General features: G+C 46.8%; 2 protein-coding genes across 2 annotated transcripts; both read left to right on the plus strand.

Annotated features, from left to right (window-relative positions):
• Positions 1–11,016: 11,016 nt before the first annotated feature.
• On the plus strand, positions 11,017–21,075 carry FRRS1L (ferric chelate reductase 1 like). Its single transcript, XM_056857834.1, has 5 exons — positions 11,017–11,293; positions 13,728–13,812; positions 16,067–16,205; positions 18,420–18,666; positions 20,903–21,075. Exons 1-5 carry the CDS (start codon positions 11,017–11,019, stop codon positions 21,073–21,075), a joined length of 921 nt encoding a protein of 306 aa, XP_056713812.1.
• Positions 21,076–31,264: 10,189 nt separating this feature from the next.
• On the plus strand, positions 31,265–112,838 carry TMEM245 (transmembrane protein 245). Its single transcript, XM_056857835.1, has 17 exons — positions 31,265–31,639; positions 33,871–33,988; positions 36,113–36,214; positions 37,904–38,014; positions 38,385–38,591; positions 47,496–47,665; positions 55,326–55,430; positions 58,021–58,103; positions 62,927–63,017; positions 64,872–64,970; positions 65,749–65,880; positions 74,704–74,826; positions 87,811–87,956; positions 94,994–95,094; positions 97,614–97,788; positions 101,816–102,010; positions 112,774–112,838. Exons 1-17 carry the CDS (start codon positions 31,265–31,267, stop codon positions 112,817–112,819), a joined length of 2,379 nt encoding a protein of 792 aa, XP_056713813.1. The 3' UTR covers positions 112,820–112,838.
• Positions 112,839–144,179: the final 31,341 nt, after the last annotated feature.

Consider the following 144,179-nt stretch of genomic DNA (forward strand, 5'->3'; position numbering starts at 1 on the left):
GTGGGGTGGTAGTGTTTTTAGATGACATTCTCATTTATTCGGAAACTATGGAAGAACATGTCCGTCTGGTGCGCGAGGTTCTCCAGCGGCTTAGGGACCATAAATTGTATGCTAAAGTGTCCAAGTGTGAATTTCACCAACCTTCCGTAACGTTCTTGGGATATGTCATCTCTCACCACGGTTTGGAGATGGACCCCGACAAGGTTCGGGCGGTTAAGGATTGGGAACCCCCCTCCACACGCCGACAGTTACAGCAATTTCTGGGGTTTGCCAATTTCTACCGCAACTTTATCCCCAACTTCGCCCAGGTGGCCCTCCCCCTCACTTCCCTCTTGCGCACCAAGGGAAAAGGGGCAAACGCCGCTCTGCCTTCCGCCCGTTTGCAGTGGTCTCCTCCTTGTCAGCAGGCTTTTGATAATTTAAAACTGCTCTTTTCGTCCGAACCGGTCCTGGCCCACCCGGACTGCAACAAACCTTTTGTAGTCCAGGTGGACGCTTCGGATGTAGCTATGGGAGGGGCGTTGCTGCAACGGGAAGGCGGCGGCGCCTTACGGCCGTGCGCCTACTTCTCTAAGAAGTTTTCCCAGTCCGAGATTAACTGGGCCATTTGGGAGAAGGAGGCGGCAGCAGTCAAGCATCCCCTCACCATTTGGAGGCACTTCCTGGAGGGGGCAGAGAGTCCATTTGAGGTGTGGACCGATCACAAGAATTTGGAGGCTCTCAAAGGAGCCCGAAAGCTCAACGCGAAACAAATTCGTTGGGCTCAGTTTTTCGCCAAATTCCGGTTCACACTCAAACATGTTCCCGGTAAAGAGAATGCCCTGGCCGATGCTCTATCCCGACTGCCCCAGTACCGCAATGATTTCGACCGTCCCGTGGACTCCCTGTTTACCCCCGAACAACGAGGGGAAGTCCAGGGACTGGCCGTCACCACCAGATCGCAAGCTCGCTCACCCGGCGATCCCTTGCTCAAGGGAATCCCGGAGGCGTTTCAGCAGCGCCTCCGGGACGCCTCCTTACTGGAGGCGGAGCAGCAGGCTCTTCCTTCCGGCATGGAGCAGCAGGGTTCCTGGTGGACACTAGGGGGAAAACTTTATGTCCCGGCGCCTCTCCGCAAGGAAGTGTTGGAATTAGTCCACGGCGCCAAACTTGCGGGTAACTTTGGCTTCGTAAAAACCCTACACCTTGTAAGACGGCAATTTTGGTGGCCTAGCATGAGAGCCGACGTGGAACTGTACGTGCGCAGCTGCCCCACCTGCACCACGGCCAAGAAAAGAATGGGAAAGCCTCCCGGGCTTTTGAAACCCTTGGAAGTCCCCTCCCGACCCTGGGAGGTGATAGCCATGGACTTTATCACCGATCTGCCTCCCAGCCGGGGCAAAACGGTACTCTGGGTAATCACGGACCTGTTCTCCAAACAGGTCCACTTTGTGCCCTGTGCCGGGCTCCCCTCGGCCCAGGGACTGGCCAGGTTGTTTATCACCCATGTCCTCAGGCTTCACTCGGTCCCCAGGAAGGTTCTCTCTGACAGGGGGGTTCAGTTTGTTGCCAAATTCTGGCGAGCCTTCCTAAAATTGATGGGGGTGGAAGAGCAAGGACTCTCTTCAGCCTACCACCCGCAGACCGATGGGCAAACCGAATGAGTGAATGCAGTGGTTGAATGTTACCTCAGGTGTTATGTCAATTATCACCAAGACAATTGGGTTGACCTGCTACCTTTTGCTGACTATGCATATAACAATGCTCCCCATTCCTCAACGGGATTTAGCCCTTTCCGGGTGGTGTACGGGACAGACTTCGGCCCCTTCGGCTCCACTCCCGTCACCCCTGAACTCGAGGCGATACCCGAAGTTCAGGAGTGGGTGCAAGTAGTCCGATCCTCTTGGCCCTGGTTACAAAAGAACCTTGAACAGGCCAAGCGTAAATACAAGGAGCAAGCAGACAAGCATCGCTCCCCGGGGTGGGAACTCAAGGTGGGAGAACAGGTTTATCTCTCCACCAAAAACCTGCGCTCTCTCCGACCTTGCAAAAAACTCAATGATCGTTACGTGGGTCCCTTCCCCATATCCCGGGTGATCAACGAGGTCACGGTGGAATTGGACCTTCCGAAGACTTTGCGGGGCGTCCACCCCGTCTTCCATATTAGTCTACTCAAACCCTACGTAGCCGCTCCTCAATTCCATCCCCCACCCAAACCTGAGCTGCCGACAGTTGTGGGAGGGGATACGCACATGGAAGTGTCCAAGGTCTTGGACAGCAAATGGAAAAAGGGGAAACTGTTCTACTTTGTCCGATGGAAACATCTGGGTCCCACGCACGATGAATGGGTTGCAGCCCCCCACATGGCGGCCCCTCGCCTCGTTCAGGAATTTCATTGCGCTTATCCTGATAAGCCTCGGCCTCCCGACCTCGCGGGAGGGGGGCCTTAAGGGGGGCAGAATGTGAGGGCCATCCCTTTGAACTCGTAAAGAACAGTTCACACCTCCCCGTGCTTTCCTGGGTCTCACGTCCCATCTATCTTGCCCAGGTGCCAGCTCTCCCTCCCCTGCTGCGCTTCCTGCCTCCACTCCCTCAGGCCGAGTCCGGCCTTGAAGTGCTGATAGCCCTCACTGTCTCCTTGGGACTGTTTGATGTTTTGTATTGCACCAATCTGTCTTGCAGTTTCTCACAACAGGAGTGTGAACCTTTTGCCCTGTAGTAGATATATACTGTAACCCCGATAAGCTAGTTCACTTGTAACTTTGAATCCGTGTCTGCTCATTTCTTCTGAAGCCTTCAATAAATCCTTTGTTTCTGCATCAAGTCTGAGCAAGTGATTAGGCGAAGTAGCACAGGGGATTGGGACTCTCACAGGGATCTGGTTTACCCATCCACAAAAAACCTGCGCTCCCTCCGCCCCAGCAAAAAACTGAGTGAAAAATATGTGGGACCTTTTCCAGTCTGACGGATTATTAATGAAGTCACGATGGAACTAAGCCATCTCAAGTCCCTGAGGGGAATCCACCCCGTGTATCATGTCAGTCTTCTGAAGAAGTATGTACCCAACCCTGAGTGGCATTCTGAACCCCAGCCAGAGGTTCCGGTATTGGTGTGTGTGTGGGGGAAGAACACTTCAAAGTGTCCAAGATTCTAGATTCCCGTATACGCAGGGGGGTCCTCTACTATCTGGTTCATTGGAAACACATAGGTACTGGTCATGATGAGTGGGTTGCCGAACATCATGTAGCAGCCCCCCGCCTGGTGAGATTGGCAGCAGACAGCAAGCAAGAGACATGGATTATTGACTCTGGTGCTTCAGCTATTTTTGTCAATGATAAGAAACTTTTAATGAACTCACAGCAATCATCTTTGGGACTTGTAAGTTTAGCAGATGGACGTTCTGCTACTGTCACATGCCAAGGGAGTGTGAAGTTTGAATGTCTGAACCATTGTTTTGATAATGTTCTCTGTGTACCCTCTCTAGAGTCTAACTTACTTAGTATAAGTGTGCTAGATGCAGCAGGGTTCAGTATAATGTTAAGCTGCAATATTCTTAAAGAGAACAAGATGTTGGCAGTTGGAAAACTGACAAACAGTGTATATGTGCTTGGAAACAGATCAGTGAAAGCACAAGCTGTTACAAATAAGAGTCCCCATCACAAATGAATTCATTTATTGCATCGTCGGTTAGCTCATGTTGGTTGGGGCACCTTAAATAAAACTCTTGCCCTGTTAGGCAAAGAGAAGGTGGAATGGTGTAAGTCATATCTAGACTGTGATGTGTGTAAACAGAGCAAATCAAAAGCACATCCAGTGACAAAGAAAAGTGATAGAATGACTGATACTCCTTTAAAATTCATACACACCGATCTAGTGGGCCTGTTCCCAAATAGCATTTCTAAGAGAAGGTTTTTACTTTTGTTGGTAGATGATGCTACAAGGTTTACATGGGTGTACCCACTGGTAAAGAAGTCAGAGGTGTGTGAAACAATAAAAATGTGGGCAAAGAATGTGCAAAGACAGCTAGGGCATAGTATTTGTGAAATCCAAAGCAATTTTGGTGGCGAGTACATGTCTAGTGAATTGACTAAGTGGTTCAAAGCCCAAGGTATAGAACATAGAGTTGCTAAAGTAGCCATGTCACAGGAGAATGGAGTGGCTGAAAGAAAGGCTGGTATATTACAAACTATGATTAAGTCAATGTTAGCTGATGCAGAAATGTCTATGGTGTTTTGGGCAGAAGCAGCCAAAAATGCATGCTATATATTGAACAGAGTTTGGACCACTGCAATAGATAATATCCCCTATAAAGCTTTGTATGGGAAAAATCCAAGTTTGGATCACATCAGAATTTTTGGTACCAAGGCATGGTTAAATATCCCACTGAAGCAACGTAGAAAAGGTGGCAGGGCCAAGAAGTTAACATTCCTGGGATATCAGACAGGAATGAAAGCTTACAGATTTGCTGATAATTACAATGTGCTGAGTTTCAGTCGTTCAGCTAGTTTCTGTGAGGATGCAAATTGGGCCAAAATACATGCTAATGAATTACCATCTACTGTGTTATTGCCTATGCATAGTGAAACAGATAATATGCCAGAGATAAAGCAGGAGGTACAGGCACAAGTACATTCAGATTCTGAGAGTGTGCAGAGTGCAGACCTGAGTTCAGATCAGAGGGAAGTGCCTAGAGTATCCTCTAGATCAACTAAAGGTATCCCCCCCTCAGAGGTATGGCGTGGCAAATCATGTGTTTGTAAAGGTGCCAAATAATTACAATGAGGTGTAAACATTGGATACTGAAGGAAAAAAATGCTTGGCTAAAAGCTATGGAGGCGGAATATAACTCATTGGTGACTAACAAGGTGTTTTCATTATCTGAGTTGCCAACTGATAGAAAAGCTCTAGGATGTTGTTGGTTGTATAAGCTCAAGAACCTGCCAGATGGAAATGTCAAGTGCAAGGCAAGACTTGTAGCTAGGGGTTTTGCGCAGATTGAAGGGCAGGATTATTATGAATCATATGCACCCGCTATTCGCATGGAGACGATTCGAATAGCATTGACCAAGGCAGGAGCAGAAGGAATGTTTGTGAATCATTTTGATTTTGACACAGCTTATTTAAATGCATCCATAGAGGAAGAGCTGTATCTAGAGCAGATTCCTGGGTTTAAATGTCAAAATACACAAACAGTGCTGAGACTGAACAAGGCATTATATGGTTTGAAACAATCAGGACGTGCCTGGAATATATGTTTAAAAGATGCTTTGACAAGGAAAGGTTTTAAACAGAGTGTGTCAGATCCTTGTCTGTACAGTATAGAAATATGTAATCAAACCTGTTATTTACTTGTTTTTGTTGATGATGTGTGTTTAATCTATCATACCAAGGAACAGTTAAAATGGTTTGAGGAAACTATACAGGAGACTATTGTCGAAGGCTTTCACGGTCAGAGTTCATTGGTTCTCGTAGGTTATCCGGGCTGTGTAACCGTGGTCTTGGTATTTTCTTTCCTGACGTTTCGCCAGCAGCTGTGTTACTCCTCTTAAGATGCCGGCCACAGCTGCTGGCGAAACGTCAGGAAAGAAAATACCAAAACCACGGTTACACAGCCCAGATCACCTATGAGAACCAATATACAGGAGACATTTAAAATGAAGCATCTGGGACCAATTCAAAACTATTTGGGAGTGCATGTAACCAGAAATGCAGATGGTTGGTTTGAATTGAGCCAAGAAACAAAAATCAAGGAATTACTGAACAAGTATGGCATGAGTGAAGCTCATGAAGTAACAACCCCAATGAAAACCAGCTATAACAGAGAGTCAGATGGTGAATTGTTCCAACAAAATCAACTATATCAATCATTAGTAGGGTCACTACTGTATATATGTTGTTGGACAAGGCCTGATATATGTATAGCTATACACTGGTTGTGTAGAAAACTAGCTTGTCCTTACCAAAAGGACTGGGTGGCGGCAAAAAGAGTTCTCCGGTATTTAAAGGGGACAATGTCACATAAACTGATGCTGAAGGCAGATGATGAAACAGCATTGAAAGGTTACAGTGATGCTAGTTGGGGAGAATATATTGATGGGAAATCGACATCAGGGTATGTGTTATATGTATTGGGAGCATTGGTACAATGGAAGTCTATCAAACAGACTCATGTGTCCACAAGTTCGTGTGAAGCAGAGTATTCAGCTTTGAGTGACTGCATAATTCAAACTGAATGGTGTGTGCAATTGCTAAACGACTTAAACGTGAACTGTAAATTACCAATACAGATAATGTGTGATAATACTGCAGCACAGCAGTTAGCACAGGATCAAGGTGTGCGTACCAGAAGTAAACACATCAACATAAGGTATCAGAATGTACGTAATGCTGTGAGCAAAGGGTTTGTGACATTGCAGCATTGTAACACTGATGCAAATGTGGCAGATATTTTTACCAAATGTTTATCTGCAGAGAAATTTCAATTTCTGAGAAAAGAACTGTGTATGTCAAACTTTGACTAGGGAGGCGTGACAACATGTAAAATGTGTGGCTAGTCAGCAGTTTGGACATAGATTAGACTGAGGTAGTTGACAGCTAGTGTCATGTGGCTGAGCCAGCCTGAACCGGCTTGAGTGGCCTGAAAAGGGAATTTCCAGGATGACTCACAGTGACACAACAAATGTATGTGATTGGTCAACTGTATGGCTGTAAATATATATAAGTCCATGAACTACATGCAGATATGTGGTGGAGGAAGTATTGATGTACGGCGGAGCATTTTGTTGGAGAGAACCGCATTCTGGACTGTGTAAATACTGTAAATAAATTGTACATAGCAGTACTGGTGTGGACTGAATTACTGCCAGGTATACTCCTGCATTCCAGCTCAGCTGCGCGTGTCGCCCTCCTCCTCCCGACAACAAACACCTTGTGAGGTAGGTGAGGCTGAGAGAGCTCCAAGAGAGCTGTGACTAGCCCAAGGTCTTCTAGCTGGCTTCATGTTGAAGAGTGGAGAAACAAATCCAGTTCACCAGATTAGCCTCCACCACTCCAAACCACCGCCCTTAACCACTACACCACTCTGGGTAGAGGGGAACTACAGAATCCAAATGACAGATAGATGTTACATAACAATATGGAAGTTTCCTCTTCCATCTGCACCCTTACGAGATACAGCTACCATACAAATAGGAACCCTCACAGATTAATAAAATAAATTGGAATCCCATCCCATCATCTCAGGAACAGGTGGAGTGTTCATGACCATTACTTTAACAGCACTACAGTAAAAAGCCGGAATGAATCAGAAGCCAATTTAACAACAATCTTTGGCCAGTGGTGTTTACCCTTTGGATTTCTTGTCATCCATAGATTTGTCTATGAGGTGCACAATGGCTTTCTTGGCTTTCTGCTTCACACTTTTTACCTATCTGGAAAAAAACAAATGCAGAGGCGGAATTACTTTAAGAAAGTCTCATACTGCCCAAAGCATGAGCACATTCACTTAAAAAAGCTCCCTAAACTTTTAAATCAAACACATAACAACCCAACTGGACTGGAGCAGATATCCATGTAGTCCCGCATGCTGCCTAAACCTGTCAAATGTACCTGGGAAACCTAGAAGCCAGGCATTAAGGCACCTGCTTCTACCTGCCAGTGTGTCAGGACCAGCCTGGCCTGAGAGCAGAGTACTGTGGTTTAGCCAGGTGCTAACCCAAGGTCGCAACTGTTATGCTGTCTTGCTAATGTTTTGAGAGTTTTGTGTGTAATCTAACTTCTGTGAGAACTGAAGTGTTGCCCTAGCAACCAGAGGTGGCCTGACTTTGTAGCTTTTCTTCTCTCTCTCTCTCTCTCTCTCTCTCTCTCTCTCTCTCTCTCTATATATATATATATATATATACACAGACACACACACACAGACACACGCACACAATCCTCTGTATACAATACTGTGTGTATATATATATATATATATACACACACACACACACACACATACACACACACACACACACACAATCCTCTTTAGAGTGCACCCCCATTAGAGTCCTTCTAGTTTTCTAGCTTCTGCATCTGTTGTATATTTCCAAATAAACCAGCTTTCTTAGGATTTCCTGCCTATGGAGTCTGTTTATGGATTTGTCAATGAGCACAGAGCTTACACAGTGCTTTTCCCCAAAAAATGACATTTAATTGCTCAAGAGCAAGAGTCAGGGATTTTGTGGATGCTGCCCCAGGGTGATGGAACAGCCTTCTGGGAGAAGCATGTCACAGCACAACCCCCCCCCCCCATCATCAATGTGTGTGTGTTGTGCCGTCAAGTCGCTTCCGACTCATGGCGACCCTATGAATGAAAGTCCTCCAAAATGTCCTGTCTTTGACAGCCTTGCTCAGATCTTGCAAATTGAAGGCTGTGGCTTCCTTTATTGAGTCCATCCATCTCTTGTTGGGTCTTCCTCTTTTCCTGCTGCCCTCAACTTTTCCTAGCATGACTGTCTTTTCCAGTGTCTCTTGTCATCTCATGACGTGACCAAAATACGATAGCCTCAGTTTAGTCATTTTAGCTTTTAGGGTCAGTTCAGGCTTGATTTGATCTATAACCCACTGGTTTTTTTTTTTTTTTTGGCAGTCCACGGAATCCATAACACTCTCCTTCAACACCACATTTCAAAGGAATCTATTTTCTTCCTATCAGCTTTCTTCATTGTCCAGCTTTCACACCCATACATAGTAATAGGGAATACGATGGTATGAATTAATCTAGTCTTGGTGGCCAGTGACACATCCTTACACAGCTGAGAAATCAAGCTTAGGTTTAAGTTGCCTGACGACAATCTCCTGTCCCAGGTGGGGTTTCTCCATCTTACCCTTAGGACCCGGCCCCCAACCCCTGGCTGAATCTGTTAGCGGAAAAACTAAAAGTACCGGGACTCCCAATCTTTACTCCCTCTGACAACCTGGTTCCATCTCATTTAGTGGCAATCTTGAAGAGACTGAAGGAGTTAGATTGGGCCAGTACGGTTGGGAGGGCCAGACGTACTTGCTCCGGTCTGGTCTTGGGGCTCCCCCCACCAGAGAAGCTTCCAGAGTTCCACTTTACGGTTTCAATCTTCTCACATTGTCAGGCTCTCCTTTTAGCTCGTTTAAGTGCCTTCCCATCCATGGTCATGTTGGGCAGATATACCGGGATACCTTTTCCGGACCGTCTCTGCCCATGTAACATGGGCAAAATTGAAAAGTTGGACCATTTGATGCTCCGCTGTCCTCGCTGGTCTCAAGATAGAGATGCTCTTATTGCTCCAATCCTCACCAGCTTGAACCTCCTTCTACATGCCTGGGTGTGGCCTTTTTTGCTTGGCGACTCAACTAATGGTGCAGCCACATCAAATGTTGCCTGCTTTTTGCCAGAGTGGCTGCTCTTAAGAAGAACTCTCAACGCCTATCTCTGGCAACTTTTAGTCAGTTCGCTCTACCCCCAGTTTATTTTAGTTAGGAATTTTACTTATTGAGCTGACGCCTAATTTTTAGCATTGTTAACTTAAGATTGTATTATACTATGTATTATGCTTCCTATCCTCCCTTTTTTCCTCCCTTGGTCCAAGATTGCGGTCATAGACCTAATAAAAAATTATTAAACATCCTTACACTTGAAAATATTTTCTAGCTCCTTCATGGCTGCCCTTCCCAGTCTCAATCTCCTTCTGATTTCTTGGCTGCAGTCTCCCTTTTGGTTGATGGTGGAGCCAAGGAATAGAAACAATTTTGTTTCCTCATTGAACAATTTCAATTTCCTCATTGTCAACCGTAAAGTTGTGTAATTCTCCTGTAGTCATTACTTTTGTTTTCTTGATGTTCAGCTGTAGTCCTGCTTTGGCACTCTCTCTTTTAACTTTCAGCAGTAGTCGTTTCAAATCTTCCCTATTTTCTGCCAATAATGTAGTGTCATCAGCATATCTCAAATTATTAATGTTCCTCCCTCCAATTTTCACTCCACTTTCGTCTAAATCTAATCCAGCTTTCCTAATTATATGTTCTGCACGTAGACTGAAGATACATCCTTGTCAAATACAACCTTTGCCCATTGGAAACCCTTCCGTTTCTCCATATTCTGTTCTAACTGTGGCCTCTTGTCCAGAGTACAGGTTGCGCATCAAAACGATCCGACGTAGTGGCATCTACCTCTATCGTCAATAGTAGGGGCGTAACCCCTCTCTCCCCTCTTTTAAGAAGGTGTTTTGAGAGCCGAAGGAGGTTAGCGATCGATGGCTTTTTATATTTTCTCGCGGCAAACATTGTGAAGACCCTTGGAAGTCGCAAGCGGCCAAAGAAACATTTTCAGTGACGAAGCCAATCATGGCAGGCTTGTCTGAAGCTGACCTGCAGCACTACCGAGTGGAGTTGGTGGACCCTGGCACGGTGTGTCATCCCCAGCGGGTTTTGGTGGCCCCCACGGCAAGATGGCGAGGGTCCGTAAGGAAGCGAGATGCTGGAGCCCCCAGGCTCTGGCTCTGCGCTGCTTGCGGTTGTTGCGGAATCCCTGGCGGTGAACGGAGAGCCGTTTCAGAGCAGCGCCCGGAGGGAGGGTCCCCCACGGGCTTCTCCCGCCCACGGCTGGGTTGATCGTGGGCCGCCGGGTGCCGCTGGACCAGGGCCCACAAGAAAGGGGGAAAAACCCCTCCCTGCAGTGACTAAAAACCAAAAAAACCTCCTGAACACCACAATTTTTTGCTCTTCTCCTTAGGAGGAGGAGGAGGCAGACGAGGGGGCCGCTGAGAAAAAAACCACACCCGTCTGGATATATTACTTTTTAAAATTATTAAATAATTTAGTATTAATGGTTCTTTTCCACGTCTGAATAGCGCCCCCCCCCGCCCAAAACCTCGGGGCCCAGAGGCTGAGAGGGGGGGGAAGGAGAGGCCCTGCCCCGTCCCCCCTCCCCGGCGCCCTCGGCCCGCCCCGCCGGGCTTCCGGCCCCTCGGCTGGGCAGAAGGGCGTTTTTGTGGGGGGGGGGCGGGTGGAGGCGGGGCGTCCGCGGCCATGGCGGCGCGTGCGGGAGGGCTGCTGCCGCCGCGGCTGCTGCTGCCTCTGCTGGTGGGGCTGGGGCTGGGGGTCGGGCTGGTGTGGGGCGCCTCCTCGGCCTCGGCTTCTCCGTGGGCGGGGTCGGGCGGGTCGGGCGGGGGGCGCGGGGCGCGGGGCGGGGGGGCGCCCCCGGCGGAGGACCCCCGCCCGCCGCCCCGCCCCCACCAGCACCCCCACTCCTCTTACGGCACCTTCGCCAGCGAGCTCCGCGACCTGCGCTTCCTCTCCGACGAGGGTGAGCGCGCGCGGGGGGGGGCGCGGGGGGGGCCTCCTCCTCTCCCCTCCCCCCGTGGCCTCTGCTGGCGGCTCCGTGGAGGCTCGGGAGGGGGGGGGAGAGGAGAGAGCGAGGAGGGGCCGCGGGGGGGAGGGGGAGGGGGAGGGGGAGGGGGGGCGCCTTTCCTCCCCTCCCCGCGGGGTCCGGCCTCTGTGGCCGGGAGACCGGCGTCCACTGCAGGGGCTCTCCAGGCCCCGCCTGGAGGTTGGCGACCGTGCGGGTCAGGCCCCTTCCTCGTGGCGGAGGGGAGGTGGGGACCCAGAGCCCCCCCCGCCCCCCACAACAGGGGCGGGGGCGGGGGGGGTTTGGCGCGCGCATGCGCCCTCCGCGCTCCGGCCGCTCGGGGTTGACGATGGAACCTCTGCGGCTGCTGCAGGGAGGTTTGAGCCTCCTCAGAAAAGCCCCCCCCCGCCCCCCCCCGCAGTGTGCGCACCGTGGTTTGCAGGGCCTGGGAAAGCGTGTGTGGCTTCCATTTTCAGTGCTAGGTGCAGCTTTTAAATGGGCTTACCAATGTCTGTTTTTCTGTAGTACAAGTCAAAACGGGAACGGTTTCATTGTGCATCATAAGGCTAGCAATAAAATTGTGAGAATTGGCCACGATGTGCGATGCATGCTTCATTTGCTCACGCGCATGGGGCGTTGCATCATGAACGTCACTAATTTCTTTTAGCAGGTTTCAGTGAGGAACCCTATAGCCCTTTGAGGCAGAAAATCTACTCTATAGGTTTTCTTAACATGATCTGTGTGTGCCTTCCTCGTGTACAAGGTCGGTACAATGGGGGTGGGATATTTATTATTTATTATTTCAGCTTACTACCCCGCTCTCCATAGCGTGTGCGTGCATGTGCGCTGTCCAATCACAGCTGACTTAGGGTTTTCAAGGCGAGCGATGTTCAGAGGAGGTTTCCCATCACCTGCCTCGGTGGGAGCTGAGAGAGTTCTGAGAGAACTGTGCGTGGCCCCAGGTCACCCGGCAGGCTTAGTGTGGAGGGTGGGGAACTGAACCCGGTTCATCCACATTAGAGTCTGCCTCTCTTAATGACTTCACCACGCTGGCTCATATGGAAGGAGGCAGCCCATCAAATAGGACCGGCTTGCACCTAGAGGGTTTGGCCAGCTGCTTCAAAGAATATGCAATTCCTGATCTTCACAGCTCCTAGCCTTTATTATTTTTTTAACTGTACATCCCGCCTTTAACCTTAATTGAGACCCAAAGCAGCTTACATACTTCTCTTCTCCTCCATTTTATCACAACAACCCTGTGAGGTAAGTTAGGCTGAGCAAGCATGACTGGGCCCAAGGTCACCCAGCAAGCTTCCGTGGCAGAGTGGGGATTTGAACCTGGGTCTCCCAGGTCCTAGTCCAACACACTGGCCAGTTTCTGCCCCTTCTTTCTCCCAGTTCTCCTTCCTCTGTCCCCCAAGACTCCCGCTCTGGCCTTCTCCTGTTCCCTCTTCCCCTCATCCTCTCCCTCCCAAGCCTTTCTGCTTCTCTTCCACCCGCCATTGTCTTCAGCTTTACCTCCTCCTCCTCCTGCCCTGTGCTCCTGCTTCTTCTGTGCCTCTTCCCTTAGCCCCCTTCTTTCTGTTCTGGCTGCCTGGATCCTGAGGAGCCGCGGGTCATTGACAGCCAGCCTTTTCTCAGTCCTGCCCTTCTGAGACATGAGTGCAGTTCAGTGATGGCTGACATCGGGAAAATGTGTAAGGGGGACACGGCTACATCCATTTGTTGTGCCTAAGGCATTATTTATTAGTTAACTTTTCCATTATACTAGCACCCTTCACTGAATTAACTAATGCTTTCATTAACCTTCGGACATGTAGTGTGTGTGTGTGTGTGTGTGTGTGTGTGTTAAGTGCCATCAAGTCACTTCCAACTCATGGCGACCCTATGAACGAAAGTCCTCCATGTAGTACAGATTTGTAAATGCTCCATGTAGTACAGATTCGTAGTACAGATTTGTAAATAACCACTCATCTGCTTTCTTATAGTGAATAAGATTCCTTCCAATAACTGGGCAGGAAAAGTTTTGTAGATTTTTTTTCAAGCTGTCAATGTGTTTATAAATGAATTATACTGGTATTTATATGTAGACAGGCATTTTTGTAGGTTAATCTTTTTTTTTTTTTTTTGGGCTAGGTCAGTTTTATTTCCAGAGAAGTTTGGAGTTTGGTCACGGTTATTGTTAGTCTCAACCTCTGAACATTATCTTCTATCTAGATGACCCTAAGGGAAAATAAGAAAAGTTCCTTGTTAGCGTTAATATGCATGACCCCTTACAGATTCAGTCCCGAAAAGAAGTGACCTTTGAAATAATAAAAATCATTAAAATGACTTCTGTAATCTCTGGAAACATTATGTCACATTGCTTAATTATTTATTCTGATTTTTCAAGGTTATCCATTCCCTACAGCTCCTCCAGTGGATCCATTTGCAAAAATTAGAGTGGATGACTGTGGAAAAACAAAAGGATGCTTTAGGTTGGTATGAAATTATAGCACAAGTCTGTTTGTAATGCCAATGGACTCATACTAACAGGGAATCTCCATTAATTGTTTTAGTAAATATTTTCCATTAGTATATATTTATGCTTGTAGCACCCATTTCTGAGGGAGTGGAACCATGACGGCTGGGACAGCGCAGCTGAGAAGCCTCTTCAGAGGCTTCCCAGCTGTCCCGGAGGGGGGGAAAGCCTTTTTCCGATATAAAAATTGTGGGAAAGGCTTTTTCCCCCATAGGGGAAAGCGGACCTGCGCCACCAAAAAAGGTGGTGCAGGACCGTTGGCGTCCCGGGAGGCATTTGCACGCTGCAAGAACACCAAACCTTTCGTGTATGACACTTAAAATTTGTATTGTTTGATGCAGGAATCATGGAGAAGGCATTCTAGAAATCCTACCTTATTCCACCACCCCCCCAAAAAAACACCCTACAAGATTATCTAAACTATCAGAGGTTAAGCAGGCTATTTCCTCCCCACCTCTGTAACAAGAGTGTCTGCTGCTTCCAACCTTCCATGGCTCCTGGAATATATTGACAGCCCGTTCCTGAGTTGGGAGGGCAAAAGTCCACAGCAGGCACACAAGGGCTGCTTGCGCCGGCTCCCGTACCACTTGCGCCACCAAAACTCTGTTTAGGATTGCACCGTTAGATATATTGGTGTATTTTAGTTTTTTCTTGTTAGGAAAAGAGGTGAAAATTAAGATGAAAGCTGAATATTGAACTTTGAAGTAGTAAAGAGGGTTTTATTATCCTGACATAGAAACTATATACACTTTGTTTTTATTGTGCAAAAACAGAAGGCATTTGTAGTTTTAAAGAAAAAGTACAGGGAGTGGTAATATATTTGTATAATCATCATTATTCACAATAAGTCTGCTCCTAATTGGGAATTAGTCCCATTAAACTCTATGGAGTAAAAATGCATGGGATTAGGTGGTAGCTTCTCCGTGACGGAGTGAGGGGTTTTAATTCAAGCTAATAAGATGGTCAGAAATTCATGGCACACAAGAGGCTTTGTGAGATGAACATTTAAAACAGCAGATTTTATTTCCAACAGCAACGCAGGACGAGGTTGAGAATAGGCAAACTGAGTTTCAGAAAAGATATTTGGCTGGTCCCAAACAGAGAATTGGCAAAGTAGTAGGGAGAGGGAGAGAGAGAGGGAGAGAGAGAGTCTACATACATAAGAGATATGTTGCTGAGTCAGATGATACTGGTTTCACACTGAGAGGGCTTTATTTTGGTTGACAGTTTCTATTTGGTTTTCACTCAGATTTAATTAAACACAATGTTTCTTCAGGTTTTAGGAGTTAGAAACTGTAAAAACAACAACGCTTCAGCAGTTTATTCCTTAAACTGGACTGGGATCACTCTTGACTCCAGAGATATTTCTCCTACAGCCTTTAAGGACCACTCACTTCACCAGAGTGAATTCCCTCTCTAGTTGAGAGATCACTCTTTCCTTCAGAGCTGTTTCCCACTTGAATTTCTAGGACTCACTCCCCATGCCTAGAGATATTGTCCTCCTCAAAACCCAGTTGCTGACCCTGTCTTGATCAGACAACTCACGCAGTGTTCCTTCGATTTAAACTCCTGAGGAGAAAACCCTCTCCAGGCAGCTCCCGGCTCTTTCCCGCTGGTTCAAGCCCTGCCGGTGCTTCACGGACTCTCCGCTCACCCCTCTCCCTTCTAAACGGTCCCAGTTCCAGCCGCCACTCCGGGAATTCCACAGCATTCTGATCCTGAGGCTCCATCATAGGGCCAGAACAGCTTCCTTGAATTTAGCGGTTTCTTCACAGTGTCATAGGGGGAAAAAATCAGCTATTCTGACGCCATGTATAGTATACTCTGTCTCAGTAAATAATACATCTTGATAAGACGATCATAACTTGAATATAATTCTCTAACATGAATCAAAATAAGCTTCTGAAATCTTCCATGTGTTAGTTTTATTGCTTGTGTGTAAGTACGTATTTTCAAACAAATCTATGTGTTTCATCTTATACTGAAGGTGGACGAAACTGAGCTGAGTGAAAAAGTAAAGGCTGTGTTGTATAGTGGTCTTACCACCATGGCAATTAGGACTATTGATTTCAGTGGGATTTATTTAACTTGGCCCATATTATTAGCAAACTTTTCAGTTGGATTAGAAACACAGATAAGTTCAAAAAGAAAGCTCTTTCTGTATCTCTGAATTGCAGGCAGTGGGTTTTTTCTGCCTTTGTCACATGCAGGTATGGGAAACCAGGGTGTAATGCAGAGACTTGTGACTACTTCCTCAGCTATCGCAGAATAGGCGCTGATATTGAGTTTGAGCTGAGTGCTGAAACAGATGGCTGGGTGGCCGTGGGATTTTCCTCAGATAAGAAAATGGTAAGATGGTGCTAACTGTTCAGGTAAGCTTTGATTTGTTCAACGGAAGAAATGGCTGTGCTTTTGTGGGCCCAGATGCAACAGATTTCCTGCTTGTAGAAGTGCCTGTCCCTGCCTTTCACTTCCCAGGACCCCGTTACTCCCCAAAAGCTAGTGCTAGCCATCAAGGGATCCTTGTGGAGGACAAATGCCGAATGACATGCAGGGCTACAATAAGGAGAGGTTATTGGGAGAGACCAACTGCTGCTCTCTTGTGCAAATGGACTGCCTACAGCATCCAGCGCATGTTTTCCCTGAAACTCTGTCATTCAAAGTATCTCCCTTCCTTGACTCTCTGACAATGTAATACAAAATCTCCTCTGTATTCTTACAAACATTTGCTGTCACTTTGTCAGGGATGGTATTGATTGTGTGTTCAGACTTCAGACCTCTTTTCGGGGACACATTATTTACTTATTTCTTTATTCGCTTCATTTATACCCCAGCTTTCTCCGTAATGGGGATCCAGAGCAGCTTTCATTGCTCTTCTTTCCTCCGTAATGCATATAGGGCTTATCATACTGTGTTATCCTTACCGTAGTTCCATGAGGTAGGTGAGGTTGAGCGTGTGTGACTGGCCAAAGGACACCGAGCAGGCTGCCAAGGCAGAGTGGGGATCTGGACATGGTCTGTGGCCCTGTGACCCAGCAGAGGGCATGGCTCGTCAGCCTCTGTGATGGCCAAACGGTATGAATGTGTACCGTGCTGAGGCCTCAGCTCAGAATGCTGAAGCTGGATACGAAGCACAACCTCTGGGTCAGGATTTTCCATTTGTCTTGATGATCTGGGTAAAGCTGGAGAAGAAGCTGAAATGGTAACTTGCCAGAGATAAAAAGGTAGATTTGAGGTAAGTAGCATGAAGCAGTAATGTGTGCCCCTCCAAGTTCTCTTTCATCCTCCTCTTAAGTGGCAGCGTGGGGACTCTTCTGTTCAGCAGGCAAAGCACTCCGGCCCTTCTAGACAATGTTTTCCCTGGGGGGGGGTATACAGGTGTGGCCCATTACTTTTTAAAATGGAGGATCTGGCAACCTAATATTCCACAGCTAGGAGGGCATCCATCCCTGAGAAAATGCAAGCTCCCACCCATCCATTCCCAGCAAGGGGGGCATCCCGGCAGTAAGTGCTAGGTAGATGGTCTAGGCACCAGCTTTGTTTTCTGAAAGATCATATATTTTGAAACGTAGAGGAATGGCCAATTTCTTTAGGGCCAAAGTAGATGGGATTGGGGGGTGGGGAGCCAGATTCATTTCATCATTACCGCCCCACTGTACATTTGCCCCAGGCAGTTTTCTCCCAGCCTGGTTTGCTTCCAGTATCAAGGCTGAGCTGGGAGAAAAGTGTTTGAGGCAACTGGCCACAGGGAGGTCAGAGAGGGGTGGGATAGAGGAACCCTTCCCATTCGGGTCCCCATGAGATGGTACAAAGTAGACTCCTCCCCCCTGATTTGTACATAACAGGGCAGACATGTGAATAACTCTTGTAGCTGCCCTGTCATGTCTGGTTTGGCCCTCAGAGAAATCACCAGGAGGAAAACACGCATAGACAAAAGTCTGAAGTGCCTGTTTCCAGCCTTTACATTTTATTATCTCAAGGACCCACATTCTGGCAGGATTACAGCAGCATGCAGGACATGGGCGGGGATGGGGGAGAGGCCAATGCCGCATGGTGAAGCCATAGGCAGTGGCAGGCTGCTCCAACCAGCCTTTGCACCACGTCTGACTATTTGTTTAGATGGATACAATTCATAGTTCAAGGTGAAAATCCATGCCAACATAAAGGGGGAAAATATATAGAATATACATGGGGATGGTTTTTTCTAAGAGGTAAGAGTCAGTGGGGTGTAATGGTTAAGAGTGTTGGACTAGGATCTGGAAGAATCAGGTCCGAATCCCTACTCTGCCATGCAATCTCACTGGGTGACCTCAGGACAGCCATGGACTCTCAGCCTAACCTACCTCACAGGGTTGTGAGGAGAACAGAATTATGTAAGCCACCCTGGGTCCCCTTTGGGGACAAAGGTGGGGGTATAAATGAAGTAAATAAATACAATAAATAAAGTAAAAGGTGTGATCTTGGATTAGGCTAATACTTACGTGTGGATGTGAACAAACCCTTGTTTTCTCAGGTAGAGAAAACGTCGTGGCTGAATCCTGACTTGGTGTTATCATCATTTAGGGTGGAGATGATGTCATGGCCTGTGTTCATGATGACAACGGAAGAGTCCGAATACATCACTTCTATAATGTAGGCCAATGGGCAAAAGAGATTGAAAGGAATCCTGCCAGAGATGAAGAAGGTATTTTTGAAAACAACCGTGTAACATGTAGATTCAAGCGTCCTGTGAAGGTTCCCAGGGATGAAACTATTGTAGATCTTCATCTGAGTTGGTACTATTTATTTGCTTGGGGCTCAGCAATTCAAGGTAAGTTGATCTTTTTTTGTTTCCATAATTACACTGCTGTCTTGCTGGTGGGAAGTGCCGTCAAGTCGCTGCCAACTTGTGGTGACCCCGTAGGGTTTTCAAAGCAAGAGACGTTCAGAGGTGATTTGCCGTTGCCTGTCTCTGCATAGTGACCCTGGTATCCCTTGGAGGTCTCCCATCCAGATACCAACAAGGGCTGACCCTGCTTAGCTTCTAGAATCTGACAAGATCAGGCTAGCTCGGGCCATCCAGGTCAGGGCTAACACTACCGTATTACTGTAGACCAAACTGCTGTGAAACTGGGAGATCTGTACTCCAGTCTCCCCTTTTGTTTCAGGTTCAGTATGATCCTCGAGTCCTGACCTGGGTAGCTCCGGGCTAGCCTGATCTTGTCAGACCTCAGCCCTTGTAAATATTGGATAGGCAACCTCCAAGGAATACCAGGGTCGTGATGTGGAGGGAGGCAAGGGCAAACTACCTCCGAATGTCTCTTGCCTTGAAAACCCTGCAGGGTCACCAGAAGTCAGCCGTGACTTGATGGCACTCACAAAAGGTCCTTGAAAATGCCCAGCTGAGAGGGGGCTGTTCAGATCTTTCCCGCCACACTATTTCCCCACCTCAGTTTCCATCCTCCATACTGCTGTTTGTCCCAGAGGGGGAAATATACTGAACGCCTATATGCAGCTCAGGGTGAGGCATATGACAGAGGCCAGAAAAACCCTCTCTCTTCGCCACAACCTGAATCTGGGTGCCTCTCCCTCTAGCTCAGGGGTGGGGAACCTTTTTCCTGCCAAGGACCATTTGCACATTTATAACATCATTCGGGGGCCATACCAGGTGTACAGCTCTTGGCGGGGGGGGGGGGAAGAAACAATTGGGTTGCCAGGTCTCTAGCCACCACCTGGAGGTTGGCAACCCTAGGAGAGGCTATGCCGAGGAGGGAGGGAGGCTTCCCCCCACACACACACACACGCCTTCCCAGCTTCCCCCCCTCCATAAAGACACACACACTTACCGGGCTGCGCAAGCGGCCCGCTGATCAGGGGAAGTCTTCCCGGCTTCCACCACACACACACACGCGCGCACACGCACTCATCGGGGGAAGTCTTCCCGGCTTCCCCTACACACGCGCGGCCCTGTGGTGACAATGGCGGCTTCTGCGGTAGAGTCTGCGGGCCACACCAAATGATGTTGCGGGCCTTAAACGGCCTGTGGGTCGGAGGTTCCCCATCCCTGCTCTAGCTGGTATTTGCAGTTAAAATATTACATTTACTTTGGTCCTCTGAAGCACTGGTTTTCTAATTGCACCTTAGAAGAGAAGAAAAGTTGGTTTTTTATATGCCGACTTTCTCTACCACTTAAGGGAAACTCAAACCGGCTTACAATTACCTTTCCTTCTCTTCCCCACAACAGACACCCTGTGAGGTAGGTGGGGCTGAGAGAGTATGACTTGCCCAAGGTCACCCAGCTGGCTTCGTGTGTAGGAGTGGGGAAACCAACCCAGTTCACCCGATTAGCCTCCACCGGTCATGTAGAGGAGTGGGGAATCAAACCCAGTTCTCCAGATCAGAATCCACCCCTCTTAACCACTACACCATGCTGGCTCTACCTAAAACTACCTTAAACACAGTTTCAGTCTACCCCTTCAGTGGGCAGTCAAAGGGGAAAGTCTGAAACAGTGTAAGGTGCACCCTTAGTCCATTGAAGGCAGGCAGCTTGCATGTGTAATTGCACCTTAGAATCCCACAGAGTCCTCTGTGATGGGCTGGAGCCCCACAGTCAACAGGCAGGTGTTCCTTTGGCAGCCTCAGTCAGATAACCTTTCCACAACGATCTAAAAAGTTTGAAATTTACTGCTTACAATAAATCCAGACAGATTTCAGAAGGTCCCCAATTTCTGCTTGCAGTTTTCAAATTGGAGCAGAAAAGTAACTGACAATGTTGCCATTTCCCTGTGAATTGAAATAATGACCATGTTTTAAAAATCCCATTTTGACTAGGCATCGAACCCTATTGTATGTTCCTGTCCTGGGATGCTAGTGAGGTGTTCAGAGGGTGCCGCAGAGAAGGAGCAGATAGACCTGAGCATGATAGGAGGACAGGGATGGGTTTTGTTTTGTAGGCCTTTTCAGAAAAAGTAAATTTATAGTTTCAGGTTGTCCATTTTGAATGTTGGTAATACGTTAACAAAAGCTTTAACAAAAGCTAATATCTTCCTATTCTTTACCCATTTAAGGTTCTATTACTCGGCATGACATAGACTCTCCCCCTGTCTCCGAGCGCGTGGTCAGTATTTACAAGTATGAAGATATTTTTATGCCGTCAGCTGCCTACCAGACCTTCTCTTCCCCATTCTGCTTGCTGCTTATTGTTGCACTGACATTTTATTTATTGATGGGAACCCCATGATGACTGCTGCAGAGCACGTGGCAAGCAAGGAAGAGGTGTCGGTGAGTGCTACTTAGGGTGGGAGCCTTTTCTACTGGAATGTACGTTACTGGACACTTAGCTGTTTGTTCAGCGTGAGCTTCTTGGGTTATACAAATTAGGAACCTTGCTGCTGCTTGAGCCGTACAAACGTGCCAAAAAGTGGAAATCATGTGAACACTGTTTAGTAGTGAATACTGTTTAGTAGTGGTTGGCCACTTCATATTTCAGAGGGTAAACTCTGATGGCAACACTGATCTCATTTTACATTTTTTAATGTATTGACTATTTTGCCTAAGAATATACTGCTTCATTTTTATATACTTAGGGATTATGTTATTTCTAGCTCCAAGGAACAGAAAGTAAGGTGGTTTCTAGCACTGATTCAATGGAGAAAAAGCAGGGAGCAGTTGTAATGGACTCAACACATTTGTTAGATATATTGTTTGTTTCCTGACAGATTTTCATTTTAAAAAAAATGGGTGTAATGGAATCATTTTTGAGTAACTTATATTGTTTCACTTCTAAGTTTAAATTGCCTTCAGTCAAGAGAGAAAAATGGGGAGATGCAGTATTTCAAGGGATAATAGCAAATCATGTGAAAGTCTGGCCATGACATGATGGCTTTCTCTTATGACATCATGATCGATCTAATGACGTCTCTCAGACATTGTCTTGCAGAAATCCAATGCATCACATTAAATTTGCTCATTGAAATTGAATGTGATGCATTGGGGTTTTTATCTTCTCATGAAATTTATCCATGGGAATGAAGGCCCTCACATTTTTTCTGAGCATATTTAGCCATGATTAAATTTCTACCAAATGTTTTTGATCTAGTCTGGCATTTGTACATTCTAATTCTTGTACAAAATAATTGTTTGACAGAGCAGTGGTGACATCCATGTTTTCAAAGTTGATTCCAAACCCTGCTCGTATCATTCAGACCGCATACATAAAGAATGCAAGATGTCATGAAGTCTTATAGCTTAATCCCTGATCTTCTGTCAAACACAACGAGGGCTCGCTTTTCTATGCTTTTTCAAGCTTGCTTTTCTATATAAAAGAATAGACTTTGGGCAAAATATTTTACTTTTGCAGTCAAGCATTATAAATGTGATCCAATAGGATATGTATACTTTAGTTCAGGGGTGGGGAACCTTTTTTCCGCCAAGGGCCATTTGGATATTTATAACATTATAAATATAAATAAATTACAAAATTATCAACTTAAAAATTAGCCGACCAAGCCCCAAGCAGGCAGCTGCCCCAGATGACACCCCCCTTGCGCGTGGGCAAGCAGGCATCCAACCAGTGGCACACTTGCCCACCTGGTGGCACAGGATGGTTTGTTGCACCAGCTGGGTGTAGCTGTCCAGCCACACGCCGGAGTTGCTCCTACTTTGCATGGTCATTGCCGGATTCTACAGCCAGCTCCTGCTACCTCTGCCTGCAGGGATGAAATGAGGACACACTAGCTAAGAACTCTCCCCCCTCCCCCCCCCGTGCATTCTGGCCCTGCCTCCTTTAACCCCTCCATTGTCGCCACTTCTGCCCCCAGCCCTCTTATAGTACAGAGGGAATACGTTTCTCCATGGCCCCGGGTGGGAAAGGGATAACACAGTTTCTTGGGCAGTCCTAGCAGTTCCATAGCTAAGGACTCTTCTGCAAGGGGGAAAAAAGGTTCCTTTTCTTGGCAAAACAAATTCACATCCGCCTTGAATAGAGGCTATTCCTGTCTGTGGGAAGGGGCGGATCACCAGTCTTAGATCCTTCTGAGCTAGAGATCTGCCAGACCAAATGGTTTCGTGGGCCTTAAACGGCCCCCGGGCCTGACGTTCCCCACCCCTGCTTTAGTTGGATTCTACGTCTCCCATAGCCCTCACTGGAGAATTGTAGGTTCTAATTGAAACATTTATTAATTACAAGCTATGAATATTTAGAGAACCTACCACAGAGGACCACTAAGAAGACTAAGCCTGAGAATGTATGCCCCACAGGGAGAGAAGCTGTGTGGGCCTGGGGCTCCAGTAAGGCATGGAATTGGGCAACTTTAAGCAGAAAAGTGGGTAAGCTCCAACCCATGTTGATTAGAAAAACTCTAAACCAGTGCATTAAATAACACTTCTTTGATAATTTAGATCAGTGATTTAATTTGCTGGAAAGCAATTTACCGTTTGGGAGGGGCCAGTTTGGAGTTCAGAACCAGTAGGCAGGAAAAGGATTAAGTGCCATCTCCCCCATTTCTGTAAATTGCTAGGGTTGCTGACCAACCTGGAGAAAAATGTCTTGTAGCTTTAATAAATATTTGGAAATAAGTAGGGACTCGCAAGAAACTTGCTGGAGCAGCCATCCCATTCCCCCATCTTTGTTTCCTCCCCTCTCCCCTACTTCTCTGTCTCTCATCCTTTCTTCCTCCTCCCACCCCTTATGTCTCTTCCTCCAATGCCTGTCACTTTCTTTCTGCCTCCCCAACCTGGGGTTGCCAACCTCCAGGTGGTGGCTGGAGATCTCCCACTATTACAACTTCTCTCCAGGTGACAGAAATCACTTCCCAGGGAGAAAGTGGCCTCTTTGGCCCATGGACTCTATGCATTGAAGTCCGTCGCTCTCTAAACCCCGCCCTCCTCAGGCTCCACCCCCAATATTTCCAGGTAATTCCCAACCCGGAGCTGGCAGCCCTACCTCAACCCCATCACTCTTTCTGCCCCACCCCATCACACTCTTTCTGTTCCTACTGTTGGGGGGGGGGGGAAGGAGAATAACCTAATCAAATAGTTACCCAAATTATATAAAACATTCAGACATTGCTGATTGCGTAATATAATTTAAAAAATGCTCACCGACTTATCTAACGGCTATTTAATGTCTCTACAATTAACATGGTTATCTAGATATAAAGTAGAATTAGATATCACTGCTGTAACTTTATTTTTGTTTTTTGTTAACATTAAACCTCAACATAATTATAAAATAGTTTCTATTCTTTCGTGAAACTGCTCATAATCTGTGTCATTGCTTATGTTCATCATGTTGGTCATTTTTGCCATACTCCATACTCGCTTCTTTAGGGGTGATACCCCAGCACTCACCAAGTGCAGGAAGGATATTCCCACCTCCTTAAGGACAGCAGAGTCCTTAAAGAAGCTGATTCTGTGAATGTGGAGGAATTTCTGAATAGCACACGTATCAAATGTTCAAGAAAAACGGTTTTAATATTTATAAAGTCATTCAAAACAAACATTTTTCTTAAGAGGCTTCTGTAACCTTTACCTCATTATAACAAAAACAGTGCAGCAGCTTCAGAGAGTGAGCTAGAGAGAGAGGCACAGTGTCAGCGGGCTACAATAGCTGTCAGCAGAAGGGAGGGGCTGATTCTGGAGGAGGAGCCTCTGGCACTCAAATTAGGTTCCAGAGACTTTCCAACACCTACAACCCACCACAATTTCTTTCTCTCTGCCTGCCTGCCCAACACTTCTCTCTCTCCCCCCCCCCCACCTCATCACTATTTATTTTTCTGGAGAACCAGGTTTGATTCCCCACTTTCCACATGAAGCCTGCTGGGTGACCTTGGGCTAGTCACAGTTGTCTGAACTCTTTCAGCTTCACCTATCTCACAAGGTGTCTGTTGTGGGGAGAGGAAGGGAAGGCGATTGTAAGCCAGCTTGATTCTCCTTAAAAGGTAGAGAAAATCAGGATATTAAAAACCAACTCTTCTTTTTCTCTCCTTCTTCCGTCCCCATCACTCTGTCTTTCTCTCTTTTCCCCCCTCGTAGCTTCCTTCTCCCCCCACCCTCGCCACTGACAGGCATGCTGAGTCTTCAGCCCCCCCAACTGCTGCTGCTGCCATCACTGGGGCTGCTGCAGCTCCCAGCCACCCTCCTCATTGGTGTCAGGCCTGGTTTGGGGGGGGGGGAATGTAACCCCCCCAATGTATTTTAATTATTAGATTTTTCTGCAAACTGGGGGGGGGCAAGTTTGGAGGAAAATCTTTTCTACCATTGTGGACATGGTCTTCAGATTTAGAGGTGTGGGGCTATTAGATATATAGATGGGCGAGTGAAGCTTTTCATGGCATGGAGGTAAATAACATCACCTGACAACACCCCATTTATGAAAGGGACAAGACATTCTTCTCCAGGCCAGTTGGCAACACCAGAAACAACCCCCAAAGCTGCTTTTCCAATTAAAAAAAAGAGCTGTTGAGGTTTTTTTTATTGCATGCATGTGCTTGTAACATGCAGCTTGATCCTAAGCGATCAACTAGAATTGCTCTAATTTTAAAAAGCAATCCTGTCTCTCAGAAAGCAGCCACTAGTGTTACCCCGTGTGACTGCTATTGCTGGGCCTGATTTAAACAAGATTGCAGGATGGCAAAGAGCTCCCCATGAGGATTGGCAGCGTCTCATTTGAACTGTTCTGTGACTTGTACAAAGCAGTTGCCGTGCCAGCTCAATTTCAAGGTGTGCTAATTAAGTGTACAGTTTACATGTGATGCTGAGCCCATGCGCTGTTGCATGGGCAAACTATTTCCCGCAACAGTATCATGTTTAAATCAGGCCCCAAATGTGACTTTCAAAGCATTTGCCTTGAATGTGACTGTGAAATGTTTTCTAGTGATTTACGATTGTTGTCATATCAGTTGTCATATCAGCTTTTTATATAACTTTATCATCACTGTTATTTATTATTAAATGTTTAGCACTACCAGGGTGCAGGGGTGCTGTGCAGGGCGGAGAAATGAATTTACAAACCAGATTATAAAAAAGTTAGTCTTTGTTTAAAGGAATGATATCTAAAGGAAATTACTGTGCAAGAGAAAAATTAATGCCTTTTTAAAGAAAGAAACTGCTTTTGAAGATTGTATATATTGAAGCAGAAAAGCAAACTAGGCTGCTTCTAGAAATTGAAATTAATGTTTTTTTAATGAGCTGATAAAGATAGTAAGTATTTGGAAATGTCACATAAGAAACAGAGGCAGAATTTCTGCAGCCTGGATATCAAGTGAGAATAAAGCCATGAACAAAAATAACCCAAATTGTTGGCAAAATAATTTATTTCTCCATGTAGACAAAGACAGTGACAAAGGAAACAAGAAAAACAGGCAAGGGTTCTTTCTACTTGCCAGTTGTGGAGACAAAACCAAGAAATAGGTTTATACTTGTTCCTTCAATTTTTGAAGGAAGTCTTTCCCAAATGGCTGAGGGAAAGGCTTTCCAAGTTCACAAGCCACATTTACTTCCATCCCTAGCAGGATGCCTGCACCTCAGAGAGGCTCACAGCATACCTATTCTTCCTCCACCTGCTGTTTCAAGGCAGAAACCACCTGTCAACCACAAGGCCCATCCGGGAAGGGTCTTGCCCACTTCCGTGAAACATGGGACAGGTGCCACATTGGGGAGTGGAGCTCAGACGAGCCACAAGTGGCTCCTAGAGCCACTGGATATCACCTTATCCTATGTATATATATTTTGCAGCCAAGTCACATCTGACATGTGGTGACCCTATAGGGTTTTCAAGGCAAGAGACATTCGGAGGTGGTTTGCCATTGCCTGCCTCTGTTTCACACCCCTTGTATTCCTTGGAGGTATCCCATGCAAATACTTGCCAGGGTCGAGGCTGAGAGTGTGTGACTGGCCCAAGGTCACCCAGCAAGTTTTCATGGCAGAGTTGAGATTCGAACCTGGGTTTCCCAGATTATAGACCGATACCTCAACCATTATACCCCACTGCCTCTCTATCTTATCCTATAGAACCTGCTCAAACAGTGTCTGAGGCCCTATGCCATGGGTTTTTGAAAGGAGATGTGGTAACAGTACTGTGCAGTAGTGTCCTTGACTAGATTCAGGTTCAAGTCTCCACTCGCTTATGAAGCTCACTAGGTGACCTTGTGCCAGTTACTCCCTCTCTGCCTAATCTACGTCACAGGGTCGAAGTGGAGGAGGGAAGAAACAGAATGTATTAAAGGCACTTATGCAGCTCTGGGTAAGAAGGTAAACAGCCTGGGGGCGCAGATTGTGTTTTTGTCAGTTCTGCCTGTCGAAGGTCGTGGCTTAGGAAGGGAAAGAAAAATACTACAAATTAATGACTGGATGCATAGATGGTGTCATCAAGAAAGGTTTGGATTTTTAGACCATGGCTTACACTTTTGAGAAGAAGCTCTTCTATCGGGAGATGGTTTACACCTCATGAGGTTAGGAAAAAATGTGTTTGGTGAGAGCCTCGCAAACCTGATGAGGGCTTTAAACTAAATCCTATGGGGGAGTGAGACAAAAACTTAATCCCTAGTATGCTGACAATAACGAGACAAGAACAATAAAGATTTGCAGGGAGTGGCATGTTCGTGAGGAAACAAACTCATGGGTAAGTACAGAAACGAAAACCTCGGGGCACATAAACCATGGATTCCGATGTCTGTACACTAATGCACAGAGTATGGGAAACCAAGCAGGTAGAACTCGAATCCCTAACACAGGAAGGGGATTTTGACCCAAGAGGCATTACTGAAACTTGGTAGGATGTCATTCATGAATGGAATACTAAGGGTACAACTTGTTCGAAAGGGATAAACAGATGAGTGGGGGAGTAGTAGTATTATATGTCAAAGATGTGTACACTTGTGAAGAAATACATGAATCTGAGAATGGAAGTCCAGTCAAGTGTCTATGGGGGGGGGGAAAGGAATAAGAACAGTGATATTATGGTGGGGGTCTGCTATCGACCACCAAACCAGGCCGAGGACTTGGATGAGACACTCTTAGATTAGATTACAAAGTTCTCAAAGAAATGGGACATGGTGGTCATGGGAGATTTTAATTACCTGGATATCTGTTGGAAGTCCAACTCTGCTAAAAATGCAAGATCCAATAAATTCCTGACTTGTCTTGCTGACAACTTCATATTCTAGAAAGTGGAGAGGGAAACAAGGGGATTTGCTATCGTAGACTTGATTCTCACCAACAGGGAAGAACTGGTCGATGAGTTTAAAGTAGTAGGCACCCTGGGTAGTAGTGACCGTGTCATTTCGGAATTTACAATCTTGGGGAAAGAAAAAACTGTAGGGGGAGAAATGGAGGTTAGTCCAGTTCCTTATGTGGGGCAATATCCCAGCACTCACTTGTTGTGGGATATACCACCTTTGTAAGTCAGCGAAGTAAAAACAGCCAAAAGGTAAGTGGAGGAATATAAACTGCTCACGTATGTATTATAAAAGAAAACTATTTAATAAAAAGATTATAAGGTTCAGTAAATAAACAACATTCTCTCCTTAAGAGGCTTGTACTATTCTTATATTCATCTGAAACATTGTTACTACTTATTCCTTGTGTGTGAGGCAGAGAGCGAACACAGAGTTATACAGAGAGACTTCTGGCAGGATCTGAGACTGACTTCCTACAGAGTGAATTATGCTGAGTCCTCTGTTAGTCTCTTGCCTTGAAAACCCCATAAAGGGGTCGCCATAAGTCGGCTGCGACTTGAAGGCACTTTACACACACACACACACACACTTCCATCTGACAGCTGGAACCAACGGGCCTCCTGAAGGGAGGGGCCGGCTCCACAGGAGATCCACCCCCCCCCCGCCAATCACACTCGGCCCAGCGCTAAAGCCAACAAAACCTGTACGTAGTCAGACATATAGGCTGGACTTGAGGAGAGCGACTTTTGACCAACTTATGCTGGGTAGAATCCCATGGTCAGAAATACTAAAGGAGAAGGGAGTTCAGGAAGGGTGGGAGTTTCTTAAAAGTGAAATACTGAAGGCGCAACCGCAACCCATTCCCGTCATTTAACGGGAGATGCTGGGGACTACACCTGGGAACTTCAGTAGGGTCGCGAACCCCTGGTTGGGAAATCCCTGGAGATTTGGGAGCGGAACCAGGAGAGTGTAGGGACTTCAGCCGGGTATATTGCTGTAGAGCCCCCACACTCCAAAGCCGCCGTTTTCCTCTAGGGCAGTGGTTCTCAACCTTTTTTGAGACGCGACCCCCTTTTACAATTGCCAAGTAACCTGTGACCCTCGTCACATTTGCATAAATTTGCATAAATGACATTTTCAATAGGATAAAGAAAACACATTTGTTTTTTTGGCAGTCCAGGGTATCCATATATATAATTACTTTAAATTTTAAAGTTTAAAACAAACAAGCAAACGGTATTACCACCTGTTGCGCAGCGGCTGTGACTGTGTGGCACAGCAACCTTTCCTGGCACTGAGGAAAGAGTGCCTCTGAGCATGCACTGCGTTCCTTGTCCTCCCCTCTCTCCCCAAAAACTCTTCCAAGCAGGCCGGGGCTCTCGCGAGGAAACCCCCTCTCTTGTGACTGGGACACTGCTTGTGCACAGAACTGCAGTTATCCCTCAAAGCGGAGCTCCGTTTAATCACCTCACGAGAGCGAAGGGCCAGGAAAGAGCTGAGGGCTGCTTATCCCGCTCAAACTTTTCATGCCTTTTTCTCCCCTCCACCAGTCACTGCTCCTTCTGCGCCTCACCGAACCTGTGTGCTCGAGGGGGAAATCCCGAACTACGCATGCACCTCGACTCTCTCCCCCTTGACCTTACCAGAGTGGAACTGATGACTCGGGGCAGAAAAGTGAAGCCACACTACAGACATGCGCACTTGGATTCCAGGCTGAAGCTCCCGCCCCACCCGAGTGCGGCTAAAAGTAAAAACAACATGGCTGTAGCGGCCTCAAGGGGGACCGCCCTCTTCTCCTCCAAGACCTGAACTGGCCGAGCCAGGGGAGATTCCTCGGCCTCCCACACATCCTGCCGCATCATCCACCCGGCACAGGTGCGACCGTGCCCAGGCCTCTCAGCTGGGCAGCGGGGCTACACCTGGTGTGCGGTGGCACGCCGCCGCGTCTCTGCAGCCCGGCTCCTTCTGGCTGTCGGTCGGCCAGTTCCTCACCTCTCTGCTTGGGGTCTTCCCTGCCCTCGTGGACAGATCAGGGTTACAGGGCGTCTGGGTTAGTTCTGGACAGCCCGGGATGGGGGCTGTCCCAGGACAGTGGCGGCAACCCCCCAGAAAACACTTCGCGACCCCCTTGGGTGTCCCGACCCCCAGGTTGAGAACCACTGCTCTAGGGGAACTCATCTTTGTAGACTGGAGACCATAATTCTGGGAGCCATCCAGGCCCCACCTGCAGGTTGGCAACCCTATGAACCGACACACCTAAGCAGGTGCTCCGTCTTCCTCTGCGTGCTCCCAGTACAGCCATCCAGCACGGTGTAGCGATTCGAGGGTTGGCCTAGCAAGCAGGTTCACACCCCCCCCCGGGCCACGGCCACTCACTGGGCCACCTCGGGCCCGGCCCAGTCACCGTCTCCCAAAGAGCCGAGCCCCCCCCCTCGCGGAGTGGTGGTGAGGACAGGACGGAGGAGCCGGGCGTCAGCCGCTTCGGGGAGGGTCCCTGGCTCAGCGCCGGAGCATCGGCTGGGCGGGCGGAAGGTCCCCAGTTCCATACCGGGCATCTCCTGAAAGCAGCAGGCGTTGGGTGGCGTGAAATCCGCGGGCCCGGGGTCCGGCGCATCCTCAGCGGGAGGGCTGCCAGCTCCGGGCCGGGGAAGAGCGGGAGCGGGGGTGGGGGTGGGGGGAGGGGCTTCAGCAAGGTCCCAGGGCCATCGGGCCCAGCCAGCCTCCCCCCCACACGGCCACCTTCTCCAGGGGGGCGGGGCCTCGGGGCCGGCAGCTGCATTCTTTGGTCCCCGTTGGGGAAAACAGCGAGGGTCGAAATACCCTGATGGAAAAAAGGGGCGGGGCGGGAGGAAAGGGCGCGGTGGGGCTCAGGGGCCCCAGCAGAGGCCACTCGGGGGGAGGGGGGGGAGGGGCTCAGCCGAGAGCGACGGTTGAGCGCTGGGCCCGTTTGGCATCCTGACGTAACCCAGCAACGTCAGAGGCAGGATTTGGCGCGCGCCCCGCCCGCCCGCCCCAGGCAGGCAGGCAGGCAGGCAGGCAGGCAGGCGAGCGCAGCGGCGGGGACTACATTTCCCAGCGGCCCCTGCGCGCGGCCTCCTCCCGCCGCGCGGCTGAGGGAAGGCCGGCAGGCAGGCAGGCGAGCGCAGCGGCGGGGACTACATTTCCCAGCGGCCCCTGCGCGCGGCCTCCTCCCGCCGCGCGGCTGAGGGAAGGCCGGCAGGCAGGCAGGCAGGCAGGCGAGCCGAGGCGGGCATGGCCGAGAGCGGCGACTCCCCGGAGGCGGCGGCCCGGTCCCGGTCCCCCCCTCCGCCTCCTCCTCCTCCGCCGCCTCCGCGCCTGGAGAAGCCCCTGCGGCAGGCCTTCTGCACGGCGGGGGCGCTGGTGCTGGCGGGGCTGGGGCTGGGGGCGGCCGTGCTGGTGTACCTCATCCTGGAGGCCTTCCTGCGGCCGCTGCTGTGGGCCGCGCTGCTCGGCACCGTCCTGCACCCCGCCAAGACCGCCCTCGCCGCCCGCGCCCGCGCCCGCCTCGCCCGCCTCCGACGCGCCCGCGCCCCGCTCCTGCCCGCCGCCCTCCTCCTCCTGCCCCTCGCCGCCGCAGACGCCGCCGCCCGCGCCCTCGCCCGCCTCGCCCGACGCCGCCGCCGCCCGCTCCTCCTCCTCGCCGCCGCCGGGCCCGCCGCCCTCGCCCTCCGCGCCGCCGCCGCCTCCCTGCCCGCCCGCGCCGCCCTCGCCCGCGCCGCCCGGCTCCTCGCCGCCGCCCTCGACTGCTTCGCCGGACCCTGGGTGAGCGGGGGAAGGGGCAACGGGGGGTGCGCGCTGCACCCGCGGCTGCGAGGGAACTGCGAGGGACCTCCGGGGTCATCCAGTCCGACCCCCCAGCGACCCCTGCTCCAGGCTCAGAAGATGCGCCCCTCTCGTGGTCTGCCCAAGGTCGCAGAATCGGCATTGCTGACAGATGGCCATCTAGCCTCTGCTTCAAAACCTCCCGGGAAGGAAGGAGAGCCCACCACCACCTCCCGAGGAAATTTTTTGCTCTTTTCAGAAATAAACCAGTGGTTTAGAACAACCCAACTGCTACCCAACTTGCTGCAGATGAACAGAGAGCTTTATTTCATAGAGAGAAGCGGTAGATGAAGAGTAGGATTTTGCCCAGTAGGGCTTCAAACTCTGAAAGTTGTATTTTGTATGCCTCCTGATAATAGTAATAACCCCCCCACACACACACACACACGCACACAAATTCCCCAAATTGAGCAGGTAGTAAACCAACATGCGTGACACAGGGATGCAACGAATCTTTCTGTGGTGTGGTGTAGTGGTTTGAGTGTCGGGTAGGTATGTAGAGAGACCCAGATTGGAATCCCCACTCTACCAAGGAAGCTTGCTGGGTGACCTCACCTAACGTTCCTTACAGCGTTGCGAGGTCAAACAGGAGAGGAGAACGATGCAGGGTGGTTTGGGTCTCCCTTGGGCAGAAAGGTGGCAGATAAATAACACAATATGCCAGGAGCATCCCACGTAGGGGAGCAATTCAAAAATGCTTAATCTGCACTCGGAACTAGAACAGAGCGGCATTCTGCCATCTCAGCCTGCGTAGAACGCATCTCACTGCTGTGACTCTTAAACGCAGGATGACCCAACTGACCAGTTCACTTATCCCCTGTCTTATTATCAAGTTGTGTGTTTGGACTGCATGCCTGTTGGTTGTGGGCATCCCAGCCTCCTTACTTCTCATTGGATAGTATTGTATTATCAACAACAAAAGCTACAGTTTGCTTACTGCGATAACATACGTCTGAGATTCGTGATTAAAGATGCTTTTGAAAATGTAATGTCATGAAGCACGTGATGCAGGCATTGAAGCCTCTTCTTCAAAGAGAAAAATCACTTTTTGACATTTGACAGTAATCTTCCCTCTAAGGGCATTTGTAGGACCCCATTGGCATTCCTGCTGGCAGTTCCCCCAGGGAAGGGTGTGCTTCATCAAATCTCTGTAGCTCATGCTTGAATAGTCTATAGCAAGCTTTTGGTGTTGCTGTTTCCAGGGATTTGTTGTACTTTTTGCCTTTTCCCTTGTTAATCAAGACACACATTCAGAATTGTGACCTGAACTGTTGTGGGACTTCCTGGAGACCCCACTGCATTTACTGCACTCCATTATGCATTCTTGCAAGCAACAGTCACTGGCAGATTGCTGTTTGGAGTTTTTATTTCTCTAGTGACATATCCCCCTGCCCTGGATGGCCCAGGCTAGCCCATTCTAGTCAGATCTCGGAAGCTAAGCCTTGGATGGGAGACCACCCAGGAAGTCCAGCACTGCTGCACAGAGGCAGACAATGGCAAGCCACCCCCGCTCGTCTTTTGCCTTGAAAACCCATGAATCTGGCTGTGACTTGACAGCACTTTACAACACACACCAGTGATACCTTCAGAAGATAGCCACGTAGAGGTTGCTAAACTCTGGGGAAGAAATAGGAATAGAACCTTCTTTGCATGGAACTACACATGTATTCTTAATATTGTTACGCATTTTTTGTTACTCCCATTATACAGGTAATATACATAGAGGGAAGGATGCTAAGACAAAAATGGCATGTTTAGCATTAAGGCTGTCATTGTGAGTACAAGCTTTTATCCACAGCCATGCCATGACGTGCAGAATTTTTTTTTTAAAAAAAAACTCTTCCATTTGAATGATACCATCTGCCAAATTTTCACCACTTGATCAACAGTGATGTATGGTAGAGGTACTTGATCTGAATCCAGCCCGTGGGTTGCCAGTTGATCAAATTGGCCACTGTTGACTTGGTTCTCCCAGGAATGAGTATCGATGTGTGTTTTGTCTCTTTCCTCCCAAGATATGGACCCTGATTGCAGGCTACCTGCTGACTGTATTATTCAAGTGGAATCCAAGCACCGAACGTTACTTGAGAACAATCTCTGTTCCCGTCTGGATTTTATTGCTCTTCCATTTGGGTGAGTTGATGCTTAATGGTATCTACATGTATAGAATATTTCTGTAGACTGTTGAAAGAAATACCAGATTGGTTAAGGGTTTGTCAGAAAATAAGTGTTTGTGCTTATTAGGTGTGTGGGGGTAGTAATTAAAGTATTGGCTCTAACTGGAAATTACCCAGCTGGAACTGTGTGACCTAGGAGGCCCTAATTTCAATGGTATGATGAAGCTGGTATTATAAAAGAATATTGGTGCATTTTGTGCTCTTCTGTTTGATTAAAAAAATGAAAGAGAAAGCTTCTTTCACTGAGTTTTGCAAGATATGTGGCGATTTGGGAGCAGTAGTGGTTTCATGGTTCCATTGTGAGAATGCTTTCCAGGGAGCGAGTCCCACTGAACAGACTTGCTTAGGATTGCTCTCTTAAACAGGGCTTTTGTTATTCTTCCTGGAAATAATGCTTAAATTAATAAGGCTGTTTTAATAAAGTTGTTCTTAGTATATATTGAGTTGCCTGAAAAAAGCGATAAGGAAAAACTCTCTTGGAATTGGGCTTGGCTAAGAAGTTGGAAAATGGCTTCCCACCCAAGCCCTATTTGGACTGCATAATGCCAAGGGGCAAGCTTCCAACCTTCCTGGGATTAAAGTCAAGAAAGTCACCCCTGCAAGGTAGACCACTTGCAGAGTGAGTTTCACAAATCAATTAACCTGGTAGTTGTAGTCACTTAGGCCTAGGTACTAGAATTAGATTGAAGCCACCTGAAGACAAAACACCACAACATATACTTAAAGTGATTTATTAAAATGGTGCAAGAATATTTTCAAAAAGAACAGGGAGCAGTGAGGATTAAAATAACAAAGGCTAAATCAAAAGGAGTAACTACACAGTAATGACATTACTTCAGTTTACCAGATGTTACCCTTCCAGCTGAAGTCCTCCAGCATTCAGAGTCCACTCTTTCCAAGAGTCATCATGGACAAACAGCATGTCTGACCCATAAAGCAGGCACGAAATCACAAGATCCACAGTTGGATCAAGGAGCCATAAATGAAGCACCAAGAACAAAATTAGACTGAAAATGTTAAAACTTCATGGCCAGGGGTCTGAGTTGGCCTGAGCTCATTTGACCGATCAGATCCATAGCTGGTGAGACCCATTAACTACATAAACCCTGTCACTGGCCAGGTGACCCAGGGGGGTCAGAGTGAGATAAAGTGGTGGAGCTTTGTCTGCAGGCTCAGCGCTCCCATTTCTTACAGGTGACAAAGGCTCATAATTCCATCTGTTCTAATTGATTGGGATGTGCCTCCACTCTTCTTGGCCTTAGGGACTAGAAGGGAGTCAGGATAGAAACTGTCTCCTCCCAGCACCTGGACTCTTATCTGAGTTGCAAAAGGTCACAGCTTGTTCATAGAGTCATAGAGTTGGAAGGGACCACCAGGGTCATCTAGTCCAACTTGCTGAATCTCAAGTAACAGCACAGTTATTTCCCAACTTAAACTTTTCTCTTGTAGGCCTGAAGCCTGAACCAATGTGTAAGAGAACAAGAAACTGCAATAAGGAACTCAGTTTCTTCACAGTTACTCCTCCCCTGCTCAAGTCCAGAGTTTTTTATTTTATTTTTATTATTTGATTTGGGTTGAGCAACAGGGAAGGGAAGAGAATAGGTGGGGTGTAGTCAGCCTGGTTAGCAAGACCAGCTGTGTATTAAAAGTACTCAGCCACTAGTATGTATGTAGTTGTAATATGATGAATTACACGTTTAGGGGTTTAATGCTATATGTGTGTTGTTGTGGTAGGACAAAGAGAAAGCGTTTCTTTCCCATGCCAGACTTTCAAGTCCTTGTAGTCCTCCGATTTCTGAAAAAGCTTACATTCATTTAAACACGCATTAAAAGAGCATTCAGTGAAAATAGACAGGTGATACAGTTTTTGTACTGTGAAACGTCACACTATTCAGCTCCATATAGAGGACCCTTGCAGAACAAGAGGGAATTCAGGAGTTCATCATGCAGTGACTTATCTCCAATAATGCAGACATGGTGATAATTCTGTTTGTAGTTTCTGTTGCTTCCCTATACATTTTCTTTTACTGCATATGGAGTATATTAATGGGAAAACACTATTCCCCTCCCCCCCCCCCAGCTTCTGCAGCAGGCTCTTGGAGAATTCCAGTATTTCTGGTTATAGTGGTCTTGATGACGATAGGAATGGTTCATGAACAGCCATGTGGGAAAGGTTCTTCAGGTAAGAAATGGGCTTCTCTTGTAATTCCATTTATGGTGCTTTGTTGAGAATCGTGCATAATTGCTTTCTGTGTTTTGGTGGGATTTGTTCAGGTATGCAGGCGCTCATGGCTTCCATCTGAAGTGGTGTCAGAGTTGTAAGGCACAGTGGGGATAAGTAAAGGAACGATGTGTGATGAGCAGCAGTTCTGGGTTACTGGGGTAGTTGCAGTTGCACATACGCCATATGTTTTACAGTGCAAACCTATGCAGAGTGTTGACTCCCTGTATCTTTTTCATGCGCTTCAACCTGGGAACTGTCTGGTTGGAGGCACCAAGAACTGAGACTGTGTGTGTGTGTGTGTGGTGGGGGGGGTTGTCACTGAGTCTGGTGGCACCATAGTCCCTGGTAATTCTGTGGAAATGGTTAGTCTGAAATGGTTAGTCTGATTGGAGGAGATGGCAGCGCAGTTCAGGAACTCCAGTCCTTTTTGTTTTCTGTCTCTTAAGGAGAGTCACTTTAGTTGTTATCTCTCTCCACATCTGCCTCTTGAACCCCATATTCTGGTTTGAATCACAATTTTCTATAAATGTTTTCAGGTAAGGAGATACAGTGACATATAAATAGGCAAGTGTCTGTGAATAAATTGCATGCTGCATGTTCCCCAACAGGATCTTTTAAGATTGTGGGTCATGCCTTTCTCTTGCAGTTGGGGCACAAGGCTCAAATGTTTAAGCTGGGGAGAGGAGAAGAAAGGACAGAGCTGCTGTGTTCCCTCCTTCTCCTCCCCTCTGTGTCCCGTGGCCTCATTCATTGCCAGTGGCTGTGGTGACTCCCAGCCACTGGCAGTATAGGAGGTGATTAGGAGCACCAACGCCTGTTAATGCCCAGATCCGCCACTCCCCATCAGCGGCTGGGTCTAACGAGTCCAGTTTGCTTCAGGGCAACATCATCAGGAAAATGATGGGTGTAGCTACATGCCCATTACCTTCTGGACCTCCGGCAGGCTGATATGAGCCGAGCCCCTGCCTGTGGAACTGGGTCTCAAAAGCAACCTTTGGGTAAGTGCAGAAATGGGTCCCACTTAAAAAAAAAGAAGTGTGAAAACTACTGGGGCTAGGGTTGCCATCTGCCAGGTGGGACCTGGAGATCTTCCAGAATTGCAACTGATCTCCAGATTACCGAGTTCAGTTCCCCTGGAGAAAATGACTGTTTCAGAGGGTCAAATCCATGGTATTATCTCCTGCTGAGGTTCTTCCCCTCCCCAGGCTCCACCCACAAATGTCCAGGAATTCCCACCCCAGAATTGGCAACCTTAGCTGGAGTACATCCTGTGGATCTCTTTCATTAGTGCTGCTGCTTCCCTCTGGTACAAGATCTTGGATCAGTGGAAGTTCCTTGTACCAGAGTAGAGTGACCCTGCTAGTGGAGAGGATCCAGTTGCTGTTACGATCCGGTGGTGCTTATAGATGAAATAGTATCACAATAGCTGCTGTTTGTCTTTATTTATAAGAAATGCTTGATGCCAGATTTTTAAAGCAAATCTTAATGAAATGTCTGTGTTTCATACGTATCTGTATGGTTCTGTAGCAGTTGAACTGGAGTATAATATCATTGGGGGAAAAAGCTACACAAATCAGCTATTAAAATATGACTAAAACTTCTCCCTGGCTTTTTATTTACCATAGAGTGACACTTTTTTTTTTTAAGGGGCAGAACTTCCTGGCCGGATGCTTTCCATTGCTGCAACTACGATTGCCATGGCGATATCAGTTACAGGATGTGACTCAAGTACTGAAGAGAATCCCTCGCAGCCCTCAGGTGACTGAGCACGCTGTAAGAAGACAAGACATTTTCCAGTCTGGTTTGCATGCTTTTGTTTGCTCTTGGAATTTACCTTTGTGGATTGTTGGTGAATTCTGGGCCATTCTTGGATCTTGAAAGTTCTGTTGATATAGTTAACAGAAGGAATGAGGATGAGATGCTTGATATGTAACAGTTTGCATGAGTGGTACATGAAAATAGACGGAAGAGTGGTGAGGGCCGGCGTGGCCTCTCACTGTTTAGACACCTCTTAGACAAAGTTCTGATGGTTGATGTTCTTCTCAGCACCAAATTTCATCAGTGCTTGTTAGTCCATCAGGGAATATTTCTTGCAGAACATATAAGAGAGAATATGTTCTCTTCCTAGGAACCACAGACAGTGGCGATCCTGCTTCGTCGGCTTCATCCCCTTCTCCATCCACCGTCAATGGCAGACAGAGACCTGAGATTGGATCTCTCCTTAGAAAGAAGAAGACCAGTGACATCTATTTCGTGCTGCTTATGTGGGCTATTGTGATAGTCCAGATCTGGTCAAATCTCTGGATAATTCAGTTGCTGCCAATTCCTGTTGCAGGTTATTCATTATTGTCTTATCTTTCTCGTTTTCTTACGCAGAGTGGGAGACTGCAGCACCTTATGTGTTTTACTGAAATATTTTATTCTAAATGTTTTCAGTTGTTCAAATTCTTTTTATTTTTATGTGCGGCGTCTTGAGGACCCAGCTTGCGTGGAAAGGCGGCATAAAAATAAAATAAATAAATGAAAGAGATAACGAAGCTGCAGTAGAGAACAAACATCCCCCCCCCCAGTAATGTTAAGAAGAATGAAGTGACTCTTCAAAGCTTAGACTTTGATTGTATGGGAGAGAGCCAGAACTTCCTACAGTGTGTTTTGCGTATTACCTGGGAATTGAAATTTACTGCTTGAAAATCCATTTGATTGTCTTCCACTCTGCATCCTTCTGATGAAGGTACAGTTTAAAACAGGACTAACAGTGCATTCCTGAAGGGGGCCGAATGCTCTTAGGAGCCGGGTTGACCCCTGAACCACGGCGGCTTCCTGGCACGTACCCACGCCAGCTTCCCAGGAGGCGTTCAAGGGGACAGAGCTGCTGTTTGGCAGCTTTCAAACTCCTTTTGCCCTGGGAACTCCTCCCGGGATGGTGGCGATTCTGCGCCACCTTTTTATGTGGCGCAAGCCTGCTTTCCCCTATGAGGGGGGAAGCCTTTTTTTCCTGGTTTTATTTTTTGGGGAAAAGGCTTTTCCCCCCTCTGCGGCAGCCGGGAAGCCTCTTTTTTATTATTATTATTATTATTATTATTTTCTACAATTTAACAAAAACATATCTCAACAATATATTCAGTTGTAACTACTTGTAACAAAAAAAACCTCATTGCTATTACTGAGAATATGTTATCTATAGTATTCAATGCTATCTGCTATATATGACTTCCCCGCATCTTCTTCAGTCACTAATTCTACTGGTTAACACTTTTGCATTTCAATTTAATTTCTAATCCTTATTTTCTCTCACATAGACTTGCTTTAAGATATCTATACTACTTCTATAAGCAATTTCAAGTCCTACCTAGTTATAATATCATCATTGTCTCTATATAACATTCTATTATTCTATAATAAAGGGATTATGTCAATGCATAAACAAATTTTCCCATTAAAAATTCATCAAAGTAAATCCACCGTGTCTCCCTTACACCCCAAAAATAAGCATCATCTTAGCCATTATCTTGTTTTGGGAGGGGATCTGCCAGTCCTTCTTTATTTCCCAATCCCCACCCCCCGTTTTTCAGTATAGTAGCTGCATTTCTGGCCTCTGAAAATGTAAAAGAAGATCCCAGTGATTGTATCCATTGGCTTCTTGTTAAAATTTCCAGCAGCTTCTTGGTAAAATCCTTCGTCATGTCTCCATCGCTGGCTGCCAGGAAGTGTTTTCTTGGGATAATAATGTTCCTCCTGTCAGCAGTAACTCAGACAAGTAGATTGTAGAGGTATTGAATTCTCTCATGTTGCTCTCTCTCATTGCCAGCTGGTCACTTGCAGCTACCTCTTTAAAAATAAATTGTTCTAATTCATTGTCATTTTTCCAGATTTTATCACCATTTCCACATAGCATTCAATCGTCATCTCCTTAGTAGAATCTTTTTTTTCCATTGACATAATTGTTGTCATATCTTGGGTCTTCATATCGTGGATCTCCTCAATAATTGTGTCCAGTTTTCCATTAATTGATTTAAATAGGATATTCATCACCTCAGCTAGTTGAAATACTTGATGTGAGAGCGCTTGTTGTTTTTCAAAGACTAAATCTTGTTGCACTGCAAACATGTCCATTTGTTTGAGTAACATCTCTTCCATCCTCTTGTTTGACATATCTGCTTGTATTCTTATATAGAAGCAGGCTTTGTAATTTTCAAGATATCCTCAATTACGCTTCAAAGCAGCACAGATAAAGAAGAGAAAGTAGACAGGAAACTGCAGTATCATAGACCCTGCGTCGTCTCCTCTCGGTGGTTAAGTGGTAGAAATGATTTGATGGTTACACCGGGGAGATTCACTTCAAGTCTTCCAATCTGCCCTGTCTTTTCGATGGTAACAAAGCCCTTCTTATTATCTTCCGGTCTTAAGAGGCGACGTGGCTGGACTGATTGAATCAAAGAGAGCCGGAAGTGGGGGGGGGGGAAGGTTTTTGTCTCCCTCCCTCCCCTCAAAGCATTTAATTGGTAGTTGTAAAGTCATTCAAAAGTCCCTTTTATTGTGTCTACTCACTGATCAAGTTGATAAGGTCTTAGTCGGTTCATTTAATGGCATTTGTTTATTTAAAAAGTCTCGTTACGCTGGGCAGGGAGTCGCTGGTTTTCGTAGGTGTTTTTATCGTCATTCAGGTCTTCTCAATCAAGATAAAGGCAAAAAGTGTCTTTTTACTCACTCTGACTTCCAAAGGTGAGGCTTCTTGTTCTTTTCATAGATTCTTTGATGTTAATGTATAGAGGAGGTCAAAGCCTAAATCCAAAGAGTCGTCCGTGGCAATGGTAGCCCCTATGTGCCGGCGGGGACAGCTTCCAAATCTCCAAGAGGCTTAATAAAAGCTCTCTCAGAGAATATGGGAGTCCAAACCGCTCTTGAAGGCTGCAGGGGAATTTCCTGCTTCCCGATCCACTATTTAGGACCGAGTTGGGGTGCTTTTTGCACTCCAAATCTAAACGACTCTTGGTGTCTCCTGGGAGCCCCCAGGAAACAATGGCGCTCGGACCAAACGCTCTACAGGAAGTCCAGCCGGGAAGCCTCTGAGGGGGCTTCTCAGCTTCGCTGTCACAGCCGCCACGGTTCCCCCCCCTTTCAGGAATGAACTGTATGTCTGGTGCCTGTTTTGCTTGTCCTTTTGATGGACTTGTGTTAGATTTTCTGTGGGGGTGCATTTAGCATGTTAATTATTACTTGTGTGCTTCTTGAGAGACTCTTTTTAAATATGTATTTTCTACATTGAGTTTAATTCCGTCCCAATAATCACTTTTCTTGTTTTACAATACTGTCTGAAGGATTTTCTTCATTGGCTGGAGTGCCCTTCCATTACAGCCATATACAGTCTGTTCTTTAGTAGTATTCTGAATCAGACCATTGGTCCATCAGGCTCAGTTTTTTCTAATCAGACTGGCAGTGGCTCTTCAGAGTCTCAGGCAAGGGTCTTTCGCATAAACTACTAACTGGAGATGCTGGGGATTTAACCCTGGGACCTTTTGCGTACCAAGCAGATGCTCTACCACTGAGCCATGACCCTTCTTGTGGAGGAAGGTCCCAGTTCAGTTATATTTTAGTACTTAGACATGGCTCAGCACCTTAAAATGTTTTGACCCCTGAAGCTAAACAAACTACTTACCAAACCACATATGTCTGAAGCATCTGGCGTTCCTATGCTTTATTCCCTTTATTCTCTGTACAGATGTTTGTAATGGTTTCTTACAAAGTTTCAGTAGTCCCGTGTTAATGCTAACTTTCTAACTAATTTTGCTCATTTGCTTTATTAAAAAAAAGGCTTTGATTGATTCTGTGTGGTGAACCTTGCATAGTGAATGGCAGGCTTTTGAAAGGTTCTCGTTGCTCAGGAGGCAGGAGAATGCTGGGGGTTCTATGGCAGTTGGGAAGGGTCTGTTGGAGAAGAGGGAAGGGGGCTGTGAGCACTGAACAAACTCTAAAAAGACGCCTTGCCCACCCCCACGCCCCCGCAAGCGGAGTGTGCAGCCCAGATCTGCCACCCTGGAGGCTGGGAAACTGATGCTGTATGCAGCGCATGGGAGAAGCTGAGTTAGAAGGAAGCAGTGGTGTGTTGTGGGCATTTGTGGGGAGAAAGAGTAGCAGACAGAAGAGCTTAGAAGTGCCAGAAGAACCGACTTGAGGAGAAGGCACCAATTAACTCCATTCTCTCTCTGTCTGGGTGGGTGGATTTAGATTTTGAGAAGCAGCTGCTGTTTGAGTGTATTATTTATTTATTTCATTTATACCCCACCTTTCTCCCTGATGGGGACTCAAGGTGGCATGCATAATTCTCCTTTCCTCCATTTCGTTCTCACAACCTTGTGAGGTAGGTCAGACTGAGTGTGTGTGAGTGGCCCAAGGTCACTCAACAAGCTTCCATAGCAGAGTGGGGATTCAAACTTGTTTCTCCCAGATTACTACTACACCATGCTGGCCATATAGTGTATAAAGGTAGAGAAGTAAATATTTTTTATTACTTAGTTAAAACATGTCTGTGCCACCTTCCCATCTAACTTAGGGCAGCAAATGTTTCAAATGTTGGAACAGCATTTGAAATACAAATATATATTTAATATTTTTAAAAATTGAATAAAATGTATGCACACACAAACGGGAGGGCTAATAACGGGAGGGAATGCTAAGCAAAACAAAAAAAGTGTTCTTGTTGTAACCTTTAAGTTGTTGGATTAGTCAGGATTTTTCCTTCTCTTATTAACTGTTTAATATCCCTGAATAAACCAAATTGAGTCTTGCTATTAAAATATATTAGTCTCCTGCAGCCCACACTTATAGGCTTGAACACCTGCCGGCAGTTGCAGGGAAGCTTTGTGAAAAATATTACAAATTATTGGTAGCAGTCGGATCTAATAGAACGTGCACATTTCTTCACAGTATTTTGGTTTGCTTTTTTTTTTTTTTTTTTTTTTTGTTGCTTTAACATTACTTGGTGTTCAGTTATTAACACTGACAGTCCAGGAGAACCTGATATGCGTGGGGAGGGAGTAACCGCTGTTCCAGAGGCAAGAACTGATTTGAGTAACTTTTGTTAATAGTCTTGTATCTATGACTTGATGCGTGAAGGAACCAGGAATCACAGGAAAGAACAAAAGACAAGATTTATTGAGTTGCACATTTGTCATTGAAAAATTACACCTAGAAAGCTTCAGAATTATTTCTGAACTTCCCACTCGTAGAAAGTGTTCCTAGATATTTATCGAAGTTAGTCCTTGTGGGAAAGAGTATACGCAGGCCTTCAAAACCTGGATATTTGCTCGTCATAAACTGCCAAGGAGCTGCTGGTCATCTTGGTCTCGGCCAGTCTGTGGTTGGAGGGCTGTTTTGGTGCCTCACAGTTATATGTTGCGGGGGGGGGGGGGGCAGTGGACAGGCAGTGGAAGAGAGTCTCTCTCCAACTCGTATCCGATGAAGGGAGCTTTGACTTGAAAGCTTCTACTCCCAAAAAGTCTTGTTGGTCTCTAAGGTACTACTGGACTAGAATCCAGCTGTCTCTGACTGGAGTGGTATCCACTTCAAGCCACATTTTGGAGGCAATTATGGTTGATGCTAATCAGAACTTTTCCAGGTTCAGAACAAATTACAATTGGGCAAAACAACAAAGGGAGGAGGGAACTGGCATTTGTGAGAAGAGGCGGGAGGCCGCGGTCCCAAGGCATGTCCTCCATCCTCCAGCCACGTTTTGCAAGAATGGTAATAGGGGGTTGGATTTGAACTAATGTGCAAACTTATCACATAGGAGCCAGAAAAGTGGAAACGGATAACACTCTTGCGCATTTAAGGTTATCCACTGCTGTCGTTTCTAATGCTCAATATACAAGTGGAACTTTTCAACCCCTTATTGTACTTCATTTTCTGTTAATGTTGTCTTTGATTTTTGTTGCGTACTTATATTACAAAACTGTTTAGAAATCATCTCTTTAAGGAGCTTCAGTTAGTTATTGTCTCTGTTACCGAAAGAGGTAGGCCCTCTGTGCTGTCTAAAACCTCAGAACTGCTAATTAAAATGCAAGAAAATGTCCTTCCACATTTCTTATTTATAGCTCCATCTCTCTGGAGACACAATCTTATACCCTGTTTTCTCCCTGCATTTATGCTTGTCCTTTTGTTATCCTGAACATCACTTTGTGGCCCTAATATGTTTCTTTCACTTGAAAAGACGCTGGAAGTAGTCGTCTTAACATGCTCTGTGGGTGACCTGAGACTTGATAACAGTTTTTTACCTTTAAAAAATCAGTTTTACAGGATAGCCCTCTTGGTGTTTAATTAGCAACAGACTGGAGAATCATACCAAGAATCCTGTTGTATGCCAGATAGGTATAAATGCAACCCTAAGAACATTTTCCTGGGAGTAGACCCCATTGAATAAAATGGGAATTACTTCTGGGTAGACCTGTTTGGGGTTGCTTTCATAGATACAGATGTGGCCTTTTGAAACTGGCCTTTAATTCCACTCTTCCACAGTTTGTGGATATAAATGGACAGTGGTAGAATTATGGTTCTAATTTTAGCTGCTAACTAAATGCCTGGCAAATTTGCTACAGGAAATTTTTGTCTCTCTGACAAAACGGTCATGGATTTAACATGAATTTTTGTTTTTTTTTAACTGCCTTCTGTGAGTATGTGTTGTAACTTACTAGCACAGTGACTTCCAGATTTTGGCAGCTGCAGAAATATATGAGGACTTTTGGTCCAATACAGCATGGAGTTTTACTACACATCCTCATTTAAGTTAACTATAGGTCTTGATTTATTTTCAGAAGTCTTGTGTAAAACTTCTCACTGGGTTGAGTATTTTTATATACTTTTGTTTTTAGGGCATTTTTTCCAGATTGTTTATCACACATGACCTATCTTTAGTAAAAATCGGAAGGCAATCTGATTTTCAGATCATTGCTTTAAAACATTGCCCTTTTGCAAAAGCTGTTCACAGTAATTTGTACATCTTGCAAGGGGGATAGTTGTTTTTTCTAGGTCTGCAACCATGGCAACTGTTTGCCACATTTATTCATCTGCATGAGCACATTTGATTACATTAAACATTTGAACAGAAGTATGGCTTGAAAGAGGTACACAGTGTTCATGCAGTAAGTTTGTTATAATTTAATATACAACTAAAGAAATCTAAGCTCTTGACTTTTGGTATTTACCTATACCAGTTTTCTGTATAAATATACAAAAGTTACTAGCCCACAAAGATATGAATATGTTACCTCCGTACACGTAACTGTGTTAAAAATATCTTGAAAGAGATACAAGGTGAGTTGTGTTCCAGATTATAAAAACTTATTTGGTTGTCGTAGTTACTTACCACTGGTGACTAAGCAAATCCCTCCAAGGGGAGGGGCCATGGCTCAGTGGTAGAACATCTGCTTAGCATGCAGAAGATCCCAGGTTCAATCCCTGGCATCTCCAGTTAAAAAGATCAGGTGGTAGGTGCTGTGAAAGACCTTGGCCTGAGGCCTTGGAGAGCTGGTGCCAGTCTGAGTAGACAATAATGATTGTGATGAACCAATGGTCTGATTCAGCATAAAACAGCTGTTTGCAAGCTTGATCCTCTACCATCAAGATGCTTGGGTTAATTTTAAGTAGAAGGGCATGATATAAATGTTCTTGGTAAGTAATAAAATACAGCACATCTATCAAAGGGATTGAGGCCTGGCTGTTTTACGATGACTGCCTCAGAGATGAAAACTCCTAGTCATCCAGATCTATGGATGGCAACCAGTGGGAGACTGGGAGGGGGGGAATGGGGAACAGTGACAGCATGACACCATTTCCAGTCCAAACCCGGAAGTGATGTGTCACGGCTATGGTTTTACCATGGAGTTTCTGCTTAATCCTAGAAGGGTATGAAGTCATGTCTGGGTTTGGCCCAGGAATGCCATCATGCTGTGGCGGTGACTTTAAATTATTTTTACCCCTGCCAGCCTACTGAGTGGCAGTGGGATTTAGCAGCTGGTGGAGAAGTGAGCCTTACAAAATCCCAAATGTACCTTTTATTTGCATCGCTGTTTTTAAGCATCTATATCTTTTTAAAAACTTTGGGTATTCTTGAGCTTTACTTTGGCCCAGGCAAGCTTGCAAGCTGTGTACTCAGATTACAATCTTCATCATGCAGTTGGAAACGTTCACTGTTTAAACTGGCAGCCAGAGTTCTCAGGGTTTTATGACACCTTTGGGCCACGAAAGGGTCTATAAAGCTTTGCATGCACCCTCCGTTGAATGTGCTGTAGCTTCTGATATTTGTATGAAGTCTTTATTTTAACAGCAATTGCCAAATCTAATATTTGGAAAATTTAAATTCTCTCTGCAATGTTATACTATGGCTTTTGGTCAAAGTAAATGGAGTCTGATGTATCCTAACTAACTTATCCTTATTGCTTCTAACCATGAACAAAGTCACAATAAAATGTTTGGCTGCATATTTACAGAAAGAGTCCTATCAATACAATTGCTATTTTACTTGATTTCTCACTAATCTTATACAGTTGAAGCTAGATAAATCATTTTAGGGAGAATCCACCTGCCCAGTATGTTTCTTGCTTGACTTCTTGTTGAGCTGTTTTCTCTCATTCTAGACAAGTTAGTATGTTCATATCAATATCTGCCTCTTTATATTTACTTTGTGCCCTCATTTCCTGCCATAATCTAAACTTCATATTGAATATCTTTTGGGTGATACCTTGTAAGCAAATGCTATTTTGGCTTAATGAAACTGAGGCTGCTGAATTCCAGTAATAAATGCTGCTTTTTTACACATTTAAAAAACAGTTCCCCCCCAGTGTTAGATACGCTGAGTATACCCATTGGATATAATCTAACAAGCAAAAGTTAAATACTTTTGAATTCCCACTGATTTTAGAGGGGGAGAGTTTAAGCATGTACTTAGCTCTTCCACTGAAATAAGTGGGACTAATGAATTGTGCGCCTTATATAGATATGGGATTTTTGTATAACAGTTGAATATATAATAGGTCATGATGATCTTGTGTGAGTACATCTATATAATCAGAATTGTGCATGATGGAAAGCCTTTGCTTCAGGGTAGCAAAACAGTTTTTTCAACCTGTGATGAGATTCGATGTGTTTGAAGAAGGTGGTGGGAGAAACATCACCATTTTCGCCTGCTTCACTGCTGTGAAGAACATTTTCCATTATTTTTACTTCCTCTTCCCTTGCTTGATTTCAGTTTGGATTGTCAAATACCTGGTGGTCCACTTTGGAGTGGTGAAATTCCTGGTGAGTCACTGCAGCAGCTGGTGGTATGCCCTCGAAGACTTTGTGAGGGAGCGCCAAGAGGCACTCGCACCTCGGCCGATCAAGGGCCTTGGGAGAGTCATTCTCAAACTCGACAGTAAGGTATATGAAGTTGTTTTGTTTTAACTGCTCCAAAGAAATGCTCTTTGTCTCTCTTTCTCTTTATATGTCTGTTTATCAAATCTGTAGCTCAGTATTCTGTGCACTGTAAATGAACAGCCTGAAGTGAATGAATGCATATATTAAAATCCTGATTATAATCACACTATGTGGGTTCCATGGTATAAGCAGTTACTCTACACATTCAGCTTTTAGTGTCTTTGATGACTAACAGATACTGACTGTAAATCTATCAATCAGGGACTAGCCGTGGCTGATCCCTGAATAGACCCAAACATTAACATTATGTAACAGTTCAGAAAAAGGGTTCCTCTTAAAATGGCTGTTGTGTTTTACTCCAGTTGAAAAACCAATAATATTAAAGCACGAACTGAGAAGAGTGTCATCAGTTTTCAGTTTGCTCAGGCTGCTACACTCTGTACTTACAAAGGAATTTTTTTTTCTTCATTTTTTTGCCCTAAGATGGGCTCCCAGTGGTCTTCCATCCAGTGAACTAGCCAGGTCCACAGTTGCTTAGTTTTACCCATTCTGCAGCATCGGATGCTTGCTGGGTCCCACTGTGCCCTTTGCGAGGACTGGGGAGCAATGGGCAGGATGGGACCCTTCTGTTTGCATGATGCTGTGTGCTGCAGCAAACTACAGGCATCCTACCTGGTCGAAGGAAGGCAGGTTTGTCTCAAGTATTGTTCCATCTCAAACAAAGTATTTTGCTTCTCTCCCTCACCCCAGTTAGTTCCTGGATAGCACAACATGGGTTCATGCAAAGGAGCCAGCCATTTCCTAGGGTGCAAAGCAAGTCAGTGTTATCCCTATATCTCAGATGTGAGGTAAGAGATAGTTTGCTGGATATGCGAGATTCGAATCAAGGTCTTCCCCATGTGTCACACAGCCACTATAGAAGGCCAGCTTTCTAGATCACCAGGGTCCCACACTTTTGGACAACTGTGTGTGTGTGCTCCCAAGTGCCAAACTTGATTTTGAACCAAGGCTACCTTGCTAAGAAGGAAATGAGATCAGTTGTCCAAAAATAACCTCTGATTGGCTCACACATTCACAAAACAGAACTTGAAGAGGATGAAAGTCAACAACTTTGACTCGCCTTCCACTTCATCCCAGAATGGGAGATCCCGTATAAAGACAGTAGCCTCTGTGTCTCAGATGGAAGGAGTTGCACTTCCACAGGGAAACACAGTGAACTTCAGAAGGAAGTTAACTGTGGTGAATGTTTGCAACCCCCTGGGATATTTGCAGGGTTTCTCTTGACCTAGTGCAATGGCTTTTTAGGAAAGTTGGTGTTCTCTCAGCTTCGGCGTATGCCTACGTTACAAGACAGTTGGAAGCATTATTGAGGTCAGGTATGTGAACAGTTTTGGAAACTCCCAAGGATGTACTGGAAGTGCAGCTTGTTATTAGGAAGTGCTTTTGGTGGCCCATTAGAGAATGAATAGAGACCCAGGAAATTGCTGCTTCATATTTAGCCTCAGTGAAACTCAGTAATGGCAAAAAGATGCTGTTCATCTCTAAGGTGCTACTGGACTCGAATCGAGTTGTTCTACTGCAGGCTAAAATGGCGCACACTAGTATGTATGGCATTGTCTGTGTACCATTTAGAGGACCGTGTTCCCATTTATGGATGCTGAGCAGTGCTGAACCACAGCAATAAATGCCTAGCCTGACATCAATCAGTGGCTCAGAATTCTTAAGCAGGGATTGTAAAGTACCTCTGAGCATGTGTAGGGTGATTTCTCCTCATCGCTGAACAGTGGCTGTCTCCCTTCCACACACTTAAGAAACAGAGTTTACAGATTGATGGTGCAATACACACAGATGAAAACCCCAGCACCCCTTTCCGTAGAGAAAACGTTCAATTTGCTTTTAAGTTCAGAGAGAGAGAAAAATTTAGAAACAAAAAAATGGGTGATCCAGAGAGAGCTTGGCAAGGCTCATTTTTGTTGTGCTTGTTGTGGGCTTCGGCTTCCACAGGCCTTTAGCAGCAAGAAAGGAAAAAGTCAGGGTGCTTTCAATCCGGTCCAGTTCCCCCAGCTGCCAGTGATGCCCCAAGCAGTTGCTGTTGTGGCCTGGCTAGAGCAGAGGCCATGGAGGAAGGGGGGGAGGAGAGCGCTTGAATGTGCCCAGAATCCCTTCCCATTCTGTAATGGGTGGCGATTAAAGTTGTTGCTACCTTTAGCCTTTGTCCTGAAGGCCAACATCTGTGTAGAAGTTTGTTCAATGGCAAGATCCCTGTGTCTGCGGTGTGGGGTTCCAGTGACCAAGCTGTGATTGGTTCCTTGATCCCAGGCATGCTTTAACCCCCTGTCTATTGCCTAAGGTCATGATAAAAAGGAGCCCCATGATGCCGAGTGGTAAGCTGCAGCACTGCAGTCAAAAGCTCTGCTCATGACCTGAGTTCGATCCCTACAGAAGACAGGTTTCAGGTAGCTGGCTCAAGACTGACTCAGCCTTCCATCCTTCTGAGGTCAGTAAAATGAGTGCCCAGCTTGCTGAGGGTAAAGTGTAGACCACTGAGTAAGGCAGTGGCAAACCATACTGTAAACGTCATGAAGTGATGTCGCCCCATGGATCAGTAGTGACCCTGGTGCTTGAACAGGGGAGCTACATTTACCTTTTTAAAGTCATGAAAACATGGTAATTCTTTCATTGTTTGTTCAGATCATGCTAAGCTAGTTTGGTATTCAGTATTTAATCTAGGGTATAAATAGGGGCTATGTGAGAGCCAGCATAGTGTAGGGGTTAAGGTGTCGGACTAGAATCTTAAGACGCTGGTGGGCTTGTCACAATTCCTTGGAAAGTGAATGCGTGGCTGTTTTAACATATTAAAAACACATAGTAGAAATCATACAGCTAATTTGGTGTAGTATGTTACCCTAACAAGAGGAGTAAATAAACAGTGAAACTGAACAGTGAGTTGGTCTTTCACATTCAAGTACTCTAGTACTGGGGAGCCATAGAAGAGTACTTACCATTGCAGTGCCTGAAATACTCATTGCAAATCCACGCAGTTTGTCCCATCTGTCTGAAATTTGCCGCAGAGGATCTACCCCACAAGTGACGTCATCTTTTCAGATGTTAGAAAAATGTCATTTAAATGGCTGACTTAAGCAGTTTTAAATATTTCCTTTGAGCTTTCAGGGGCATGGAATTTAACATTGGTATTTTGCACTAGTGTACTTTAAATATCTCCTTTTTCCTGTTTAAATCTTGTCAAGTCTGCTAGTCTGGGAGATGAGGGGAGCAGTTGGGGATGCTACACAATAGCTCTTTAGGCACTTACTTTGGGTGGGATTTTTGGCTGCTTTCGAGCTCACCAGAACTTCTTCATCAGATGTTACAAAACAAAGACATTTCTTGAGAGGAGGAAACAGACCAAAGGTTGTCTAACCTCCTTCTAAACATGCATATAAAATAAATTATACTTTATTTTTTGCCCCCATCATACATGGGACTTACTTGAACAGGGATGCTTTCACAAGTTCACTGCTGGATAGTTGCAGCATGATTTTGAACATGAGCGCAGTAATTCATTTTGATTTTCGTGGGATGTTGAATGCACAAAGTAAGTTATCAGGGAAAGAGAAGGAAAAAGGATATTGCCCCATTTGTCTGCGCCCGTGTCAGATTACTCATTGCAATAGACCAATTGTGCTGTTAATGTCTGCTTGCGGAGTTTACTAAATTGGTGAGGAAGCATTTTGCATTGGATGGGTGCATCTGGCAGATACTCAGCAGGTGCATGCAGAGCAAGCGTTTGAGAAAGATGCGCCTGCCTTTCTAGATATTCAGTACAGCTGCTGTGGGTGGGAAGCACCGTGCCTTTTCATGGGTGGCATGTGGCAGAAATGTGTTTATGATTATGCACACAGCAAATGTTTGAGAAAGCTGCACCAGTTGAACTTCTAGCTGAGCATGGGCCTCTTTGGAAGTCTAGCGCAAAGTGTGGGTGCACGTGACCTAATTTCTAACCTAGCTTGTGTGGTCACTAGTGGTTCCTGCCCACTTTTCCTTTTAGGCTCACCTCCCTTTATATCGGTGCTTTCCTGTTCAAGACGCTGATTGCAGTCAGCTTCAGCATTACATTCAGTGACTCAAGAAATTCTTTCTCTGTGACCTGTAAGTGAACAGCATGCTGTGTTTGTTCTGAAGAGTGGAGGGAGTCTCCACATAGCTTATGCACAGGCATCTGCTCCTGCTCTAAACTGACTGCATGTTGCATATTTCACAAGCCTTAAAGGAGACGGTTGTCCCAAAAGCTGTTTTGTAATCCTTCTCTTTGTAGACTATCCAGTTTCTTCAGTCTGGCATGACCTCTGCCTCTCCTTTTCCTACCCTTCCCAAGTCCTTGTGGTGGCCTAGCCATTTCCTTGTGTGGGTCACCTTCTTTTGGGCTTTGTTGTTACCCTAAGTAGGCAGTCTCCACTTTAGTTGGGGGAATTAGCTGGAGACAGAGAGTGAGACGGGGTAACTGTGGTTGATAACCTATATATACCAGGATAGTCCTAAGTGAAAACTCTCAAATGAGCAGGCAGCTGTATACTTAAAATTGGTTTTATTAAAGAATAAAAATAGTAAAACAAGAAATATATTTTAAGCAATGAACAAGGTATGCACATGAAGCATACAAGAGCTGACTAAGAGAAAAGGGAGGACGTTGGATAGGGTTTCAGGGAAGTTATCAGTCTTGAAGGGTTGTCTAGGGAAAGCAGTGCTGAGGAGGAAAACAACCAGCGTTTCCAGGAGCAAAGGAAAGAGCCGACACGCAAGTGGGGTGTGTGCTTGTATCCAGAACACAGACACACTATGAATGGCCAAAGGACCAATATTTATACCCCACAATGGGTCCTGAGGCAGTATGAGATAAGTTGGCAGGAAAGCCAGAGACAAAGAATTGATGGCTTTTCCGGGGTTCAAACAAAAAGGTAGAAAAGGCTTGATGAGTCATCAGACCCAAGAGAATGCCTGGGTTGTTCCCCTGAATACTGATTGATTGCTGGGATGGGTGCAGATAGGGTAAGAAATAGTCTGCTCGGAGTGCCGATTGAATCAGGGTGACACAGTGGGGATTAGCTTCAGTGGCCAACCGCCTTCCTGCCCAGGCTTGATGCTCAGGGTGGATCCCAGAACCCTCTGAGAGACATCCATTTTGTGAGAAGCAGTCTTTATGCCAGTCTTTGGCCCCCGTGCCTTCATGGCACCCCTTAGCGGGAGAAGGGATCCAACTGCTTACAGTATGTGTAAGAAGGTCAGATAATCTGAACTGGCGAAAAACAGGCTGTTTCTGCTAAGTAGACACGATCGCTCTAGAGCCAGCATAGTTTAGTGGTCAGACTAGGATCTGGGAGACCCAGGTTCAAATCCCCGCATGACCATAGAATCCCACTGGGTGACCGTGGGCTAGTCACTCATTCTCAGCCTACCTTGCCCCCCCAGGGGTGTTGTGAGGATAAAATGGAGGAGAATGGAATTATGCAAGCAGCCACCTTGGATCCCCATTGGGGAGGAAGGTGGGGTATAAATAAATTAAATAAATAAAATAAACTTTGCTCCAACTTTGGGGGTTTTCAAGTGCCATTCCCCATTGGTGCTACTGTGGAAGGCTGTGAGCTGTGTGCCTAAAAAAACAAAATTACAAAATTAATTTTTCCAAACTGGTGACCTTTGCACAATTTTTGCTAGTCGTGGGGAGACAAAAGGAGTTAGGCAAAATTTTTAGGCTGCTGGGAATTCTACCTAGTTGTAAGGGATGCAATTCTCAGGTTGCTGAGTTCCGCACTTGCCCTTTCGTTCTTTGTTTGTGAAGGATTGCTGAGGTCTACCTGGGCTGGCCACTCTGGTCTTAGTTAGTGTAGGGGTTCCCTGGTGGAAGGGTGTGGTGTTCAAAGACGGGACAAGGCAGCCTCATGCAAACTCATGGACAAGGTTTGAGCAAAGTAATATGTACTAGGGGCATTTATAATGTCATACTTTTTATTGTTAATTGATAATTGATACTGAACTGTGTTCTGTACTTTAAATCACAAACAAACCCTTCCGAAACCACTATAACTGCCTCGCCTATAGCACACTTATGGGGCAGTCTAGTGTAATTGCTTTGCAGTAAGTAATCTAGGCGCTGACCTGGCTGGCCTAATCTTGATGGATCTTGGAAGCCAAGCAGGGTTGGGCCCTGTTGAGCACTTGGAGGAAAGACCACCGAGGAAGTCTAAGGTTCCAACCAGAGGCAGGCAGTGGCAAACCACCTCTGATTGAGTCTTGCCTGAAGACTGTACAGCAGGGATGGGGAACCTCAGGCCCAGGGGCCTTATGCGGCCCCTGAGGACATTTTTTGTGGCCATCGGGAGCTCTGGGGCCCTGCTGCGGAGGCGGGACTCAGGGTGGCCTTCCCCGAGGGTGTTCCTGGGTCCCTCCCCCTCCCCTCTCCTCTTGCCGACCAACAGCTGACAGTCGGCCAGAGGAGTTCCAAAGGGCGCCGCAGCGCCCCTGTAAGCTGCGCCCCCAGGAACACCCTCTGGGAAGGCCACCCTGAGTCCCGCCTCCGCAGCAGGGCCCCAGAGCTCCCGAGGGCCACAAAAAATGTCCTCAGGGGCCGCATAAGGCCCCCGGGCCTGAGGTTCCCCATCCCTTGATTTTTTCTTGTTTTCCTCCTCTAAAAACTAGGTGCGTCTTATGGAAAGGTGTATCCTATGGAGCGAAAAATACGGTAATTTGTGTAACCCACTGGGCTATATATGCGGTAGGTATAGGAGACCCCTTTTATTAGCACGTTGAACATGAATCTTTCTCCTGCCATTTTACTATGGGCTACAAGGGTTGACGCTACATGCAAAATTCATGAGGAGGACCTTCCGTGTTTTTAAAGCCACTAATTAGCTGGCCTAGGTTGCCACTTTTAAAGACTGAAGAATGGTCCCAGTATGAGATGGCTAAAATACCTCCTCTATCTCTTGCAAGATTAATACCCCCCTCAGCAGTTGGGAAAAGGTATTCTAGATTCTAGAACTTTTCTCTTCCCCTCACACAGTGTTAACTGCAGGTTTGGTGTGGTGTGTTAAACAGTGGAAGATGAATGGAGAGGAAGGGTTAAATATCCTGCCCTCCAGTACTCCTTCCCCGTTCAACTAAGTAGCTTTTTAAAAACCACGGGAGGCCCTAATAGCAGATCATTTGTGCCGTGTCTGGTTTGACATGGATTCCTTTAGGCATCTAAAGAGTGCTGTTGTATACATGTGTGTGTGTGAGAGAGAGAGGGGAGGTTTTCTGCCGGCCAAAGGGAGTTTCAGTGCTCGCTGGGCATTCAGTGCCAGATGATGAAGCATTAAAAGCCGCGGTCTGCGTCTAAAGCGGCTTGGTAGTTTTATGATTTAATTTTAAGCTTTCGACTGCTTTGCTAGACGTTCACTTGGAGTCATGGCACTGAGTAGCCCCAGCATCACTCACACTTTGATACTCCTAACTTTTCACAGGATGCATTTGGCTCCTGGGGTGCGTTCAGCACCCTGTCTTGCAGTTGGTCTCCACGCCAGCGGAGATCTCACAGAGACAGGTGGCTGCCAGAAGGATTTCTGTACAGGGAAAGGTGGTTTTGATGTCTTGGTGTTTCACATTCCTTTTTTTTTTCTTGGCACAGATGATGGTGTGGCTGGAGAAAATGCTAGATAAAATCATTAGCATTCTTATTATATTTGTGCTTGTGATCGGAACCCTCCTGCTTGCCCTTCTTCTCACTGCCAAGGTACCGTGTCTAATTATTCCTGTCTGCAGAGATTATGACTGCTCAGTTGTTGGGTTTTTTCCCACTTGCTGTTGGGAGTAGTCATGCTGATGCCGGGGGGGGGGGGGCTTAGGGTCAGTGTGGTGGTGGAAATTGCCCTTAAGTTGCAACCAATTTACGGCACCCTGTGGGGTTTTCAAGGCAAGAGACGAACAGAGGTGGTTTGCCATTGCCTGCCTCTATGGCGCAACCCTGGATTTCCTCAATGGTCTCCCCTTCAAGTACTAACCACAGCTGACCCTGCTTAGCTTCCAAGATCTGATGAGATTGGGCTAGCCTGGGCTATCCAGGTCAGGGCTTGGTCAGTGCAAATGCCCGTTAATAGGGTATTTTGACATTCCATAGAAGTATACCTTGGAAGAACGTGTCATCAAGCTGAAACAGACTCATGGCGACTCCAAGGATCATAGGGTTTTCAAGATGAGACAAACAGAGGTGGTTTGTCATTGCCGACCTCTGTTTAGTGCCTCGTATATCCAGAGCTGTGCTGTTCACTTCTGAACTCAAGTGCTGCTCCAAATGATTGAGCAAGGAAATACCAGTTAGCCATCTATATAAATAAAAATGTAAATGTTCATTTGTTCAAAATCTTAAATCTCCGAAAGTTCTTCACCGATTGCTTTGAAATTTTGACACAACGTGTTTTTATATACCTACATGATATAGATGTCACACCTGTGACAGGTAAAAACATGCTTTTCTTGAAAAACAGCGCCATCTGTTGGACGTAAAAGCAACACACACTATCTTCTTAGATGCACCAGGAGGAAATGGTAAAACGTTCCTAATTAGACTGATTCTGGCAGCAATGCGATCCCAAAATGACATAGCCTTGTCCGGAATAGCTGCGACATTGCTACCAGGTGGAAGAACTACTCATTCCGCTTTGAAATTGCAATTGAACATGCAATTCATTGAAACTCCTACGTGCAACATTTCCAAAGCATCCGGCATGGGAAAAGTATTGCAGAAATGCAAACTTATTGTTTGGGATGAATGCACAATGGCGCACAAGAAATCGCTCCAGGCTCTTGATCGATAATTGCAAGATTTGCGTGGAAACATCAGACCATTTGGGAACGCATTAATATTGCTTGCAGGAGATTTCAGGCAAACATTACCTGTAATTCCTCGATCGACACCAGCGGACAAAATAAATGCCTGAAATACTCTACTTTGCGGCGACATGTAAAGACGTTAAAATTAACTTCAAATATGCGTGTCCAGCTGCAAAACGCTCGATCAGCTGAGATATTCTCACATCAATTGCTGGAAATTGGGAACGGAACGGTACCGGTTGATCTGACCTCAGGATGAATTTCATTGCCTCATAACTTCAGCAATTTAGTGACGTCAAAACAAGAATTGATTGAAAAAGTATTTCCCAATATTCAAACCAATTAGAAGAATCACGATTGGCTGAGTGAACGAGCTATTCTTGCGGCCAAGAACAAAGACATCTACGAATTTAACAATATTATTCAGTCTCACATTCAAAGCGAGGCAGTCACATACAAGTCCGTCGACACTGTTGTGGAAGCAGATGAAGCGGTTAATTATCCAACAGAATTTTTGAATTCACTCGATCTGCCAGGGATGCCACAGCCCGTACTGCAATTGAAAATCGGCGTGCCAATTATCATGTTGCGAGATATCAACCAGCCAAAGCTTTGCAGCGGCACGCGGCTTGCAGTAAAAAAATTCATGAGCTACGTCGTAGAAGCAACAATCTTGACAGGGCCTTTCAGAGGTGAAGATGTCCTCATTCCTCGCATTCCTATGATTCCAATGGATATGCCATTTCAATTTAAGAGATTGCAATTCCCAATTCGATTGGTGTTTGCAATCACCATCAACAAAGCTCAGGGGCAATCTTTCGAATTGTGCGGTTTAGATCTAGACGCGGAGTGCTTCTCACATGGACAATTATATGTTGCGTGTTCTAGAGTCGGCAAACCACACAATCTATATCTGCACAGACAATGCAACAACAAAAAATATTGTATACCCACAAGCATTGTGAAATTACACATATTAGAAACGTGCGCTTTCTCTTTTCTTTCTTTTCCATTTCACCAGACTGGGCCACAGCAACGCGTGGCCGGGTACCGCTAGTGTATTAATAAGATTGTTGTCTCATCAATGCATAAGTACAGTCTGCTCTTTTGAAATAGTTCAGATTATGTACAGTAAATATTTTTAGTAAAAAAAAAAAAGTCTTAAACATCCTTTATAGAAGAAGTGTTGTTGGGAACTTGTCTAGCAGATGGAATCCTCCCCTCCCCCTTTCTTTCCTTTCTCCTCTCAAAATAGAATATTGTTTGTTTGCTTGTTTTTTTCAAACTGTCTCAGTGTTGGCTTAGTCCACAGAATATGCATAGACTTCAGCAGTCTGAAGCAGCAGAATGGAGCACAGGTGGTGGCACCATCTCTGATGATTTCCCCCTCTAGGCATGGTATTTCTGTTAACTTAGGACATACCGTTTAGAGTCATGTGATGGTGCTTTTCTTTCCTTTACATTTTCCGTCTCTCTCTCTTTATTGAACTTAGGTGCATCAAGAAAGCGTGCATATGATTGAAGTCACCAGCAGCTTGATCAATGAAACCATAGCTAATCACCCAGAATGGGCCAAGTAAGAATACATGAAGCAATGTGACAAAATTCAAGAGGACAATCCTGTGAATGCCACACCCAATCGCATATGAAAGTTCTCTTAATACTTGAAAACAGGGGCCGCAAATGTGCTTGGCAGTGGGATGGTGGCAGAGCAGCTCCTGGTATTCCTGGAAGAATCTTCCCCTGACCTGTTTCAGACGGGCTTTCAGCCTGGTTATGAGTCAGAGGTAGCTTTAGTTGTGCTGGAGGATGATTTATGGCTACACAGTGCTGAGGTGATTTTTCCCTATTAGTTTTATTAGATCCGTTTGCCACATTTGATAGTCAACACTTCCATTCTGTTAAAACGTACAGAGTTGCGTTTTGGAGACTCTGGTGACCTTCTCCGTTGTTTTTTGTCCTTTCCTGTTGGCTGTGTGGCAGTGAATTTCTCTGGAGAGGCCAGGTCTTCCCTGCTGGCTGCTCGGTTTTCCTCAAGGAACGGGGCCCCTCACCAGCATTCTTTGATATTTACATAGGACCTTTCAATCAACTGGAGGTTTGCAGTTGGTTGTCGCCAATCAGTCTAAACTTCCCAGTGCATCCATTGTCTCATCTGGATGTTGTTAGGTGAATAAGCTGTAGCTGAATCCAGGTAAAACAGAGAAGACGTTGGTTAGGCAAGCAGCTCTTTTGGGGTGGGTTTGCATGAACCAGATGGGGTGAGGTCAACTCTGTCAGATCAGGAGAAGAGTTGGGGGAGTTGGCTCTTGGACAGCTGGTTGGCACAGCTGCTAGGAGTGTAATTTTTCCTCTTTTTTTTGCCATCAAGTCACTGCTGACTTACAGTGACCTGTAGGGTTTTCAAAGCAAGAGACATTTGGAGGTGGTTTGCCCTGGTATTCCCTGAAGGTCTCCCATCCGAATACTTGCCATGATCGAGGCTGAGAGTGTGACTGGCCCGAGGTCACCCAGCAAGTTTCCACGGCAGAGTTGGGATTTTCTCAGATCCTAGTCCGACCCCTTAACCATCATGCTGGCTCGGTGGACTGTCTTACTCCAGTTATATTTAATCCTAAAGCTCGCTCTGTTTGAACTGCTGAACTGACCATGTTGATCAATGTAACCTTCAAGACTGACTATTGCAACTCACTGTATGGGGGGCTGCCCTTGAAGGCAACTCTGAAACTCCCAGCTGGTGCAGTGTGCCTTTCAGTTGACATTGGGCAATTACATACAGATTTTTCATTTCATTTCATTAACCTTTATTGGCATACCAAAGACAGAGATAGAAAAAACAACAACAAAATACCTCCAAAGGGCAATACATATAAGTTACAGTCGGGTTAATAAAACTTTTCTTGTTCTTTAAGAACTCCTGTAAGAAATTCAGCCACGGTAGCCGTAATTTTAGGATCATGGTCACTCAAAAGAAATTTGCATTTCACTTCATTACTCCTGTATGTCTTGTACTGGAGCAAAGTAGATAGCAGTTTATCCCGCAGAGTCACATAGAAGGGGCAATCTAAAAGGATGTGGTCAATTGTATCTAACAAGTTTAAACCACATGTGCATAGGCGTTCATGTCTAGGGATCTGGAGGTATCGGCCTAAGAGCATCCTAGATGGGAATGCATTAACCCTAGCTAATAGAAAAGCGCGGCATTGAGAAGGTATCTCTAGGTTATCTAGATACCTAGCCATTTTGCCCGATCCATTATTAAGGCCTAGGGCCACCGGAGAGCAGATGGGGGGAAGAGCTGGGTTAAAATTCTGCAATTCTACATCAAGGAGACGTTGCTTGATTCTTTTAAAGATGTAAGATTCATTGGCCAGAGCAAGATTATCTAAATCAATTCCAATTTGACAGAGTCTAGATCTAATCAATATGTCCCATGAGAAATAATGAAGTTCACTTTTCAAGAAATATAAAAGGGAACCTGGCTCAGTTTGAAAATATAATTTGAGCCAATATCTTATTGTTTGAATCCAGGCTTTGGTGGCAATCAAGTTTTTCCCAGTTTCATAACAAATTGTGAAATATGAGACACATTTAGGTATCCCCATTATTTGTCTAAGAAATATGGCTTGGATGTTCTCCACTTCTTGATTAAGAGTTCCAAGCCATAAGGGAACTCCAAACAGAAGTTGGGGGAATATTTTCAAATTCAGGATTTTTATCACTGCAGGAACACACTGATTCCCCTTCGCGTAGAAAAACTGCTTGAGCTGATTTAAGGAAATCCTGGTGGCTTTAATAGTATTTTGTCGATGTATAGACCAATTGAGATTATAGTTATAAGTAATTCCCAAATACTTATAGCTTTTAACTTGTTCAATTGAATCCTTTCCAATGTGCCATTTGTATGAGGACATTTTTTTGAAAATACCACTACTTTTGATTTGGAGGAGTTAATAGAAAGTAAATTAAAATGGCAATAATTATTAAAAGCATCTAGATATCGTTGGAGGCCTACTTTAGTGAAAGAAAGAATGACGGTGTCGTCCGCATAAAGAAGTAGAGGTAAAGACTGGGACCCTAATTTAGGTGGATGACCATTAACTGAACCCAATGACTGCGCTAGATCAGAAAGAAAAATATTAAAAAGTAGCGGAGCTAAAACACACCCTTGTTTAACACCTCTTTGAATTAAGATTTTCTTAGTCAGTCCACCATTAGGTGAGTATTTAACTTGGCAGGTGGTATTTAAGTGTAATTTCTTTAAAAGTATTAGCAGCCTGGGGTCAATTCCTAGATTTGACAATTTGTCCCACAGTTTCTCTCTAGGAATAGAGTCAAAAGCACTTTTTAGGTCTATGAAAGCTGCAAACAATTTTCCCCCACCTATCTTCATGTATTTTTCCAGAAGAAAGGATAAAACAATACAGTGATCTAAAGATGATTTGTTCTTAGTGAATCCTATTTACATACAGATTAATTGACATTACACTGGGTTTTTTGACAGCTGCACAGTTGCTGGTTTGTTTCTGAGCTCACTTAAAGGTGGTTGCTTTACCCTTTAAAAAGTTCCTGACACGGGGACCACGAAAGAGCGCTCTCTCTCTCTCTCTCTCTCTCTCTCTCTCTCTCCCTCTCCCTCTCCCTCTCCCCCCCACCTGCTGACCACTGTTGCTCAGCCCAACAGCTGTGGGTGGAGCTTCCCTGTTTTTGGGAGATCAATTTGGCCCCAGTGAGACCATCAGTTTTATCAGTGAGTGGTTGTTACACTGATGAATGACCTACCAGAGAAAGTGTGTGAATGTCTTTCCTCACAAGGCAGTTTAATAATAATAATAATAATAATAATAATTTATTGCGGTCCTTGACCAGTATTACAAAGTTAAAACATCATTAAAACAACAATAGTTCAGTACAACAACAACAAAAAAGAGCTGCAGGAATATCTGAGCTAGTCAAATAGGTTTAAAACTCTGCATCAGCTTTAATATCATTTACCCGTGTCTTACATATCCCTAGACAGAATTTAGCTACTTGTCTGAATACCCAGTGGTTTCTATCAGACAACAGATATTCCAGTTTAGGTGCATCAGATTCATCAAGAAGCCCAACTAACACTGGCTGGAGATATTTTGATCTGGCCTCCTTGTAATATGGACATCTCAGAAGCTCATGTGCTCTGTAGTTTCCACCTCCCCCATCGAGTATAAACATAATCTTTGTGAGTAAGGGATCTTTTTGAATCTCCTTACCAGCATGGCAGAAGGAAGTGCCGTGCACCTTGCCAAGGTAAATGTTCCTCTGCTGTTGTTAAATTCTAGTTTAGTTAAATAGGCTGCCGGGGCAACCACATATTTAATGCTCGGAGAGAGGCAGTTTTATTCCGCTGCGCATTTGCTGGCTCAGTGTTGGTGGGCCCTGGCTTTCATATGTGATCTGCTGGGCGCAAGTGAAATTTTGTTTGTTTTATGGCTTGGCATGTTGGTTGTGAGCTGACAAATTTGTGTACCTTGGGGCTGGGTTTTAATGTGATAACAGCTGTGAATTTTATTGTTGTCCTTTATTGATTATTGGAAGGTACTTTGAGTTCAATGGTGTGGGATGAATGAGTTTCTAAAATAAATATGAGGAAAGGGTCAGTGGCCATTGGAAATAAAGGATAGTTTTCACAAACATCATTCAGTTATCAAACTCTATGTGGTTTAACTCCTCCTCCATTGGGGTGCAAAACTTTGATAATTTTGAAGGCCATGTGGGGAAGCTCAGTTTTTCCCCAGGAAAAAAATCAGAAATTTGGGGAAGGATTTCTTTATTAAAATATTTATGTCTCAACTTTCTTCATCTTAAGACAGCTTAAAACCACAAGGTAAAACATACAAAATAAGAAGCCTCCCTCCACCCAAAACCTGCCTACAGTCTATTCCCTGTTAAAAGTGCTGGCAAATAAAACAGCCTCCTGGCACCCCCTGAAAATTTCTACAGACAGCAGCGCTCCTGAGGGGGAAAAGGTTTCCCTCTTTTTTTCTGCCATCACCCTTCACATCCTTGGATGGGAACAGAACTAAAGCCATAAAGGCTTGGAGGAGATGGACTCATGAATTCTCAGTGTGGTTGAGAAATCTCTTCTTTCTAAAATGAAAAAAGAGGAATGATTTCTTTCTAAAACTCAACCCCCAAATAGCCTATAGAGCAGTAAGAGGTTACATTATTCTTGAGTAATTCTTGCAGAAATAACGATTGCTCTTTTTTTGTCATTGTTCTGTTGAACAAAGCCAAGTTACACCTTGTTAATGGTGATCTGTATTAGCCTACCTTTGCTAGAAAACACTGTGTATATATTTATGTACCGTGACATGAAGTATTTGATACACAGACGGTTTCTTTTCTTTTTTTTAAACCTAGTTTGCTTCCTGAAGCTCAGGTTGTTCAGAAGGCACTGAATTCAGCTGCCAATAACGTCTATCAATATGGTCGAGAATGGATAACGCACAAGGTAAGCTTTTGATAATCCAGTATTGATAATCCTACTGTATATTGAATGTTCATCGCCGTGGCCTCTGTGCAGTCCCACATGGAAACTGTGCTTGTGCAGGGCAGCCACGGAGAATTTCTGACAAGCTTCTCAAAGGATCGGTTGCTACAGAGCGCTCCCTCCCTCTTTCTCTCGTCAGAGCCAACGACTCTTCCCGCCCAAATGGACAAATGATGGAGGGGCAGGGGAGCGCTCTTCCCTCAGTTCTTTTTATGCCGCTATGGGGAAAGGACGTTTTTCTGCAAACTTCGCAGTTTCTGAGGGAATATTTTCTTCTTCATTGCAAGTCTCTTACTTACCTTCTAGTAACCCCACCGGGTGAGACAGAAAAATGGCGTTGTTTAAGAAGTGTGGTAAATGTGGGACCAAGATGGCCCAAAATGACAAACATACTGAATGCCTGCTTTGTCTTGGTGAGGGGCATATCCCTTTGACATGTGAGGCCTGTGCGTTGTTTATTCTTAAAGCCAGGCAAAAGAGAGCCTCTAGGTTAAAAGCATCCTTCTGGGAGAAGTCTATGAAGGCCCTGCACCCTCCAAGAAATCAAGGAAAGAGCGCTCTCCATCAACTGCATCAGTTCCAACGTCGGCACCAAAGCATGATTAAGATTCAGCCTCCTTCCAGAAGAGGGCAGCCTTAGAACCTCCGATAAAGAAAGCTAAAAAGAAGTCGAAACACTCTCTTTGACTTTGAAAGACTCCAGCTGAGAAACTACCGCCTTTGACATCGACCTTGGTTGGGCCCGACAAATGCCTCCCGCTGTTGGAGAAGTCACGTTATTCAGAGTGGAAGTTGCCATTTCCCTGTCAGAGACGCGCACTATCCAGGTCTCTGAAGCATTCCAGGCGTCACTAGTTGCCTTTCCCCCTGACGTCAGGCGGTTTCACCCAAACCAACAGGCCATAGATCTAGGTCACTGCGAAGGCAAACCTCTCCTCCAAAGGATGATCCTTGGCAATGAGCTTCATTATCACCTCTATGTTGGCAGATGCTTCATGCCCCAGCCGAACCCATGAGGCAACATCAGACCCTCCCATCTTTGTCGATGGTGGCTGTCTATTTTTCATCTTCCTCAGATGAAGACGTGATGGATGTTCCGCTAGTGCATATGTGTGTGTGTAAATAAATAAATGACTTCTTATTTGGGTACGAAAGTGTCCCATGGCTTCTGCAGCATGGTTTGGTTTGAATGCAAATCAAGTCTAGGAAGAGCAGTGGGCCACTGCCACACTCCTAGCCAACAATTACAGCAGCTAAGTACTTTGAGGGTTAATGGCGAAAGAGAATTATTAATCGCTCCCCAGAAGCTTAGCAAGCCAGGTCACCGCAAATGTGGTTATCCCCAGGTCTTTCAATATTGCCTGCAGGGAAAGAAGAAGAAGAGTTGGTTTTTATATGCCAACTTTCTCTACCACTTAAGGGAGACTCAAACCAGCTTACAATCACCTTCCCCTCCCCACAACAGATACCCTGTGAGGTGGGTGGGGCTGAAAGAGCTCTAACAGAGCTGTGACTTGGCCAAGGTCACCCAGCTGGCTTCGTGTGTAGGAGAGGGGAAATAAATCCAGTTCACCAGATTAGCCTCCACCGCTCATGTGGAGGAGTGGGGAATCCAACCCGGTTCTCCAGGTCAGAGTCCACTGCTCCAAACCACTGCTCTTCACCACCACACCATGCTGGCTCTCAAAAAAGAGGGGAATGGTATGCGTGGAGTAACTTCTGTATCCATCCAGGGTGGCCTTGTCTGTACTCGGCAACCACATTTCTCCTGCCGTGCTGACTACTTAAACCAGCTCTTCCGTTTTTCTTTTTCAGCTCCATAAAATATTAGGAGAAAAAGTGAACAACACTGCTGTGATTGAGAAGCAAGTTCTGGCACTCTGGGACAGACTGTACCACTCTTGGTTTGTGAAAGTAAGCATCTTGGGCATATGGGCAGTGTATTGATTCAGGGGTGTTTTAGTAATACTTACATGAATGATGATTACAGAAACTGTTAGAAATCTTAGTACTGAGGAGATTCCAGATAGCGGAGCCTAGTTACTTTGTACTTATGAGGAAAGTGGTGAAGGGACTACTGGCGCGGGTTCAAGGGTGGCTTCACATTTCATCCCCTGTAGATTTCAGGGAGCAAATCATTATCTGAAGAGGCACAAAGAGTTGGTGTGTCAGGTCCCTGTCCCTATTTTGCCCCTTTAACCCAGTTTGACTTCTGAAGGGAATTTTTTATAAGGCTTCACATACTTGAAGGATGAAGTGCAACAACAACAACAGAATTCAGAGGCTTCAATCACTGCTGAAGGGCCCTGACCTGGCTGGCCAGGGCTACCCTGAACTTGGAAGCTAAGCAGGTTCAGCTCTGTTTAGTACCTAGATGTGAGACCACCAAGGAAGTCCAGGGTCACTAAGCAGAGGCAGGCAAGGGCAAACCACCTCTCTTGGTCTCTTGCCTTGAAAACCCTACGGGGTCACCATAGGTTGGCTGTGACATGACAGCACTTTCCACCACCACCAACTGCAGAAGGGCAGCATTGTGTCCTTAAGGAGTGTGCAACCTTTAGAAAAATCTGTTAGCCTTTCAGAAGCCAAAGCAGGTGAAGCAGCCTCTATGAAAAGGGTGGGGTGTCCCTCATGTATTCTTACAGGTGCATTCTTCACAATTCAGTCTGTGAAATACTCTTTTGCTTGACAGAATGTGACACATTCAGGAAGACACAAAGGTCACAAGCAGCCTGTGGGCCGTCAGAACAGCTGGCCAGGGGAACTGCTGGATTGGCAAGATATTGCCTCCTTTGTTCATGAAAACATTGAGACGTTTCTTTCGGTAGGTAATTTTTAAAGAATAGTAAAACAGGAAAAATTGCCTCTCTCCATAAAATGACTTTCTCGGTTCCTTCACTGAAGCTGCACTTTCCATAATTGCTCTAACCTGTAGGCCTTTCCCTGTAGCAGCTTTCCTGTCTTATTGTAATGGCGTCGGATCAGGCAGCGGGGTGCTTAGTTTTTGGAAACACCGAGTAGTGTTTCATTCTCCAGTCTGTGTTCTGCCAGTGGATATGTTTTCTGAAATGCTGCAACGCAGATTTGTTTCTTGACACTCTGTATTAGAGAGTCAAGGTTGGACCCAGACTAAACTGACAGTTTCCCCCCGATTTCCTCCCTTTCCCACTGCAGACCTCCACTGATGTCATTCCTCAGGGCCCCACTATCTCCTAGCAGCAGCATTTTGTGGTGGTGAGGGAACTGGGGGGGGGGAGGGGGGAGGCAGGACAGTTCTGTAACAGCAACTGACATTTTAGTCTGGATGCAGCCCTCAGCCTGTGTGTTTGGTTTTTCTAGTTTTACAGGAAGTCACTCTTGCTTATAATTTAGTCAGTTGAGTGACTCCTGTTGGCCCAAAACATCTGCATGGGCTGAAGTACATAATTTCTAGCAGCATTTGAAACTTTTAGTGGGGGACCCCATGCCGCAGAGCCAGGGCCACGATGGTGTGAGGGATTGCTCTGCTCTGTGTCTGGACTGTCCGTACAAGCGACAGGCCAGGTCTCTGTCAGTAGAAGGGTCTCTGTCAGTAGAAGGGTTCAGGCCTTGGCTGAACTGCTTCCCAGTTAGGCCCCCGCTGGAATGCCGCATTCGCTTTCCTTTCCTCATTCCCTCCTCCTCCCTCCGACCTTGGCTTTCGCAGGCTTGGGTTAACAAGCTCCTCTGTTGTCTTTGATGTGTTCAGTAGCTTAGCCCTGAGCTGTTATCTCTTGGTTCCCAAAACATGTAACCGCCGCCTGCATTTTAGAACTGTTTATATTCTAGCCCTTTTGACTATGTGAGCACTTGTAGCTTTGGACCATGTAGGCCCTGACCTTACCTGAAGCCTTCCAATAAACTTACCTGCTTCTGAACGGTCGTCTGAGCGAGTGATTTTATGGAAATTGCCCAGGGAGGTTGGAGAACCTCACATTAAGCTACAAGTCCCTTGCCCCAGCTCCTGCTCCTGTACCATCCTTGGACAGCTATGGCAGGCGATGGGGATGACAAGAAGGACGAGGACAGCACTGTGCCAACGAACCCCGATCCTAGCCCTTCGGAAGGGAAGTCGACTGGGAAGACGCCCAGTGGAGCCGACTCTGGATCGGGTTTGGGTGCGAAGCCCAAGTCTACCCGCTTGAACACCTGGTTAGAGTCTCCGCGTGCTTGGTCGCTCTCCAGGGATGAGACGCGGGCTCGAAGGACTGCATTTCCGGGACTGGATTTGAAGACGATCCGGCCCGGAAGGAAGCTCTCCTGCTACACCAGATGGAAGAGGAACGCCAACGGTGGCAGGTAGAGCAACAGGACATACTTGAACGCATGGATGCCATGAACGCCGTAATGCTGGACTTGGCCCAGACGCTGGATGACTTGCGGGTGGATCCGCCGCAGCAGCCTGCAGCGCCGGCGGGAGGGGGACAGCCCGTACAGCCTGCGGCTCCTGTGCCACCCGCTCGCCCCGTTCCGTCGGCACACCGGGACTTAAAAATCACCTATGATGGGTCGAGTGACCAGTTGACATTTTTTATGGTTCAAGTGGATATTTTTATGCGAGAGCAAGCTAGGACCTTTACCTCTGAGGAGTCTCGGGTCCAGTATGTTGCATCCTTGCTACAGGGTGAGGCGGCTGCCTGGATGGTGCTGCAGTACGAACTCCGCTCCCCTGTCCTGCGAAGTCTCGATGACTTCATGATTGCTCTTCGACATCGTTTCGAGGACCCGCACTTGGGCGAGAGAGCCAAGACTGCCTTGCTACAGTTGCGTCAAGGGACTAAGTCAGTAACGCAATATGCTAGTGAATTTCAATCGCTCTCGAGCAAGATTTTGGACTGGAGTGAAGCTACCAGGGTGCAATATTTCCATGAGGGTTTGAACCCGGAATTACAGCACTGGGCTTTTATGCAAGGTAACCCTCCTGATGTAGAAGGCTGGGTCCGGCATGCAGCCGACATTGAGAATCGAAAGCAGCTTCTACTTTTATCCAGACAATGCACGGGTCGGGAGACCAAAGTCCGTGGAGACAGGCCTGGCGGTCCGATGGGCTCTCGTTTCCCCTCGGGGGGGGGACCGTCGGTAGCCGAACGCCGCAAACGCTTTGAGAGCGGAGCCTGTCTCGTTTGCGGAGGTAAAGGACATTTTGCTTCTCAATGCCCTTCCAGACCCGGATGCCCGGGACCACCCCGACCAGCAGCGGCTGAACCAGAAAAGCCACCCGTGGAGGGACAGTCTCGCCGCCGCAGCGGCGCACCCGACAGACGGAGTACTGCTTCGGCCCTTCAAGCACAATCCAACCCAGGAGCTTCGAAAGCTACTGGCCCATCGGGGCCACGGATTACAAATGAAACCTGGGGCTCATCAGAGCCACGGATTACAAATCCCGAGTTGACCTCATCCAGCGACGAGGAGGAATGGGACCCGACGGCAAAAAACGCCGCCAGTCTGCTGTAAAAGGGGCTCCTCAGCAGACCGCTCCGGACTCGGTGCAAGGAGCTCCAATGATGGTAAGCGAACAAGAGCACAATGTGTTTATCGAGGTTGCCCTTACGTTGCCTAAAGGGGGACCGATAATAAAAGTGACAGCCCTCGTAGATTCCGGCTGTTCCCGCACCCTGATAAGCGAAAAAGTCACCCGCCAACTGCGGGTGAAAAGGGTGCAGTTGCCCGAACCCATACATTTCTCCCAAATGGACGGTAGCGACCTTAGAGGAGGCCCTGTCACTCACCGCACGACCGCGGTAGTGATGGGCATGGGGGAACATTGGGAACGGCTCCATTTTACCATTGCCCCGATCAACACGCCCGTGATTTTGGGTACGAACTGGCTGCTGGGACATAACCCCTCCATAGATTGGGTAGAACGAACTCTCACGTTCCCTGAGACCCTGTGTGAGCATCACGACAAGGACCGGGTGCTCAAAACCCGGGCGGCTGCCTTAGTTGAGGCACGGCCAACAGGAACTGTCAACCCACAGCTCCCTAAGGAGTATGCTCAGTTTTCTGATGTGTTCGATGTACAACAGTGTGACAAATTGCCTCCTCACCGGGAGACCGATTACGCCATAGAAGTGGTAGGGGATGGCAAACTGTCCAAAGGAAAGATTTACCCCATGAGTCCTAACGAAAAGGCTGTCTTACGGGACTATTTGGACACTAATTTGGCTCGGGGTTTTATCCGCCCCTCCAAAGCACCATTTTCGCCTCCTGCCTTTTTTGTGAAAAAGAAAACGGGAGATTTAAGACTGTGTATTGATTTTCGCAGACTGAATGCAGTCACTCAGTCTAATGCCTACCCCCTCCCTCTCATTCCAGACCTGCTTGCACAATTGAAGGAGGGCCAGATTTTCACTAAATTGGACTTAGTGGAAGCCTACCATCGCATCCGAATAAGAGAAGGAGATGAACCAAAAACCGCTTTTTCTTGTTGTTTTGGAATGTTTGAGTATTTGGTGATGCCTTTCGGACTTACGGGGGCTCCGAGTGTATTCATGCAATTAATCAATGAAGTGTTACATGATTTGCTATTCCGCGGAGTGGTGGTTTATTTGGATGATATTCTCATTTATACAAAAACTATGGAAGAACACGTACAGCTAGTGCAAGAAGTATTGCAGCGGTTGCGTGCCCACAAGCTCTTTGCCAAGGTTTCAAAATGTGACTTTCACCGACCCTCCATTACCTTTCTAGGGTATGTCATTTCACACCAAGGGTTAGAGATGGATCCCGACAAGATTCGGGCAGTGGTCGAGTGGGACCCCCCCCACCACGCGCAGGCAATTGCAACAATTTCTGGGTTTTGCAAACTTTTATCGGAACTTTATTTCAAACTTTGCTCAGGTGGCGCTCCCTCTAACCTCGCTGTTGCGCACGAAAGGAAAGGGAGCGGCAGCCACATTGCCGTCTGCAAAACTGCAATGGACTTCTGCCTGCCAACAGGCGTTTGAGACGCTCAAGCGGCTGTTTACTTCTGAACCTGTACTCTCCCACCCCGACTGTGAGAAACCTTTCATAGTCCAAGTGGATGCTTCTGAGGTTGCCATGGGGGGCCCCCTACTTCAACGGGATGAGAACGGCCACTTAAAACCGTGTGCTTATTTCTCAAAAAAGTTCTCCCAATCTGAAATCAACTGGGCGATATGGGAGAAAGAAGCAGCAGCGGTAAAACACGCTCTCACTATTTGGAGACATTTCCTGGAAGGGGCAGAGGAGCCCTTTGAGGTCTGGAGCGATCACAAAAATTTAGAGGCTTTAAAAGGGACTAGAAAGTTGACAGCAAAACAGGTTCGCTGGGCACAGTTTTTCACCAAGTTCCGGTTTGTCCTTAAACATGTGCCTGGCAAGGACAATGCTTTGGCAGATGCCTTGTCCCGACTCCCCCAATACCGGAATGACTTTGACCGACCCGTTGAATCCCTATTCACTCCGGAACAGAGAGGGGAAGTGCCAGGACTGTCAGTAACCACCCGATCCCAAACTCGCGCCACTGACATTGCCCCTCTTCGGGGAGTACCAGAGACTTTTCAGATGAAGCTTAAAGAAGCCACACAGTTGGCGGAAGAGAAGCAAAGTCTTCCTCCAAACCTTACTCAAAAGAGGACTTTTTGGTTCCAGGGAAATAGGCTATATGTACCAGAGACTCTTAGAAAGGAGGTGTTGGGAATGGTACATGGGGCCAAACTAGCTGGACAATTTGGGTTTGTTAAATCCTTGCATTTGTTACGACGACAATTTTGGTGGCCTGGTATGAGAGCTGATGTTGAATTATTTGTGCGCAGCTGTCCCACCTGCGCTACTGCAAAGAAACGCATGGGAAAGCCACCAGGCCTTTTAAAACCACTGGAAGTCCCAACCATGCCTTGGGAAGTTATAGCCATGGATTTTATTACCGATTTGCCCCCTAGCCGGGGTAAAACCGTTTTGTGGGTAATTACTGACTTATTTTCGAAACAGGTTCATTTCGTTCCTTGTGCTGGATTGCCTTCGGCACAAAAGCTGGCACGGTTGTTTGTTAATCACGTGGTAAAGCATCATTCGGTCCCACGGAAGGTCCTCTCCGACAGGGGGGCTCAGTTTGTGGCCAAATTCTTTAGGGCCTTTCTGAAAATAATGGGGGTGAAAGAGCAGGGCTTGTCTTCTGCTTACCATCCTCAAACCGATGGCCAGACTGAACGTGTGAATGCTGTAGTGGAATGTTATTTAAGGTGTTATGTGAACTACCACCAGGACAACTGGGTAGATTTGCTGCCATTTGCTGAATATGCCTACAATAACGCCCCTCATTCCTCCACAGGTTTCAGTCCTTTCCAAGTGGTTTATGGGAAGGAGTTTGGACCCTTCGGGTCTACTACCGTTACCCCGGAAATGGAGGGTGTGCAGGGGGCCCAGGAATGGGTACAGGTGGTGTAAATAACTTGGCCCTGGCTTCAGAAGAATTTGGAGCGGGCAAAACGCAAATATAAGGACCAAGCAGATAAACATCGTTCTCCGGGGTGGGAACTCAAAGTAGGCGATCAGGTTTATCTCTCCACCAAGAATCTACGATCACTGCGCCCTTGTAAAAAACTCAGTGACAAGTATGTGGGTTCTTACCCTATTACTCGGGTCATTAATGACATCACAGTTGAGTTGGCTCTCCCTAAGTCACTTAAAGGGGTACATCCAGTGTTTCATATTAGCCTGCTCAAGCCCTACACTGCAGCCCCCCAGTTCCATCCTCAACCTAAGCCAGAGGTTCCTACGGTTGTGTGGGGGGGGGGGGGAGATGCATGTTGAGGTCTCTAAAGTGTTGGATTCAAAACTGAAAAAAGGAAAGTTGTTTTACTTGGTTCGCTGGAAACATCTTAGCCCCGCCCAGGACGAATGGGTGGCGGCCCCCCATGTAGCGGCACCCCGGTTGGTACACGAGTTCCATACCGCTTACCCCCACAAGCCACGTCCTGACGAGGAGGGGGGAGGGGGGCCTTAAGGGGGGCAGAATGTGAGGGATTGCTCTGCTCTGTGTCTGGACTGTCCGTACAAGCGACAGGCCAGGTCTCTGTCAGTAGAAGGGTCTCTGTCAGTAGGAAGGGTTCAGGCCTTGGCTGAACTGCTTCCCAGTTAGGCCCCCGCTGGAATGCCCCGCTCGCTTTCCTTTCCTCATTCCCTCCTCCTCCCTCCGACCTTGGCTTTCGCAGGCTTGGGTTAACGAGCTCCTCTGTTGTCTTTGATGTGTTCAGTAGCTTAGCCCTGAGCTGTTATCTCTTGGTTCCCAAAACATGTAACCGCCGCCTGCATTTTAGAACTGTTTATATTCTAGCCCTTTTGACTATGTGAGCACTTGTAGCTTTGGACCATGTAGGCCCTGACCTTACCTGAAGCCTTCCAATAAACTTACCTGCTTCTGAACGGTCGTCTGAGCGAGTGATTTTATGGAAATTGCCCAGGGAGGTTGGAGAACCTCACAGATGGAAAGCCGAGGCAGTTTTGTTCTGAAAGCATTTTGCAGTATAGGTGAGGCAGTCAGCCCCGCCTTCTCTAAAGGTTTAGTCCATTGATCCAAATGTCCTGTGAACATTTAGTGAAAAAATGTTGCAGATCCCTCCCAAATTACTTGAGCAAGATTCAAGTCCAGTAGCACCTTAAAAAGACCAACACGCTGTAAGCTTTCAGGAGTCAAAGCTCCCTTCGTCAGGTATCTAACAAAGGGAGCTTTGACTCTCAAGGAGGATCTGGGTAACTACCAACCCATCAGCTTGACTTCTATACCGGGAAACGTTTTTGAACAAATCATCAAACAGCCAGTCCATGAGCATTTAGAAAGGATGGATCTGATCAGTTAGAGCCAGCATGGGTTTCTCAAGAACAAGCCCCACCAAACCTCTTATGGATTGAGAGCTGGCTGAAAAATAGGAAGCAGAGAGTAGGAATAAATGGTCAGTTCTCACAATGGCGGGATGTGAGCAGTGGGGTGCCTCAGGGATCTGTGTTGGGACCGGAGCTTTTCAACCTGTTCATCAATGACCTGGAGTTGGGGTTAAACAGTGAAGTAGCCAAGTTTGCAGATGACACCAAATTATTTAGGGTGGTTAAAACAAAATCGGACTGTGAAGAGCTCCAGAAGGATCTCTGCATACTGGAAGAATGGGCATTAAAATGGCAAATGAGATTCAGTGTGAGTAAGTGTAAAGTGATGCATATTGAGACAAAAAATCCCAACTTCACATATACACTGATGGGATCTGTGCTGGCAACAACAGACCAAGAAAGGGATCTTGGGGTGGTGGTGGATAGCTCAATGAAGTTGTCAACCCAGTGTGCGGCTGCTGTAAAAAAAGGCAAATTCCATGCTGGCTATAATTAGACGAGGAATAGAGAATAAAACTGCTGATTTCATACTGCCTTTGTACAAATCTATGGTGAGACCACACTTGGAATACTGTGTACAGTTCTGGTCACCTCACCTAAAAAAGGATATTACAGAGCTTGAGAAGGTGCAGAAAAGAGCAACTGGGACTAGAGCAACTGTCCTATGGAGAGCGGTTAAGACGCTTAGGGCTGTTTAGCTTGGAAAGAAGGCGGCTGAGGGGAGACATGACAGAGGTCTATAAAATTATGCATGGTTTGGAGAGAGTGGACAGGGAGAAGTTTTTCTCCCTCTCCCATAATACTAGAACACGGGATCATCTGCTAAAGCTGGAGGGTGAGAGATTCAAAACAGATAAAAGGAAGTATTTCTTCACACAACGCATAGTTAAATTGTGGAACTCCCTGCCCCAGGAAGTGGTGATGGCTGCCAGCTTGGAGGGCTTTAAGAGGGGAGTGGACATCATGGAGGAGAGGGGTATTCATGGCTATTAGTTAGAATGGATACTAGTCATGCTGCATAGCTATTCTCTCTAGTATCAGAGGAGTATGCCTATTATTTTGGGTGCGGTGGAACACAGGCAGGATGGTGCTGCTGCACTCATCTTGTTAGTGGCTTCCTAGAGGCACCTGGTTGGCCACTGTGTGAACAGACTGCTGGACTTGATGGGCCTTGGTCTGATCCAGCAGGGCCTCTCTTATGTTCTTATGTAGACATCAGGAAGAATTTTCTAACAGTTAGAGCGGTTCCTCAGTGGAACAGGCTTCCTCGGGAGGTGGGGGGCTCTCCTTCCCTGGAGGTTTTTAAGCAGAGGCTAGATAGCTATCTGTCAGCAAGGCTGATTCTATGACCTTAGGCAGATCATGAGAGGGAGGGCATCTTGGCCATCTTCTGGGCATGGAGTGGGGGTCACTTGGGGTGTGTGTGGGAGGTAGTTGTGGATTCGAATCTTGCTCTTCTACTGCCAACCAACATGGCTATCCACATGAAACTACCCAAATTACTTGTTTATGTTTGTTTTGAAGAAACATTATAGTGTACTTATTAGACTTTGTGGTTTTATATTTGCCTTGTAATATTTGGACTCCGTTTGCCATTGCACTGTGAAGAAATGAGTGTGACTTTCCAGGTGTGCCATATGTTGTTGCCAAGAATAGGAACTTGTTCTCCTCCTTATAAGTAATGCGTTTCTCACTCCTTAGGCATTGTGTATTGTAACAGCTGTGCCTGTTAACAGTTTTGCCAAGCTGCTGTCCTTCGACATTCCACTTTGTTCTTTTCCAGATCCTTGAATCCCTCTGGATAGTGATGAGTCATAACGTGAGCCTCCTGTTTACCACGGTTACAACTTTAGTAACTGTCCTGTTCTACAGCGGCACTGCTCTTCTCAATTTTGTCCTTTCACTGGTAAGCATCGTTTGTTTATCTTGTTTACTCTGGACATTTCTATCATGCATAATCTTTCCTGGAGTATGTGTGGACTTGGTCAGAAACATTTTCCTTTTTTGGTAGGAGTTGTAGGTTTAAGCTTCATTGTTCTGGCATCCATAAGTCCAGCGGTCATTGGGTGAGCGGTGTCTGTCCCATATGTCCAGCCCAAAGATGCTCTTCGCACTGGCCTTTGCCGCCTCTGCCACTATTAGAGCCAAGAGATCCATCTCATCTGCTCATCCATGTACCTCACAAGTAGGAAAGGCTGTCCGTGAACCCATTGGCCAGTGCACCTAGGACAGGGGTCCCCAATCTTTTTGAGCCTGTGAAATTCTGACACAAGGTGGAGGGCACAGCCACAAAATGGACATTGTGGGAGGAGGAGCCAGTCACACACATAGATAAAGCTCAGGTATGGGGGAGTAGCGGAGTAAGTTTTAAAAATGAACTGGGAAAGAGGACTTGGAGAGAATAAAACCAACACTATAGTGGCAGCTGTTGGTGAAATGTTATTTGAATCTGCACAGCCAATCGGAAGCCCTACTGTGCAGGAGCCCACCTGGCCCCACCCACTTTCTAAAATTACTTGTTGGGCACCAGGAAAGGTGTTGGCAGGTGCCACAGCACCCCTGGGCATCACATTGGGGACCCCTGATCTCAGACCCCCAGCTCTCCTTAGGATGGCACTGTTGGCAGCTGAGTGACTTGCCCATCTTAGGACAAGTGTTCACTGGCAAATTTGAATCCCTGCCCCTTGACACGCTGCTTTGTAATTGGCAGTACTGCAAGCTGTGAGATAAACTGAGCTTGTGTGTCCCTCACTTTGCTTTATGAATGGGGATTTTACCCGGGCTGAGCTCAAGGGAAATGGAAGAATTGGGTTAATAGAGTAACGGGAAGTCCCGAGATTGGTGAGGGCTGGCAGCGAGGTCATCTCTCATGGACGGAAAACTCATGCATAACTCCAAGGAACAACTGAGATAGACAGGGGCAAATGTGGGTGAAAAGTACCCATGCATAAACGACCAAGGACTGAGAGATACAGATCAGCACGTAAATACTTTTCCTCTAGGCAGGTAGAGGTTTGCACTGAGAGTTCCCTAGAGTAAGTTTCTTTAAAGCTTACTTAAATCTGTGCGCAGTTCTAGTGTGGTGTGCCAGTGGTGCAGGGCATTACTTCTAACTTTGAATTCATCTGTTAGTTTATTCTTTAGTTTTCCTCCCTAACCCCCAAACTGCATGTGCAAATCCTTCGTTGGATTGCAGATGCTATTTCTTCAGATGGGGGTGTGATGTTCTTGTAGACTTTAAAATACTGGCTTTTCCCCTTCCTCTACATGGCTATTGCAAGAAGCTTGCCTGCCACAGGATTTAGAGACAAAGGTATCCTCATACTGATGCTATCTCAAAATGTTTGCCCTGTAAAAAATTAAAACTGTGATCCTGTTGAAGTGGTGGGATCCCTCTGCTGATCTGGAGACACTGACAGATGCAACACCCGACTCCCCTGTTAAGCCGGCTATTCCTTTTTGAAATTGAATGGTCTGTATGAGGAACAAAGACACATTTCAGCTACTGAGATTTAGAAAACCATTACTTTCCTGGAGCGGCATCTTGCCAGCATTTGAGTTGCATTTCTGTGGTGGTAGCTTTGGAACCTACATTGTGAAGTGACTGTACATCTTTGTGGCCTCTGTGCAGTCCCACATGGCATCTGCACATGCGCAGGCCAGCCGTGGAGATTTTTTTCATGTAGAAAGCTTCCCTCTCCCTCTCGCCCCATTTTCTGCCCAGCAACAGCTCTTCCCACCAAAACAGTCATATGATGGGGAGGGGGGGAAGTCGGCTATCCCTCAGTTCTCTCTTTGCCGCCATGGGGAGAGAACGTGTAATGACCTTCTTGCTTTCTTCGATCTTTCGACACCTGAGTTATATTTTTGATATGGCTCTCTTTAAAAATTGGTTTCGTGTTGGACTAAGATGTCCCAAAATGATGACCACACCGAGTGTGTTCTTTGCCTCTGTGAAGTTCATATTACTGGGTCCTGCAGAGTTTGCAGCTACTTCACGCCCCAGGCTAAACGGCTGTGAAGCCAAACGTAAAGTCTTCCTATATGAAAAGGCCTTGAGACCGTCCGGTCCCCTCTAGGGCCCCAGCTCCTCGGCTGGGAAGAGAGCAGCTTCTACATCTTCTAGAGCTTCGAAGAAGAAGTCCACTCCTGCTCCCTCCATCTCTATGACTGTTGGTACCGAGCTCAAGTGTTCCAGGGGAAGGTCCCCTCAACGCTGTACCCTGTTGGTTCCGAAGGAGGTGGAACTGAGATATCGCCACCGCTCATTGTCACCTAAGCAGGGCACTTCGTCAGAAGGTGTGACCGCTCAGTCCTCGGCTGAGAAGCGCCAGTCCCGAAGACAGCATACACCATCGTGGGAGAGGTCTCCTGCATGGTCCAATCTAAATCCCCGCGTGCTCCCTCACACCATGAGGAGAAACGACGCCGATCCAGGTCCCCATGCACCGCTTCACAGCGTGAGGGCAAGGCCACGGGCATGTCACCTAGCAGTACCGGTGCCCGCCTCTCTCCGATGCTTGAGGAATCAATCACCATCGACATACCCACCAGCTCGGAAACGGTGCTCTCCACATGGCACCGACGTTCTTGGAGGGGTTCGAGCCATCATTGGGAGTCGGAGGAGGAACGTCATTCCCAGCGCCATGTTGCTTCACCGCGATACAGATCCTGATCTCCTTTGTGGCGTCAGGATGGATCTCCTTCGCCTCGGTACTGGGAGTCTTTGCTGTAGGCTCAGAACCGTGGACAGGAACCCACCCGCTGCACCCATAGGACCCCGTCAGCTTCTCCCCGTTACGAGGGCCACTGTCTGTACCAGTCTGAAACCAACCATCCCGACCGCCATTCGTCTTTAAGTGAACAGAGCCGGAGGAGAGGATCCGGTGATGGATGTGCTATATTCCAAGGAGGTGGCATCAATACACATCCCTATGGTTAAGGGCATATGTAAACTTGATCTTGCCAACTGGGCAAAACCTGCGTCCCATCCCCCGGTGGCCCATAGAATCATAGAGTTGGAAGGAACCACCAGGGCCATCAAGTCCAAACCCCTGCACAATGCAGGAAATTCACAACTACCTCCCCCCTCCACACCCCTAGTGACCAGAAGCTGGCCAAGATGCCCTCCCTCTCATCATCTGCCCAAGGTCACAGAATCAGCATTGCTGACAGATGGCCATCTAACCTCTTCTTAAAAACCTCCAGGGAAGAAGAGCTTACCACCTCCCGAGGAAGCCTGTTCCACTGAGGAACCGCCCTAACTGTTAGAAAATTGTTCCTAATGTCTTGACAGAAACTCTTCTGATTTAATTTCAACCCGTTGGTTCTGGTCCAACCTTCTTGAGCAACAGAAAACAACTCGGCACCCTCCTCTATATGACAGCCCTTCAAGTACTTGAACATGGTTATCATATCCCCTCTCAGTCTTCTCCTCTTCAGGCTAAACATACCCAGCTCCTTCAACCTTTCCTCATAGGACTTGGTCTCCAGACCCCTCACCATCTTTGTTGCCCTTCTCTGGACACGTTCCAGCTTGTCTACATCTTTCTTAAATTGTGGTGCCCAAAACTGAACACAGTACTCTAGTTGAGGTCTAACCAGAGCAGAGTAAAGCGATACCATCACTTTGCGTGATCTGGATACTATACTTCTGTTGATGCAGCCCAAGACTGCGTTTGCCTTTTTAGTTACATCATCACACTGCTGACTCATGTTCAGTGTTTGGTCTACTAAGACCCCAAGAACCTTTTCACACACACTACTGCTCAAACAAGTCTCCCCCATCCTATAAGTATGCATTTGATTTTTCCTACCTAAATGCAGAACTTTACATTTGTCTTTGTTGAAGTGAATTTTATTAGTTCTAGCCCACTTCTCCAGCCTGTCAAGATCATCCTGCATCTTGGCTCTGTCTTCTACCGTATTTGCTACCCCTCCCAATTTAGTATCATCTGCAAATTTAATAAGCATCCCCTCTATTCCTTCATCAAAATCATTTATAAAGATGTTGAATAACGCAGGGCCCAGCTCAGATCCCTGAGGAACTCCACTAGTCGGACGAGGAACCATTAACTAGCACTCTTTGGGTACGATCTGTCAACCAGTTGCAGATCCATCTACCAGTAATAGGATCTAACCCACATTTTCCCAATTTGTCAACTAGAATATTATGTGGAACCTTATCAAAAGCCTTACTGAAATCTAGATAAACTATGTCTACAACATCCCCTGATCCAGCAAGGTAGTAACTTTCTCAAAAAAGGAGATAAGATTAGTCTGACATGACTTATTCTTGAGGAAACCCTTAGTGATCAGATCCATCCTTTCTCAATGCTCAAGGACGGACTGTTTGATGATTTGTTTGAACACTTTTCCTGGTATAGAAGTCAAGCTGATGGGTCGGTAGTTACCCGGATCCTCCTTTTTCCCTTTCTTGAAGATGGGGACAACATTTGCCCGCCTCCAATCTTCTGGCACCTCACCTGTTTGCCAAGACTTTTCAAAAATAATGGAGAGAGGTTCAGAAATTACATCTGCAAGTTCTTTGAGTACCCTTGGGTGCAATTCATCTGGCCCAGAGGATTTTGTTTCATTTAAAGAAACCAGGTGTTCATCTGCGTGGCTTCTATGCAGTCCCACATTGGGACTGCGCAGGTGCAGGCCAGCCACGAATAAGATTTGTCAGCTTCTAGCAAAATCTAAAAAGAGAGTGCTCCCCCTCCCCTTGGGGCATGCAGCCTTCCCGCCCAATGGTCACATGACCCAGGGGGAGGGAGCACTCTTCCCTCCAGTTCTCTTTCTGCCGCCACGGAGAGAGAACGTGTTAGCTTCTGCTGGAGCAATGAAGTCCAAAAAGGCTCCTCTTTTCAAGAAATGTGCCACCTGTGGTACAAAAATGGCTAAGTCAGACACTCATAAAGAGTGCCTGTTGTGTTTGGGAGAAGGCCATATTTCTGCATCCTGCAAGAGTTGTGCCAAACTCCACTATCCACTATCATTACGGAAATTCAATCAGTCGCTGAAAAGGGCCCTGCAGTTTTGCCTCAGGGATCACTACACATCGAGCCCGGCCAAGTGCCTCGGCCATGATCCCGTACTCCATCCCAGTCTCGTCGGCACTGTTCGGTTCCTTGTCGGAGTCGATCCCCTCGTCAGAGCCGATCAGCCTGTCGGAGTCGATCCACATCTTGTCAGAGCCGATCAGCCCATCAAAGCTGGTCCGTATCTCAACGACCTCGAATGGCTGTTTCTCAACGCCGATCTGCCCATCGGAGTCAATTGGACTCCCGTCGGAGCCGATCCTATCGTCGACGCCGATCCACCTCTCGTCGGAGTCGATCCGCTTCACGTCGGAGCCGATCGGCCCATCGAAGTCGTTCTGCGTCCGCACAAAGGTCGACACGTCGTGGTCGCTCTTCAGCTTCACGTCGACACTGAGATTCTTCTTGGAGCCGGTCTTCCTCTCGACGTCCAGACATCCATCGACGCCGACTGTCTCGACGCTGACGTTCCATTACTCCTTCCGTATATTTGGAAGTTTTGGTTCGTCGCCACAGTCGTCAATCGGCCACCCGCTCAAGGTCGAGGAATTCCCGTCGACGTCGACATGTCTACAGAGACAACCGTGGTTCTTCCAGACACAGTTCACGACACATCCCGTCTCGCCATCATGACGACCATCGTCACCTCCCGTCTCACCATCCTGATGTCGACATTCCGGACCGTCCAAGGCAAGCGTCCCGTCGTGGACTTTCCGTGTCCAGATCTCCTTCTATGTCGAAAGACATTGCACACTCAGAGTATGACACTGAGGGGTCTCTGGACTCGGATGAAGAGTCCCGTACATCGCAACCCTCCCCGGAGGACACTGTGGGGGACTCTAAACCTATATCCCCAACAGGTTATATCCGCAAGTACACAGAGCAACTGATCCGTATGGCGAAAGCCCTTAATATTGATTTTAGGCCTGATGATGCTGGCCCGTTAGATTCCATTATGGATAAACTCCACTGCCCGGATGCGGGTCCAGTGGCACTTCCCATGATAAAGAGTATTCTTGAAGTGGCTAATGCCAATTGGACCTTGTTCGGTCCCCTCTTCCTCCAAGAAAGTGGAGAACTTGTACAAGATCCGCAGGGAAGGCGGGGAGTTTTTGTACCAGCACCCTCCACCCAATTCAGTAGTGGTGGAGGCTCTCCCTGGTAAATATAGGTCGGGAGCACATTCCTCACCACAGGATAGAGAGGGGAGGAAATTGGATACCCTCGCTAGGAAGATTTATTCTTATAGCGCAGTGGGGTTGCGCATCTCTAATTTCCTAGCTGTTATGGCTAGGTACCAGTATTCCCTGTGGGATAGAGTCTCCCCACAGATCTCCATACTTCCCGATGACCAGAGGCCCTCGGCCAGGGCCATCCAGAGTGAGGGCATGTCTCTTGCGAGACAACAGCTCACAGCAGCGCACCATGTGGCGGATTCATCTAGTAAGGCTATAGCCACTGCCATTGTCATTCGTCGACACGCATGGCTTCGCCAATCCACACTTCCCCATGACACTCGAGCACGTATAGAAGACCTTCCTTTCGAAGGCACATCCCTGTTCAGTGACCAGATGGATACATTCCTCGACCGTCTAAAGAAGAATAAGTCCAATGCACGGTCGCTGGGAATCGCCCCTCAGACATCTGACCCGAAATGATGGTACTTTGGCCGCCAAGCCCCTCAATCTTCCTGCCCCTATAGGTTCCAGGGGGCCTTTCAACAATCTCACTTCTGTCCCTCATTTCCACGTCCACAACAGGACAGGAAATTCCAGGCTAAACCGAGAGGCCGCAAAGGGCCCAGGGTGTCCCCTGGTGGTGGTTTTACTAAGCCTAAGCAGGCATGACTAGAGGTTCCAGTGTATTTCTTAGACCGGTTGTCTGCCTTTTACAATGCTTGGGTTGCTATTTCTGATGATGTTTGGGAGTTGAAAATAATAAAAGTTGGATATTTCATCAAATTCGATGCTCTACCCCCTTAACGAGCCCCAGGCCGCTCTACATCACAGGTCCCTGAGCCACTTTTACAGGAGGTCAACAACCTCTCCAAAGGGGCCATTTCTGAGGTCCTCCCTGCTGATCAAGCTTGTGGGTTTTACTCTCATTTCTTTCTTGTAGACAAGAAGGGGGGGGAGTGTCCTATACTGGACCTCCAAGAGCTGAATAAGTTTGTAAAGACCAGAAAGTTTCGCATTCTTTCACTACCGGAAGTGCTCCCCCTTCTTGATAAACATGTGGTTCGTGGTGTTCGATCTGCGCGATGCTTATTTTCACATCACGATCCTTGCTGACTGCAGGCAGTATTTGAGGTTTGAGTGCAATGGCAGATGTTATTAGTACAATGTCTTGCCCTTCGGGTTGTCCACAGCCCCTAGGACGTTCACCAAATGTCTTGCGGTGGTTGTAGCTCACCTTGCACTCGGAAGTTGTGTAATCTTCCCGTACCTCGATGACTGGTTGGTGGTAGGAACTTCACAGTCAGGGCTGCTTGCTCAGCTTGATATCATCCTAGAGACCTTCAGCAATTTAGGCCTCCTAGTCAACTTCTCTAAATCTAGGCTCATCCCCTCCCAGATACAAGAATTCATTGGGGCCCGCTTGGATGCCACGACAGCCAGAGCCTTTCTCCCTATGCAAAGGGCCCATGCAATTCAGTCTATGGTTCTTCGGTTCACCATGAATAGGTTCCAAACCGCCCTCAAGGTTCAGAAATTGCTGGGCCTTATGGCCTCCACCACGGCTGTGGTAGAGTTTGCGCGTCTACGTATGCACCCACTTCAGGGTTGGTTTAGACTTGATACTGACTCACAACACAAGCATCTTTCCATCCCAAGATATGTTATATGCTCTCTGCAATGGTGGTCTAGCGATTTTAACCTCCTTGCAGGCCTTCCCTTCCACCTTCCCTCCCCAGAGTTGCATCTTTTCACCGATGCGTCCCTATCAGGATGGGGAGCTCACTGTGATCCCTTCAGGGCTAAAGGCGTTTGGTCTGAGTCAGAATCCAGATTGCACATAAACCTGCTTGAGCTTCGTGCTATGTGCCATGCTCTATCTTCCTTTACAGGATATCTGGAAGGGCATCACGTTCAGATTGCTACAGTTCCACCGCTCAGCATTATCTGAACAAACAGGGAGGCGTATGGTCTGTTTTGCTCTGCAGGGAATCCACAAGCATCTGGGAATGGGCCATAGCACATCAAGTGACACTTGTGGCGATACACATCGCAGGCACAAGCAACACTCTGGCAGACGCTCTGAGTCGTCATTCCAATCAGGCACACGAGATCATTCTGACCACGCACTGCCTCCAACACCTATTCCATCTATGGGGTTGCCCACAGATAGATCTGTTCGCCACACATCTCAACTCCGTGTGTCCACAGTTCTACTCAAGGGCGGGGGCGAGCTCAGGGTTCCTGGGCGATGCCTTTCAGTCGAGATGGAATGGGGCTCTGTTTTATCTGTTCCCGCCTTTCCCTCTTCTTCAGAGAGTAGTTGCCAAGCTCAGTCACAACCACACCGATGCCATAGTGATCACACCTTTCTGGCCCAGGAGGTCGAGGTTTGCGGTGCTAATGTCCCTTGCCCACGGGGAATTCATCCACCTACCCAAGGACCCTTCCCACTACCCCCCGAACATCCAGCTTGCAGCCTGGAGGATTTGGCCCTAGGGCAGTGGTCTGATAAAGTAGCCAGGGTTCTATTACATTCCCTTAAGTCTTCCACCTGCAGTTCGTACAGTGAAAAATGGAAGGTTTTCTAGTTGGGCGACAGCCAAATCATTTTCTCCTGTTACATGCCCGTTGTCCTCTATTTTGGATTATTTGATGTCCCTCAAAGATGATGGTTTATCAAACTCCTCCATTAAAGTTCATTTAGCCGCTATTTCGGCTTTTCACTGCAATATTGACTCTTTTTCAGTTTTTTCTCACCCGCTATCCAAAAAATTCCTTAAAGGCCTCACCATCTTATACCCTCTGGTTTCACCTCCCGTTCCGCAATGGAGCCTGTCATTGGTACTCTCACAACTCATGAAGCCGCCATTTGAGCCACTGGCTACATGCGAGCTTTCCCTACTGTCTTTTAAGTCGGCCTTCCTAGTCGCCATTACCTCGGCGAGGAGGGTTAGTGACCTCTCAGCACTGTCACATTCCCCTCGGTATACTAAGTTTCATTCCAATTCATGTTAAAGCCAAAACTTTCCTTTTTACCCAAAGTTGTCTCAGCCTTTCACCTTGGCCAAGACATAATCCTACCGGTATTTTTCCCAAACCCGTCCTCGAGTGCAGACAAAGCCCTACACTCCCTAGATGTTCGCAGAGCTCTCCTTTTCTATATAAAGCAAACACGCAGTTTCAGAAAGGGCGATAATTTATTCATGTGCTTCGGTAGTCATCATAAAAGTTGTCGGGCCTCCCCACAGACCCTCTCCAGATGGATCACATCGGCCATCAAGTTGGCTTATGAACTTGCAGGTCAAGACTGCCCTGACATGATTAGGGCGCATTCGACCAGAGCGTATGCGGCACCCATCACATTTTCCTCTAAGGTTGATCTTCATGACATCTGTAAAGCTGCTACCTGGTCCACGCCATCCACGTTCATGAAACACTACGCCGTGGATGTGGACTTCGCTACAGAAGCAGCCGTGGGACGTGCCGTTTTGCAATTGCTGTTTCGGTGATTGTCCCACACCCACCTCCTGGTAAGCGAGCTCGCTATTCTCCCAATGTGGGTCTGCATAGAAGCCACACAGATGAAAAACAGAGTTTCACTTACCTGTAACTGTTGTTCATCTGGTGGATCTTCTATGCAGTAACACATCCCTCCCTCCTTCCCCGCTGTGGGACCTCTCCGCAATTCATGTGGTTGTTGGTTCCGTGGCGGCAGGTTGGAGAACTGGAGGGAAGAGTGCTCCCTCCCCCTGGGTCATGTGACCGTTGGGCGGGAAGGCTGCATGCCCCAAGGGGAGGGGAGTGCTCTCTTTTTAGATTTTGCTAGAAGCTGACAAATCTTATCCGTGGCTGGCCTGTGCCTGCGTAGTCCCAATGTGTTACTGCATAGAAGATCCACCAGATGAACAACAGTTACAGGTAAGTGAAACTCTATTTTTTGTGCACTACCCCAATGCCAATTCTAGGCTGCAAATCCCTACCCTCATCACATGTTCTGTTTATGCCATGTTGAGCACCACTTCCCTCACGAGAAAAAACTGAGGAAAAGTCGGAATTGAGGAGTTCTGCCCTCTCTTCATCTCCTGTTACAATTTCACTTTCTGGTCCACGCAATGGGCTTATCTTGTCCTTGTTCTTACTCATACTCTGTACATAGGAAAAGAACCCTTTTTTGTTGCGTTTAGCATCTCTCGCTAGCCTAAGTTCATACTGAGCTTTAGCTTTCCTAGCACTCTCCCTACAAGCACTAGTTATTTGCTTATATTCCTCTTTGGTTATAAGGCCCTCCTTCCACTTCCTAAATGAGTCTTTTTTATTTCTCAACTCTTTAAAAAGCCCACAAGGTGGACAACCTATGGAAGGTTCAGGAGGCGGATTTCGATTTCCTTTACCAGCATCCACAGAATAATTCCATTATTGCGGAAACATTACCCTCTAAGGGTAAGCTGGGCCCATACTCTTCACCCCTCGATAAGGAGGGAAGGAAACTTGACCTCCTAGGGCAGAAAATTTATTCTGCCAGGTCCTTAGGTGTCCAGGTTGCCAATCATGGTGCCCTTATGGCAAGCTATAACATGCTCATGTCCAATTCTTGCCAGAGGAGAAAAGTCATAGCCTGTTTCATGCAATCGGAGGTCTATCGCCTAGGTTCTCACTAACTTTACCTGGCCAGACACACGGCCGAAATTGGTAGCAAGGTGATGGCCTTGAGTATCCTGTTGTGCAGACATTCATGGCTGCGTTCTTCCAATCTCCCCCCAGAGGCTACGGCTAGGCTAGAGGATATGCGGTTTGACGGCAAGGCCCTCTTTCATGATATCACTGACGAGTTCCTTCATAAGTTTTAGAAGGACAGGGTGATGGCCAAATCACTAGGTGTGACATCCCAGCCTACAACCTCAGGTACCAAGCAAAGATTCAGGCCCAAATCCGGCCCTTCCTATTTTCAACGGGGATGTCAGTACAGATCTGGTTCCTACTCTTACCAATCACAAAAACCTTACTTCCCTCCCCAGGAGCAAAAATGATTTATGCCCCAGGGTAGGTCTAAGAAGTCTGACCATACATCCCCTGCCAGAGTTGCGGGGAAGAAAGCATCGGCATGACTAGCCACCCGTTCTGATCGTGAATTCATGTTCATCTGCATGACTTCGATGCAGTCCCATATTGGGACTGCGCATGTGCAGGCCAACCACGGTAAAAGATTAGTCCGCTTTCTAGAATAATCAAAGTAAGAGTGCTCTCCCCTCCCCTTGGGTCATGTAGCCTTCCCGCCCAAACGGTCACATGACCAAGGGGGAGGAGCGCTCTTCCCTCCAGTTCTCTTTCTGCCGCCATGGTAAGAGAACGTGTCTTCAGCTTCTCCTTCTAATGGAGTCTAAAAAGGTTCCCCTTTTCAAGAATTGCTGCACATGCAGCACCAAAATGGCTAAAAATGATTGCCATCAGGACTGCCTTCTCTGCTTGGGGGAGGGTCATATCCCTTCCTCTTGCAAGTCCTGTGTTAAATTTACCTTGAAGGCGTTGAAGGTCCGTTCTTCCCGCCTCAAGTCTCATCTTTATGAGGAGTCCCTTCGTCCAGATCCCGGTGAGGGCTTTTCAAAATGTTCAAAAGGACAGGCAGACAAGTCTTTGGAGCCCGCAGCTAAAGTCCCTTGTCAGGATTCTCGGCAGGGCACGGGAGGTACGTCTAAGAGCGATAAATCCTCCCCCTCTTCCTCTAAGGTGACAAAATCCAACTTAATTAAGCCCGCCAAGTTTGTTGCCCCCGAGTCCTCCGAACAGCACAGGAAGGGCCCATCTCGGTGCCGTTCGGCTTTGTCTCGGCGCCGATCATCTGTTGATGTCAATGCTTCTCAGCGACAACTTCCTTCGCCTCCAATTGTGCTTGAGGATTCACCTCCTTGAAATCCCTTGGCTACCCCCTCTACTCCGGTTAAGAGCGGGGCCCAAGAGGAACGGAAGCTTCAGACCGAATGGACGAAAGTCTGACATCAGAAACCACAATACTCAGAAACCAGTGGGGGGAACATTTTAGCCTTCCAGGACATTCAGTTGCTGATTGAAGTTCTCTTACAAAGGGATTTCAAAGGGAGATTAGAAAGAGAGACTGCAGAATTTCAACTGATAATGAAGCTCAAGACTATGCATTCTCCAGGACTTCATAGCGATCTGGGATTCCTATCTCATTACCAATGCTGATTTCTCCATTCCTACCACCCCTCTGCATATCACACCTAATCCAATCACACCTGCTAATGTCATTTACTTGCTTTTTACATTTACATTGCCATTTACATTGTGTCTAATTCATTCGTCTCTACATAAGGAGAGATGGACTCACATTCCAGCTGTATCTGAAGAAGTGAGCTGTGGCTCACGAAAGCTCATACCCTGCCAGGAATTCTGTTAGTCTTTAAGGTGCTACTGGACTCCTGCTCTTTTCTACTTCTAGTGACAGACTAACACGGGTACCCATCGTGAGGAGAGAGAGATCTTTGCCAATCCCCCCCCCCCACACACACACACACTGCAGACTTCTCAGTTTAGGGTCATCCCTGACAGCATGATAGTCCTTTCTCATGTATCCTAAGTGACATTTACATGTTATTCCGTAGGGATTGGTGACATTTACATCTTCAGGGTATTTTTTCTCTCTCTTTCTTGCAGGTTATTTTCCTGACCACTCTCTTCTACCTCTTAAGCTCCAGTGACGAATACTACAAGCCGGTGAAGTGGGTGATCAACCTGACCCCCTTGTCGCAGCCTGGCCCTTCATCCAACATAGTGGGACAGTCAGTAGAAGAGGCCATCAGGTACCCTGTTGTTTTCTCACTACTTGTGGAAACTTGTTCTACGGGGTGGAATTAGGGGGGTGTATCACTTCTGGAGGGTTCTCATTATCTAAATTCCCTTTCTGCCAGAGGTCAGACAAAGCACCTGCTACCCGTGACTCCAGGCTGGGTGTTCAGGGGGGCTTCTGCCCCTTGTTGCTAATGCGTCTGTGAGGGGAAGGGGATAGCGTATGTAGTATCAGTCCCTCATGAAGCTTGCCTGCTTCCCTTTCAAATGATAAAGGGTTTTTCTTAATGCTAGTTAAGATAGCTCCAGGCTGGCCTGATCTCATTAGATCTCAGAAGCTAAGCAGGGTTGGCCCTAGTACGTTTTTGAATGGGCAACCTCCAAGGAATGCCAGGGTCGTGACGTGGAGGCAGGCAGTGGACGACCCACCTCTGAATGCCTCTTGCCTTGAATACTCCAAGGGGTTGCTGTCAGTTGGCTGTGACTTGACAACACTTTCCACCACCAGTGATATGAAGCTAACAGCTGTCCATGTGTCAAGGATCCAGAGCTGTACCATTGTGGTACTAGATCTGAAGGGGATCTTAATGTGAGCAGCTATGGTACCTTGTACAGAACTGCATACATGGTGATGGTTAATTGGAAGACGGACATAAGCTCTGTAAGAGGGGGGGAAAGATTTAAAAATAAAGACGGGCTGGTGGGTGTCCAGAAAGCAGAGCAATACGAGGTGCTGTGGAAGCAAAAGATGCTGCCGCAGTTTGGTGAGCTCAGGCTGATCCGGTTCCGTGCTTACAGCCGAGCGCTCCAGCCCTCACTTGGGCTCCACCCGGCAGTTTACCAGTGTGTGTCTGTTGCAAATTAGACAGCGAGTTTTTGTCTGTGTCAGGACAACAAAGATGGTTAACTGCATATATTTGCTTGCGTGGTCACAGGGAACAGTGCTGGCCACTTGGCCAGTGTTAATTGGTCAGTGAAGCTGGCGTTGGTCATGTGACGTTCAGATGCATTCCAAGAAGCAGCAGTTAAACTGCCCGTTTGAGTACTTAAAGAGAGAGAGAGAGAGAGAGAGAGAGAGAGAGAGAGAGACGGGCTGCGTATAAACACTTCTTCCTCAAGTTATGAGCGACATGACAGTTGTCATTTTGTATCCCAAGTTTACCTTCCCTATAATATAGTAAACATTGGTTTTGTTAGAAGAAAGCTACGGGTTCAAAGTCTTTGTGTGTGTGTGTGACCCATAATCCACAAGATCACGATCTTTTCGCATTTAAACTCAACACTGTCGTACCCTGGCACTGTATGCCAAAATGCATATCTTCCACCTCATTCGCCTCCAGAATTCTCTTCTTCATCTCCTCTTCCTTGTCATAATTTTACTGCATAAAGTCTCATCTTGAGACATAGAATTTCCTCTTTGAAATATGTTTCCCACAAGCCTAAGGAATGGATCATAACTGCTGCATCATGTTGTGATGTACCCTTTTCTGCTTCAGAGAGAGAAGAGAAATTGGGAAAGGTTTTGAGCAGTGGAAAGAAGAATGAAAGGGCATTTGAACTGAGGATGTGTAGGCTTATCTACATGATAGATTTGTGCCGTCATTACCAGATTTTACTCGAGAAGTGCGTTAATGTCCCCAGTTAATGGTGCTGTTAATGCTGTTTGACACTTGCAGTAATGAGTAGCTTATTGATCATTGATTTCCAGATGTTATCTGCTTTGCAACCTATTTCAGCTCATTTGACGGGGGAGGAGCTAGAACTCATTCAGTCAGTCAGTTAAAATTTATTTTGATACAAAATCAGCTCCAGAAGATTAACAAATAATTAAAATAAAAGTAAACTCATTTAATGTGACAAATATGAAACAGTAAGTATAAATTGGGAGGGGCACAAGGAAAAATAAAGCCCTCCCCCATCAACCAGGCAGAGTTGCTAGGACTTAGCCACTTTCGTATCCCGCCCACCCACTCATAGTTTCTGGGCATCCCCCAGTTAGGGCCGTGGGCAGAGCTTGGGAAGGACCAATGAGCTGGCTGGATTATAAAGCAGCCTCCTGCGTTCATCTGCTTCTGCAGACCAAATGCTTTCTTGGAACCCCGCTGTTTTTGAGAGGTATATTTATCCTGAGATAAGAACATTCCTAAGTCTGGTGTGGCTTATCCAAAAGTGCTGGCTGCATTGCAGAAGATGGGGAAGGAAAGATCGAGTGATTCCTGCAATCAGATTTCCTGGTCACCTTTCTTGAAGCTTGAGCTCCTGTGTGAATTACATTTTCTAGCTACCTAGCTTTGGGTAGCGTCAGTTCCAGCACCCATAAACTGTCTGTTCCATCTGAGGTCCAGGCAAAATCAGAAGTGTTCAGATATCTGAAAAAGGCCTTGCCCCCCCAACCATTTTCTAATTACATGTATTTGTTCATGTTTTGGCATCCTTTACAATTTATATCTGGCCTACTTCCAGGCCTTCAGGCTGGAAGTTTCATTCCTAACGTTGTCGATGTGCTAAGCATTTTGCTCAGATTGAATTATCTAGTGGAAGAGAGGAAAGGGGGGTTTATTTTAGGCCCTTATGAATTTTGCCTGGTGGGAAGGAGGGCAGACAATCGGTCCCCCGCCATGAGTGTGGAGATTCTTCCCCTGTCCCTACCACCTTCTTTTTCAGGTTACTTCTCTTGTCCCTTGCTTTTGGTCTGAATCTGGCTGTTGGTCTAGTCCCAGCCTCATCTCTGGCTGTCTGATGTGGGATTAGCTTTGTGGGTTTTTTCACAGGAAGGGAGTGGAGGTGAGAGAAACCCAGCCACGGAAGCAGAGCAGGAGCTCCTGTCTGGTCTCTTGATGATTTGCTGTATGTTTTCAGGAAGGCCACAGTTTCCTAGAGCTTCCTGAAGCTGCTCCTGCCTTTTCTTAAGAAACCAGTAAAATTATTTGCTTCATTTGTACCCCACCTTTCTCCCCAAGGGGATCCAAAGCAGCTTCCACCATTCTCCTTTCTTTCATTTGATCCTCACAGCAACTCTATGAGGTAGGTTAGCCTGAGTGTGTGTGACTGGCTTAAAGTTACCTAGTGAGCTTCCATGGTAGAGAGGGGATTCAAACCTGGGTCTCCCAGATGCTAGTCTGACACTTTAACCACTGCACCATGCTGGCTTTTGAAGTCACGCAAAAACCACTCTCATGGGCAGGTGAAACTTGTGTATACACACCAACCCACACACCCTTGCCATACGTGTGCGTCCATACACTGTTTCTGTCTACCAAGCAGTCAGGTCATGTAGAAAGACAGGCTTTATGAACTGGTGTGTCTGATAGAAGCCCTATTCAGACTTAGAGCTGACACAAGGGGTGGAGGGTCCTATGGAATCATTCACACTCTCCCTGGCCCATGTCCTCTGCTCTGCTGCCCCCTGTCTGGTTTCAGCATTTTGTGTAGACTATCAGCAGACCGGGTTCAAGTGGAACCAGACCCATTCCTAAACCAGGCCTGGTATTGTTTAAACAGGAGGAACAATGGCCATTCCAAACACCAAAGCGGAGTGTGGGAGAGGGGAAGGCTGCATGCAGCCCCACAGCCTTCCCCAGCTTCCTTGCGTGCTAGTTTCAGTCAGGTGTCAATCTGAGCCACAAAGAGGGGAAGCTTGCGTGCATGTTAACATGAAATGGGAAATGTGCATGATTGTGTAATGAGCATGCCTGTATGAAAGACTGCATGGCCCTCAGTTCAGTTTGCTCTGTGGACTTAGTGGAAGTATTGCATACCCAACACCAGAATGAATGCATCTGGTGTGTTTCAGCTTTTGAAATGGGTACAGAGGAGTTGATCAAGGAAATGCCTTGAGCTGGGGGACCAAAAGGAAGCCTCGTGTGCTGATCCGCCAGATCAGCGGTCCCCAGCATGGCGCCTGTGGGTGGCATGGCACGAGCCAAAACCTGATGCCCACCAGGTGTTTTTAGAAACTGGGCCGGGCCAGGTGGGGCTTTTGCCCTGTAAGGCTTTGATTGGTCATTGGAGATTTGGTTGGCTTGCAGATTTTTAAAAATGTTGTTTTGGTGGCATCTGCCACCACAGCACAGGGATCTTCACTGTGTGATTGAAAGTAAGCTGTGGCAGCCATCTTCTGGCTGACTCCTCCTCCTGTGGCAGCCATTTTCTGGCTGCGCCGACCATACTATGTCAGAATTCCATAGGTGCCCTCAGACTTAAAATGTTTGGGGACCCCTGCACTCAATATTTGCCATTCAATACAGTTTGTCTGTGTTGGTGTGTAAGAACAGCAGTGAGTTACTGGTGCTGTATTTTGAGTGTTTTGCTCGTGTGGTGGTTGGAGAGCAGGGAGGTGATGGGCCATTGACGAGCTCTAACCTGTAAACCAATGGTTCGGGAGATGACTGTTCCTTCTTCTGTGTTGCTGTCTTTATGTCTGTAAAAATCCCACACCCTAGAGTGCGTTGCTCTTCATGCTTACTGGGCAGCATCTAACCGGCCTCGTTTCCCTACCCAAACGGAGCAGAGATCCTTGAATCTGCGCATCTCTGCCGGCTGCATGCTCACCTTTTGCCTGAGCCATTGCCCTCTCCCTCAGTGGCATGTTCTTCTCTCCCCGAATGCTCCACCAGACCCTTCTTCCCTGAAGCTTCCATTCTGCTTGCTCTGGTGGGGATATTGCACATTACTAAGTTGCATGTTGTCACGGCCTCAGTGCAATTTAGTGTGTGCGATATTTTCACGTGAGTGCATGCACACGGGTATGGCTGTGGCTTAAAGTTACTGCAGGTTGGTGGGGTTCAATTAGTTGCGAAAAAGCCTACACCCATACCGGTATTTTGGCTTGGGACTTGTTCGCCAGCATCCTGATTCTCGTGCCAGTTTTCTGTCTGAGAAAATGTTATTGCTTTTTTCATTTTCTTCATCCACCAATATAAATCACAAAAAAATTAAGCAAAATTGACAGATAATAGATAATCGTAATATTAACTTTAAAAATTAGCTTATGAAACTGTCTGAGATTCATTATGCTAACTCAAAATTGCCCACAGATTCTAGAGCAGGGGTGTCAAACTCAATTGTTACGAGGGCTGGGTATGACATAAATGTCACTTGGTCGGGCCAGGCCTCGCCAGCCCAGGTCAGAGGGGGTGTGGGAGGGGGTGGCTGCCCCGGCTGGCTCTCAAGGGGCTGGATCTGGGCCCCGAGCCTTATGTTTGACACCCCTGTGCTAGAGGGTTGGATGCAAACTGAACTTAATTTTAATTACCGAAATCAGTTAGGATTACTGTTCATAATTGGAGCAGGCTACTGCAGTCCTGAAATAAACAGTGGAACATGATGATGATGATGATGATGATGATGATGAAAATGATCTGATGATGCAATCAACAGAGGAAACAACTTGACTTCCGGCATATGAAGGTTTAAAAGAAATAATATGCTGAGGAAACCACTGTGGATGTTTGACTGGAATGTTCACATCATTTGATTGGTCATCTTAAATGATGTTGAGAATTTGCATGTGATTGGATGTTTTTTCAGTGCCACCGAATTGCCTAATTAGCCCCGGGTATGACCAGCAGCGCTTGTATGTTGTCTCAAAATGCATTGTGTAGATGTGTGTGTCCATATTCATAAGCAAGTTTAAGCAGGTATTGAAGGGGTGAGGAGTTTGAATTTTTGTTTTGATGGTTTAATTCTAACAATAGGATATGAGAATTTTTCTTGGCCTAAATCATGGACCTCTGTTTCTGATGCTTCCTTGGATACCCAAGCTAAAGTCGCACATGCTTTTGTGAAAATGTCCTTGACATTTCCCTGAGGAAAGCAACTTTTCAGATAGCATTAAAAAATATATGCTGAAGCTTAAGTGACTTTAGCCTAGTTCTTACTGAGACAATAAATCAGTGTTGAGAAATTATCACTTCTGACTGTGGAATTTTACTCCATTAAAAAAAATTCTCTTCACATAGAAATGTAAACTAGAACACTTTCCCTCCCAATACATGCTAGCTTTCTTTGTGAATTGCACTTTTGTATGGAGTATTCAGTCACTCGCGGCCCTCTGTAGCCCTGACTCAGTAAGGCCGTGTGTGGGCTGGCTCTGTTGAATTCATGTTCTTAAAAGGCAAGAGTCTGTCTGGGAATGTAGCTCCATGTGCCGTGCAGCCTATTTGAGCGGCAATTACTGTAAGCAATAAAGGTTTCTCTTTGATACATATAGAAAAGTTCGTGTATCAGCAATGCTCCTTTTTTGAACACATCCAGATGGTTTCATGAGCATAGCCAGCAGGAATAGAACTTCCCTAACAAACAATCCAGCAGGCTTCCTTGAGCATTTTGCTGAAATTGTAGAACGTTTTAGTTGCTGCACTTTGCTGGTGTCCTAGTTTTTTCCTTTTTCTCCAAAATGAGCCAGGGAAAGTTTTTTAATTTCTTTGTATTGTAAGTAACTGAAATATCTTCAGATGTGACACAAATTCCAAATGATGCTGATGATGAGAAAAGCTGTAGACGTCCTGATTATGGAGTGCTCTGTAGGATGTTCGTTAACCTAAAGATGTCAGAAGCTCTACAGATATGATCAGAGGAGGAGGAGGCCTCAAATAAGTGCAGCAAACAGGAAATGAATATGAGAATGTACTGCATAGGGGGAAGGGTCCTTGAAATGGCAAAATGTTAGAGTATCCAAATGTGACAGTGCATGAAACCTTGTTTGGAAAACATGCTACAGTAGGGTGTCTGTGCCCCAGACAGCCGACATCTTTCTTTCCTTTTGTTAAACTGTCTCTGAGTTTGAATTTAACAGAGCAATCGTCAGTCCTTGCATTTTGGCCTTTATGTAGAGATTACTGCCACCATACCACGGTGCACGTGTTCTGCTACTACATTAGGAATCTCAAATTCTTGTGTCCAGAAAGCAAATCGCCACAAAAAGAATTATTAGCATTGTGTTTAGATCCTTAAGGAACTAGTGTGCTTGCTTGTTTATAACTCCTTTGAAGACACACATGAAAATCAGACTGTAAATTTGACTAGGAGTCTTTTTTTTTAATCCTTCTAGAGGTGTATTTGATGCGTCCCTCAAAATGGCTGGGTTTTATGGACTGTACACCTGGCTGACTCACACCATCTTTGGAATTAACATTGTCTTCATTCCCTCAGGTGAGAACTAAAAGCGATGCTGTGGGGGGTGTTTTTAATAGGGATTGGCATAGTTACCTCTTTTAGTAGTGGATATTTTTAGCACAGGATTTTGTATAGATGCATGGGGGAAGGAATGGGGTACCGTATTTTTCGCTCCATAAGATGCACTTTTTTCCTCCTCAAAAGTGAGGGGAAATGTCTGTGCGTCTTATGGAGTGAATGCCAGCTGTGTGCGTCGGGACGGCGCGAGGCAGCGTACCCCGGGCCGACGGCCAGCTGGGAGGCGGGCGGGGCACACAGAGCCGGCTGGACGCGTGCGCGTCAGCACAAGCCGGCGTTCCCCGCCTCGACGGCCAGCTGGGAGGCGGGTGGGGTGCACAGAGCTGGCTGGGCACGTGCGCCGGCTTGCACCGTCCCGACGCGCACGTACCCAGCCAGCTCTGTGCGACACCGCCCGCCTCCCGGTTGGCCATCGGGGCGGGGAACGCCGGCTCGCGCTGTCCCGACGCTCACGTGCCCAGCCGGCTCTGTGCGGCCCCCCCGCCTCTCAGCTGGCCATCGGAGCGGGGAATGGCGGCTCGCGCCGTCCTGACGCACACGCACCCAGCCGGCTCTGTACGACCCCGCCTGCCTCCTAGCTGGCCGTCGGAGCGGGGAACGGCGGCTCGCGCCGTCCTGACGCACGTGCGCCCAGCCGGCTCTGTGTGACCCCACCCACCTCCCAGCTGGCCGTCGGGACGGGGAACGCCTGGTCGCGCTGTCCCGATGCGCACGCGCCCAGCCGGCTCTGTGCGACCCCTCCCACCTCTCAGCTGGCCATCGGAGCGGGGAACGGCGGCTCGCGCCATCCCGACGCGCATGCGCCCAGCTGGCTCTGTGCGACCCTGCCTGCCTCCCAGCTGGCCGTCGGGACGGGAAACGCCGGCTCGCGCCTTCCCAACGCGCATGCGCCCAGCCGGCATTCACTCCATAAGACAAGTTTTTACAGGAGGAAAACAAGATTTTTTCTTGTTTTCCTCCTCTAAAACCTAGGTGCGTCTTATGGTCAGGTGCGTCCTATGGAGCGAAAAATACGGTAGATCAGAGAGTTCTGTTTACCATTCTGGAAACACACTTGCATCCTGCTTAATACACTAAAAATATTTCTTCCTCTCCTGAGACTAATTTCTATGTATACTACTGGTAAGTGGAATAAAATGAATAAAATAAATAATGAATAAAATTGCTAGGGATTCCCAAAGTGACAGTCATAAAAACATATACTTAATAAATCAGTCTTCTTTTACAGACTTTATTTCTGCAGATGTAAATGTTGGTTACATTTTCACAATTGTTGAGCTAGAAAGAAAAATGCTGTTCTTTTTTGTTTTTAAAAACTGTTTGCTAACAAGGTGGCTTGATATAAATCAAGGCAATTTATATCACCAAGGAAAAGGTCAGATGTAAATTATTTATGTAAATTTTTCCTGTTATTTAGATGCTTCCTAAATTTAAGATCACGCTAATTGTTGCTATAACCGTTAAAACACATCAGTTTAAAATGAAATTCTTAATGCAATGTCTAGAGAATTAAGTGTATATAAGTTTCTCTGCTATATGCCTGCAAATGAGGCTGAACTTGTTATGGCTGCTCCCGAACTGATTTTATTGATATTTTAAGGCGCCTGGTTTTATTGTAAATATTTACAATATGTAATATGAATGGTTTTAAACTGCTGTCAGCTGCTCTGAGCCTGGTTTTGGCCAGGAAAGGGCGGCCCTTCTGAAATAAACTAAACTAAACGTATTTATACTGCATTAGAAAATGCAATACATTGTGTATTTTAGGTACCTTACTGTTGATGACCCCAGATTGGTGGTAGTATCTTTTGTGGCCTGTAGCCATGTCGACCCCGCCCCAATAACCCATCTCAGTCATAGTAAGAGCTGGTTGGAGGTCCAGAGTGAGCCCCCCCACACACACAGTTTTCCAGCCATAGGATAAATTCATGACCTGTATGATGGTTTCCCCAGAGTCCATTCTTTAAAAAGAAACAGCATCTTTTCATAAGAGGGTCATAGGTTCTGTTATAAGAGTATAAAAGCACCAGAAACAGCTAAAACGATTTTCAGTGACATTAATTCATCAGGCAAGAGCACAGAATGAGTAAAATATTCTGGTGAAAAACATAGAGGCCTTTGAAAGAAAAATCACTAACTCCCCCCCACACACACACATACACACACACACACTAATTCAATAAATGTGAGCACATAGTATGGTGTCATCTTCTCCAGATTATTTGTCTCCATCGTTGGTTCCTGACCCAGTAGTGTTCAAGTTCAAGATGTAGTCCACTTAGAAATTTTCTTGATTTAAAAATTCTGAAAGGCACAAGGTGTTAGAAAACTTTCTAATCTCCATTCAAACAACCCTGTAGGTGTAAATGCAATGGTGTGCTTAGAAAGGAGTGTAAATTCTGGTACGAATTCATTTCTAGTGGAATAACTGTGTCTTAAAATTCAGATTTCTAACGGCCTGTCTTGTTCATCCTTAGCGCTGGCAGCACTGCTTGGAGTTGTCCCCTTTTTGGGAACATATTGGGCAGCCGTACCTGCAGTTCTAGACCTCTGGCTTGTACAAGGAGAAGGATGCAAAGCTCTGCTCCTCTTGGTGTGCCATCTGTTGCCAACGTATTTCGTAGACACAGCAATTTATTCTGATATATCAGGGTAAATATTTCAAAATAGCTTTCTATCTGTATTGGGAAAGGCCCTGCTGAAATATTAATAATGCCTGTAAGACTAATCCTGTTCCTGTTTCCAAATCAGAGTGCTTGTGTGCCCCAAAGCACATTGGCAAAATGAATAAACAGCGGCCCCACTAACACTCGACCCCAGGGAGATTTTTAACATATGCCTGTCTATTTCTGAGGGCACAAAATATAAACTTTACCATGGACAAAGTAACACGCCTGTTGTTACCAGCCAAGATATATAACAGATGAAAATCATGTGAACAGCAGGGAACCTGCTCGATAAAGGCAGTGCATATTTAGCACTTACAGATGAATACAAATAACAGCTAAATACAAAATGATGTAAACTTTCAGTTACAGCTCTACCACAAGGGCAGAGTCTCTGGGGTGGCTGATACCTTTGCAGCGACCTGACACTTCAGCGAGTGGTAAAGCATTTACCCTAGCCAAGAAGAAAGGTTGGCGAAAAATTGGGATTGTTAGAAAAGTAAAATCACTTGTCCAACAGAAAAAAGGGGGCTGAGAAGCCCCCCAAAAGGGGGGAATGTTTCCATGCATCTAAATTGATAGCCTCCTGATCTAATCTCCTCAGTGATCCCAAAGCCTTTTTTTTTTTTTAACAGAAGAGAAGGACAAATTAAATTCAACAGCTTATCCTCCATTAATTTATCCCAAGACGATCTATGGGAGTCAAAGTGAGTCCATCTTAATAGTTCTGGTAGGGACTCAAAGTGGTGTGGTTAAGAGTGGTGGTTTGGAGCGGTGAACTTTGATCTGGAGAACCGGGTTTGATTCCCCAACTCCTCCACATGAGCGGCGGAGGCTAGTCTGGTGAACTGGATTTGTTTCCTCACTCCTCCACATGAAGCCAGCTGGGTGACCTTGGGCAGGTTACAGTTCTGTTAAAACTTTCTCAGCCCCACCTACCTCGCAGGGTGTCTGTTGTGGGGAGGGGAAAGGAAGGTGATTGTAAGCCTGTTACGGAGAATGCTGGGGGTCTCCAATAATTAATGGGGGAATTAGTTTATTGGAGACAAATTTGAGCACTAACGAGAGGCTTATTTTAAAGAGTTCTTTGATCTATGTTTCACGAGGGCTGAGCAAACCAAAGGAATAAACGATGCAGGAAGCAAATTAAACAGTAAAACAGGCAGTCTTTATTAAGTGGAATAAAGGGGGTACACACACACAGAAAGCAAGAAAACAAATCACACACACGCACAGATTCCTAATAGGGATAGGGCAATTGGAAATCATAGCTACCATCCGATGGCAGGAAGATGTTCCAAGGAGAATGGCTGCAGCCAGGAGTCAGCAAAGGAAAAGATAGCCCGCACCAACAGCTTGGGGCAAAACGCTTGGATCCAGTAAAACGCTTGGCAAATGGCCACTGTGAGGGTAGCAATACTTCTAGTGAGGCAGAGGGTGACTCACCAGGCAGGTGGTCTTGGGGCACAAAGGTAAAAATTGTTCCTCAAGAGAGGGGGAGTTCCAGGGAGAAAGGCAGGGTGCGGAGTTGATGAGATTATTGATAGTTGTCAAGTATCGGCTGATTGTGATATTGAGCAGCTATCAGGAACTAGAAGGGGTGAGGGAGGATGAGGAGGATTTGGGTGAGGGGATTAGCCTGGTCCCAGAGTATCCCAGGGACGGAATTCAAGGAGCAGCCGTACCTGCAGGGGAGCACCATTGTCCTCTTGCTCAGGTCGTCAGGCAGATCTTGATAGGACAGCCACATTGCTGGTTATGCAAAACGTCTCGATGTTCTGTCCATTGTCTGGATGAGCTGTTCTTTTGAGGGTTAGCTCAGGGTGGGGTAGCAGGCCAGTCCAGAGGTCAGTGCTTTCCCTCCGCTGTGCAACCACATCCAAGAGGGATTCCAGTTCCCTTCCTTGTCCGGATCCATATTGCTGCTTGCCATGTATGCAAAGTCCTGCTGGCTCCATACAGCTTGGTCCGGGGTAGTGTCTGGGTTGCTTCCATCTTTGGTCACCTGTGGTGTGGGCGCTCTGCATAGTCCCTCAGCTCTACATAGTCCATGTGTGCATGAATAGGAGAAGTCCAGATATGGGAGGATGGGGTCACAAGCCGGTTTGAGTCTCCCTTAAGTGGTAGAGAAAGTCGGCATATAAAAAACAATTCTTCCTCCTCTTCCTCTCCTTCTTCCTCCTCCTTCTCCGCCGCCGCCCAAGCCATAAGAGAAATTTGAGTGCACCCAGTTTCCAGCAGTAAATTAGAATTTGAAATGCATTTAGGAGCTCGCTGAAGAGTATGCAGGAATGAAACCTGCACAGCCTCCAGTCTAACTGGAGTTCCTGATATGCAAACTGAGGCTCTATATGTGGACATGATTTTGCTTGATAGATCTCCAAAACCATCAGAATAGATTGACCCCCAGATTGGAAAAAGAACCTCGTGATAGCAGCTAAATGAGCTTTCATTCCTTCCAAAGCATGGTTGAGATGAGTAGACCGGGTATTGGAAACTGTAAAATGAAATCCAAGATAACAAAATGAGTGTACTGGCTCAATCAGATGCCCTTTAATTATCCAGGATGGCCTGGCTTTTCAGTATATACCCCCTTTCTGAAAAGCTGAAATCTTTGATTTACTACAATTAATAACCAACTGGTTATCCTGGCAAAAAATAGTCATAGCACAAAGTACACAGTTCAGCCATGCTCTCATACAAGATTATAGCAGCCTTGTCTGCATACAGTAAAATTGGCAGATGATGAATATTCCGTTTAGGAAGATGGAAATTACTGTGATTTAGCTTGGGAGAGTGTGTAAATACAAATGAAAAAGATCTGGGGCCAAAATACAGCCCTGTCGAATATTCATTACTAGAATTAGCTTGGAATACTTTCCAGTGACGGGGCATCTAACCCTTACAAAAGATGTAAAATACAAAGGTTTAATTAGAAATAGTAGTCTTGGTGACATGTATAACTGTTCCAATTTGCTCCACAGACGCAAATGAGAAATTGAATCAAATGCAGCACGTAAATCAATAAAAGCGGCATATTGCTTCCTACTAAGAGAAATATGCTTATCTGCCAAAAAGGAAAGAGTATAAGCACAATGGAGCATAGAGAAACCTTCCTGAAAACCAATTTGTTCTGGACCAATTACAGAATTTTTTTTCATCCACTGATGTAGTCTTAGCTTGAAATGTGCCACGTATAATTTCCCAGGAATTGAAAGTAAACTGGTGGGGCGATAATTAGATGGTAGGTTAAACTGTCCCTTTTTATGGACAGGAACGATTATGGTTTGACGCCATATATCTGGAATTTCCCCCCAAATTATCAATGACAGAGAATACAGCTGCTAAAATAGGGGCCCACCTAAAAAGCTCAGCAGGGGGCCGGGCTGGGGCCCTTCCTTGCTTTCAGTTCTGCCAGAAGGGCAGACATTTCCTTTATAGTAACCGTCTTTAATTATAACAGCTTTCTGCCTGGTGGCCCCTCTCCTCCGATTATAAATTTGGGTCATTTAGAAAGATGGGATCCTGTAAGATCCCTCTGAACGTCTTTTGCCTTGAAAACACCACCAGGGGTTGCCATAAGTTGGCTGTGACTTGACGACCAAAAAAAAAAAGTATATATCCGCTTCAAACCTCTTTAATCCATTTTTTCATAGACAAAGGCAGTCTAAAAATATTTTAATAAAAATATTCTATGTGCAGATCTTCCTTTGAAGTGGCCCGTTGCCTAGCTTTCACAGAATTTCTCACCAGAGCATGTAAATGTTAACAGTTACAACAAGACATTGACATATGAAGGTACCTTCAACAGCTTTTTCGATTGCACGCTCTCATTTTCTTGAATGTTAGTAACAGAGCTAATGTATTGGGAAATAGCCCTTGATTTAATGCTTCTGAAAATACACTGTAAACAAATGCTAATTTTTATATTCCATATAGTCTTCAAGAACAGCAGCATGTTCGGCTAGAATATGAAAACTGTAGCATTTTAATTTGGTGTGTTGCAATTACAGAGGCGGACATCCATACCTGACTGGTCTTGCTGTAGCTGGTGGAGCGTACTACCTAGGTCTAGAAGGAGCCATCATCGGACCCATCCTTCTCTGCATTCTGGTGGTTGCCTCTAACATCTACAGCGCCATGCTTGTAAGCCCAACAACCTCATTGCCCACCCCACCACAAATGTCTTGGCCTTTGCAAATATACAGGTAAGCTGCTACCATTGTTGTCACAAATTACCGCCCCCTGAAAAACATGTTAATTTGCAGCAGTTCTCATACTGTGGGTGGGCCCTTTGGTACAGGCAGCCAGGCACTTTGGGGGAAAGGGTCATGTAACAGGCAGAGCCAGACACAGTTTCTTCAGAGCAGCAGAGGTTTAGCATCTCAGCCGCCCAAAATATTATGGGAACTGTAAAAGCTGCAACAAGGCAGGGAACTTCCGACCACATCAACTCTTACCCCTTCTTCACTGGCTTATTTTAGTTGAGAACAAGGCCAGTGTTAAATCAGGGCCCAGTCCACAGATCTTTACATGACTTATCTAAGTGCTGCATATATACGTTTGTGCGAGGATTCTAAATGTCTGCCTGTTGAAGAGGTGGCTGCCTCTGGGTTGGGAGACTCCAAAGCAGAGTAAGTTTAGAGAGGGCAACCAAAGAGACCAACTGTGTGCAACTGGCCATAAAAAAGAGGAAGTATTTTTACAATAACATAGACTTAAAGGTAAAGGTCCCCTGTGCAAGCACCGGGTCATTCCTGACCCATGGGGTGACGTCACATCCCGACGTTTCCTAGGCAGACTTTGTTTACAGGGTGGTTTGCCAGTGCCTTCCCCAGTCATCTTCCCTTTACCCCCAGCAAGCTGGGTACTCATTTTACCGACCTCGGAAGGATGGAAGGCTGAGTCAACCTTGAGCCGGCTACCTGAAACCAACTTCTGTTGGGATCGAACTCAGGTCGTGAGCAGAGCTTGGACTGCAGTACTGCAGCTTAACACTCTGCGCCACGGGGCTCTTACATAGACTTATGTACCAAATATCTATGCACCACCTGTGGCAATTAACATGCGAAGACCAAAGCTCCATCCTCTCTCCATATACCCTCAAAAAGCCTACGAGGCAATAGTTCTCCCCCACTGTTGAAATTCAGAGGCATTCCACACTGAATGGAGTATGGATCCTCCATTTAATCATCACAGCTTATAGTCATTGATAGACCTCTACACTGTGACTTTGTCTATCCCGTGTCTCTTCCACAGAACTGTGCTAGCTGCTTCCAGGCTCAAGGCAAAAAGCTGGTTATTACTTTTGTTAATAACACCCCCCCCCCCATCTTCCAGTAATGACCACCACAACAAATTCATTTTGCTTCATTTCAAGTTCCTTTCCCTTCTTTGTCTTCTAAAGATCCAACTGCTTCCTTGGCTTTCTGCCATCTGTTGTTTGTTGTTCAAATGTGTTTCACAATATACTCCACCATTTTTTATTTTTTTGCTTGACTGACTTACTTTGTTCTCTCTCTCCCTCCCCCCCCCCCCACCCCAGTATTGAACTCATATGGGCAAGGCTTCCACTAGGAAACCTTCTTGTCTTTTATAGCTTTCCTTGACTCATCTTTTTCAGTTCACACCTTTCCTAATTTGGGGTGTGCATTCCCTCTGCGCTTCTGTTGTAGTAATTTTTAAATACGTTCCTGGAGAACTGGAGAAGTGAGCTGTGTCTCACGAAAGCTAACAGAAATTTTGTTAGTCTTTAAGGTAGGGCTGTGCAAAAAAAAACAACGGTAAATTTCATGTTCGGGTTTATTGGGCCCAATTTTTTTCAGGAAACCTAGAATAAGCCGAATTCCATACCAGTAAATATGGGCATTCGGCTTATTTTCAGGTTTCCCGAAAAAATTCAACCTACACTTGTAATGTGGGAACCCTTCCTTAAGAACTCAATTTCCCATAATTAACAGCAACCTTGCAATCGACCATGAGGGAGGAAGGAAGCAGACCGGCAGCCATTACTGACAACAAGTAATGCCTGGGGGCATTTTTGGAGGTAGAACCCCCAAATCCACAGCGTAGCTTGAAGGGACTCTCCTTGCACAACCCCCGGAGTTTGGTGAAGATTGTGTCAGGGGGTCTGATTTTATGGGGTCCGGAAGGGGCTGACCCATTCCTCTATAGACAACCGTTGCAAACTTCGTAATGATTGTCTATGGACGAGGGGGCAACCCCTTCAGAACCCCATAAAATCGTACCCCCTGACCCAATCTTCACCAAACTTTGGGGTTTATGCAAGGACAGTCCCTTCAAGCTATGCTGTGAATTTGGGGGCTCTGCCTCAAAAAATGACACACACCCCAGGACCCGGAAAAAGCCGAATAATTATTTGCCTATTCGGCTTCAGCTTTCTCTCCAGGTTTGTGCATTTGGTAAACTTGAACTGGAAATTTACCGAAATGGCTAATTTCGGGTTTATTTTCGGTTTGGGTTTATCGATATGCACCCGCCTGCTTTAAGGTGCTACTGGACTCTTTCCTTTTTCTACTGGAGAACCTTTGGTTAGTACTGATGATAGATTATTTTCAGGCAGCTTTTTCGCTCCGTCTCGCCTAATTCTTCGCCATGCTCCAGCTCCAATGGCTTTCATACATGCAGGTTCCATGACTCTCAGGCTAGCCTTTTTGAGAGGTTGAGGGGGAGCCTCCTTCCTTTTTGATCAGCAGAAAAGCTGGTTGGATCAAGGGCTACAGTTTCTCGTTGTATACAGATTAATCCCAAGTCATTCAAGATGGCCCAGAGAATTTGCTTTTTCAGGACCCTCTCTAATGACTCACCAAGAGGGACTGTGAAGCTTCAGCCTCTCCGGAGAGGAAATTTAAAGGCAGCAAGACAACCACTCTTGCTTAATCACATGCTTTGGTTTATCACAGTAGAAATTGCCCCACACAGAACACTGCTCCAATCAAAAGCAGCTAACACCCTAACCCACCACTATATCTTCCTCCCCATAAAGAGAGTTCCCTCTTTAAAACCCTCCTTTATATCTCAAAAGTGAGTGAGTGGCCATGGTTGTGCATTTCTTCCCAAATCTCTGTTTTATGTGGCAGAAACAGCTGGTGGGGCAGGGTTAGAGGGCATTTCAGAGTAATAAAGTTTAAGTAATGCAGTAAAAGTAAGAGCCCCGTGGCGCAGAGTGGTCAGCTGCAGTACTGCAGTCCAAAGCTCTTCTCACGACCTGAGTTCGATCCCAATGGAAGTTGGTTTCAGGTAGCCGGCTCAAGGTTGACTCAGTCCTCCATCCTTTTGAGGTCGGTAAAATGAGGACCCAGCTTTCTGGGGGTAAAGGGAAGATGACTGGGGAAGGCACTGGCAAACCACCCCGTAAACAGAAGTCTGCCTAGTAAACGTCAGGATGTGACGTCACCCCATGGGTCAGGAATGACCCGGTGCTTGCACAGGGAACCTTTACTTTTTAATGCAGTAAAGCTTCTAGATGGGGGGGGGGGGTTGAGAAATCCTTAAAAGAGAGGAGGGAACTTGGCCTTTCTTGACCTTCCTGTCATGGCGAGGGGGCGGCAGGTGAGCTGTAGATCTGTAGTTTGATGGAGAAATTATGCTTTACTTAAAAAAAGAAAGGTTTTATTCAGCATTCATGTATTATTGTTTGTGCTACATGCAGTTCTCTTTACCCTATATTCCTGTTTTTGTATTAGAAACTTTCTTCTAAGAACATGGTGCCCTAGCAAAAGAGAGAGTTTACTTTTCCTGTATCTTCTGCTAGAGACAAGTCCGCAGTGACAGTTGTCCTTGCTTTGTTACCTTTATTGCCCATTCTCTCTTGCTTCTCCTCCCTTCTCGGCTCAGAGGGACAAAGGGCATCTTCATGATGGGTGTTTCCTTTTCCTCTTAGCTCGGGAGGCAGGATTTAATATTTAAATTTTTCCTGGCTTCTGAGGGTAAATGCTCCCTATGGCCAGTTCTATTTCCTGCCTTGATCGGGAGAGCAGCCTTTCATAGCTCTCAGCTGCATAGGATTAGAAAAGTCTTATCTTTACTCTTTAATCTATATCTTCTTATCTATCCTATTATCTATTTCTCATCTAATACTATTCTTTCTAGTTTTCTGTCCATAGGAGTTATAGAAGGGATAGTTTTAGTTAGCAGGATCCCTTCCCGCCAAAACAAAATGGCCGATCGGCAAGGAGATAATTTTATTGCATCAGCTGATCTAGATCCTAGCCTACTAACGGCTTTGCCTCTACCATCCGAGGCCATCCACCCCTCTACAAGTCAGCAGATTGACTTGAGGGCAAAAACAAAAAGAAAAAATGGCACAGACAGCGGAGGAAAGCGCAAATGGGCCGTCTCGGCCGGCAACAAGCGTGCAAAATGCCGCGTAGAGGCAGCCTGCTCTGCAGCCACGCCGAATGGAAGCGGTAAAAAGTCCGTGGCGGCGGGCGGTGCAAAGAGTTCAGCAGCGCCTGCTGCTCCTTCCTCTAAGCGCTTTCGGGCGCACAGCCTGGAGACTGGCGGCTCGCCTTTGTCTCAAACTACCCCGATTTTGGGCGCGGATCACGCAATGGCGCCGGACGCCCAGTCCCAACAACTGCTCAGGGAGCAGACCCAAGAGGCCGGCGGCTCGCACGTGGCTCATGTCGTTTCGTCCTTAGGCGGCTCGCCTCTGAATCAAGGACGGGAAGCGACAGCGGAGACTTCGCCTAATGGTAGGATCTCCCTTCCCCCGTTGCAAGGCTAACATTTCTTAAAGCAGAGCTCTCTGCCCTTATTAGGGATGCCTTCACGGAGGGTTTGAGAGCGGCTCAACCTATCCCAATTCCAAATTTCCCTCATTGCTACCCAACCCAGGGAATGATTAGTCAGGGAACGCTTAACCAGACCTGTGCCAACATGGGATCTCATTCAAGCCAGGTTATTACAGGGAATGAGGCTGGTACCTCCATTGGGGAGGGCAGATGGCCCACCAAAGCAGCCCTTAAGGACAGTTCTGTCCAACAAACTATGCAAGGGAAAGAGAATGATGATTCTGTGTACTCAAAGGATGATAATAATGAAAGGGAAGACGAACAATTCAGTTCAGATCGGGAAGATATCATTGAACAGCCTAAACAGTCCAGAGTCTTCAACACAAGGAATTTCCTCTATTACTATCAAAGACACTGGCTGCACTTGATCTTTCAGATGACACTGAATCAAACACTCAGAGAAAAAAGGGAACAACAGAGTTTTTCCACATGCATGACACCCCTGATAAAGTAGTACCAGTACCAGAGTACTTTCTATCACTCATAAAGTCAGAATGGGAGAAACCTATGGCCTCCAAACAATGGCCTATAACATCAAAGAAATTGTACAACTTAGATCAGAACACATCAGACATACTCAAGGTTCCCCCGGTGGAAACACCGGTCACTACACTACACACATCAGACCTGGTTACAGAGGAAGACCAGACATTGATCAGGGATCCTGCTGATAGAAAGGCAGAGCTAGCATGCAAAAAATCCCACGAGGCTTCAGCCTTGACAATCAAGGCATCAGTGACATCAGCACTGGTTTCCAGAGCTGCTATAATATGGGCCAGAAAATTAACACAGCTCATTCCACAGGAGGAAAAACAAGCCTGTGAGGGAGTGACCAGACTTTTAAGAGCAGTATCCTTCCTGGCCGACTCAACATTAGACACTATGACATACGCAGCCAGGGCCATGGCAACCACAGCAGCCGCTAGGAGAGCCCTTTGGCTACGCCCATGGCAAGTGACACACAGATCAAAATCTGTTTTAATGGGTTTCCCCTATCAAGGAAAAAGACTGTTTGGAGACAAGTTAGACCCCATATTGGTGGAAACCAAAGATAAAAAGAAAGCATTACCCAAGAGCCTCCAAAAAGAATTCAGAAATACCTCAACCTACACTCCATTTCGGACTTACCACACACTGCAAAGATATAGGCCAGACCAACGTAGAGGGCAATGGAACCAGAACCATAACTCCTTTCGTAGAGGAGGAAGGTTTAATAGAGGAGCAAAATTCCACACATTCCAAGGCGACAAAGGGAATAAACCCGGCCGCCAAACAAAACAATGACACCACACTACAACCTGTGGGAGGAAGGCTCAATCTTGATCAACCACAATGGTCAACCTCCCAACCAGACCAATGGATACTCAATACAATAACGCAGGGCTACCAAATAGAATTCTCCCGCATCCCAACAAACAGACTGGTAACATCACCAACATCCAAAAACAAGGACAAACTTCAGAGAACCGCACAGGCAATACAACATCTGTTGGATATAGCAGCTATAGAAACAGTGCCCCTATCGGAACGCTCATTGGGAATCTATTCAGTATTCTTCACAGTTCCCAAAAAAGATGGAGGATGGAGAGCCATCCTAGATCTGAAGTTTCTGAACAGATTTATCCCACTGAGACATTTCCGAATGGAGACACTAAAGTCAATCACAGAGGCACTAAGACCCATGGACTTTCTAACGTCCATAGACCTCACAGAAGCGTACCTGCATATTCTCATATATCCACAACGTCGCCGATTCCTGAGGTTCCTATATCAAGGATCACACTACCAGTTCAGGGCCCTCCCCTTGGGGTTAACATCAGCCCCAAGGGTATTCACCAAAGTACTAGTTACTCTGGTAGCAGACCTGCGCAAAGAGGGAATAAGAATACATCCCTATTTAGACAACATACTGATATGTGCAGCTTCAAGACAACAAAGCGCTCTACACACGCAATTAGTGATAGAAAAATTGACAACACACGGATTCCTTATCAATTTCAAAAAGAGCAAATTAATCCCCTCAACGACTGACTCATTTAGGGGCAGAGATAGACACTCAACAGAACACACTATTTCTCACAAGAGAAAAAATCAATCTCATCTCGTCTCTAGCAAAAAAGATTTACATTGCCAGGTCATCAAAACTTATGTCCCTTGCCAAATTACAGGGTCACATGCTGGCATGCATACCCACTGTCCAATGGGCTCGACTCCATGCGAGACCCTTACAATGGCTTCTCAGACCCTACCAACAGGATATACAAAGGAAAAGGGATATCAACATCCTCCTCTCCAAAGAAGCCAAGAGCAGCCTACTATGGTGGTCACACCAAGACAACCTGTCAAAGGGCCTCAGATACATCTACCCTGTTCCAGAACAGATCTACACAGACGCTTGCACGACAGGGTGGGGGGCCACATTTCACACACACATAGCCCAAGGCACCTGTACACCCCAGGAGCAGAAATTACACATAAACGCCTTGGAGATCAGAGCGATTTACAGAGCCTTACAGAGCTTCAAACAACAAGTTCAGGGCAAGGACATACTGATCAGGACAGACAATGTATCCGCCAAGGCACATTTAAACAAACGGGGGATCCAGATCATCAATCCTTCACAAGGAAGTGCTACCAATCCTACAATGGGCAGAATCCAATCTAACATCACTCTCTGCAGAGCACATACAGGGAGTGACCAATGTGCAGGCAGATTGGCTCAGTAGGGAGACACTCAGCGAGACAGAATGGTCTCTACATCCAGACATATTCCACCTTATCACACAGAGATTCGGAACACCGATAGTAGACCTGTTTGCAAACAGTACGAACCACCAGCTTCCACGTTACTTCTCCAGATACAAACAAGTAGGGGCGGAACAGACAGATGCACTGACAGCACCCTGGCCCAAGGGAATGTTATACGCCTTCCCACCCCTTCCACTCATTCCAAGAGTGCTAAGGAGGATTCAAACATTGAAGGCACATGTCTTGTTCATAGCACCGTATTGGCCCAGACGCCCATGGTTCCCCACATTAATACAGATGTCACACAACCATCTCTGGAGACTTCCAGATTCTCCGGACCTACTGATACAGGGACCAGTTTGCCATCCCGATCCAGGATGGTACAAAATGACCGTTTGGGTATTGAAAGGGGAAGATTGTACAGGTTAGGTTACACCGAAGACATAATTAATACTATTCAGGCCGCACGCAGACCCTCCACACAGAGAATTTATAATTCAACCTGGAGGGCATTCACCAGATGGTGCAGACGCAAAAATATCAACCCAATCAAACCTTGAACACTAGGCATTCTCTCCTTTTTGCAAGAGGGTCACAGAATCGGTTTAGCCACATCCACACTGAAAAGACAGCTAGCATCCATAGCCACTATCGTTCCAAGAGTAGCAGGGTATAAAGTGACCAAACATCCTCACATAAAATCATTCCAGAGAGGCATGACTATTATCGCTCCTCCTGTAAGACACAGGTTTCCCACCTGGAGCCTACATGCCGTACTCACTGCACTCACAAAACCGCCAATCGAACCTCTTGCAAAGGTCAGTTTAAAATGGTTAAGGTTGAAGGTACTGTTTCTCACTGCTGTAACTTCAGCACGTAGAGTCTCGGAGATAGGAGCCCTATCGGTTAGACCAGGACTGATCACATTTCACAAGGACAAGGTGGTACTTAGACACGACCACTCATTCATTCCAAAGTGCAACACAAAATTCCATAGAGAGCAGGACATAGTACTCCCATCATTCTGTCCCAATCCAAAAACACCTATGGAAAAGACATGGCACTTACTAGATCTCCGGAAAGCCTTACATATATTCATGTCTAGAACAAAGGACATCAGAACATCTGAATCACTATTCACCAACATTTCACAACCAAAAAAGGGTAAACCCATGTCGAAGGCGTCTATCAGTCGCACCATTGCCTCATGTATAAAAACGGCATATAAGGAAAGCAAATTACCTGTACCCGGAGGCATAACTGCCCATTCAGTTCGAAGCACGGCCACCTCAACTGCCTTCGACAGACAGGCTCCCATTGAAGAGATTTGTAAGGCTGCCACATGGTCGTCTGTGTCTACCTTTGTAAGACACTACAAGTTAAACCTTTTGTTAGCATACGGGCCTGCCCCCCCCTCCCGGACGGGATCTGGCAACCCGCTGTGCTGACACTTGACTACTCCGCTGGCCGTGCGCCCGCCCCAAACGCTATGGGACGGCCGCTGCGCGCTCCGTCGTCACGCACTCGGCCGCTCCAACGAGCGCCGTGCAGCTAGCAGCTAGGAAGCAGATACGGGAGCAGCCTCCGGTGAACCAGAGGGAAGCCATGTTCCAGTATAGGCTCTATTCCAGCTGCAGCCATGTCAGAAGAGTCAGAATGTCAGGAAGTCAGTGTCAAGCACCCCCCCCCTTGCAACATCCACTGCTTAATGGGCCATCAGCAGCAGTCCAGATGAGTCATTCCTCCACATCAGCAGCAGCGGCCCCAGGACTTTTGCACAGATCGCTACCATTGTTCCTGAATGTAAATCTCATCAGCAGAGAGATTCCAGCTCATCACGGGTGCTACAGTCATTGGCATTAGAATAGATTTCTAAATTCTCACTACTCCGCCCCGGCAGCCACAGATTAATCCTTTTGTCACCTTTTGCCACCTGGGAACCTAGGAGGGGTGCAACCCCTCTCCCCGCCCCCAGAAAAACAGTATAACTGGGGGACCCCAAGCCCATTATGTCATCTTAGGTCTTTCCTGGCACCTTTGCCGTTACTCTGTTGGTTTGGTTTTGCGCAGCCTAGCCACGCTCCCTCCCGTCTTGCTGGTCAAGTCTACGGGAACCCCTGCCCCCATTTCGGTCTTCCTTTTCAATCTGTTATTAGCCTACGTGAAATTGGACAACACCTCGTCTAGATATGGTAAATATTTGATCAACGCTCTCCTGCCACATTGGCAAACGTCTCTGTACTACTCTCTGTTATTTCTTAGCCTCTCTGTATGTTTGTGTTGCACCATTTGAATGCTTGAAGACATAAACACTGTTTAATTTGGAATCCTTTGTCTGTCTTTATTCAAAGTCTCATTAAACGGATTCTGGTAGAGTTGAGTGCGATCTCGCTATAAAAATACATAGTTACCAATTGCTAAGCTAATTTCCCCAATTAAAGAGCAATTCGGGTAACACTTTACTCATCTGCAGATGCCACATTTGGTAGACGAGTGTTGCAGAGCATACTACAGGACAGCTAACCCTCCCAGGGCGTGGACAGCTCTTGTACGTCCCATCATGAAGATGCCCTTTGTCCCTCTGAGCCGAGAAAGAGCCTTGGCTACTTACCGTGAAGGCTTCTTCTGCTCAGAGGGACGAAAGGCATCTTGCCCTCCCAGACGTCTGTTACTAGTTGAGTTATAGTATTACAGTTAGTTGAAGTTCAGGTTTGTGTATTTAACATGTCAGTTCAGAAATACCAGTTCCAGTATAATACCACATGTTTTTCTTAGCTTTTTTTACTAACTCTAAGGCTTGGAAAGTTTTGTAACTGGCCATAGGGGGTGTTTACCCTCAGAAGCCAGGAAAAATTCAAATATTAAATCCTGCCTCCCGAGCTAAGAGGAAAAGGAAACACCCATCATGAAGATGCCTTTCGTCCCTCTGAGCAGAAGAAGCCTTCACGGTAAGTAGCCAAGGCTCTTTCTCTTCAGGCATCCGCGCTGTTGGCCAGGATACTATATCCCCGGCGGGAGAGGGCTGAGTTTTTAATGGGATGAGACTTTTACTGGATATGCCTATCTTGATTAATGGTCATTGGTTATATGCAAATGTACTGGTCTCTCTGTCGTTATGATGTCAGAATCTCTATAATTGCCTAAACTGTGCTTTGAATCTTTGTAACTCCTGTGAATTCCTTTGGGTGTCAGGCACTTGATTAATCAATAAAAGTAGTAGTTTTTTCTAGAACAGTAGTAGTTTTTTCTATTTGTTGTTAACTGGGTGTAGTGGGCTCCTTTCGTTGGAGTTTAAATTTCCGCATCATGTTTGAGATGAAGTATAGCCTGGAGATGAAATAGTCTTATACCTCTTTATTTTTGTCAACGGAGGGTATTGTGGCCTCAATTGCCCTTGTTTCTTTTAGGCAATCAAGAGAGACTCCCGAAGAACTGAAAATTGCCACAGAGTGACAGATGCAGCATTTCTTCTCTCCCTGTTTCCTCTGAGAATCCTGAACTCAGGAGAGCCGTGGCTTTTGGTCCCCGTCTCCAGCTGTACCTACGGACAGCACTGAAGCAGCATCCACTTATAAGCATAACCATTGAAACAATAATGTTGTCGTAGGTCGTTCCGTACTTTGCCTTTGCCAGGCGGACTTGTCTATTATCCATAGTTTGCTTATTATCCAAACCGACCCAGGATTTGGAGGCTTGGTTTGCCAATCTGTATTTCCCTCCCACAAAATCTTTGAGTCAAGTTTTTTTGCCTGTTGAAATTTTCTAGTGTGGTTATTTATATTTTTGGTTCTATAGATTACTAGATTTTGAAAGTTAAAATCCCACCTCTCTTACCCTTAGAATACTCACTTTGTCACAAGGAGATATGTTTTTGTACAGCTGTTATGCCTTTAAAGCCTAGCATCTGTCCAAGTCAAGTATAGTTTTGAGCTGGGCTTTGAAGAATATCTTAATGGTTGCTTTGTTTAAACCAATGACGCTTTTGGTTTGTGTGCCAGCAATACTGACCTCGTGCACGGGCTGTGTAGCCAAGGGCGTGGTGGGTATGTTATGTTCAGTATGATATGGGAGGATGTTTGTTCAGAACAACTTTGTTGCTTTTCCATACAATTTTAGTTTTGGCAAATCGTTACACAGATGTATTTGGAAAAATGTATCTATGGGGGGGGAGGGGAGGGATGGATGAATCCTGGTGGGCAAGTGGATATTCAGTGCCCCCCTTGGGGGGCTATGACTGTAAGAGGACATGCTGCATGAAATTGTCTTAGACTTTCATGGGGCGGGGGTGCCTTCCTGCTGGACTTGAGAATATGCACTGCCACATCAGTCACATGGGTGGGGTCCTGACCTGGGTGGAGATCCTGCTTTAAGCCCTTGCTGGGGCAGTGTGCTCCTTGGCCGGCCAGCATCCCCCGTGATGCCTTCTCCTTGGCCCTCTGTGGTGCCTGCTTATACGGTTCAGTTATAAGTGCTTCTCTATAGTTGAATTCTTCTAGTTTGTCGATTTGTTGTCATAATGAAGTGAAGTGTTTGTTCTTCATTGTCCCTTAGTGTCCAGTGTCTGGGACCTTCTGCTGCTGTGCCTGGCCCACCCAGCTCTATGAGGCTGGTACTGAAACCTGCCTTGGCCTTTTTGCACGTGCCTTAAAGGACTGGGCTTGCAGCCCACCATCCTGCTAACCAAAACTAGGGTTGCCAACAGAACTGGAGAAAAAGTCTTATCCCTCTAATAAAGACTTAATCAGATGTTAGTACCAGGTGATGTTTACTTCTGGACCATGAAAAGATTCACCTGCGCAATACCCACACATTAAGCACCTATTAACCGGGCAGGGCATTTTTCTCCAGGCCTGTTGGCAATCGATCCAGGACAGTGGCTGCTTTGGCCACCTTGAGAACACCACCTCTTTCTTGAGAAAAGATTATGTGTTCTCTGTTTTCATTTCAACCATATTTGTTCATTTAAATTGTATTGTGGTTCTTTTTTTTAAGTTGCTTTGGGTCTCTGTTAAAAATTCTCAACTAAATAAAGTATTTAAATCAGACCTCAATGCAACAAAGTCAAAACGGACAGTGCATTAAAAAAATTGGGCAGATTTACTAGGGTGTTTAAATATTGTCAGGGCGCTGAACTAATATTAAAATATTAATTACTATTTTATTAATATTAATTTAAATCAATCGTGGGAAGAATTCCAATCAGGACTGCGAGGAAAGGTTTAAGCCTCCACATCCCATGCCACACTATTGTTCTGAAACATCCCCAGGGAGGTTTGTAGAAAACGGCACCACAATCACAATTGGAATCCCCCCACCTTGTGCTCCATCTGCGGAACTTCGAGCATCAATATCACTCATTTATTGTGGTGAAAAGACCAGTTCAGCACAGACTTTAAAACTCTACAACGTTCAGTTTTCCCCACATGAAATGTACAAAAACTTCGAGCATCACACGTAGATCTTTCCCCAGACCTCACCTGTGGAGTAATGGCCATACGGCAAAATGGTAGTTTCAGAGGGCAGGCCGTGTCTGTCTGCAGTAGAGGAGCTAGATTTGAGTCCAGAACCACCTTAGAGACCAATAAGATTTTTGGGGTATGAGCTATTGAGAATCAAAGCTCCCTTTGTCAGATACCATAGTGATGAAGGGAGCTTTGACTCTTGAAAGCTTATACCTGAAAATCTTGTTGGTCTCTAAGGAGCTGCTGGACTTGACTCTAGCAGTCCTATGGCATAAGAGAGTCCTAATGTCCACCTCTGTCCTCAGTGGGTATGGACGGATGCAGGAAGCGGAAGGCCTGGGCATTCCCGTCTTGCGTATTACTTCTGCTCTGTCAAGGAACACCGTCTCAGAGCTTATGTTTGTCGACTGCAGGGAGGGGAAGTGAGGGGAGGGTGTGTGGGAAGCACACCCCCAGACTGTCTGCTCTCTGAACTTCCCTGGTACAGTAGCTGAGTGCATTCCGAGATGGGAGGGAACGGGACTCTGTTATGCTGTGTGGTTGTCCCTTTGTAGGTGTTGCACCTGCAGTAGGCCGGATTGAGCCTTAGGGGCGTAAGGAACAAAATGACTAATGTACAAATACTCTGATGTGTTAGGGGATACATTTGGGAAACAGAATCCAACCATGTCTATGTATTTCACCAATTATAGGTGCAAATATTAGATGCCTCTAGCAGGGCTTATTTTGGAAATCTGGATTGTATTACTCCCCCTTCCATGGAGGGCAGGGTGTTTTTTTCTTTGAAGTAAATAGGGCACAACACATTTGGGAATTCCAGTCACAGAATTGTATTTTCCTTGTAGTTTTTGAATGAAACAGCTGGAATTATCTCTACACGTATTCAGATTGCAAAAGAACTTATTGCTTTGAGGCTGCATCAAATACGTGAGCTGGCTCTGAGAGAACTTTTAAGGCAGCATGGGGATCGTTCTGTTCAGGTGATGATTCCAATGGTACAAGTCCTCCTTTTAAAAAAAAGAAAAATAAGTTTTTATTTTTGTTAATTAACAGAAAAAACAGAAAATAAAAACATAATACAATTATATCAAAAGAAAAATACATATATATTTTATCAAAACAAAAATTTTATCAAAACAAAAATACATATATAATATATAATTTATGTGACATTCACATGGCCTCAGACCAGGGGAGTCCTTGCCAACACAGCAGGGGTCGCCCTACCTCAATCCTCCTTGGCCATTTTCATGTCACTTTATTCTCCCCACGCGTGCATTTGCCCTTCTCCCCAGTTCCCCTGGCAGGTATGTTGCCCCCCAGTGTTCCCCTTTGTCAGCACCCACATCATTGGCATAACTTTTTCATTGTAAACTCTTCTCCATCCACCTTTAGTGCTCTAATTCCGGGATCTTGTCTGACCTTTGTAGCCAACATTTCCAGCACAAGAGTAAATAGAAGAGGCGGTAAGGGACAGCCTCAGCTTGTGCTTTTTTCCATTTGAAACCCACCAGTTAGCTCTCTTTTTCAACATATTTGTTGGTAAATCTTGGAAAATCTGCAGTTCTTTCCCTGCCACTTTGAGTGGAGATTCTCTTTGTTTATTCATTATGATGTCCCATAATTTCTTATGTGTAAACCAGACCAATATGTCCCATGGTAATTTATTCTTGAATGCAAAACTTGAATTTATTCTAGCTATCTGGTCAATTTCAGGGAAATCTCCTTGGATCAAGTAATCTTATAATGACTTCCAAAAACTGTCTTCTGAATTTGTCGTACCATAATCCTCTGGAATCCCTCTAACAGGGGAGAGAACCAGTGGGATACAGTCATCCCTGGTTACAAGCTGTATAGAAATGACAGGGAAGGGTGTATTGGAGGGCGTGTTATGTATATCAAGGAAGGCATAGTGTCTAATAAACTAGAAACCATAAAAAGGGCAGACTCATCCACAGAATCCTTATGGGTGACGATTCCGGGCCCTAAAGGTAATTTAGTACTGGGGACGTTCTATCGGCCCCTTGACCAAAAGGCTCAGGGTGATCTTGAGGTGGAGAATGAAAATAGAGAAGCATGTAAAGGTAATGAAGTAGTAATAATGGGAGACTTTAACTACCCTCATATTGATTGGATAAATGTATGCTGCAGTCAAACCAAAGAGATACAATTTTTAGACATCCTAAATGACTGTGCCCTCGAACAGTTGGTCATAGACCCAACCAGAGGGGAGGTGATCCTGGACTTAATACTCTGTGGTGCTGCCAGCGACTTAGTGCGGGATGTGGATGTAGTTGAGCCAGTTGGCAATAGTGATCACAATGGCATCAAATTTAATTTATATGTAAGTAAGAAAGTGACTGGGAAATCTCACACAATTACCCTTGACTTTAAAAGAGGGGACTTCTCTAAAATGAGAAACCTGGTAAAGAGGAAGTTGAAAGGAACAGTTAGGAGGGTTAAATCTCTGGAAAAGGCTTGGGGATTACTAAAGTCCACATTACTAGAGGCTGAGCTAAATTGTACATATATAAAAAAATAAAGTCTTCCTTCAGAAACTGAAAGGCTTGTCCAAATGAGGCAAACAAAAGCAAACAAAACTTGCACAAAGGAAATGCAAGCAAATGATTAGAGATGCAAAAAAAAAAAAAAAAGATTTTGAGGGACATACCGCTAAACACATCAAAACACAACAATAAGAATTTTTTAAAGTACATTAGGAGTAGGAAACCAGCTAGGGAAGTGGTTGGACCATTGGATGACAATGGGAGTAAAGGAACACTAAGGGAGGATAAAGCAATTGCTGAGAAAGTAAATGAATTCTTCTCATCCGTCTTCACTGTTGAAGATATAGGGCAGATTCCTTCTGCTGAACTAGGCAGGAAGTCCTAGAACGTCTAGACAAACTACAGACTAACAAGTCACAGGGACCAGACAGTATTCCTCCTAGAGTTCTTCAAGAACTCAAATGGGAAATTGCTGAACTAACAAAGATAGGTAACATGTCCCTTCGATCAGCCTCTGTACCAGAGGACTGGAGAATGGCCAATGTAACACCCATTTATATAAAAAACGGTTCCAGGGGGGACCCAGGAAATTACAGGCCAGTTAGCTTAACGTCTATTCCAGTTAAATTGATGGAAAGCATTATTAAAGATAGAATTGTCAAGCATATAGAAGGGCGAGGCCTGCTAAGCAAAACCCAACATGGCTTCTGGAAAAGTAGGTCCTGTCTCACTAACCTGTTAGAGTTTTTTGAAAGTGTCAATAAGCATGTGGACAGGAATGAGCCTGTGGATATTGTGTATTTGGATTTCCAAAAGGCTTTTGACAAAGTCCCCCACCAAAGATTGCTAAGCAAACCTCATAGTCGTGGGATAAGAGGACAAGTCCTCTTATGGATTGAGAGCTGACTGAAAAATAGGAAGCAGAGAGTAGGAATCAATGGTCAGTTCTCACAATGGCGGGATGTGAGCAGTGGGGCGCCACAGGGATCTGTGTTGGGACCAGTGCTTTTCAACCTGTTCATCAATGACCCGGAGTTGGGATTGAACAGCGAAGTAGCCAAGTTTGCAGATGACACCAAATTATTTAGGGGGGTTAAAACAAAATCAGACTGAAGAGCTCCAAAAGGATCTCTACAAACTGGAAGAATGGGCATTAAAATAGCAAATGAGATTCAGTGTGAGCAAGTGTAAAGTGATGCATATTGAGCCAAAAAATCCCAACTTCACATATACACTGATGGGATCTGTGCTGGCAGCAACATTGGATCACTCAATGAAGATTGAAGAACTTTCACTTTTTAAAAAATAGTTGAAACAGGCGGGAAAAATAAAGCGGCTCATTACAAAGCACTATAAACAGTCCAAATAGTCCTTGTGCCATGATTCAGAAATGCAACCAGTTAAAAAAAAAAGAAAGAAACCACAAGAAAAGTGATTTGGGAAACAAAAACCCAGATCAAACATTCCTTAAGAAGGGGACGACACTTGCCTTTCAAGGAAAGGAGAAAATAAAACATTTGCCATCAGAATCAGCAGCAGTTTAAAGACCCCTGCCTGTCTGACAAGGTAGGCAAAAAAAAACTCCTGTTCTCCATCCGGTACCAAAAAGGACCAAAGAGCCCATCTGAAAGGGCCCTGAGAAAAGGGATTCCTCCGTCACTCATTCCTATCAGTTATCCTGGGCTGGAGATTGCTCTCCCTCCCCCATAACTAATCCATCATTGGAAGCGCCCATCCAGTGCTTTCTTTATTGTGACTTTGAATCATGTTCTGTGGAACTAATAGTAATAATGTTACTTGGTCATCAGAGTTCTTGGAGAACAAAAGTTAGCATTCCCAATAATTAGAAGAGGCAGTGAAGATACTAAAGAATTCCATGTGTTTGGTAAGTCTGTTCATACCCCAAATACATAATAATGATGAGCAAGTCTGTTATGTCTTCAAAATATAACTGACCAGTGTTTCTGTCCCACATGTTACAAGATTGGAAATAATTTTTGGACACCTAATGGCTGAAAATTCAGCATTTCTTAGGGCAAGAGAGAATATCTAGCTTTCTGTTGACTGAATGAGTTCTCATGTGGCAGCGGCCAAAGGCCAACCAATGTACTTTTTTGCAACTGAAGTATTTTGAATGCACTCCTAATACTTACATAGGGCAGTCCTATACAGAGTTTCTAGGATCTAAACCCATACATTTCCATGGGTGTAGAATGGAGTGACTCTACCTAGGATTGTACTGTTATTTATATATTGTAAGATGGTGCGTGCTGTAAACTTGCACCTTGTTCATTTCTGTTACTGTATTACATTCTCTCTTATATGTTACAGTCTGTTAATGTGGATTTCTTTTGTTTCTTGGGAAGCAGGAATAGTTGCTGGAACTGCAATAATTGCCCTGCCCTCTGCAAATACCCCCCGTTCAATAGACCACTTTTGCACAACATTAAATACCATTAAAATGAAATGGATTTTTTTTTGCATTCCTGAATTTTAGTTATAAACTAAAAATTTCAAATGTTGGGAAATGGCAGTGTGAGTTTTATAATCTGCAAAATATCAGCTTTACTAATATTTTTGCCGTGGGAACTGAGACTAAGATTGCAATTCTCAAGGGGAGGGCCAAATAGTCTTAGGAGCTGGTGTGACCTGTTCACCAGCATTAGTGCTACTTATGGTGTGAAAATGGGCACTAACACCAGCGCAGGGTGACTTATGCTGACGAGCCACACAGCAGGGCAAGGCAGGGGCCTCGCCAGCAGTGTTTCTCCGGGGCAGGGGCTCTCCTTTAGTCAGCTCCCTGAGCCCTTTTGCCCAGGGAACGCAATTTTTTTGTGGGGCACCCCATGGCGCAGAGTGTTAAGCTGCAGTACTGCAGTCAAAAGCTCTGCTTACCACCTGAGTTTGATCCCAACGGAAGTCGGTTTCAGGTAGCCGGCTCAAGGTTGACTCAGCCTTCCATCCTTCCGAAGTCAGTGAAATGAGTACCCAGCTTGCTGGGGGTAAAGGGAAGATGACTGGGGAAGGCACTGGCAAACCACCCCTGCAAACAAAGTCTGCCTTGGAAACATCGGGATGTGACGTCACCCCATGGGTCAGGAATGACCCGGTGCTTGCACAGGGGACCTTTATCTTTTACAACAAATAGCCCCCTTCAGGATTGCTCTGCTCAATGTTTCCCTGAAGAATTTTGAAAAACAGCAATTGGCACAATCTAAAAGGAGGTCATTGCTTTTAAAATTGCTTGAATGGCTTACAACTGAAATACGTTATTTCTGCCTTTTCAAGGCAAAACAGTAGCAGAGTTTTCAGCCTCATCATTTCTTGAGGCCAACACAGTAGATTGGGCATTGCTAGAGCTTTCCAGAAAAAGCTCCTCCTCGCCAGAGGCTGCATGTGAATCAGCTAGGCTGGGGAATTCAGGCAGAGGTAAGTTTTAACTTTTGCCTTTCCTAAAACTGCTGGGAAGCCTAAAAACGGAGGATTAACTAAGTGAGGTTTGCTGGGAGAGGATTGTGCTTGTTGTGCCTAAGGGCGATTGGGTGCTTAAAGCTTGATTGCTGCCTTCTAAAGAGGTTTTTTTTAATTGGTGCTGGGTGGAGCTTGTGTGTGAGAGGCAGGGGCTGTGAGCATTTAAATTGCAAAGGCTTCTTCTCACCAGAGGCGTGTGTCAGTATCAGGTGTCTGTCCCTAGCATCCCATCAGCAAACTCATCCAGGCAGGTAGCTCTGAAGCAGTAATACTTTATTAGGAGCAAAAAGACAGATTAAAGGACTGACTGCCTACAGGCAGGTGAGGCTGGTAATGGCGAAACATAGGCAGGTTACATGTTTGAAAGCACTACAGGCTGTGAAGGTAAACATGGCTAAGCAACCCCAAGATAAGCGATTTCCAGGAAGGGAGACTAAACATTAGCGCAGCTGTGGAAAACAGGACGAGCGAAACTGTACACAGACGCTTTCAGGCATGAGAACCCAACCCCCCTGTGCAGTTTCCATAAAATCACTTGCTCAGACGATCATTCAGAAACAAGGAATTTTATTAGAAGCTACAGGAGACTAGGCCCTTACAGGATCAAAGTTGCAAGTGCTTGCTATTTCCCAAAGACAGCAATATAATCCATTCTACACAGCAGATGCCAGTTACATGTTTTGAGAACCATGAGATAATCGTGCCTAGCACAGGAACATCAAAAGGTCTCAAGAAGCTCGTTACTACAATCTACAAACACCAAGACCAGAGAAAGCAGGGGGGAGCTGTAGCAAGCGAGGGAAGCGGGGAGGGACATTCCAGCCTGGGGCCTGCTGGAGCTGACAGTATTAACAGCCTGAACCAAAGTTAGCAAAAGGCCGCTCGGCTGCTTTTACGAGCCAAAGCGGTAACACACAGGAAAGAAGCATACAGATCCTCACATTCTGCCCCCCTTAAGGCCCCCCTCCCTCAAACTCAGCTGGACGGGGCTTGTCAGGGTAGGCAGAGTGGAACTCTTGTACCAGGCGTGGGGCAGCAACATGGGGAGCTGCTACCCATTCATCCTGGGCGGGACTGAGATGTTTCCAGCGAATCAAATAAAACAGCTTCCCCTTTTTCAGTTTAGAATCCAACACTTTAGAAACCTTAAGATGTGTCTCCCCCCCTACAACCGTAGGAATCTCGGGTTTGGGAGGAGGATGGAACTGAGGGGCCGCCACGTATGGTTTGAGCAAACTGATATGGAACACCGGATGCACCCCTCGAAGAGACTTAGGGAGTTCCAATTCTACAGTGACGTCGTTGATGACCCGAGTAATGGGGAAAGGACCCACATACTTGTCACTGAGCTTTTTACAAGGCCGAAGTGACCGTAGGTTTTTGGTGGAGAGATAAACCTTCTCCCCCACCCTGAGTTCCCACCCTGGGGATCGATGTTTATCGGCCTGGTCCTTGTATTTGCGCTTGGCCCGTTCCAGATTTTTCTGAAGCCAAGGCCAGGTAGTCTGCACCACTTGTGCCCAATCTTGGACCTCCTGTATTCCTTCGAGTTCAGGAGGGATGGCAGGGGAACCAAAGGGACCGAATTCCCTACCATACACCACTTGAAACGGACTGAAACCTGTGGAGGAATGGGGGGCATTATTATAGGCATATTCAGCAAAAGGCAGCAGGTCTACCCAATTGTCCTGGTAGTAGTTGACATAACACCTCAGGTAACATTCCACCACAGCATTTACACGTTCGGTTTGGCCATCAGTCTGAGGGTGGTAGGCTGAAGAAAGACCTTTTTCTTCCACCCCCATTACTTTCAAGAAAGCCCTCCAGAATTTGGCAACAACCTGGGCCCCTCTGTCGGAGAGGACCTTCCTCGGAACCGAATGATGTTTTACCACGTGATTCACAAACAACCTTGCCAGTTTTTGAGCTGAGGGTAGTCCTGCACAAGGAACAAAGTGAACCTGTTACGAAAATAAGTCCGTTATTACCCACAGTACAGTTTTACCCCGGCTTGGGGATAGATCAGTAATAAAGTCCATAGCAATAACTTCCCAAGGCATGGTTGGGGTCTCCAAAGGTTTCAGGAGACCAGGGGACTTTCCCATTCGTCTCTTGGCGGTGGCACAAATGGGGCAGCTGCGCACGAACAGTTCCACATCAGTTCTCATGCCTGGCCACCAAAATTGACGCCACAATAAATGCAAAGACTTTACGAACCCAAAATGTCCTGCTAGTTTGGCCCCATGAACCATCCCCAAAACCTCTTTTCTAAGCGTTTCAGGAACATAGAGTCTATTTCCTTGGAACCAGAAGGGACCCTGTCGGTTAAGGTTTGCGGGGAGGCTCTGCTGCTCCTCCTCCTGCTTTGAGGCTTCCAGAAGCCTTCGTTGGAAAGCCTCCGGTACTCCTTTCAGGGGAGTTAACTCTTGGGTCCGGGCCTGGGATCGGGTGGTTACGGCCAGTCTGGTGACTTCCCCCCTCTGTTCCTGGGTAAACAGGGACTCAATTGGGCGATCAAAGTCATTGCGGTACTGGGGGAGTCTGGACAGGGCATCCCAGGCACATGTTTAAGGACAAATCGGAACTTGGCAAAGAACTGTGCCCAACGAATTTGTTTCGCGGTCAGTTTTCTAGACCCCTTTAAGGCCTCTAAATTTTTGTGATCGCTCCAAACCTCGAACGGGGCCTCCGCCCCTTCTAGGAAATGTCTCCAAATGGTGAGGGCATGTTTTACTGCTGCTGCCTCCTTTTCCCAAATGGCCCAATTGATTTCCGACTGGGGGAATTTCTTGGAAAAATAAGCACACGGTTTTAGCTGGCCGTTACTGTCCCGCTGTAAGAGAGCGCCTCCCATGGCTACGTCTGAGGCGTCCACTTGGACTATGAAAGGTTTCTCACAGTCGGGGTGAGCGAGAACGGATTCGGAGGTGAACAATCGCTTGAGCGTGTCAAAGGCCTGTTGACATTCTGCAGTCCAAAGCAGTTTGGCAGACGGCAGGGTGGCTCCCACCCCCTTCCCCTTTGTGCGCAAGAGCGAAGTGAGAGGGAGCGCTACTTGGGCAAAGTTTGGAATGAAGTTTCGATAAAAGTTCGCGAAACCCAAAAACTGTTGCAGTTGCCTACGCGTGGTAGGGGGTTCCCACTCTATCACCGCCCGAACTTTGTCAGGATCCATCTCCAAGCCCTGGTGGGAAATCACATACCCCAGGAAGGTGATAGAGGGTCGATGAAAGTCACACTTAGAAATTTTGGCAAACAGTTTGTGATTGCGCAATCGTTGCAATACTTCCCGTACTAACTGTACGTGTTCCTCCATGGTTTTTGTATAAATGAGAATGTCATCCAAATAAACTTCCACCCCACGAAATAACAAATCATGTAGGGCTTCATTGATTAATTGCATGAATACACTCGGAGCCCCAGAAAGTCTGAACGGCATCACCAAATATTCAAACATTCCGAAACAACTGGAGAAGGCTGTCTTTGGTTCGTCCCCTTCTCGTATGCGAATGCGGTGGTAGGCTTCTACCAAGTCCAATTTAGTGAAAATCCAGCCCTCCTTCAATTGTGCGAGAAGGTCTGGAATGAGAGGGAGGGGGTATGCATTAGACTGAGTGACTGCATTCAGTCTACGGAAATCGATACACAAGTCTTAAATCCCCCGTCTTTTTCTTGACAAAGAAGGCGGGAGCCGAGTACGGCGCCTTTGAGGGGCGAATAAAACCCCGCGCCAAATTGGTGTCCAAATACTCCCGCAACACGGCCTTTTCGTTGGGGCTCATGGGATAATTTTTTCCTTTCGATAACTTGCCATCCCCCACTACTTCTATAGCACAGTCCGTTTCCCGGTGAGGAGGCAATTCGTCACATTCCCGCACATCAAACACATCAGCGTACTGTGAATACTCGCTGGGTAAGTGGGGTGGGCACTTCCCAGCCGGAGGGGCCCCCACAAGAGCGGCTGCTGGGGTCTTTAGTACTCGGTCCCTATCGTGGTGCTCACACAGGGCGCGGGGGAAAGTGAGCGTCCGCTCGATCCAGTCTATGGAGGGGTTATGTCCTAGTAACCAGTTCATCCCCAAAACAACTGAGGCCTCGATGGGAGCGATGGTAAAATATAGCCGCTCCCAATGTTCCCCTATTCCCAATATTACCGCCGCCGTGCAGTGAGTAACTGGACCTCCTTTGAAGTCACTACCATCCATTTGGGAGAACCGGATGGGTTTGGGTAAGCGCCGTCGCTTAACCCGCAGTTGCCGGGCAACTTTCTCGCTTATCAGGGTACGGGCACAACCTGAGTCAACCAGGGCTGTAAGTTCAAACAACGGTCCCCCTTTTGGTAAAGTGAGATGGACCTTCACATACACATTGTCTTCTTGATCGCTTACCATAAGAGGAGCTCCTTGCACAACGTTCGGCGCGGCCTGCTGAGGAGCCCCTGTTACAGCAGACCGACGGCGTTTTTTGCCGGTATGTTCCATTCCTCCTCTTCGCTGGAGGAGGGGGATTCAGCAGTTGAAATCGTGACTCCAGTGAGTCGAAGGTTTCATTTGTAATCCGAGACCCCGATGGGTCAGTAGCTTTCGAAGTCCCCAAATCGGATCGTGCTTGTAGAGCCGAGGGCGCGCTCCGTTGGTTGGGCGCGCCGCTCCTGCGGCGGGGTTGTCCCTCGGAGGGGGTCTTCTCAGGTTCGGTCGTTACCGGCCGTGGTGGACCCGGACGTCCGGGTCGGGAGGGACACTGAGACGCAAAGTGCCCCTTACGAGACAGGCCCCGCTCTCGAAGCATTTGCGGCGTTCGGCCACCAGCGGCCCTCCCCCCGAGGGGGGACGAGAGTCCTACGGGCCGCGGGGTTTGGCTTCACGGCCGGTACGTTGCCTGGATAGAAGCAGCAGTTGCTTACGGTTTTCAATGTCAGCCGCATGCCGTACCCATCCTTCCACATCGGGAGGGTTACCTTGCATAAAAGCCCAGTGTTGCAGCTCCGGGTTCAAACCTTCGCGGAAATACTGCACCCTGGTAGCTGTGAGGGTCTGTATGCCTTTGTATGCTTGTATGTTTCCCCCCCCCTGAACTCGTAAAAGCGGTTCAGGCCTCTTGACCTTCCTTGGTTCAGGCTCAGTGTGTGACGGGCCCCAGTTGGAATGTCTCTCCCTCTTCCCACACCCCTCCCTTACTCTTACTGACTCCCTAGCACCACCATGGCCTTGGTGGTTGATAGTACTAACAAGCTCTGAGTTCTTTTGATGTTCTGTACCATGCACTATTATCTCGTAGGTTCCCATAATACACGTTTGACATCTGCTTCCCTGTAGGGGTTATAATTCTGTCTTTGAGATTCTGAATTCACTTGCAACTTTTCCAGTGTAAGACTTGTACCACCTGAAGCTTTCAATAAAGTTCCTTGTTTCTGCATGACAGCCTGAGCAAGTGATTTTATGGAATTTGCACAGGGAGGTCAGGGACTCTCACAGTAGCTTCGCTCCAGTCCAAAATCTTGCTTGAGAGTGACTGGAACTCGCTGGCATATTGTGTCACTGTTTTAGTTCCCTGGCACAGTTGTAGCAAGGCAGTCTTAGCCCTCTCGCCCAAGTGTGGGTCCTCGAAACGATGCCTGAGGGCTATCATGAAGTCATCAAGGCTTCGCAAGACAGGGGAGCGAAGCTCATACTGCAGGACCATCCAGGCAGCTGCCTCCCCCTGCAGTAGGGATGTCACATATTGGACCTGAGACTCTTCCGAGGTGAAGGTCCTGGCTTGCTCTCGCATGAAAATATCCACTTGAACCAAAAAAATGTCAACTGGTCACTCGACCCATCATACGTGATTTTTAACTCCCGGCGAGCCGGCGGAGCGGGGCGGATGGGTGGTGCGGGAGCCGTGGGCTGCACTGGTTGCTGTCCTCCATCCGTCGGAGCTGTAGGCAGCGGCTTGATCTTCAGATCATCCAGCGCTTGGGCCATTTCCAGTATCACCGCGTTCATGGCATCCATCCGTTCCAGCATGTCCTGCTGTTCCTCCTGCCATTGTTGCCGTTCTTCCTCCATCTGGTGTAGGAGGAGGGCTTCCTTTTGGGCCGGATTGTCCTCAAAACTGACCCCCGGGATCGCAGTCCGTCGTGACCGTGCTTCGCTCTGTGGGAGCGACCACCCTCGGGGGGACTCCAGCCAGGTGTTCAAGCGGGTAGACTTAGGCTTCGTACCCTGGCCCGATCCTGAGCCGGCTCCACTGGGCGTCTTCCCAGTCGACTTCCCTTCCGAAGGGGTTGGATCGGGATCTTTGGGTGCGGTGGTGTCCTTCTTGTCATTGTCATCCCCATCACCTGCCATAGCTGTCCAAAGATGGTACAGGAGCAGGCAACCGAGGCAAAGGACTTGCAACTTAATGTGAGGGTTCCCAACCCCCCTGTGCAGTTTCCATAAAATCACTTGCTCAGACGATCATTCAGAAACAAGGAAGTTTATTAGAAGCTACAGGAGACTAGGCCCTTACAGGATCAAAGTTGCAAGTGCTTGCTATTTCCCAAAGACAGCAATATAATCCATTCTACACAGCAGATGCCAATTACATGTTTTGAGAACCATGAGATAATCGTGCCTAGCACAGGAACATCAAAAGGTCTCAAGAAGCTCGTTACTACAATCTACAATCTACAAACACCAAGGCCAGAGAAAGCAGGGGGGAGCTGTAGCAAGCGAGGGAAGCGGGGAGGGACATTCCAGCCTGGGGCCTGCTGGAGCTGACAGTATTAACAGCCTGAACCAAAGTTAGCAAAAGGCCGCTCGGCTGCTTTTACAAGCCAAAGCGGAAACACACAGGAAAGAAGCATACAGATCCTCACACCAAGGACTTGACGTGTAGCCAGAAACTGGCCTACTCATGTCAAGAGCCTTTACTCCTGCTAACAGCAAAGGCCTGACATTGTGAGCCTTTGGCATGAGCCAAAGGGCAAGACCACGAGGGATCTTGCCCTGGGGATTGTGACTGGGGGCCCTATAGGGTGGGTAAAAAATCTTGTTATCAGGGCAGAGTAGGAGTACCAAGCAACTTAAGCATCTGTGTGAATTAGCAGCAGTTACCAGCAGGGCAAGGAAGTTAAGGCACTCGATTCTTATTTGGTACAGGAAGAGTGCAGGGTATAAAGGGCAGGTTGCTTTCATTTCCACGGTTAAAACTCCCAAGAATAATAAAAGAATAAATAGATTAATAAAATACCAGTTATGAAGATAGAAAGCCAGCAGGGGTCGGGGGGGCTATCCAGAGTGCTGCATGGAGTGTCACATGTATGACTGCCTGCCTGCTGGACAGAAGTTGTGGGTGTGTGCTCGGTGCAGGGAGCTCCTGGCTCTCAGGGAGCGAGTTCTCTTCCTTGAGGCCAAGGTAGCTCAACTGGATGAGTTGAGGCAGGCCGAGAGATAGGTGAGTAAGGACTCTAGGGATGAAATAGTCACACCCCAGTCCCGAGGTGACGGCAACTTGCCAGTCACGGATGATGAAGCCTTTGGGGAAGGAGGTCATCTCTCTGAGGTGAGGGGATGTGGTACCTTGGAAGGGACCCCTTCCTTGGTGGATGAACAGATATCCTCTCGTACCAAGGATATGCCTCAGAGCGGAGGGGGGTTTCTTGTAGTGGGGGATTCAATCCTTAGGAATGTAGATAGCTGGGTTTCTGGCAGGTGCATGGACCGCATGGTGACTTGCCCGCCTGGTGCAAAGGTTGCGGACATTACTCATCATATAGGTAGCCTGGTAGATCGTGCTGGGGAGGAGCCAGTGGTCATGGTGCACGTTGGCACCAACGATGTGGGGAAGTGTAGTCCGGAGGTCTTGTAATCTAAATTTAGGTTGCTAGACAGGAGACTAAAAGCCAAGACCTCCAAGGCAGCTTTCTCAGAAATGCTACCAGTTCCACGTGCAGGCCCAGCTAGGCAGGCACAGTTGGTGAGTCTCAGTGCGTGGTTGAGACGGTGGTGCAGGGAGGAAGGTTTTAGATTTGTTAGGAACTGGGCAACGTTATTCCATTGGGCCTCAAACAGCCAGATATGGATGTATCCAGCATGTCCGATGTCATGAGAGAAGCTGAAACACTTCCCAGTCGGTATGTTGGCACTAGATGCCAATTAAGGGCTGTTTCTTACAAGATACCACTTCTGTGCAGGAAACTTGTACATATGCTGTAGTATGAAAGAAATGCGTGTGTGAGTCATGCATGCAGCCAGAAGCAGTGATTGGTGGCAAGATAACACCAGGGTGGAAAATGATGCATGCATTGAAGCGATCCTTACACTGTAATAGTTGAGGCTGAAGAGATCCTGATTTGCCTGAGCCTCAAATTGTGCTAAGAGTAACGTAGACATATTTATCCTTTAAAACACTGAATCTGTAGAAACAATTTCTCATTTAGCCCAAGAACTACCTAGTACCGTGTTGGCGAACCTATGGCACGCGTGCCACTTCCGGCACGCGTAGCCCTCTCTGCCGGCACGCGCGGTTCCTCCAAGCCGCTGGCCTTTCCGGCTCTGCCCCTCCCCGGATGGGGGAGGCTGTAGCCCAGGGGTGGGGAACCTCCGACATCACTGGCGGTGGCGGCGAGGCCGAGCCGGGCGGGGGATCCTCCTCCTGCTGCTGTTCACCCCGGGTACGTGGGAGGCGGCCGGGGGGGCCCAGCCCCGTGCACAGGCGAAGGGCGCGGTGGCAGGGCTGGTGGCTGGCGAGCCGTGGGGCAGGAAGTCAGACGGAGGCTCTGACTTCCCCTCCCTCGCTGGCAGCGGGCCCGGCTGGGCAGGGGCAGCTGTCAGCAGGGCAGGACACCGAGCCTCTGCGGGAAGGGAAGGGTCTCCCAGCGCCCATGCGCTGCGGGCTGTTCTGCGCACGCGCCCCCCTTCTCTGCTGCCAGCTGAGGGGTGTGTGTGTGTGTGTGAGAGAGAGAGAGAGAGAGAGAAGCGGGAAGGCTTTCCTGTCTCTGGCCATTCATGCATGGGATGTTTTGCCTTGGATTTGCCGCTCTAGATGCACATTTTCCCCATCCAAATTCTCAAAAATCATCAGTAAGTCCCCATGCAGAGTTTTGAGAATCTGGATGGGGAAAATGTGCATCTGGAGAGTGGCAAATTCAAGGCAAAACCTCCCATGCATAAATGGCCTCTTTCTTTCTCTGTCTCCCTCTGTCCTTTTCTTTCCCTACTTTTCTTTCTCTCCCTCGCTCCATTTCTTTCTCCCTTTCTGTCTCTTTTTCTTTCTTTCTCTCCCTCCCTTCCTTCCCTTTCCCCCTCCCTTCCCTTTCCCCCTCCCTTCCCTCCTTCCTTCCTTCCTTCCTTCCTTCCCTCCCTCCCTCCCTCCCTCCCTCCAGCGGCTTCTCAGGCGCCCTCTGGGTCTGTGCGGGTGGACGGGCGTGCAGTCCTATTCCACCTTTGAAGTGCCCACAAGCCATCCTCCAAACACCTTTCCATTTGTCTTGATATGTAGAGAGAAAACACTAAGGAACTAGTTGCCAATCTCCAGGTACTAGCTGGAGATCTCCTGCTATTACCAACCAATAGAGATCAGTTCCCCTGGAAAGAATTGCCACTTTGGCAATTGGACTCTATGGCACTGAAGTCCTTCTCCCAACCCCGCCCTCCTCAGGCGCCACCCCAAAAACCTCCCACTCATGGCGAAGAGGAACTTGGCAACCCTAGCCTCTCCCTCTGGGCCCCCTCTGGGGGTGGTATTCAAGTTAAATTGCCGCATTGGCACTCGGCGATAAATAAGTGGGTTTTCGGTTGCAGTTTGGGCACTCGGTCTCTAAAAGGTTCGCCATCACTGGTCTAGAGTGTCCCTGGATCCAGTGACCCTGGCTGCGAGACAAATTATGCACGATTTGGATGAGGAGGAGAAAGAGGAACATTTAATCGGTTTTGATGTTGGTTCCGAGTCTCCATCCAACCCCTCCCCTGAAGAGAAGGTAGGGGAGCTGGTGGCTACATCTCCATCAGAAGACCTGAGGCTCTATGCAGAGCAAATGTTAAGAAACTAGAAGTATTTAGAGGTAGATGTATTCACCACATCTCAGAAGCCTAAACACAAGATTTTGTTGCAACTATATTCAGATTCTCCTGGAGTAGTTGCTGGATGAACACTTGTCAGGGATACTCTAGGCCAGTGATGGCGAACCTTTTAGAGACCGAGTGCCCAAACTGCAACCCAAAACCCACTTATTTATCGCCAAGTGCCAACACGGCAATTTTACCTGAGTACTGAGGTTTTAGTTTAGAAAAAACAACTCATACATTTACATCTTTTGTCTTAAAAGAAAAACACAATAACAGAGCTTTCAATGATACAAACAACTTTTTATGGAAAGGTAAAAGTTCGCAATTGGCATGCTTTTGAAAAATCTAGTCCAGCTCCTGTATCTCACAGTGGCCCACTTCTATAATAAGGAGGTAGCACATACCCATCAGGGCTAGTAACCCATGATGGACTTTTCCTCCAGAAATTAGTCCAATCCCCTCTTAAAGGCATCTAGGCTAGATGCTATCACCACATCCTGTGGCAAGGAGTTCCACAGGTTAATTACATGCTGGGTAAGTGGGTGTTCCTCTTTTATTGAGCAGAGGGAGAGTAACTGGTCCTCCGCACCCCAGCAGTGTCTTTTCTGGTGGCTGTCTGCTGGTGTTCTTTTGCTTCTTTTTACATTGTGAGCCCCTTAGGGACAGGGAGCAGTTAGAAAAGTGATATATAAATACTGTCAATAATAGTAATACTGTGCAAGATTGCATTTATTTATTTTACTTTTAAGCCAGCAGTATCCTAGTTGGATGGCTGCATCATGCTGTATTTCATAGAGTTATTCAAAAGGTTTGTGCTCGTTACAAAATTGAAAGGATTTGTGAAGCAAAAGCAAATCAAAACAACAAAGCTTTTAAGCAGCTGGCCACACAGTAGGATTCTTAGGTTCAATAGTTTGGCAAAAACGTAGCAAGTTACAAAAATGTTACCCATTCCAAAAGCGATGATGCACATCAGTTCAGCATTCAATAAATGTTCCAAGAGTTCCGTTTGGCATATCCCGGCCCCAGGAATCAGATGGATTGATGGTATCCGACATGCTGCCCGCGTGTCCAGACCACCACATGCACAGTTGTGTGTGTTCCTCTTTTATTTTCCAGGATCTTTGGGGGGGGGGAGTTCAAACCTCACTGAGATTCTGGAGATGCCAACTGACCGAAGATTGATGACATCCGGCTTGCAACAGAAAACACCAAGGTGACAAATGCTTACAGAGCAGATCACCTGGGGTTCCCTGAGGCAGGATAAGAGTTAATTGCAGGACCATTTGTTACTATGACAACAAGTGGTCCAGCAGATAGGGGAAGCAATTGCATTTTTTACCAATGTTAATTGAGCCACATCCTGGAATGTCTTGCAGTTTGATTTCCTCAGCCAGGCCAAAGGCCTGGACCAAAGATTTTTCGGGAACAAGGAATTGGGGGGAGGGTCCCCATTTCCTTGACACGCCTTACCCCAGACAGGGGAGGAAGGAAGCGCTCCCATTGGGCTGCTGGGCAGAGGGGCGGATGATGTGAGAAATGCCCTCAGGTGAGCATGGAGAGGGGGAGGGGAGCAGCCCGGCCCCGCATCCCTCTGGCTTTCTAGTAACGAACTCAGGTGAACTCTGTGCTGGGGCGACGGCACACTTGCCCACAGAGAGGGTTCTGAGTGCCCACTCTGGCACACGTGCCATAGGTTGACCACCACTGCTCTAGGCTGATGCTACATTGAACTTGGGGTTGTCAGACTAGATGGCCTGTATGGCCCTTTCCATCTTTGTGATTCTGTGATTTATATTATAGGGTTGCTAACCTCCAGGCAGTGGCTGGAGATCTCCCAGAATTACAACTGATCTCCAGATGACATAAATCAGTTCCACTGGAGAAAACGGCTGCTTTGGAGGGCGATACACCCTGCTGAGGTTCCGTCCCCAAACTTACTTTGAGTGGTTGATCCTGTACCCTGAAATGTCCCCAAACATCTCTCTGATATTTTCAATCTGTAAATATTTTGTGTGTGGTTTATTATTAGGTTTTATGTGCATGGAGTTTTATTTGTATGTTGCTGTGATTTAAAATGTAGGCCACTATAGTAAGAAGGGGGTGCTGGATGGGTGATTGAAGTGTGTTGTGATGGGGTTGGAGCTGCTCTCGGGGGGGGGCAGAGTTGGACAGGTGGTTCAGAGAGGCTTTGTGGGGGAGGGAGCCAAGTGGGGGGAGCACGAGGGGCTGCAAGAGGGATCGGTCTTCTGTAAGGACCCTCAGTGGCGAGTTAGGAAAATAAGTTTGTGAGGAAGTTATTAGTCTGGGTGGGCAAGTGAGCAGGAGAAGCCTTTGGGGCTAGGTTTATTTAAACAAGAGGGATCATACACCTACACCTAGAGCCTGGTGAACCTATGGTGCCGCAGCCGGCACGTCAAGCCCTCTGTGGGCACGTGCAGACCCGTTGCGTCTGCCTAGGGCTGTGTCGTGTTGCCGTGGTGAGGGCGCTGTTTGTCGGGGGGCCCGCCTGTCTTCAGTTTGGACCGGGAGGCTGTGGCCGAGCACCTTGCCACGCCCCCCCTCTCAGCTAAGCTGGGGGGCCCCCACCCGTCTTCAGTTTGTCTGGGGCCCCGCCCGTCTAAAAAAGCATTTAGAAAATTCTACATTTGCAGACAATCCTACAAGCCATCAGGAAATCTACAAGGAATTTTCTAACATTGTAGCAGCTGCAAAGGTGAATTTCAGTAACAGATTTTTACAGTTCCCTGAGACAACCCTGTGTTTTCTTACTTCTCCAAATAAAGCCAGATTTGAAGAACTTGATCTTTCCTACCTACACTGGTTAGATTTAGAAAATCTGGAAATGGAGCTAATAGAATTTCAAGAAAGCTCTATCTGGAAAAATAAATTCTATGACCTGCGTGAAACACTTGAGAAGATAGAAGGGATGACAAAGGACAGCACAGTTAGTTCTGAAAATGAAATTCTTAAAAGTGTGGAATTCTCTGCCAAATAATTTTATGTCAATGAAAGCACTTGGGATTGCTTTCCTTACTTTGTTTGGATCATCTTATGCTTGTGAGCAGCTGTTTTCAGCTTTGAATTATATCAAATCTGACAGCAGAAACAGGCTAACAGATGACCTGAGTGCTGCATGTGTTGCTCTCAAACTTACAAAGTATGAGCCAAGGGTAGACAAATTATCAGCATGCACACAACAGCAAAAATCACATTAATTGTTCAAAAAAATTGACGTCCTCAAAGATGTCACAAAAATGGTGAATTACATCATGGCTCGCGCTTTGAATTGGAAAAAAAAACCTTTAATGGCATAAGTAATATTACAATTGTTACAAAGGTACATAAAATATGCAGTCATTAAGATAAAAACATAGGCCAGTAAATTCCAAAAGTAGAAATTACAAACTTTGGGCTTTTTGAACTTTCATCACATTTACTAGAAAATTGGCAACATCTAAGGTAACCTCTGGATCGGAATCGTTTAATAAAAATTGACGTTTTGCTTGATATTTGGAAAGAAGCCAATTTTTTAACCATTTCCCACGGGGTGTTTCATATAAGGGGCAGACCAACAGAATATGATCAATTGAGTCCAGGGAATAGGTATCACAGGGACAAGTCCTATCCTGGATTGGTATTTGTTGATACCTTCCATATAGCATCCTTGAAGGAAAGGCATTAACCCTAGCAAGAGAGAAGGCTCTGCGGAGGGGTGGGATGTCCAGCGTATGAAAATAATGGGGAATATTGTTGGTTAAATTCTTGAGGCCCAACATTGCTGGAGAGCAGACCAAGGGTTGAGTGGGGAGTAACGTCTGACGCTCCATATCCAGGAAACGCTGTTTAACAATTTTAAAAATGTGGGCCTCACTAGTTAAATCCAGGTCTTCCACAGAGACTCCAGATGATCTTATTTTAGACAGAATTTAACTATTCCAGGAGGTATTATGAAGTTCTTTTAGCAGCAGAGACATCAGAGAACCACGCTCTGTTCTAAATAACAGTTTAAGCCAATAACGAATGGTTAGCAGCCATGCCTTGGTTTCACACAAGCTTGGTTTCATGGCTCGTGCTTTGAATTGTCGACAGTTTCAAGCACTTCTTGAGGAGGTTCAGGCACAGTATAATTGTTTATTTATGTACAATAATGTCCGGTGGCTGAGCAGAGGACGAGTCCTGGAGAGATGCATGCCAAATGCAAACTTTTACCTTTCAATAAAAGTTGTTTGTATCATTGAAAGCTCTGTTATTGTGTTTTTCTTTTAACACAAAATATGTGAATGTATTAGTTGTTTTTTCTAAACTAAAACCTCAGTATTCAGGTTAAATTGCCGTATTGGCACTTGGCGATAAATAAGTGGGTTTTGGGTTGCAGTTTGGGCACTCGGTCTCTAAAAGGTTCGCCATCACTGACCTAGTACATATATTGTATGTACAGAATCTCACCCTTGTGCCAATTTTTGCAAGAAGAATGACTTGAGCTACTGTTATGGAGAAACGCCCAGCAAATGGGGAAAATGGCATATACGCTGGACGATATAATTTCAATTTCTTGTAGAATGTCCTAGAACATTTATCACATTTAATTTTCACTCCTTTATAAATATGCTTGATATTTTTCTAAATAAAATTCTGGGTTGGATGTTCAAAAACGTGTTTCATTTTATTTAAATGAAAATCTGAATTTGCATCTTCAAATAAAGCAGTACTGCAGTTCCGCTTGAAAGCTTTGGAGATGATTGTCAGCAACCTGCCTTTTTCCTTGGTGGTTGCAGTCTTTACCTGATTTTTTGCTTTCATGCTGCCGAGTGCCTGTATGCACTGCACCTGTATATGGTACACCCACATGCCCCAGGTCCTTGCGGTAGTCCATTACGCATGCAATTTCAATAGTCATGAAATTATATTAAAATGCCTCTGAAGATTCATATAAAGCAGGCTTTCCGCAATACATAATAGGCCATATGTTTTTAGGAGCTCACTTTGGCATTAGCAGTCAAGTTCAGTTGAATTTTTGGAAGGAATATGCTTGTGAGGGTCTCTGTGTCTCTGACTCTGTGTCTCTGCTTTCCATCACCTGCTGTGTTATCAGTGAACTCATAAAAGCAGTTCACACCTTCTGGTCCCAGGCGCCTGGCCTGATTGCCCCAAGTATCTCCCCCCCGCTGTTCTTCCTGTCTGTACTCCCTCAGGCCGATGCGGCCTTGGAAGTGTGATAGCTTCAGCAGACTTCCTGGGACTCGTTTGATGTTTTGTATTATGCCAAGCTTGTAACTTCCCATAACAATAAGTGTGAACCCCAGTGCCCCAGTGCCCTGGAGTCAATATATTCTGTAAACCCGATAAGCCCCTCACTTGCAACTTTCTACCTGTGCCTGTCTCATCTCCTGATGTCTTCAATAAATCCTTTGTTTCTGTATCAACGCCTGAGCAATTGATTTGGAGAATTAGACTCAGAGAGGGGGAACTCTCACATTAAGTTGCAAGTCCTTGCCTCTCGGACTGCAGCTGTACCTAGTGGGACAGAATGTCAGCCGACGAGGAAACCACCCCTACCCCAGATGTACCGGAGGAACCAGAGGTGCCGGACAAACCGGACCCCAAGGAGGAGGGCGCCAAGCCAAAGAAACCTAGGGGTCCCATCCCCGACCAGGGCCGGGAAGGACGCCCCCGGGGATTCTTCAACAACTGGCTGGACTCTCCCAAAGGTTGGTCTCTCTCACGGACTGCGGCGAAGGAACGCCGGTTGGCCTTCCCCAGTACGGGACTCGAGGGGGATCCGGCACGCAAGGAGGCTGTAATGGAGGAGGAACGGCGGCAGTGGCAGGAGGACCGCCAAGCCATGCAGGAGCAGATGAAGACCATGCAGCGTGTGATGGGTGAGATGGCAGCGGCCCTCGATGCACTGAAAGTGCAACCACCCGCCGGCAATCTCCCGGATGGGGCGCCGGCAGCTCCTCCCGCACCTCCTAGCCTCCCGTCCCGTCGGGACCTGAAAGTCATGTATGACGGTTCAGGGGACCAGTTGACCTTTTTTATGGTCCAAGTGGACATTTTTATGCGGGAACAGGGTCGGACCTTCACCTCCGAGGAGTCCCGGGTGCAGTACGTGGCTTCCTTACTGCAAGGAGAGGCGGCCGCCTGGATGGTGTTGCAGTATGAACTCCGCTCGCCGGTGCTGCGAACCCTGGACGAGTTTATGGTAGCACTCCGAAACCGCTTTGAGGACCCGACTCTGGGCGAGCGGGCTAAAGCCTCCCTGATGCAACTGCGCCAAGGGACCAAGTCGGTGGCGCAGTATGCAAGTGAGTTCCAGTCGCTGGCTAGCCGAATTCTGGACTGGAGTGAGGCCACTCTGGTACAGTGTTTCAGGGAGGGTCTCAACCCGGACCTCCAACATTGGGCCTTCATGCAAGGGAACCCCCCGGATGTGGAAGGCTGGGTTCGCCACGCTGCGGACATTGAGAATCGTAAACAACTCCTGAATTTGTCTAAGCAACGCATCGGACGAGACCCGAGACCCCGGAGTGACCGGGGCCGGGACTTCCGACCGGGAGGGAGCGGGGGTCCCTCGGCCGCTGAACGCCGCAAGCGTTTTGAGACCGGTGTCTGCCTGACCTGCGGGGGAAAGGGGCACTTTGCGTCGCAATGCCCCTCTCGTTCAGGTCGTCCCAACCCCCCTCGCCAAGCCCCGACCGAACCGCAGAAGGCGGCTGCTGAGGACCAGTCCCGCCGCAGGAGCGGGCCACCGGGCCGACGTTCCGGCGCACCCTCCGCTCTCCACGCGCGCCCCCAGGATGTGATCTCCACCTCTACAGGCCCAACGGGGTCCCGGATTACAAATACTACTTTTGATTCGGACGGATCCCCGAACACCACCACTCCGTCCCCCTCTTCCAGCGAGGAGGAAGAGTGGGAACAGCCGGCAAAAAACGCCGTCGGTCTGCTGTAGAGGGGGCTCCGCAGCAGACCGCCCCTGTCGTTGTGCAAGGAGCTCCACCGATGGTAAGCGCCCAAGAGGACAATGTGTATGTGCGTGTCCACCTGTCCCTACCCAAAGGGGGTCCCAGTTTAGAATTTCCCACTTTGGTTGACTCGGGGTGTGCCCGCACCATGATTAGTGAGGAAGCTGCCAAGAAACTGGGAGTCCGGCGCAAGCGGCTTCCGGGACCCCTCCGCTTTTCCCAAATGGACGGGAGCGATTTTAAACGGGGCCCAGTGACCCACAGAACTGCAGCCGTGATTATGTCTGTGGGGGAACATTGGGAACGCTTGTATTTTACCATCGCCCCTATTGTAACCCCAGTGGTGTTAGGGATGAACTGGCTGCGGGGACACAACCCCTCCATCGACTGGGTTAAACGGGTGCTCTCGTTTCCCGAAAGCCCCTGTGGGTTGCATGACAAGGAACGGGTACTCAAGACTCCGGCCGCCGCATTGGTAGGGTCCCCCACCCCAACCTCCGTTCCTCCTCAACTGCCCACAGAATACTCGCAGTTTGCGGATGTCTTTGATGTTAGAGAATGTGACGAACTACCTCCCCACAGAGAGACGGACTGTGCCATCGAAATTGTGGGGGAAGGCAAGCTGTCTAAAGGGAAGGTCTATCCCATGAGCCCTAGTGAGAAGGCGGTGTTACGGGACTATCTGGATGCCAACTTGGCGAGGGGTTTCATACGCCCTTCCAAAGCTCCTTATTCGGCCCCAGCCTTCTTTGTGAAGAAAAAAACGGGAGATCTAAGACTGTGTATTGACTTTCGTAGGCTAAACGCGGTCACCCAGTCTAACGCTTACCCTCTCCCTCTTATTCCCGACCTTCTAGCACAATTAAAGGAGGGCCGAATCTTCACCAAACTGGACTTGGTGGAAGCATACCACCGCATTCGCATTAAAGAAGGAGACGACCCCAAAACGGCCTTTTCCAGCTGTTTTGGAATGTTTGAATACCTAGTCATGCCGTTCGGACTTTCGGGGGCTCCCAGTGTTTTTATGCAATTGATTAATGAGGTTTTACATGATTTGCTATTTCGGGGGGTGGTGGTATTTCTCGATGACATCCTTATTTACTCTGAAACCATGGAAGAACATGTGCGTCTGGTTCGAGACGTGCTCCAGCGGCTGCGGGAGCACAAACTGTATGCTAAAGTGTCGAAATGTGAATTCCACCAACCTTCCATTACCTTCCTTGGGTACGTGATCTCCCACCAGGGTTTAGAAATGGACCCCGCTAAGGTCCAAGCGGTGCGGGATTGGGAAACCCCCACTACCCGCCGCCAACTCCAGCAATTTTTGGGGTTCGCCAACTTTTACCGCAACTTCATTCCTAACTTTGCCCAAGTTGCGCTTCCCCTCACTGCCCTGTTGCGTACCAAAGACAAGGGGGCTAACGCCGCGCTTCCCTCAGCCCGTTTGCAATGGTCCACCCAGTGCCAACAGGCTTTTGAACGTTTAAAACTGCTTTTTTCGTCCGAACCCGTGTTGGCTCACCCTGATTGCACTAAACCTTTTGTGGTGCAAGTAGATGCCTCGGATGTGGCCATGGGCGGGGCCCTATTGCAGAGGGATGATGGGGGGCGGTTGCGGCCGTGTGCCTACTTCTCCAAAAAGTTTTCCCAGGCCGAAATCAACTGGGCTATTTGGGAGAAGGAGGCGGCAGCGGTCAAACATGCCCTCACCATATGGAGGCACTTCTTAGAAGGGGCCGAACTGCCATTTGAGGTGTGTACCGATCACAAGAATCTTGAGGCTCTCAAGGGAGCTAGAAAGCTCAATGCCAAACAAATTCGGTGGGCCCAATTTTTCGCCAAATTCCGGTTCACCCTCAAACATGTTCCTGGCAAAGAAAATGCCCTAGCCGATGCTCTGTCACGACTTCCCCAGTATCGCAACGACTTCGACCGCCCGGTCGACTCCCTGTTCACTCCCGAGCAGCGAGGGGAGGTCCCAAGCTTGGCCGTCACAACCCGGTCCCAAGCCCATCAACCAGAGACCCCCCCTACGCTCAAGGGTATCCCGGAAGCCTTCCAACAGCGGCTCCGGAACGCCTCCTTACAGGAGGAGGAGCACCATCTCCTCCCCACTGGCATGGAACGAACGAACACCTGGTGGGTACAAGGGGGAAAGCTATATGTCCCATCTTCCCTTCGCAAAGAGGTGTTGGGACTTGTACACGGTGCCAGGTTGGCGGGTCATTTCGGCTTCATAAAAACTCTTCACCTGGTTAGGAGGCAATTCTGGTGGCCCGGTATGAGGTCCGATGTGGAGCTGTATGTGCGCAGCTGCCCCACTTGCGCCACAGCCAAGAAACGAATGGGAAAACCCCCCGGGCTTCTCAAACCGCTTGAGAACCCCTCCCGTCCCTGGGAAGTCATAGCCATGGATTTTATCACCGACCTACCTCCCAGTCGGGGAAAGACGGTCCTTTGGGTAATCACGGACCTTTTTTCCAAACAGGTCCATTTCGTTCCATGTGCGGGTCTTCCTTCGGCCCAAGGCTTGGCTAAACTGTTTGTCACGCATGTCCTCAGACTACACTCGATCCCTAGGAAGGTCCTCTCCGACCGGGGGGTCCAGTTTGTAGCCAAGTTCTAGTGAGCCTTCCTAAAATTGATGGGGGTGGAGGAACAGGGCCTCTCTTCCGCCTATCACCCCCAGACTGATGGTCAAACTGAACGTGTAAACGCGGTGGTAGAATGTTATTTGCGTTGCTATGTGAATTTCCACCAAGACGACTGGGTCGACCTGCTGCCTTTTGCCGAATATGCGTACAACAATGCACCCCATTCCTCTACCGGCTTTAGTCCCTTCCAAGTAGTATACGGGACGGAATTTGGTCCTTTCGGTTCCGCCCCCGTCACGCCAGAGCTCCAGTCCACCCCCGACCTTCAGGAGTGGATTCAGGCGGTTAAATCTACCTGGCCGTGGCTGCTCAAAAACCTTGAGAAGGCAAAAGGCAAGTACAAGGAACAGGCAGACAAACACCGGTCTCCGGGATGGGAACTTAAAGTAGGGGAGCAAGTTTACCTGTCCACCAAAAACCTCCGCTCTCTTCGTCCCTGCAAAAAACTCAGCGACCGTTATGTGGGACCTTTCCCCATTACCAGGGTGATCAACGAGGTTACCGTGGAACTAGAACTCCCAAAGACCCTCAAGGGAGTCCACCCTGTCTTTCATATAAGCCTCCTCAAACCCTATGTGGCAGCTCCCCAGTTCCACCCCCCTCCCGAACACGAGATTCCTACCGTGGTGGGAGGGGATACCCATTTGGAAGTGTCCAAGGTTTTAGATTCCAAATGGAAGAAAGGGAAACTGTATTACTTTGTTCGTTGGAAAAACCTTGGGTCCGCGCACGACGAGTGGGTGGCCGCACCCCACATGGCGGCCCCTCGCTTGGTCCGGGAATTCCACCTCGCTTATCCCGATAAGCCTCGTCCTTTCGAGGACGCAGGAGGGGGGCCTTAAGGGGGGCAGAATGTGAGGGTCTCTGTGTCTCTGACTCTGTGTCTCTGCTTTCCATCACCTGCTGTGTTATCAGTGAACTCATAAAAGCAGTTCACACCTTCTGGTCCCAGGCGCCTGGCCTGATTGCCCCAAGTATCTCCCCCCCGCTGTTCTTCCTGTCTGTACTCCCTCAGGCCGATGCGGCCTTGGAAGTGTGATAGCTTCAGCAGACTTCCTGGGACTCGTTTGATGTTTTGTATTATGCCAAGCTTGTAACTTCCCATAACAATAAGTGTGAACCCCAGTGCCCCAGTGCCCTGGAGTCAATATATTCTGTAAACCCGATAAGCCCCTCACTTGCAACTTTCTACCTGTGCCTGTCTCATCTCCTGATGTCTTCAATAAATCCTTTGTTTCTGTATCAACGCCTGAGCAATTGATTTGGAGAATTAGACTCAGAGAGGGGGAACTCTCACAATGCTAAAAGCTGAAAGGGAAGAACAGTTCTTGTGAAGTGTAAAACACCATTTAGTCCAAGGACAGCAAGAACTTACAGTATTTTGCCAAGGCTTATGCCATCTGTAAATCCAAACATCCTGAATGTTTCAGTCAGCTGTATGGAAAGTGGGGCTTGTCTGCTTTCAAATTAAATAAATACGATTGTGGTTGAAAATGACTACTGAAGAACTGGCTAGCTCCCCTGGCAGATCAATTTCTATGTTAATGTGGCTGAACATGAAAGAAGGATTGAAGGATAGGGTGACACAAAATTAGCTGGGGAACAGGACTGGGAGCATTACCTTTAACCAGTTCCTCATCTAATGTTTGGTTTCCATCCGAGCAAGCCACAATGGACAAAGCCATTTCCTATCCAGCCCATAAACACTCTAGCTGCAATGGCTGGCATCCAAAGAGATACTTGATACATGAAGCTGCCTTATACTGAATCAGACCACTGGTCCAACAAGGAGCACTTGTCCATCTACTCAGGCTGTCAGTGGCTCTCCAGGGTCTCGGGAGAAGATCGTTCACATCACCTACTGCCTGGTCCTTTTAATTGGACATGCCAGGGATTGAATGTGGGACCTCTGTGTAAAGCAGAGGCTTTTCCTCTGAGCCACAGCCCCTCCTACTTGAGCATGCCCATGGGCTTACAGATATTTTTCTTTGAACTCACCTAGTAGTCGTAGTGTGGACTATTTTTGAAAGTCCTCTCTGTTTCAGAATTGTTCTGCATTTCTCCTTCCAGCACTGAGAAGGCAGCTGAACACCTCAAAATTGGATTTGTTCTTATTTGCTTGAAACGGGTGAACAAATTAACCCCAATATAGAAGAAATACAGTTTGTGAATTGCAACTCGGGGAGGGGGGAAGGGTGAGATGAGAGAAGAGCAATACAATTCCTCATAATCCTTAATCTCATTTAACTTGACGTCTTTGCTCCCAGACTTGGTAAACAGGGTCCAAGTGGCAGTTGGCTTCCATAGCAACACATCAGTGTCAGAACATTCTACAGAGGTAGGATCAGTTGAACACCTAACTGGGTACCATCTTACAGATGGTCACTGGTGAGCATTATTTTCTTGGTAACCCAGGATCATGCATTCTCTGTGTACATAACCTTTGTACATAAATTCTGGTGCTCCTACCCGTTGCCAGATCCGTATAAATATCCTAAATAAAAACCTGTTTTGTGAAGGTCCCTCAGAGTGCCAGACAAGCTTCGAGCAGCCCAAGGCTTGGCAGTGATGTCAGCATTTCAGAGTTTCATTTTGAATTGTTCTGGTGGCTGTGCAGGTCTGGGAGAGGGTAGTAGGCCTACGCTGCGCCTGTTGCCTTCTGCCTCGTCCCCAGCACTGCTGCCAGTGGTGCTTGGGTTGGTGCTGATCAAAATGGTCTTGTTTGCCACTCTCAGCATGCATGCAGAGATTGCCTGCCCTCATAGTCAGCGAGGAGGTCCAGGTTGTTTGCTATTATAGCACAGAGGGAGGTTCTAAGGGCAATGAAAGCACTGTGTAGAAATAAAAGCGCTAGGTTAGATTGTGTTCCAGAAGAATTCGATGACAACTGCCAAGTGAGTAAGTCCCATTTCTAACAGATGTAAACAGTATACAGTGGTTCAAGAAAAGCTTCTCTCCACTGTATGGCAAAGATTATTTTTTTTATTTTATTGTATTGTATTTTTATTTCCAAAGAAGGGTAAGGCCCCTCAGCTTAAAATCTTCACAGTCAATAGCCCTACTAAATCAGGCCATTAAAGTGCTGACATCCGTTATGGCAAATGAAAGAAACCTTCAGATATAACTGTATTTAATTTGAATGATCAAGATTTATAAAGGGGGCAGGGGAAGGCAATGTAAAAAGAGCATTAAATGTTATTCATAAAATGTATATGTCCAGAGATATTAGCCAGCATTGATTATTTAAAAAAGCATTTGACAGAGTTGAAAGAACACACATATGAACACACATGAAGCTGTGTTATACAGAATCAGACCATTGGTCCATCAAGATCAGTGTCTACTCAGACTGGCAGCAGTTCTCCAGGGTTTCAGGCTGAGGTATTTCACATCACCTATTTCCAGGTCCTTTTAACTGGAGAAGCTGGGGATTGAACCTGGGACCTTCTGTATGCAAAGCAGAGCCTCTTCCACTGAGCCACAGCCCCTCCCTTCAATCTTAAACACTATTTTAGATAAAATAATCATTGGGGACAGGTTCCATAAGCGGATAACTGCTTGTTATAAAAAGGTAAGAGCAAAGTTGTTTATCCCTGGATAAACTAATGATAAAGTCCTGCCTGGACCCCAGGTCTACTGTCATAGGCAGAAATAGGTAGATCAGAGCTCTGCAGAAATCACTTCAGAGACTTCTGTGGTAGAAGGGAATGGACTCCAGCT

Source organism: Euleptes europaea, chromosome 11, assembly GCF_029931775.1.
Source record: "Euleptes europaea isolate rEulEur1 chromosome 11, rEulEur1.hap1, whole genome shotgun sequence".
NCBI classification, from domain to species: Eukaryota; Metazoa; Chordata; class Lepidosauria; order Squamata; family Sphaerodactylidae; genus Euleptes; species Euleptes europaea.

Coding starts and splice junctions, on each gene's coding strand:
- TMEM245 (XM_056857835.1), top strand. CDS start 31,265: ATGGCCGAGAGCGGCGACTCCCCGGAGGCGGCGGCCCGGTCCCGGTCC. Junction 38,015..38,384: donor GAATCCCTCGCAGCCCTCAG/GTGACTGAGCAC, acceptor TTCTCTTCCTAG/GAACCACAGACAGTGGCGAT. Junction 87,957..94,993: donor TCAGTAGAAGAGGCCATCAG/GTACCCTGTTGT, acceptor TAATCCTTCTAG/AGGTGTATTTGATGCGTCCC.
- FRRS1L (XM_056857834.1), top strand. CDS start 11,017: ATGGCGGCGCGTGCGGGAGGGCTGCTGCCGCCGCGGCTGCTGCTGCCT. Junction 16,206..18,419: donor TTTCCTCAGATAAGAAAATG/GTAAGATGGTGC, acceptor ATCATCATTTAG/GGTGGAGATGATGTCATGGC. Junction 18,667..20,902: donor TTGGGGCTCAGCAATTCAAG/GTAAGTTGATCT, acceptor TACCCATTTAAG/GTTCTATTACTCGGCATGAC.